General features: G+C 42.2%; 1 protein-coding gene across 2 annotated transcripts; it reads left to right on the forward strand.

Moving 5' to 3' along the window:
- Positions 1-4,242: 4,242 nt before the first annotated feature.
- On the forward strand, positions 4,243-92,577 carry LOC140494710 (guanine nucleotide-binding protein subunit alpha-14-like). 2 transcript variants are annotated; one of them, XM_072594224.1, is made up of 8 exons: positions 4,243-4,616; positions 58,009-58,193; positions 64,606-64,760; positions 69,624-69,752; positions 72,427-72,556; positions 83,140-83,293; positions 86,715-86,828; positions 87,719-87,824. In XM_072594224.1, the coding sequence occupies exons 1-7, from the start codon at positions 4,463-4,465 to the stop codon at positions 86,777-86,779; spliced, it is 972 nt and encodes a 323-aa protein (XP_072450325.1). In that variant the 5' UTR covers positions 4,243-4,462; the 3' UTR covers positions 86,780-86,828; positions 87,719-87,824. The 2 variants fall into 2 exon arrangements, with proteins under 2 accessions (XP_072450325.1, XP_072450324.1); XM_072594223.1 differs by lacking the exon at positions 86,715-86,828 and having other exon boundaries at positions 87,719-92,577.
- The last annotated feature ends 51,602 nt before the right edge of the window (positions 92,578-144,179 follow it).

Below are 144,179 nucleotides of genomic sequence, written 5' to 3' on the forward strand. Positions count from 1 at the left end.
TTTTTTTTTTTAAATTACAGAACTTTCTAGCTTTGGAAATGTTATCCTTACCTGATGATATCAAAAGTCTGCATGATTTTGAATACCTCTATCAATCCTTTCTTTAGCCATCTTTGCTCTCAGGATAACAATCCAAGAAGTTTGAACACTCTACATAAATACATTTCACAATGCATTCTGAAGTAGAACAGGATCTATGAAGTTTTAACTTGTATTCTATAAATCAGTAGCCATCCCCTGCCTTCCCATCTTTACAACAGCGGTCCATTCTCAACTAAGCTATTTATCCATCTCCAGAGCATCAGTACTTGCATGTAAAAAAAGATAGAAGTCGTGCCGTGTATCATAATAAATATCTCTAGATGTCAGGCTGACCAGATCTATCATAAAACAAAAAAAGGAACAAGTCCCCTCGAAGTTGATCTCAGATACGCCTGTTGGATTAATATATTTGCTGTTGTTACTCCACACAAATATTGTCTGGACACAGAACTTCTCAATTGTCAACAACATGATTATAAATCATACTAAAGTAACAGAATGTGCATGTGAATATTGTGTACCAACAATGTGGAGGTCAGTTCAGATTGGACTGTTACAAAGTCAAATTAAAACCAATAAAGGCATGCTATAAAATACGCATTAATTAATAATGGATATTTGGAAATAACCAACCCCATTATTCTCTTATTGAGTGATTCCCTTGACACTGTAAGGAGTGGGATTGTGCACTCTTATCATTGGATGTTTAAAACAAATAAAAATCCAGGGGGCACTTTGTCTACCAATTACAAACAAAAGGGATAGAATTATATTTTGGAAAATCCCTCTTGACTTGTTCAGTTAGTAGATGGCTGGAAGAGAAATGCTTCATATTCCGTCATGAGTATATGCAATGTTAATGAATCACTGATGAATAGACATGTCATCACAAACCTTCAATTTGTGAGAAACCCTTTATTGTCAATGATGATGATGATGCCAACACAATACACTTACATAAATGTTGGGTGGGAATAGCTTCAGATTCATCAGGGAAGTTCCAACAAAGGAATATTTTTGGGAATCTCGTCTTCTTTTCCACATTTTCCCTGCTTCCTTCCTCCTCTGCTATTCTGCTGCAGGGGGAACACTTCCTCCAGACACAAGTACTTGTCTCATAACCACCTCCTTGTTCCATCATCACCTTTATTATTCAATGAGTCCTGCCATCCATTCTCTGATCTTAAGAGCTGTTCATCTCTTACCTCTCTCTGTCCTGATAAGAGGTTGGCACCCTGAAATAATATCCCCCGTTTTGCTCTCCATGGATGCTTTCTGGTCTGGTGTGTGTTTCTAGAATGCTCTGCACTGCATTCAGTTGACCTGTAATATATCTTCACTTCAAGCATAAGCAAGAAGCAGAAACAAGTCTGTTCCCACATTGCTAGTCCTGTTACATTCAAAAGAAATCAAAACAAAGATTTTCCTTGTAACAATTATTTTTTATTTATGCAGCACTCCCCCTCAATGTAATCTACTAATAGCTACATACAGGAAACAAGGTAGTTCATATACGACAATAAAGAAGTCAACATTGTCATCACATTGAATAATAAATGCAACTGCTCAAACACTGCCTGCCCATTTTTATCAATAAAAAGTAAACAATGTTTAATACCAAGGAGATATAAAGGTCAGATGACCCATAGCTTGGTCTAAGATGGATTTTAAGGAGTGTCTTAAAGGGAGGAAGTGAGGCAAAAACGGTGGAGAGACCTACTGTCAGAATACTGGACCTTGGGGCCTAGGCTTCTGAAGACATGTCAACCAATGGCCTAGAGGCCAGAATCAGAGGAGCACAGATACCTCAAAGAATTATGGGATTGCAGGGGATTGCAGAGATAGTGAGAAAGGTGAACTCATGGAAGGATTTGAAGTCAAAGATGAGAACTGTAGAATCAAGACATTATTTGGCTGAGAGCCAACGTAGGCAAGCACAAGGCTGTTAGGGAAGACGTCTTGGTGCGAATTAAGATATGGGCAGTGGAGTTTTGGAATAAGCTCGAATTTAAGAGAATACTGACAGAATATTAGAGTAGTCAAGTCTCAATGTAACAAATGCATGAATATAGGTTTCAGTAGTAGGCGAGCTGTGAACAGGAAGAACTTGGATGCTGTTACTGAAATGGAAAGAGGCTGTCTTAGTAATGACACAAATAGGAGGCCATCAGCTCATCCTAGGATTAAATGTGGTACCAAGATAGCAAACAGACTGACTAAATCATACGTAATCTGATTTAATTATAAGTCTTAGATAAGTGTTTTCAGCGTGGCTGTGGTGTTCTGGTGCAATGGAAGGTTTTGGCTTGTGCGCAGTGGACCTAAGATGGATCCTCTGCTGTTTCACTGTGAATCTTTTTAGATCCTGGTTGTAACCAACTCATACAAGTCAGACACAGGTTTTGGTTCTCAAAAATCTTGGTTTGCATTTGGGACTTGTAGCTACTGTTTGGATATAAGAAATATTTTAGGGAGAAAGGCCAGCCTATAATAATCACATCAAAATGTCTCCAGCCCTGTCACACAACAGGTTTAGAATTTAGCCACTGTTTATCGAGGGCTATGCTGTGAGATCTTCTGTAAACAGCATTGATGGAAGGGACCAACTTATCTGATTTTGTTTTAGGTGGTACTAATTAATGTGTGTCATGGCACTTGGCAAATTTTAACAGCACATAGAGCATAGGACAGTACAGCACACAGGCCCTTCAGCCCTTGATGTTCTGCCAACCTTTTATCCTACTCTAAGATCAATCTAACCTACATACCCTTCATTTTGGCAGTTTTCTAGGATCTCTCAATTGCTCTCAAAGGGCCCACTTGATTGATATCCCCACGTTCCTCCTCCTGTCTCTCTTTCCCTCTTCTGCTCATTATTCTGCCTTCTCTCACTTTGCTCCTTTCCTGTGGGGAGCTTTAGAAGACTGAGGGAAGATCAAATTGATGTGTTCAAGCTGATAAAAGGTGTAGATAAAATAGACATGGAGTGGATGCTTCCTCTTGTGGGGCATTATAGGAAGAGAGGGCACTGTCTTAGGATAAGGGGCAGCAAATTTAATACAGAGTTGAGAGTAACTACTTCTCCCAAAGGGTTGTGAATCCGTGGGATTCACTCCCCCAAGGTGTGGTGGATGCTCGGACAGTGAGTAAATTTAAGGAGGAGTTAGACAAATTTTTAATTGGTGTTGGACTAAAGGGATATGGAGAGAAGGCAGGAACATGGGAGTGAGGAGCATATCAGCCATGATTGAATGGTGGAGCCAACTCGATGGGCCGAATAGCCTAATTCTGCTCCGATATCTAATCAACTTATAAATTTTGGACTAGGCAACACTGCTTTAATATAAGAGCATCTTCCATTTAAGATGCAGATCATATCAAATTGATTCTCAATGAATATTGAGAGACTTTAGAAATCTCTCCGCTCAAGTGCACTGGAGAGGAGATGGGTCATTGAATATTTTCAAGGCACTGGTAGACAGATGCTTGACCAATAAAATTCGCCAATAATTACTGGGAGGAGGTGCAAACGTGACTTTGAGGGCAGAATAAGATCAGCCATGATCTCAGTGAATGGTAAAGCAGCCGAGAGGGGCCGAATGGCCTACTCTTGCGACTATTTCATACGTTTGCGTTTACTCTTCCCTACCACCTCTTCCTCGCGCCCGCCCCCCCCCCCCCCCCCCCCCATCCTTCCCTCTTTCCTTCCTCTCTCTCTCTCTCACACACACACATTTATTTCTAACCATTATCGAGGAGAGGAGCACTTGATGTCCTTCTCATTGCCTTACCAAGTGTCACAGTCACTGAGTTACAGGAAAACATTGCACAACGGGCTGGAGATACTTACCAAATTCTGGCAACATTTCATTTGGATCTTTAACCAACCACCACCCCTCTCGAAACAAAAGTCCTCACAGTTTCTCAATCCCGTTTTAATACAGTTGGCAAAGTCTTTAATATTTGGGAAAAGTGGAATTTTATGGCATTCATTTCTCACAACCCTCTCTGGGTATTGATTTCCACTGTATTGCAATAGTGTTCTTTGATTTCCAAACAATGTACTGTCAGGCACCACAGGGCTGAATAAAATCACATCATTCAACACAAGCTAAATATGATTTCACCGTGGGCGTGACCCTGACTCCTGCCCCCCTCTAGAGCGTGTGAAATGTTTGAGGTTTGCTTCCAATCCGCGAGTTTTAAAGGAGTTAGATTCGGTCTGTCTCTCTCTCTCTCTCTCTCTCGATGCTTCGCTTCTTGTGAAAGGAGTGAAGTTTGAGCCAGTCTGGGAGATGTGAAGCATTGCGCTCTCTCTCTCTCTCTCTGGCTGACAGCTCTGCTGCCTGAGTTCAGGGAAGTTTCTCCAGGAGGTGTTTGCTGAGTTTCAGCTGCATGTGAACACACCAGGGACTTCGGCATGGCTTCGTGTTGGCGCTGTCTATCCTGTCGCCGCTGTTTCTGCTGTCTCTCCGAGGACGAGAAAGTGGCGTTTGACATCAACAAAAAAATCAACAAGGCGCTAAAACAACAGAAACAGAGACGGAAGCGAGAACTCAAGCTCCTGCTGCTGGGTAAGTGCAGAGAGAGACTTCGTGAAATTTACCCTCTGCCCAGACCCCAAGCGCTTCCTTTAACTTATTCATTAATAACGTTACTTCATGTTGTACACTGAGGTCTGAAACGTCCACTGAACTATCCCTTTTCGGGGCAAAGGGAGGAGTTTGCCGAGGATTTCGCTGAAAAAGTCGAAAGCAAGACAGAATCTCCACCTTGCAGTTTAGGGTTTACGAATTTGAGTTCCTCATCGCCAGAACTTTGCACATGGAGTGAGGGGGGGGAGCTCTGGCGCGAAAAGGCTGAAAGGTTTGCTGTTCCTGGGTGATCCCTGTGTACCCATGTCCAACATACAACCCCAAAGGGAACAGAAACGACAACATAAAACACAGTTATGTTTTGAAATGTAGCACATGTACGAAACATGGGAGCAAATGACTGCAGATGCTGGAATCTGTACAGAAAAACAGCAAACGCTGGAGATCACAGGCTGACTGGCCCGCTGTGATTTCCAGCATTTTTTTTGTGTGGTGTGAGAGTTAGCACGTGTTTTGCTGATTTTTCTCTCTCTGTGCTGCGTAAAGTAAACTGGAACATTGGTCTTGAATCAGCTCTGAATAAAGATGCCACACATGTTGGAGAGAGAGATAAGAATTGCATTTCTGTGAACTGCTTTAAAGGCACTGAAATGCTCCTTGATGTGTAGTTACCGCAGGAACCAACTCGCCCAGAGGAAGCTCCAACCAGCTTCCCTGATGGTGAGAGAAGCAACTTTTAGTTGTCAGCTGTGGGATGAATATTATTAAAAATCACACAACACCAGGTTATAGTCAAACAGGTTTATTTAGAAGCACTAGCTTTTGGAGCGCTGCTCCTTCATCAGGTGAGCAGTACTTAGTGGGCAGCACGGTGGCACAGTGGTAATCACTGCTGCCTCACAGTGCCAGAAACCTGGGTTCAATTCCCGCCTCAGGCGACTCTCTGTGTGGAGTTTGCACGTTCTCCCCGTGTCTGCGTGGGTTTCCTCCGGGTGCTCCAGTTTCCTCCCACAATCCAAAAATGTGCAGGTTAGGTGAATTGGCCATGCTAAATTGCCTGTAGTGTTAAGTAAAGGGGAATGGGTCTGGGTGGATTGTGCTTCGGCAGGTTGGTGTGGACTTGTTGGGCCGAAGAGCCTGTTTCCACACTGTAAGTAATCTACTCCGAAAGCTAATGCTTCCAAATAAACCAATTGGACTATAACCTGGTGTTGTGTGATTTTTAAGTTTCTATTCCCCAGTCCAACACCGGCGTCTCCAAACCAAGGGATGAATATTGGTCTTGGACACCAGGGAGACTTCCTTAGGAACAGACCTTTCATGTATCTAGGCAGGGAAAAGGAGCTTGGTTTAATATCTCATCCAAAAGAAGGCACGCCACTCCATCAGTACTGTACAAGCAGTATCAGCCTGGATTCCAGACTGATGGCCCATGAGTAGGTCTTGAATCCACAATCTCTGACTCAGAGGAAATCAGGGCTCCTTCTGAGCCACTGATGACATGTCATCACACGCATGTTGATGTGAAAAACATTTTTGTCAATCCAAAGTGCCCCAAACTGCAGTCAAATAGCACCAGATCTCGGCAGAGGTTCTGTTGTCTATAACATGTCTCTGGCCATGTGTGAAGCCACAATACAAAGTTACTTTGGATATCTGTGTATGGTTGAAGCATTGCCTGGGAATATCTTTCAATGTTTGGATCATGTGGGATATGCCCACCCTCACCTTATGTCAAAAATTAGATCACTGGCAAAATGAACCAAAACAGACATTGCTAGTCAGGTTCAGGCCTGTTTACCTTCTATAGAAGGCTACCCCACACAATTCACAAACCAATAGCTGGAACATAATTGCAACCAGAGTTTCTCTTCTCTTTACCCTGTGGAAGGACCCAGATTGGAACATCACAAACTCAGAAAGGAAGCAGCTCCTACAGCACTACCAGCTGCAGAGGCCAGAGCCTCACCCAGTGCCAGGGTAAAGTGCCACACAGCTGGATAACTAGGGATGTGCAGACGGGGACATTTTCAGTTATCACTTATTTAATAGGCTGAGCAAAGGACTCAAGTCCTCAATCCAGCAATAATAATTACTTCTTTTAATCTATTCAGATTTTGAATAAACCTTATTTCACATTCATACATTAAAGCCCTGCCATTTTGCCACAACATTTTGTTCACCTTTAAAACTTGCTGGAAAGTACCTGTAACTGCTGTAATGAACGTAAAGGTTTACTTTTAAAAAAGACAGCGTGCTTGGCTTCTTTCCACCCCTTTGCACAGCTTTTGACTCATTATAGGGTGTGGTTTTCAATGAGACCTCTTTCTGGTCAGTGAACCTTGGCAGGAATTCAGCTTCAGGGAGTCACAGAATTAAGCTAAATCCTGCTCTCACCCAATACTCACATACACATTTCCCAGCAGGGGAGTGAAGTGGGTCAGAGATAACAATGGGAAACAGACACTTGGACCCCTCCTGCTTGCCCTAGCATCAGCGGCTGAGGCAATTTGAGACAGTCTAGCTGCTGCTTTAATTAGGATTAGCTAACTGGACTCCAGACTTGGGTGAAAACCTGGCATCTTCCTGGCATTTTTAACCTAATAAGGGTTATGAACCCCTACAGGTTAATTGCCCAGACATAGGAGTGAATTAATTGAGGTGAGAATATTGTGCCTCACTTTCTGATTTGAGTGCGGATGATTGGGGTGTTCATATCAATACAGTTACAACAATATGGTTTACATGGCTTCAAGGCTCCTTCCTGTGCACCAAAATTGAACAAAGCATAGGGCCGCATTGCACCCAGGATGCACTGCTGAGCTGGAACAGACATAGTTTAACTATGGGGAGATAGGGAGGACTATAGATGCTGGAGGTCAGAGTCGAGAGTGTGGTGCTGGAAAAGCACAGCAGGTCAGCCAGCAGCCGAGGAGCAGGAGAATCGACGTTTCAGGCATAAGTCCTTCACGAGGAATGAGTGGCTCCTGAAGGGCTTATGCCCGAAACATCGAATCTCCTCCTCCTTGGATGCTGGCTGACCTGCTGTGCCTTTCCAGCACACACTCTTGACCATAACTTAACTACAGCCTTGATAGAGTGGTTTTTGACATGTGACAGAGTCTGCGTCTTTTTGTTCCATTTTAATCTTGGGATAGAAGTGTCACAGGCAAGGCCAGCATTTAAAGCCCGTCCCTGATTGCTCTTGATCTTTGATGAGCTGCCTTTTTGAACAGCTGCGGTAAATGTAATGTTGGTCCGATATGACTCTTTTTTGGAACTCGTATTTGAACTCATGTCGGACTGGAAACATTAACTCCCTCTCTCTCTTTCTTGCTTTTCTCTCCACAGGCTTGCTGAGTTTCTCCAGCACTTTCTGTTTTTATAATGTGATGTTCTTGAATGTACTTCCTCTAAACAACATCTCAGCATCAAGCTTATCATCTAATTATATTCAGCAATGAGAGGTTGCTGTTCTGGTACTGTAGATAATGATGAAACTCATGAAAATACAAGTTAGGGCTTGTTATTTCAGTATAATCACCCTTTTAATAGCACGGTAAATCTTAATTGCTGCCAAATATTCTTCCTGGCACTGAAAATTACCTTCTACAAACGTGGAGTTTCAAACCTGCAACATCAAATTATGGTTGGAGATTCAAATAATTGCAAATAATACTTGTTTTTGAAACTTCTGCTTTCTGTCTCTTTTATCTCTTTCAACTTTAATATAATTTTCTATGCATTTCTTTATTCCACGTTCCATCTCTGATTTGATATTGAATGCACTAATTTATCTGGCACCAACTGTTTCTCATGCTGTTTCTTAGCTCTTTAGTCTGATTATGTATGGAGATGTAGAAGATTTCACAGAAGTCCCACAGGCCCGTGTTTAATGTTGGGATGACAGTAAGCTGCCATCCAAATCTCCACAGAAAATGTCTAAGTACAAGTCTAACAAGGAACTAGCACTGTTTGTTCATCTGTGATAATTTCAGACAACATCTCAGTTTTGTATCAGTGGTGCGTGTTACAACATGGCCAGGAAGAAATTAATTTGATGTTGCAGAATGCAGCTGCCTCCAAAGACTGTCTATGTTCATTTATAATTGAAAAGGCAAAGGAACGAAGTCAAGAAATCTGACTATGCTTCTGTACATTTGGAATTTGTAGCAGTCTGAACTTGCTCCAGCAGCCAACTTGGCTTTGTTTAGCAGTGTGTCTTCAGAGAAGGCTGCTCCTCAGCTGGAGTTGCTTCACACTTTCCAATACAATAATGATGCTCCTTTTAAACATCTCTGGCATATGCGAACTAACATGTCCAAAACACTCGGTGCTAACAAGCAAACGTACGTAACATCTACAGCACAGTTTTGCATCAGACACCCCATTTGTTTCTCCGATCTCTATGATAAAACAATGGGTAAATTGAATTTCTTCTTGAAATGTTTTTATAATGATGGTGGACTTGTAGCTGTGTTTCATAGTAAACTGCGTCTCAGCTAAGAGATGGTAATCTTACCTCTGAGCTAGGGAGTCATGAGTTATCACAGAACAATTGCATTTACATAGTACCCTTCGGATTAACAGGGCATCTCAATGCAGTGTTGTCACTGTGATACAGGAATCACAGCAGTCAAAATGCACACAGCCAACTTTCACAGTGTAATATTGATGAAAGTAATTGAAATGACAGTGTATCTAATACATTTTCACTTGCATATTATGACTGCAACTATCCCTGCTGTGCTATGTGAACATGTATAAGACACAGTAGCATTAAGAAAGTGACCTTTACTGAACTTGCTAGCTTGACTCTGTGAGAACATGTGAAAAAAGTGGAAAGTATAGACCTACTTCCCTGTGTAAGCAAATACTTAACAGGAAAGCAGTCTGAAGTAACTGTGTGCTGCAGTCCAACAGACTGGATGCAAAGAAAAATGATTTTGAGCATGTAATTATAAGATCAGGTATGGGTCAGGGTCTTTATTGCATTCTAATAGTAACAGTGTCTACAAAACTCCAAAACTCTGGTCAAGACTGATTTTTAGGACAAAACTGAAACTCACAAGTCATCACTGGGTGAGAAGAGAAGAACAATACGTAACAGAAACAGCTCAGTGTTGTATATCATACAATTGGAATTTAAAGCTTCTTTGGGAGTTGCACAAATGGACAGTTAATGTCCAAAGGTTTGCAAGTGAAGGAAACCAGGATATAGATAATAAAATGAAGACTGTAATTACAAGGAACTAGGATGTGGGTAATAAAATAAGTTTATCATTGCTAGAAATGAATATCAAAGCAACTTGGTATCGTGGACATAATTGAAATATGTATGGCGATCATATGGGCAGCAGTTTGGAGAAATTCGAAGAGAAAAATCTTGCACAGTTTGTACACAATCTTTTCTGAGTACAGAGGAAAAGACTCTATCGCTGACATGGTGCTCAAGGTAAGGATGAGGGTTACTTCTGGATATAAGGCACTGTCCTCTTTACCTGACACTGCAGTTGAGATAATGTGACCACATTTGGAAAATGATCCAGCCAAGGATTTGCTAGGAGTCTCTTGGTACCTTTGCTATATTGATTTTACAGTAATGTTCATCCAGATTTTGATGCTATTTTGCCAGAATTCTATGTGACATAATTTATGTGTAAACTTTCATGTTAATGTATTTTTATTTCAATTTGAAAGCCCACACAAAGTGAAGATTAAGATACTGCCCCAAACTAGGAAAAGGTGAAGGGTTTGGTATAATAGAGAGAGGAGACCTTGAAACTGGGGAAACAAACATAGACTGGGTGGCTGCCTTCCAGAACACCTACATTATATTCACAAAAAAGACCCTGAGCTTCCAGTTGCCTGCCACTTTAAGAGATCACCTTGTTCTCTGGCCAACATTTCTGTCACAAGTTTTCAGTGGTGCTCCAGTGAAGCTAAGTGCAAGCTGGAAAAAACAAGAACTCTTTTTCCTCTTGGGATCTCTACAGCCTTCTGGACTCAATATTGAGTTCAGCAATCTTAGGGCTTGATGCACCTTCTCCCCAACCTCCACACACCAAGCTTTGTTATCACGTGGTTTGCTATTACACACAATCCATTATTGGCTACAAATCATCTCTATTACCAGTTATTCATTCTCCTAGGAGGACTGTTATTTGCTCCTTTATTTATGTAATGTTTACTCCTTACCCCCTCCATCCACCTCATCTTCTGCATAAAAAACAACTTTTTCCTAGCTACCATCAGTTCTGAAGAAGGGTCATTGGGCCTGAAATGTTAACTCTGATTTCTCTCCACAGTTGCTGCCAGACTTGCTGATATTTTCCAGCAATTTCAGTTTTACATAGAACATAGAAAAATACAGCGCAGTACAGGCCCTTTGGCCCTCGATGTTGCACCGATCCAAGCCCACCTAACCTACACTAGCCCACTATCCTCCATATGCCTATCCAATGCCTGTTTAAATGTCCGTAAAGAGGGAGAGTCCACCACTGCTACTGGCAGGGCATTCCATGAACTCACAACTCACTGAGTAAAGAATCTACCCCTAACATCTGTCCTATACCTACCACCCCTTAATTTAAAGCTATGCCCCCTCGTAATAGCTGACTCCATACGTGGTGTTTTAGTTTCTCATTTACAGCATCTTTTGGGTTTTTTTTGGTGCTAGATCTGGTATCGTGGAATGAGACAGGATTATTTAATTACCTCAAAATGAAATACTCCACCATCACCCACTAAATGACAGTGATCATAATATGATTGACTTTCGTATTGACTGTAAGAGAAAGAAGAGCAGATCGAAAACTAGACTTTTAAACTTAAATAAGTACAATTATCACACAGTTGGGAAAAATTCCAGGATATGTGTCCTGCAAAGTTCAGTTGCCTGAATTTCCACTGGCTTTTCAACCACAGTAGGCAGCACTCCTACCAGTGAATCAGCTATGTCATTAACAAGGAAGAATTGTATTCCTGGAGCTGACAGTTTGTCCAGTACTCCTACCACAAATTCTCTACTCTTCCCTGGACACTCTAACCTCACTTTGCATAATTGAGTGCTTCTTGTCTCACCATGAATTCCTGTTACTAGTACCTTTTCTGGCAATAGTCCTTCAGAAGTACATATCTCCTCATCTTTCAATGTCACAGATTAAGAGGACCCTGTACCACTTAATATTGTAACCTCTTTTTCTGCTACTCCTGGCCTTTGCTAATAAACTCTACCTAGCAGGAATATGGTTTAAGAAGATCTGGCCCTTCCTTCTTAACCAACCTCCGACCAGCTTGTACATTCTGGTGCAGCTTTCTAGCCTCCATGTGCTTTCCATTACCATTCCAACAAAATTCGCTGGTTTATCCTATTTTCAGACATCTGGCTTCCCAGTGCTTCTCCTAGCCCACCAATACTGTGATTTCATGTAACCTACTTTATTGCAGTAAAAACACCAGAGTTTTTTTAACTTCTCTGTCCCCTTCAAGGGTTTCATCTTTACCCTGTGGTAAGGTATCCTTATGATCTTCACCAGCTTCTACCTTTCCCTTTCCAAGTGATGATTTCTCTTTTCCCCAATCTCTATGCCTTATGGATTGAAATTGATTCTGGAAGCCAAGCTTAGCATGATTGGCCAACTCATAACCATCAGCCATTTCAGCTGCTAATCTTGCCATTTTAACTCTCTGCTCTTCCCCATGAGTTCTCCCTACTTCACAAAGTGAATTTTTGAACTCCTGTCAAAGTGCCAATTTGTGAAGTTCAAGCTCTTTCATTATCTCTTTTCTGCTGAAACAATTCGTTCTTTTTCTCTTTTCTCTACTTTGAATCGTAATTCCTTGTCTCTCGCCTCTAACTCAAGCTGCTTCATTTTCAGTTGAACTATAGCCATCTCTAAAGGTTCTGATGGCGTTTCCAGCGACTTTAAATGCTGAGCGACTGCCGTAATTATCTCTCCTTTCCTCATGGAAGGAGGCAGCTCCACCCCCAGCTTGTCTGCTAATTCCAGCAGCTTGGCCTTGATCACCTCCGGTATTCCTGATGAAGGACTTTTGCCCGAAACATCGATTTTACTGCTCCTTGGATGCTGCCTGAACTGCTGTGCTTTTCCAGCACCACTCTAATCTCGACCCTTAATCACCTTTTTATAAAACTCTCAAGGTCACTTCTTCCACCCCTAGAAAACTCTTGGTGATTGAAAGAGCCATTGCTATCCCGAGCACTGTTTAAACCAACCAAATCAATACCTGTAACAAAAGACACTAACACACTAACACTAACAAAAGACACTGACACTAACACATACCTTCGAGTCCAACAACTCTAATCCCAATTTGGAACTTAAAAAAAAATCCCAGACAAGCTCCCAATTTGTTATGGACCAGGCCAGACCGCCTCAAATCATTTCAAGAAGGTAGCCCAGATCCTAACTTTGCGAGGTGTTTTAGGTCGGTGTAACGTGGGTATTCCAGGAGAGAATCAGTTGGTCAAACCACTTAGTTTTAAACAAAACAGAACTTATTTACAAGATTACTGAATGAAACACAAAGAACAGAAAACAGAATACCGAATAACGTATCCTAACCAATAATCCAACAAACGAGCCCAACTAATGATGCTGTTCCGAATACTTGCAACAATCCCCATAAACTCGCCTTTGACACAAAAGGTAAAATCAAACACAGGGTCTTACAGGAGAGAAGTCAGAGAGCAAGAGATTACCAGCTTGGATCTGTTTCTTTGGGTCCAATAGCTATTCTTCACACCACTGCTAAAAAAAAACAAACCAGAGAAAAGTTGAGCTGGGAGAACTGGCCACACACCTTTCATTGTACAAGTGTTTTATTTTTAACTTCAAAGCCTCTTCCTGAGGCAGTATCTGTTAGCTATTATCAAATTTGCCCTAAAACACTACACCCCAGACTTTTCAGAGTCTGTGCCATTTCTGACCTCTCTAAAATAATGCCTAGGACAGCATAACCTTGTTAGAGGAGCAGCTTTGTCACAAGGCTGAGCAGCTAACATGAACTGGCAAATTAGATTAAGGGTTGGCAATAATACAATAGCACTTATTTTGAGGAGATATTTCAGAATACACAGAAAAAAATACTTCCCTGACTTTTTAAGGAGGTTAAAGGAGCAGAAAACAAAAATGCATCCTTTTACAAAGATGAGTGGTAAGTCAAAACTGGACTTGATACACACAATAGCAGAGAGTAACTAAAAGATTAATAAGAAAGGGGAAATTAGAGTACAACAGAAAACCACCTAGAAATATAAAAAGAAGATAGTTTCCATGGTATTCCAAAAAGAAAAAGCATAACCAAAGTGAGCTTTGGTCTTTTAGAGTGAGGTTGGGGAATTAATAATGGAAAATGAGGGAATGGCAAATAAATATTCACATCCTTTCCTCACTTTTGTGGGACTCTCTGTTCTTTCCAGTCTGGCATTTAGACATACCATTGTCCTGCCATTCTCACATTCCATTCACTTAATCTGAACAACCATGATCCTATCTCCCCCAGCAGTCTACACCCTGCTGGGAGAAAGTGAGGATTGCTGAGGCTGGAGTTCAGAGACAAGAGTATGGTACTGGAAAAGCACAGCAGGTCAGGCAGCATCTGAGGAGCCGGAGAATGGATGTTTCGGGCATAAGCCCTTCATCAGGAATGAGGCATGTGGGCCAGGGTGGCTGAGAGAATGGGAGGGGGTAGGGGTTGGGGGGAGGGGGGGAAGATAGCTGAGAATGCAATAGATAGATGAAGTTGGGAGGTCAGGTGATAGGTCGGAGAGGAGTGTGGAGCGGATAGATGGGAAAGACGATGGAGAGGTCAGGAGGGCAGTGCTGAGTTGGATGCTTGGGCTGGGATAAGGTGGGGGGAGGGGAAATGAGGAAACTGGTGAAATCCACATTGATCCCGTGTGGTCGGAGGGTTCCAAGGCAGAACCAGGTGTTGGGTGGTAAGGGTTTGGCAATGGAGGAGGCCCAGGAGCTCCATGTCCTTGGCAGATTGAGAGGGGGAGTTGAAGTGGTCAGCCAAGGGGTGGTGGGGTTGGTTGGTGCAGGGGTCCCAGAGATGTCCCCTTAGTCCAGGAATTCCCCACCTCTGTTCGGGACACCACCAACACTCTTCACCTTCTCCAAAACTTACGTTTTCCTGGCCCCCAATGCCTCATCTTCACTATGGATGTCCAATCCCTGTACACATCCATCCAGCATGATAAAGGCCTCCAAGCCCTCTGTTTCCTCTTCTCACGCCGTCCCAACCAGTACCCTTCCACTGACATCCTCATCCACCTGGCTGAACTGGTCCTCACCCTTAACAACTTCTCCTTCCAATCCTTCCACTTCCTCCAAACCAAAGAGGTAGCCATGGGCACCTGCGTGGGACCCAGCTATGCCTACTTCTTTGTCGGGTACGTGGAAAATCTATCTTCCACAACTACGGCGGCACCATCTCCCACCTGTTCCACTGCTACATCGATGACTGTATTACCGCAACCACGTGCTCCCACAAGGATGTTGAACAGTTTATCAACTTCACCAACACACTCCACCCCAACCTTAAATTCACCTGGACCATCTCAGACACTTCCCTCCCCTTCCTGGACTTCTGCATCTCCATCTCCAGTGACTGACTAACCACGAACATCTACTACAAGCCCACCAACACCCACAGCTACCTGGACTATACCTGCACCCACCCTACCTTTATAAAACGCCATCCGTTATTCCCAATTCCTCTGCCTCCACTGCATCTGTTTCCAGGATGACCAATTCCACCTTTGAAAACTCCTTTTTCCAAGATTGTAATTTCCGCTCTCACATGGTCAACAATGCCCTCCAGTGCATCTGCTCCACTTCCCACACCTCCACCCTTGAATCCCACCCCTCCCAACGCAACAAGAACAGAACCCCCTGGTCTTCACCTTCCACCCCATCAACCTCCCTATACATCACATGATCTCTGCCACCTACAAATGGCCCCACCACCAGAGATATATTTCCCTCCCTACCCCATCAGCATTCCTGAGAGATCATTCCATCCACGACTCCCTCGTCATGTCCACGCCCCTCCACCAGCCTACACCCCACTCCCAGCACCTTCCTCTGCCACTGCAGGAAGTGCAAAGCCTGCGCCTAGGCCTTCTCCTCACCTCCTTCCAAGGCCCCAAAGGATCCTTCCACATCCAACCTGAAATTTTCCTGCACCTCTACCAATATAACTTGCTGTATCTGTTGCACCCAATGTGTTCACCTTTACATCAGGAAGACAGGACTCCAACTTGTTGATCATTTCAGAGAACATCTCTGGGACACCCACAGCAACCAACCCCACCACTTCTGAACACTTCAACTCCCCCTTGCAATCTGCCAAAGACATGCAGCTCCTGGGCCTGCCCTGTTGCCAAACCCTTACCATCCGATGCCTGGAGGAAGAACGTGTCATCTTCTGGTGTTGCGCTAGCTTACCTGGGAAGGTACTTTTTCCTCTATAAAAGCGCGCAGCTCCAAGCCTTCGGCCTCACTCTCTCGGCGGAGCAGGTAACGGCTGTGTGATGGTGTTTAGTTTAAGACGCAGTATAGTCCAGTTTTTTTTTAAACGGTTAAGATTTAAAGTTTTTTTAAACGCCTAGCGGACCCGGAAGCTGGTGTCGCGCTAGCTTACCTGGGAAGGTTTTTATCTCTATAAAAGTGCGCAGGCGAGGAACCCGAGGCACTACAGGGGTAGAGCCTCCCACCCACCCTCCTCCTCTAACCTAATAATATGACCCGTTGTGGTAAGCAGGTAAGTGCTACATTTTGCTTGTTTGTTTCTTTAGATCCAGTTTTCTTTTTAAAGTTTACCTTTTAGAGGGATGGCAGCGAAGGCAGTGCAATGTTCCTCTTGCAAGATGTTTGAGGTGAGGGAAGCCATTAGCATCCCTGCTGATTACACTTGCGGGAAGTGCACCCATCTCCAGCTCCTCCAAGACCGTGTTAGGGAACTGGAGCTGGAGATGGATGAACTACGGATCATTCGGGAGGCAGAGGTGGTCATAGATCAGAGCTTTAGGGAAGTAGTTACTCCAAAAGTTATAGAGAGATGGGTGACAGTGAGGGGGAGTGGGAGGAAGCAGCCAGTGCAGGGACTCCCTGCGGTCATTCCCCTCAAGAACAAGTATACCGTTTTGGATACTTGTGGGGGGGATGACTTACCAGGGGTAAGCAACGAGGTTCAGGCCTCTGGCACGGAGCCTGTCCCCGTTGCTCAGAAGGGAAGGGCGGAGAAAGGTAGAGCGATAGTTATTGGGGATTCAATAGTGAGGGGCACAGATAGGTGGTTTTGTGGGGGCGACAGAGACTCACGTTTGGTATGTTGCCTCCCAGGTGCAAGGGTACGTGATGTCTCTGATCGTGTTTTCCGGGTCCTTAAGGGGGAGGGGGAGCAGCCCCAGGTCGTGGTCCACGTTGGCACCAACGACATAGGTAGGAAGAGGGGTGAGGATGTTAGGCAGGCTTTCAGGGAGCTAGGTTGGAAGCTCAGAGCTAGAACGAACAGAGTTGTTGTCTCTGGTCTGTTACCCGTGCCACGTGATAGAGAGTCGAGGAATAGGGAGAGAGAACAGTTAAATGCGTGGCTACAGGGATGGTGCAGGAGGGAGGGATTCCAGTTTCTGGACAACTGGGGTTCTTTCTGGGGAAGGTGGGACCTCTATAAACAGGATGGTCTCCACCTGAACCTGAGGGGCACCAGCATCCTTGGGGGGAGGTTTGCTAGTGTTCTTTGGGAGGATTTAAACTAACTCTGCAGGGGCATGGGAAATTGGACTGTAGCTCTAGGGTACAGGGCCTTGAGTGTAGGGAGGTTAGGAACATGGCATCGATCTCGAAGGAGGGTGCCGGTAAACAGGAAGGTGGCTTGAAGTGTGTATACTTCAATGCCAGAAGTATAAGAAATAAGGTAGGTGAACTTGCAGCGTGGGTTGGTACCTGGGACCTCGATGTTGTGGCCATTACAGAGACGTGGGTAGAACAGGGACAGGAATGGCTGTTGCTGGTTCCAGGGTTTAAATGTTTTAGTAGGGTCAGAGGTGGGGGTAAAAGAGGGGGAGGTGTGGCATTGCTTGTCAAAGATAGTATTACAGCAGTGGAAAGGACGATGGAGGAAGACTTGCCATCTGAGGTAGTTTGGGCTGAGGTTAGAAATAGGAAAGGTGAGGTCACCCTGTTAGGAGTTTTCTACAGGCCTCCTAATAGTCCGAGAGATGTAGAGGAAAGTATTGCAAGGATGATTCAGGAGAAGAGTGAAAGTAATAGGGTGGTTGTTATGGGGGACTTTAACTTCCCAGATATTGACTGGGAAAGCTATAGTTTGAGTTTGTTAGATGGGTCAGTGTCTGTCGAATGTGTGCAGGAGGGTTTCCTGACACAATATGTAGACAGGCCAACAAGAGGTGAGGCCATACTGGATTTGGTTCTGGGTAACGAACCAGGCCAGGTGTTAGAATTGGAGGTAGGTGAGCACTTCGGGGACAGTGACCACAACTCGGTGACTTTTACTCTAGTGATGGAGAGGGATAAGTGTGCACTGCAGGGCAGGAGTTATAGCTGGGGGCAGGGAAATTATGATGCGGTGAGGCATAACTTAGGATGTGTGGATTGGAAAAATAGGCTTCAAGGGAAGGACACAAATGATATGTGGAGCTTGTTCAAGGAGCAGCTGTTGGGTGTCCTTGATAAGTATGTACCAGTCAGGCAGTGAGGAAAGGGTCTTGTGAGGGAGCCGTGGTTTAATAAGGAATTGGAATCCCTTGTAAAAGGGAAGAGGGCGGCCTATGTAAAGATGAGGCGTGAAGGTTCAGTTGGGGCGATTGAGAGTTATAAGGTAGCCAGGAAGGATCTAAAGAGAGAGCTAAGAGCAGCGAGAAGAGGACATGAAAAGTCCTTGGTTGGTAGGATTAGGGAAAACCCAAAGGCTTTCTATAGGTATGTCAGGAATAAAAGGATGACTAGGGTAGGTATCGGTCCAGTCAAGGATAGTAGTGGGAAGTTGTGCGTGGAGGCAGAGGAGATTGGAGAGACACTAAATCAATACTTTTCGTCAGTATGCACTCAGGAACAGGACGTTGTTGCTGATGTGAATATTGAGTCACAAGTGATTAGAATGGTTGGCTTTGAGATATGTAGGGAAGAGGTCTGGGGAATACTGGAAAGGGTGAAAATAGATAAGTCCCCTGGGCCTGATGGCATTTATTCTAGGATCCTCTGGGAAGCTAGGGAGGAGATAGCGGAGCCATTGGCCTTGATTTTTATGTCGTCATTGTCTGCAGGAATAGTGCCAGAAGACTGGAGGATAGCAAATGTGGTCTCCTTGTTCAAGAAGGGGAGTAGGGACAGCCCGAGTAACTATAGGCCAGTGAGTCTCACTTCTGTTGTGGGCAAAGTCTTAGAGAGAATTGTAAGGGATAGGATTTATGAACATCTGGATAGGAATAATGTGATCAAGGATAGTCAGCATGGTTTTGTGAAGGGCAGATCATGCCTCACAAACCTTATTGAGTTCTTTGAGAAGGTGACTAAGGAAGTGGACGAGGGTAAAGCAGTAGATGTGGTGTATATGGATTTTAGCAAGGCGTTCGATAAGGTACCCCATGGTAGGCTACTGCAAAAATTACGGAGGTATGGCATTGAGGATGCATTAGAGGTTTGGATTAGGAATTGGCCGGCTGGAAGGAGACAGAGGGGAGTAGTTGATGGTAAAGGTTCATCTTGGAGTGCAGTTACTAGCGGTGTTCCACAAGGATCTGTTTTGGGACCATTGCTGTTTGTCATTTTTATAAATGACCTGGAGGAGGGGCTTGAAGACTGGGTGAGCAAGTTTGCGGATGGTACGAAAGTCGGTGGAGTGGTGGACAGCGAAGAAGGATGTGGCAGGTTACAGCGGGATATAGATAAGTTGCAGAGCTGGGCAGAAAGGTGGCAAATGGGGTTCAATGTAACTAAGTGTGAAGTCATTCACTTTGGTAGGAGTAACAAGAAGATGGATTACTGGGCTAATGGTAGGCTACTTGGTAGTGTGGATGAGCAGAGGGATCTTGGTGTCCATGTACACAGATCTCTGAAAGTTGCCACCCAGGTAAATAGTGCTGTGAAGAAGGCATATGGTTTACTGGGCTTTATTGGTCGAGGAATTGAGTTCCAGAGTCCTGAGGTCATGTTGCAGTTGTATAAGACTCTGGTGCGGCCTTATCTGGAGTATTGTGTACAGTTTTGGTCGCCATATTATAGGAAGGATGTGGAGGCACTGGAACGGGTGCAGAGGAGGTTTACCAGGATGTTGCCTGGCATGTTACCAGGAAGATCGTATGAGGAAAGGCTGAGGCACTTGGGGCTGTTCTCATTGGAGAAAAGAAGGTTTCGGGGAGATTTGATAGAGGTGTACAAGATGATTAGGGGTTTAGATAGGGTTGACAGTGAGAACCTTTTTCTGCGTATGGGGTCAGCTGTTACGAGGGGACACAGCTTTAAATTAAGGAGAGGTTGGTATAGGACAGATGTTAGGGGTAGATTCTTTACTCAGCAGGTTGTGAGTTCATGGAATGCCCTGCCAGTATCAGTGGTGGACTCTCCTTCTTTATGGTCATTCAAGCGGGCATTGGATAGGCATATGGAGGTTATTGGGCTAGTGTAGGTTAGGTAGGCTTCGGTCAGCGCAACATCAAGGGCTGAAGGGCCTGTACTGCGCTGTATTTTTCTATGTTCTATGTTCTGTGTTCTGCCTTTGGACCCTGCAACCACACGGGATCAATGTGGATTTACCAGTTTCCTCATTTTCCCTCCTCCACATTATCCCTGCCCCAAGCTTCCAACTCAGCACCACCCTCCTGACCTGTCCGTTGTCTTTCCCACCTATCCACTCCACCTTCCTCTCCGACCTATCACCTTCTCCCTCATCTTCATCTACCTGTGGAATTTTTAGCTACCTTTCCCCCAACCCCAATCCCCCTCCCATTTATCTCTTGGCCTCCCCGGCCCACAAGCCTCATTCCTGATGAAGGGCTTATGCCTGAAACATCTGTTCTCCTGCTGCTCGGATGCTGCCTGACCTGCTGTGCTTTTCCAGCACCACACTCTCAACTCTACACCCCATCCCCTACTTTTGCATAAATGCTGCCCCCTCCACACTGAACTGTGAACATCATTTCTCCATCAGCAGCTACACCCAATACCCCAATCTCCACCCCGCCCAAACTATAGAATAAATACTAAGTCCCTGCACACTTCACGCCAGCTCTGATGAAGAGTCTTCCAGACTCGAAACATTAGCTTGCTCTTTCTCCACGGATGCTGCCTGATCCTCTGTGATTTCCAGCGTTTTCTGTTTTCAGTAGATATTTGCATCTGTCTTCACTGTAAAGGATACAAATAACATCCCACAAATAATTGTGAATAAGTAGATAAAAGGAAGTGAGAATATTAAACTGATTACAATCAGTAGGAAACAGCTACTGAGAAAATTATTAGTGCTAAAATCTGATAATTCCTCTTGCCTTGATGGACTTCATTCTTGGGTGATTAGAAATGGTGGCTTCTGAGATAATGGATTGTTTCTTTCAGTTTTCTGAAATCTCGGCATTCTGAAAAGGTCTCAACAAATTGTGAGATAGCGATAGCACTTCCTGTATTCAACAAATATTGGAGCCTGGAAATCAGGCAACCATCAGCCAGTCAGGATAATATCTTTTGTAAATAAAATGCAGAAGTCTTTTTTGAAGGAGGTTACAACAGGGCACGTAGAAAATCTTAAAGCTATGAGGCAGAATCAGCATGGCTCTGAAAATGGGAAAATTATGTTTGACTAATTTATTCGAGCTCATTGAGGAAGTTACTAGTAAAGTAGGTAAAGTGGAACTGATGGATACACTGTACTTAAATTTCCAGAAGTCATTTGACAGAAGTCCCACACTGAAGGTTACTATTCAAATTAAGAGTACAAGGTGAAGGGGTGATGTATTAGCAAGGATAGAGGATTAGTTGGCTTATGGGGGCCAAATCTAAACCATTCGATGCCTGGAGGAAGAACACCTCATCTTCCTCCTTGGGACCCTTCAACTACATGGCATCTACATCGATTTTGCCAGTTTACAAAACTCCCCTTCCCCCCACCTCATTCCAGATCTATTGTTCCTACTCGGCACTGCCCTCTTGACCTGTGTTACCTGTCCATCGTCCTTCCCACCTATCTGCTCCATTCTCCTCACCAACCTATCACAATTACCACCCAGAATTACCACAATTATCACAGAAAGTTACCCCCCACCTGCATCCACCTATTGTCTTCACATCCTCCCCCCCCCCCCCCCCCCCCACCCACCCCCAGCCCCACCCTCACCTTCCTATTTATCTCTCAGCCCTCTCCCCGCACCACATTCCTGATGAAGGGCTGTCCTGCTCCTAGGATGCTGCCTGACTGCTGTGCTTTTCCAGCGCCACACTTGAAAACTCTGACTCTCTAGCATCTGCAGTTCTCAATTTCTCCTTATAAGGAGCAGAGGCTGGGCATATAAAGGTCATTTTCAGACTGGCAGTTTGCAACAAGTGGTGTGCCAAAGGGATTGGTTTGGGGGTCTTACTTACTTACAAATTAGATGAATGATTCGGATGAAGTGACCTAAAATATGGTTGTTACTTTTATTGATGATACAAAGAAAGATCGGGAAGTGAACTGTGAAGAAAACGTAAACATGTCCTCAAAGGGTTATGGGTGGTTTAAATGAGTGGGAAAAAATGTATAATTAACAAATGGAGTACAATGTGGGAAAATGTGAACCTGTCCACTTTGGGAGGAAGAACAGAGATTATTTAAGTAATGATAGAGCGCAGAACTCTGAAGCATTGGGGGATCTGGGTGTCTTGTCATTTGAGTCACAAATTCTTAGTATGCAGTTTCAGTAAGTGACATGGAAGGCAAATGAACATTTTCATTTACTTCAAGGGGAATGGAACATAAATGTAGGGATGTTTTGCTTCAATGGTGTAGAACATTGGCGAGCCACATCTGTGTACATTTTTGGTCTCCTTATTTTAAAAAAGGATGTAAATGCATCAGAAGCATTTTTATCATGTGAAATTCTGGTCTCCCTGTTGCAGGAACGATGTTGTGAAACTTGAAAGGGTTCAGAAAAGATTTACAAGGATGTTGTCAGGGCTGGAAGGTTTGAGCTCTGGGGAGAGGCTGAATAGAGCAGTGCTGTTTTCCCTGGAGTGTTGGTGGTTAAGGGGTGACCTTATAGAGGTTTGTAGAATCAAGAGGGCATGAATAAGGTGAATAGCAAAATTCTTTTTCCCAGGGTCATGAAGTCCAAAACTAGGGGGCAGAGGATTAAGTTGAGAGGAGAAAGATTTAAAAAGGGACCTGAGGGACAACGTTTTCATGAAGAAGATGGTGAGTGTATGGAATAAACTGCCAGAGAAGGTGGGAGAGGCTGGCACAATTACAACATTTAAAAGTCATCTGATTAGATAAATGATAGGAAGGATTTAGACAGATATGAGTCAAGTGCTGACAAATGGGACTTGATTAATTTAGGATATCTGGTCGGCATGGATGAATTGGACCTAAGGGTTTGTGCTGTACATCTCTATGACTCTATGAAATAGCTTTTACCTTACAATCTTGCTGCTGTAACTTAATTTTGCCAGACTTGTTTTCTATAGAGTGCTAGTAACCAAGAAACTCTGAATTTTGTTTGACCATTTCCTGTTGATTCTTAAAGTTTAATTTTGCTAACAAATGGACCTTGGAGTACAGCTTCATAATCCCTTGAAAGTAGTTGCAGGTAGATAGGACACTGAAGAAGGCGTTTGGTATGTTTTCCTTTATTGGTCAGAGTATTGAGTACAGGAGTTGGGAGATCATGTTGCGGTTGTACAGGACATTGGTGGAATTTGCACGTTCTCCCCGTGTCTGTGTGGGTTTCTTCAGGGTGCTCCGGTTTCCTCCCACAATCCAAAGATGTGCAGATCAGGTGAATTGGCCATGCTAAATTGCCCATAGGTTTGGTGCATTAGTCAGAGGGAAATGGGTCTGGGAGGGTTGATGTGGACTTGTTGGGCTGAAGGGCCTGTTTCCACACTGTAGGGAATCTAATCTACTCTGATTTGCTTTCCCAAAATGCAACACCTCGCATTTATCAAAATAAACTCCATTTGCCACTCCTCAGCCCATTGGCCCATCAAATCAAGATCCGTTGTAATCTGAGGTAACCTTCTTTGCTGTTCACTGCACCTCCAATTTTGGTGTCATCTGCAAGCTTACTAACTATATCTCTTATTCTCACATCCAATGCACATACGCTGTCATTTCATTTTGAGTTCTGAGAGCGGTGCTGGATTGTTTGAAGTTTGTTTACCTGCATTTAGATTAAGCTTTAAGGAGCCCTCGAGGTGAATAGTGCATTGCTACTGAAGCTAACATTAGGAGAAGGAATAAAGTTGGTCTAGTGACAAGGTGTTCTAAACATAGGACAGACAGATAGAAACAGGTTCCTTTTAAAGACAGAGAACCGTCCAGGTGTTCCGTGAGTGTGTAGATTTCTTTCAGAGAGAAAAAGTCTGTCCTTGTAGCCTTGCAACTTAGCAGTCTCCAGTGTAGGCAGGGCATGAGAAAGAAGCCTTGAGGCAATCTGTAAACAGAAGACAGTGGAAGAGGAGTTTAATGACTCAATGTTGAGAAATAAATGTGTTAGCACTTTCTTTAAAGTTGTCACAGAGATATTAATGAAAGAAGCTAACATTGATTGAATGTAGAGTAATGCCTCAAAGAAACCCAAATACAGTCGACCAAACAAGGAACTCTAAAGGTGACCCTTCACTGACACTTCAGTATTTTTATTGCTGATGCTTGCACTCATACTATTCCAACAAATTCTTACATAATGTAAATTATTTGAATTTTTAAAATCATTTGCATGTAATAAACTCAAGTGGCAGTTGCTTTGGGCTTTTCTGCTTCACTCATGTACAGAGATGCAGGTATGTGGGATTCACTGTGTGCCCCTTATAAAGTCCACTGTGATGTCCTGTGTTGCTGGAGGGAGGGGCTCAGGAGTCAGTAGAGATAATGGCCTCTCCAAACATCTGCCTGATGACCTCAGAATGTTGAGGAACTCTTCTGTGCAGTAGATGAGCTGGTCTCTGGGAGGGTGGGTTCACCTGTGAAACATAACTGGCAGTCGGTGTTGTGGTTACTGATTGGTTGTGATATTTGAGGTCTGGTTCATGTGACCATTGCAGTGGATGACTGGTGTTACTTATTCAGGTGTCAGTACAATAATTCCCTGATGGAGCAATCCCTGACTTCTCCCACAAGCGCAAAAATCCCTTCCTCAGAGGGGAGTGAGGACACAGATATCTGACTTTCTTCCTCTCCTCTCAAACCTGTATGGTATTGCTCAGGCCTGTTATGGGATGGATTAGATTAGATTAGATTACTTACAGTGTGGAAACAGGCCCTTCGGCCCAACTAGTCCACACCGCCCCGCCGAAGCGTAACCCACCCATATCCCTACATCTACATCTACCCCTTACCTAACACTACGGGCAATTTAGCATGGCCAATTCACCTGACCTGCACATCTTTGGACTGTGGGAGGAAACCGGAGCACCCGGAGGAAACCCACGCAGACACGGGGAGAACGTGCAAACTCCACACAGTCAGTCGCCTGAGGTTTCTCCTGTAATAATTTGAAGGGGGTGAATCTTTAGATGCCAGCAGGTCACATGTCTGTTAGGGCTGGTGCATGTGTGAGAGAGGTGTTGAGGGTTCTCTGAGGGAGTGAAGAGGCAGAACAGAGGGCATGTGGGGATTTAGTGATATGGGCTTATAAGGAGTGATGGGATCAAGTGAGGGAAGCTGCTGCATACCAATAGTGAGGGTGTTAGAGCATTAGCATTGGTGGGAAGCGGGTGCAGTAGCACAGAAAGCGTGAGGCAGCAGAGAGCAGAATTTTGCCATTGTAGAGTGGAGAAGATCATTGACCTTTTCTTGCAGCACTGCCCGGTGCTCCTCTCCCTAGAAGTGGCCCTGTCCCCCAGTTGGTAACTCCCGATCAGAGAATGTTGGCATGGCCTCCTTTGTTGGGCCTCTGACCCCATGCAGAAGGACCTCCACGTCCCTTTCCAAGAAGTGTGATGTCAACCGTCCCCTTTCTCCTGATGCCTAACGTGGCTGAGCAGCACAGTTTTAAGATGGCTGCCCTCCGCAGCTGTGCAGCAGGCTTTGAAGGACAACAAGGCTTCAAATGATGATGGTGGTCTTATGGAGGACCCTGCTGAGTGGCGAGGTCCTACTGGAATGGCATGTTCTAGGATGGGCAACTCATGCCACAAAGGTTCAAACGCCAAGTAATGTGGTGGGTTTGTGGAGATACAGCAAGAAAACACACTTGGCCTCATGGTAACACCATTCCACCAAACTTAACACAACAACAATAAAATCAGTCAGCAAGTCCATTATCTCACAAAATGGATTTGAATAGAAATATACTTCACTATTGGGGTTCTGAAATTCCACAGTAGACGATCCAACTCAGACTTTGATTTCCCATCACTGAAAATCCTGACTATCAAAGTGAGGGCACCAGCAGCCAAAATAAACACAATTGATAGCTCAAGTCTGACTGCCTGCCGTTTTCCTATCCTTATATGTGCTGGAATTGAAACAAGTTGTAACAGCACTGCACTATCTTATAGCACAAACTAAAATGTTTTAACAGTTCTGCTTCTCTTGGATTGCTGCCTCTGAATGTGCAAGTGCAATATTGGCACCTGTAAGGCCTGTCAAAGTTCATAAAATATATTTTTCATTCAGCCCAATTTATGGCCTAGATAAAGCTGCATTGTGTTAGTGAAATGAACTTGGCTGAGTTTGTTGTTCTCTTTCTTCATACTCAGAAGGCTAAAGGTTTATGTCCCTCTTCAGAACGTCTAGGTTCAAACTTCAATATGAAAACCTTTTGCATGGGACAGATGACAAATCAAGGAGTACTCTCCCTTCTCTTGTTGGTAATCTGATTCCATTACACTTCTTGAAGATGTCTTGGTCACAATGTCAATTAACTAATCAATGCTATTTGTGTGGTAGCACAGTGTTTTTACAATGTCCGCTATATTCTCATACATTGTCAAGTGTTTTGGAATGTGATAAGTGTTGTACAAATGCACATCGCTGTGTAGTAACGCAATAGTGAGGACAACAATCCTACATAGTTGCTCACCATCACTATAGCCTTGATGCAAATTACTAATGGACTGTTTGGACCAAAGGGTCTGTTTCCTAGCTGTACAACTCTAGGACCCAATGACTATTATAAGATGTAGTTGCTGAGGAAAGCCATTCAGTCCATTGATTCTGCTGCATCATTGAAAGTGATCATGTCTGATCTGATCATTCTCAACTCCACTTCCCTGACTTTGCATCAAAACCCTTGATTCCTTTACTGATTAAAAACCTGTCTACCTCAGCATTGAATATACCCTCAGTTCTCTGGAAATATAATGGAATGTATTTGAAAGTTCATGGAATCAGATGGCAGAGAATTGAGGCCTTGCAGTCCATCATACATGTGCTGACTCTTTGAAAGAGTTATTCAATTCATTCCACTCTCCTTTTCTATTCTCATTGCCCTGCAATTTTTTTCCTATTCAAGCATTAATATCTCTCCTAAGAGGTGCCTTCATACTTTTTTTTTGCATGAAATACCCTATATCAGTTTAACTTGGTGTTATATTACCAATTCCCTGGGCTTAAAGCTGAGATGATAGAATTACATTATGATGTTTAGTGAACAGGGGAAATAGACTGTTCTTCACAATTATTCGGGTCATTGAGGTCTAAAGCGCAGAGAAAGGTCCTCATATTGATGAGTTTGCACCAGTCAAAAACAACCACCTAAATATTCTCATTTTTCCAACAATTGTACCATAGCCTTGTATGCTTTAGAACATAGAGCAGTACAGCACAGTACAGGCCCCCCAGCCCACGATGTTGTGCTGAGCATTTATCTTAACCTAAGATCAACCTAACCTACACACCCCTTAATTTACTGCCATCCATGTGCTTGTTTAGCAGTTGCTTAAATGTCCATAATGTCTCTGACTTAACTACTATCACCGACAGTGTATTCCACACACCCACCACTCTCTGCGTAAAGAACCTACCTCTGACATCTCCCCTATACCTTTCTCCACTCACCTTAAGGATTGCAAGCACACATCTAAATACTTCTCAAATTGCATATTTGAAGGCAGAATATTTGCATGTTTTTATCCTTGGCTATTAATTTCAAAGAGGTAGGTGTTATTCCTGACTGACTGAGAGAGAAATCTTACAATTTTTGAAATTTTATTTGCAAAAGTTAAGTGCTTTGTATATTATGTTTGTGTTTGATGTCTTTATCAAGCATAGAAATACTGTGTTCTGTGGCAGGTCAGAGATTGGTGATTCTGCAGCAGTAACTTACCTCCTCATTCTCCAAAGCCTGTCCACCATGTACAAGGTGCATTAGAGTACTCTCCGCTTACCTGGATGAGTACAGCTGTAACAGCACTCAAGAAACCCAGTACTGTGTGGAATAGAGCAGAGTGCTTGATTGGTAGCTCATTCATGACCTTAAACATTCAGTACCTCCACTACCAACACTCAATAGCATCAGTATATACAATCTATAAGACCCTCTACAACAACTCACCAAGGGTCCTATGATAATGCGTTCCAAACCTGTGAACTCTACCATCTGAAGGACAAGGGCAGCAGATTCATGGGCACATCATCATCTGCAAATTCCTCTCTAAGCCCTACCATATCCTGATTGGAAATCCAATGCCGTTCCTTCACTATCATTGAGTAAATATCTTGAAACTCTCTCCCTAACAGCATTGTTGATGTGCCTACACCAGACAGACTACAGCAACCCAACAACCAAAATAGGAGTGAACAATAAATGCTGACCTAGTTCTGGCGTTTAGCAAATAGATAAAAACAATGAAAAAGGTGAAAAGGCAAAATGTTAATGAATCTCTTTCAGGATACCAAACTCTTTCATTAACAAAATAGTTGTTTTTCTTCAAGCAACAATATATCCGTTCTGAGTTGTCAGCATTATGTATTGTAACTATAGTGACATTTTATAATAATGGCTACGATTTTGCTGAAATGTCATGTCTTTGCAGTGTGCTCTTTCAATTAGACTTTAATGAATAATGGGACAAACGGTATATCTTTACAACAAGTGGAATATGAGGACTGAGTTAGGAAAAGGGGAATGCTAGACAAGACAATGCAAAGAGATCAGATTGAGAAAGGAAAAAGAGACAAAAAGGAAAAGTAAGAAAAATAACTTTGAAATCTTTAACAACAATTCAGTATATGAACAAGTGATGCGTAACAGATTAAATTGTTCCCTTTCTGAACTGCAGACCTACATTGCAGAAATATGATCTGCTTATCAAAACAAATACTTAATATATGATTAAGTACCAGCCCAAACTTAGTGGGGTGAGTTTACTTAGCAGCAAACATTGAAGCTCACAGGATGTTTATGGGAGAGTTGTCATTTACAGGAAGCTAAAGGCAGAATACTGTCAATTATACAGCAATATATATCACCCTGAAGAGAGTGTGGTGTAGGTGAGGATTCATAGGCAGAATTGATTTGGTATAGATAGTAAGTTTGATCTGCTATAGATAGTAAGTTTGCAGATGACACCAAAATTGGAGGTGTCGAAGAAGATTTTCTCAGAGTACAACAGGATCTTGATCAGATGGGCCAATGGGCTGAGGAGTGTCAGATGGAGTTTAATTTAGATGAATGCAAAGTGCTGCATTTTAGAAAAGCAAATCAGGGCAGGACTTAGACACTTAATGGTAAGGTCCTGGAGAGTGTTGCTGAACAAAGAGACCTTGGAGTGCAGGTTCATAGTTCCTTGGAAGTGGAGTCGCAGGTCGATTGGGTAGTGAAGAAGGCGTTTGGTATGCTTTCCTTCATTGGTCAGAGCATTGAGTATAGGCGTTAGGAGGTCATGTTGTGGCTGTACAGGGCATTGGTTAGGCCTCTGTTGGAATATTGCGTGCAGATCTGGTCTCCTTCCTATCTGAAAGACATTGTGAAACTTGAAAGAGTTCAGAAAAGATTTACAAGGATGTTGCCAGGGTTGAGGATTTGAGCTATAGGGAGAGGTTGAAGAGGCTAGGGCTGGATTCCCTGGAGCGTCGGAGGCTGAGGGATTACCTTACAGAGCTTTATAAAATCATGAAGGACCTGGATAGGATAAGTAGAGTCCAGAACTGGAGGGCATGGATTTAGGGTGAGAGGGACAAAATTTAAAAGGAAACATTTTCATGCAGAGGGTGGTACATGTATGGAATGAGCTGCCAGAGGAAGTGGTGGAGGCTGGTACAATTGCAACATTTAAAGGGCATTTGGATGGGTATATGAATAGGAAGGGTTGAGAGGGATATGAGCCAAATGCTGGCAAATGGGACTAGATTAGGTTAGGATCTGGTCGGCATGGATGAGTTGGACCGAAGGGTCCATTTCTGTGCTGTACATCTCTGTGATTCTATGGTTAAAATTAATGAACAGGAGATTTCCATTATGACACATGATATATAACACAGGCCAGTAAATTGTGCATTGGAGATTGAAGAGAAAATACGAAAGTAAATTATGAAAGACACAGTAACTATGGAGTAGTGATAAAGGGTCATCAATTGTCCTGATTTGGTTAGGATAATAATTGTGTCAAGAGTAAAAAGAAGAAGAAATTTCTGAATTGTGCACAAGATAACTTTCTTGATCAATGTATTTCATGTTCAGAGGAAGATGCAGCACTGTATCTAGATCTGAAGAATAAAGTGTGACAAGGGAAGCATGTTTCAGTGGGAGAGCATTTTGGGAACAGTGATCATAACATCTTCCGGTTAATAATATTTATTGAAAAGGACAAGGAACAATGAGGTGTAAAACTACTTAACTGGTGAATGACTGAATTCAGCAAGTTGAAAACAGATCTGGCCCAGATAAATTAAATTTAAAAATTGGTTGGTAAAGAAATGTAATTGACAAATGGGAGACTTTCCAAGATGTAATATCTTGGATTTGTAATAGACAAGTTCCCATTGAGTGGAAAGGAAAGGCATTCTAACCAGGATTTCCACGAAGAATAATGGCATTGACACTAAAATAAGACTGAAAAGGGGGGAGCTTATGACAATGGAAGGTTCATAACATCCTATAGTAGGATTTCTTAACAAAAGAGAACAAATAAAGACAAAGGGAGTTAACAAATTAACAACCAGTATAACATTTACAAACTGTAAAAGGATAGTCAGTCAGAAGGTGAGGATGATAAAGACCAAAAAGGATCAAAGTGTCACCTGTTAATGGAAGGAATCCAAGAAATCTCACCCTCAGATAATAGCAAAAGGTCAAAATGAATTCCTAAGAGATTTGGCACATTTGCTTTGTTCCCAGTAGAAATTAAAGAACCTGAGTTAACCTGGGTTAACCTGAGAATGTAACTTTTAAAACAAAGTTTTGTGATTTACATATGAAAGAAATGAAACTATCGTGGTCATTCTAACAGATGAAAGACTCAACAAACGATCAAGGTATTTTTCAATGTATAATTTCAGTTACATCACATTGTAAACTTTTGCTATAAATTTTGTGTTTTGCAATGGTGTCCTCCACAACCACCTAATGAAGGAGCGGCGCTCCGAAAGCTAGTGCTTCCAATTAAACCTGTTGGACTATAACCCGATGTTGTGTGATTTGTAATTAGACTGAGCAGAAGAACAGGAAGACCTAAGAGAGTATACACACAGATTTTTGATTGTGATAGGACAAATTGAGAAGATTGTTAAAAAAGCCTTTATAACGCTTGGTTTTACAAATAGAGGCAAACAGTATGAAAGCAAAGACATCATGCTATAAAACACTGGTTAGGTCTCAGCTGATGAATTGTATCTAACCTTGGTCACCACACTCCACGGAGAATGGATAAGGCTTTAAGGATGCATAAGAGGCTTACTGGAAGGGATATTAGATGTGATCTTCACATATCTTCAGATGGGTAATGAGACTAGAGAAGTTATGACTGATCTTATTGTAGCTTAAGAGGATATTTGAAAAAGTTGTTCAAACCACAACTATTTTGCTAAAATAAGTAAGGAGAAGTCGTTTCCAGTAACAGAAAAAAAATGTTAATTAGCCTTATGAGTAAAATTCATTAGGAAAGAGAACTAGAAGTAGCATAAGAAACATTTATTTTTACATGGAGAGTTATAATCTGATATGTACTGCTTGAATCAGAGGTAGATTCAGTTGTTATATTAAAAAGGGAAAGAAAAGAAATTGCAAGGATTTCAGAATACAGCAGGGAAGTGGAATTGCTTTGATGGTTCAACAGAAGAGCTGGTACAAACAGTGTGGCTCACATGGCATTCTGTGCTGCATTATTCTGATTCAATGAATTTGTACAGATTTGTAATTCACGCTATATCTGCTCATTGCAAGCTGATAGCTGATTTGGACGTTAATAATAGCAACTGCCTTTTGACTCTCCATCAGTTTGCAGCAAATTGTAGCCCAGTGGGTTTTCTTTTTGTAAAATCAGGCACCACAGCAGAAAAGAAGTTGACAGAACCTTAAAGGAAATTGGACCAATAGGAAGTGTTTTTCATTGCTTCCTTTGGGCAGCAACACTCTAAAAATTATTGCACCATTTCTGCTGCCAGAAACACATTCAACAGGCCTGAAAATGAGTTGACTGACTAACTATTCAAAATATGGGACTCCAATGCAATACCAGTGAAAGGGGTATTTGGTTTAATTCATTCATGCCAGCAATTATTGTTCATTCCTAATTGCTGCTAACTGAACAATGTACAAAGCCATATTGGAGGCAGGCAAGTGTCTACCACACTTCTGTGGGTCTGGAGTCACATATAGGCAGACCAGGTGAGGGCAGCTGATTCTTTAGTGAACCAGATGGATTTTAAATGGCAATAGTTACTGTTATTGTAACTTTTATGTTATTAATTGAATTTAATATCCCTAGCTCCCTGTGCGGGATTTAGAGTTCATGTTACCACAGATTAACAGTCCAGTCAATTAGCCACAATGCTTGCTGGCCCCTCATGTACACTGCCATTCAGATGTAGATTAGATTATCTACAGTATGGAAGCAGGCCATTTGGCCCAACAAATCCACACTGATCCTACGAAGAGTAACCCACCCAGACCCATTCCCCTACCCTATATTTACCCCTGAGTAATGCACCTAATACTATGGGCAATTTAGCATGGCCAATTCACCTGGCCTCCACATCTTTGGATTGTGGGAGGAAACCAGAGCACCCGAAGGAAACCCACGCTGACAAGGGGAGAATGTGCAAACTCCTTACAGACAGTCACCCAAGGCTGGAATCGAAGTTGGGTCCTTGGTGCTATGAGGCAGCAGTGCTAACCACTGAGACACCGTGCCGCCCATTAGAGCATACTTAACTACTGATCCTTAGAGGCGTTCAGTTCTGGTCTCCCTGCTATAGGAAGGATGTTGTGAAACTTAAAAGGGTTCAGAAAAGATTTACAAGAATATTGGTGGAGTTGGAGGATTTGAGGTTTAGAGAGAGACTGAATAGACTGGGGCTGTTTTCCCCTGCAGCGTTGGAGGCTGAGGGTGACTTTATAAAGGTTTATAAAATCATGAGGAGCATGGATAGGGTGACTAGTCAAGGTCTTTTCCCCAAGGTAGGGGCATCCCAAACTAGAGGGCATAGGTTTAAGGTGAGAGGGAAAGATTCAAAAGGGATCTGCGGGGCAACTTTTTCAGACAGAGAATGGTGCGTGTATGGAATGAGCTGCCAGAGGAAGTGGTAGACATGGATACAATTACAACATTTAAAAGGCATCTGGATGGGTACATGAATAGGAAAGGTTTGAGGGATATGGGCCAAATTCGGGCAAATGGGATTGGGTTGGTTTAGGTTCATGGACGAGTTGGTCTGAAGGATCTGTTTCTGTGCTGTATGACTCTATGGCTGCTGCACATTACTTCATAACCAATGTACCATATGGATTCAGAATGATTTTATGCTGTTGTCTCACCCCACAAAAATTTATTGGCACACTGCCACCTCTCTCATTCACCATTCCACCCTTCCAAGTTTGCTTCTCCCACTCTCCAAGGCTGTGCTTTTCAGTACACACAGTTTCCTCTTTCTCATTTCTGTATATTGCATCTGTTTCTCATTTTCTTACAGAGTTGCATCTGATCGCTGCCATTTCATTGATCTCTATCTTTCCAAAATGTTTCCTCTCTTTTGATTACTGTGCATAATATTATCACCAGCTTCTTTTAATTTCTCTCACACTAGAAAATTAGAATGTAGAAAATTTTAGGAACAGGTTCAAAGGTCACTTAGTTCAACAAATCCTGTTATTTTATCAACACAAGCTACACTTCCCTATCTTATCTATCAAATTCAGTCTCTTCAGAAAGCTGTCTCACCAATTCTTGAGTCCATTTCACAATTTCTTCAATGATCAGCCTTCACCTTCATAGAATCTCTACAGTGTGGAAGCAGGCCATTTCACCGATCAAGTCTGCACCAACTCTCCAACGACCGTCCCACACAGACCTACCCCACTACCCTATCCCTCTAACCCTGCATTTCCCATGGTTAATCCACCTAGCCTGCCCATCCCTGGATACTATGGGTAATTTAGCATGGCCAGTCCTCCTGACCTGCACATCTTTGAACTGTGGGAGGAAACCAGACCATCCGGAGGGAACCCATGTAGACACAGGGAGAATGTGCAAACTCATCACAGACAGTTGCAAAAGGGTGGATTCAAGCCTAGGTCCCTGGCACTCTGAGGCAGCAGTGCTAACCACTGAGCCACCACGCTGCCCCTTAAAGAATCATGATCTGATTTCCATAAGAAAGGCCATAAGACATAGGAGTGGAAGTAAGGCCATTCGGCCCATCGAGTCCACTCCGCCATTCAATCATGGCTGATGGGCATTTAAACTCCACTTACCCGCATTCTCCCCATAACCCTTAATTCCTTATGACATCAAGAATTTATCAATCTCTGCCTTGAAGACATTTAGCGTCCCAGCCCACTGTACTCCGCGGTAATGAATTCCACAGGCCCACCACTCTCTGGCTGAAGAAATGTCTCCGCATTTCTGTTCTGAATTTACCCCCTCTAATTCTAAGACTGTGTCCACGGGTGCTAGTCTCCTCGCCTAATGGAAACAATTTCCTAGCATCCACCCTTTCCAAGCCATGTATTATCTTGTAAGTTTCATTCTACATTTTTCTAATTTTTGAGTTTTGTCCCCATTGAACAATTGACTTTGCTTATTTTCTCATTAGATGTCCAATGACTGGCAAATCTAACATCCCTAATTGCCTTTGAACCTAATTCCATACATGCACCATTGTCTGTGTCAAAACGTTGCCCCGCAGGTCCCTTTTAAATCTTTCCCCTCTCACCTTAGACCTATGCCCTCTAGTGTTGGATTCCCCTACCCTGGGGAAAAGACTTTCACCAGTCACCCTATCCATGTCAAAACGATTTGATGGCCATTTTGGAGGGCAGTTAAGAACAATCACATTACTGCAGACAATGAGTCATAATTAGGCCAAACCAGATAAGGATGGAGGATTTCCCTCCTTAAAGAACATTAGTGAAAGAGATATGTTTTACAAAAAGCAATTTTTAACAATTAATTGTAGTTGTGAATTTTCAATTCTAAACATTAGATTCCACCAGTGACCATGGTGAATTATATAACCTAGCTGTAAAGTATCAAACCGTGTCTTTAAATGACCAGGTTAATGAGATTACCACCGCACTACCATCCCTTCCAACCTGCTTGAGCTGCTTTTCACAATCCCAGTTCTAATCTTGAAAATGTCAGTTGGATCAGCTCAAAGCCCTCTCTTTCCAAAATTACACAGAATGAATTTCCTTGTTTTTGATTCCTGACAACATTCTTTTGTAGATGGCAGCCTGTCCCCGAGCCTGAGGACGGTGATATCCTTCAGCGATCATATATGACCTAATGTGATTCCTTGTCTGCGAAGATTTATAGATGGTCCTGATTTATCTACATGATGCTTCAACTGGGTTGCTGACAGATTAGGAGAAAGTGAGGACTACTGATGCTGGAGATCAGAGTCAAAAAGTGCAGCACTGGAGAAGCACAGCCGGTCAGGCAGCATCTGATGAGCAGGAGAGTCATTTCGAGCGTCAGGAATGCTGAAGAGCTTATGCTTGAAACGTCAACTCTCCTGCTCCTCTGATGCTGCCTAACCGGCTATGCTTTTCTAGTGCCGCACTTTTTGACTGCTGACAGATTAGCAATAACAGGCAGGCCAGCCTTAGATTAATTACAGTGTGGAAACAGGCCCTTTGGCCCAACAAGTCCACACCGACGCACAACCCACCCAGACCCATTTCCCTACATTTACCCCTTCACCTAACACTATGGGCAATTTAGCCTGGCCAATTCACCTAACCTGCACATTTTTGGACTGTGGGAGGAAACCGGAGCCCCCAGAGGAAACCAACGCAGACACGGGGAGAATGTGCAAACTCCACATAGTCAGTCGCCTGAGGTGGGAATTGAACCCGGGTCTCTGGCGCTGTGAGGCAGCAGTGCTAACTGCTGTGTCACCGTGTTGCCCACTACCTGCTGTTGAACTTCCCGTCCTCTGACTAAGAAAGTTTCCACATTCATGCACTTGGCTATGTTCAAGAGCTGACCACATGGGGAATTGTTGGCGCAAGCTGGCAACACAATACCCTGTGCACCACATTTTGGATCCCAAGTACAGTGTTACCTGGGTGCTATCTTAACCGGAAATTGAACAGACTATGTAGGAATAACAAAACACGTTTGCAGTTCAACATTAAAACTTGAGTCAAAGAATTAGCTATTGTGAACATAAAGTTAATGCAAACAAGTGAACCAGTTAAGATTTTAGAAGGTTGGGTAAATTGAAATAAAACCCCCTCTAATTCATTAAACTTGTAATCAGAACCAGGAACAATGAATGCATACTGCAAAACATGCAGTGTCATTGGCAACAAAATCTTTTAGAAGTTTGAAGGCTTTGTTGCGAGTCTTAATGCTGGCCTAGATTAAAGCAGAAATCTGGCTCACTATTGTACATGAATAATTGAATATTGTTGAAAAGAGAGACATGTTTTATTTTATCTTGTGCTCATCACAATAAAAACAAGAATACTAAATTTCAAAAGCTCCCAACAATTAGAGAAGACGCTACCAATGGTTGGAAGTCAACAATGATTGGCCATCCCGTTACCATAGAGAAAGCTATACTCCCGAAGTTCTCAGATAATTCACAAAAGGCTGAACATGATCCATTTTTTAGTTCACAGTTCCCTGCATATGAATACGTGACACTTCCAGAAAGTGTAAATGGGCTACCAGGAATCATTACTAGAAGCAACATACATTCATACACAACTCAGGTCCTCTGTAAACAAAAGGGACATGGTTAAGCCTTGAGCCTTTCTTAAATTACCTGGGAATTTGGGCGTGTTATAGTTCCGTTACTATCTCCACAGCAATGCCATGGCAAATCAGTCTCTTTTTCTCTTTTAGCATAAATTGTTTGGTCATTAGAAATTTGACATTCTTGTGTTAGTGGTGATAAGCCCAAGATGAAAAATTTGGCAACATGTCTCTCTGTTTGGCAATATTCAAGTTCTGTATTACCAAGCGAGTAAATAACTGTCTCCATGTCACTTGACAGAATCTGTTAAAGACCTTTGATTCACTGTCCATGCAACAAAGTCCAAATGCACTGGTGTACTCAACTGGTCTACTTCTTAGTTTCTTTCCTTTTTATTCTCCAGCAGGACGTCTAGGTCAAAATTTCTTCTCAAAGGATTCACATCCTGGTAACGTTGTGCGTTTTTTTTTCATTCACTCACAGGATGTGGGCATCTCTGGCTAGAACAGCATTTATTTCCCATCCTTAATTACCTGGAGGGCAGTTAAGAGTCAACCACATTGCTGTGGGTCTGGAGTCATATGTAAGCCAGTCCAGTTAAGGATAGTAGGTTCCTACCCTAAAATGACCAGGTCATGTGTTAACCTGTATCTTCTGAGGCACCTTACCAAGGTTGTAAATCTGTGAAAATGAATTAAACAATGTAGGTCATTACATTATTGACTTTGTCTAGTCTCATAAGTTGACAGCATTAATATAAAGCAGTGTATTCCCCCTCTGAAACAATAAAATGCTTCTCTGGGGGGGGAGTCTAAGCATTTGTTGTGTTATGAACCTATCCTTGTTCATAGCCATTCATGAAAATTTGGAGAAAAATGTAAAAAGGAAACAGATATTGCTGGAAATGCTCAACAGGTCTGGCAGCAAATGTGGAGAGAAATCAGAGTTAACATTTCTGTTAACAGAACATTTCTGAGGAAGGGTCACCTGACCCAAAATGTTAACTCTGATTTCTCTCCACAGATGCTGCCAGACCTGCTGAGCTTATCCAGCAGTTTCTGATTCTGATTTATAGCATCTGCAGTTCTTTTGGTTTTTATTGAAAAAATGTTAAAACTGACCAGGGGAACCCAGTGGATGTGGTCTATCTGGACTTTCAAAAGTCCTTTGATAAGGTGCCACACGGGAGACTGCTGAGCAAGGTGAGGGCCCATGGTGTTCGAGGTGAGCTGCTGGGATGGATTGAGGATTGGCTATCTAACAGAAGGCAGAGAGTTGGGATAAAAGGTTCTTTTTCAGAATGGCAGCCGGTGACGAGCGGTGTCCCGCAGGGTTTGGTGCTGGGGCCACAGCTGTTCGCATTATATATTAATGATTTGGATGAGGGAACCGGGGGCATTCTAGCGAAGTTTGCCGATGATACAAAGTTAGGTAGACAGGCAGGTAGTACTGAGGAAGTGGGGAGGCTACAGAAGGATCTAGACAGGTTGGGAGAGTGGTCCAGGAAATGGCTGATGGAATTTAACGTGAGCAAGTGCGAGGTCTTGCACTTTGTCAAAAAGAATATAGGAATGGACTACTTTCTAAATGGTGAGAAACTTAATAAAGCCAAAGCACAAAGGGATCTGGGAGTGCTAGTCGAGGATTCTCTAAAGGTAAACATGCAGGTTGAGTCTGTGATTAAGAAAGCGAATGCAATGTTGTCTCTTATCTCAAGAGGGTTGGAATATAAAAGCAGAGATGTACTACTAAGACTTTATAAAGCTCTGGTTAGGCCCCATTTGGAGTACTGTGTCCAGTTTTGGTCCCCACACCTCAGGAAGGACATACTGGCACTGGAACGTGTCCAGCGGAGATTCACACGGATGATCCCTGGAATGACAGGTCTAGCATATGAGGAACGGCTGAGGATACTGGGGTTGTATTCGTTGGAGTTTAGAAGATTAAGGGGAGATCTAATAGAGACGTACAAAATAATACATGGCTTTGAAAAGGTGGATGCTAGAAAATTGTTTCTGTTAGGCGAGGAGACTAGGACCCGTGGACACAGCCTTAGAATTAGAGGGGGTCATTTCAGAACGGAAATGCGGAGACATTTCTTCAGCCAGAGAGTGGTGGGCCTGTGGAATTCATTGCCACGGAGTGCAGTGGAAGCCGGGACGCTAAATGTCTTCAAGGCCGAGATTGATAGGTTCTTGTTGTCTAGAGGAATTAAGGGCTACGGGGAGAACGCTGGCAAGTGGAGCTGAAATGCGCATCAGCCATGATTGAATGGCGGAGTGGACTCGATGGGCCGAATGGCCTTACTTCCACTCCTATGTCTTATGGTCTTATGGTCTTAAATATAAATATAAATATATATAGTATACACAGTCAAGAGTATGGTGCTGGAAAAGCACAGCAGGTTAGGCAGCTTCCGAGGAGCAGGAAAATCGACGTTTTGGACAAAAGCCCTTCATCAGGAATGAGGCTGGGAACCTCGGAGGTGAGAGATAAATGGGAGGATGTATAGCTGAGAGTGCAATAGGTGAATGGAGGTGGAGGTGAAGGTGAAAGGTCAAAGGGGAGGGCGGAGCTGATAGGTGCAAGGAAGATAGTCGGCTGGGATAGGTCTTGAGGATGGTGCTGAGCTGGAATATCGTAACTGGGGTAAGGTGAGGGGGTGGGGAAATGGGAAATTGGTGAAATTTACATTGATTAGAGTGGTGCTGGAAAAGCACAGCAGGTCAGGCAGCATCTGAGGTGCAGGAAAATCAATGTTTTGGGCAAAAGCCCTTCATCAGGAGTGCAATTCCTGCAGTGGCAGGGAAAGGTGCTGGGACCTTTCTCTCATCCAGCTCCTTCTCCTTGACCCCCACCAACCCACCCACCTCTCCCGGCACCTTCCTCTGCCACTGCAGGAATTGCAAAACCTGCACCCACACCTCGCCCTTCACCTCCATCCAAGGCCCCAAAGGAACCTTCCACACCCCTTCCACTCCGCAAAGGACATGCAGGTCCTGGGCCTCCTCCATCGTCACTCCCTCACCACCCAATGCCTGGAGGAAGAACGCCTCATCTTCCACCTCGGGACCCTCCGATCCCATGGCATCAATGTGGACTTCACCAGTTTCCTCATTTCCCCTACCCCACCTTACCCCAGTTCCAACCTTCCAGTTCAGCACTGTCCTCATGACCCGTCCCATCTGTCTATCTTCCTTCCCACCTATCCGCTCCATCCTCCCCTCTGACCTATCACCTTTACCCCCATCTCCATCCACCCTTTTCCAGCACCATACTCTTGACTCTAATCTCCAGCACCTGCAGTAATCACTTTCGCCTAGTTGATTATATACACAGTGCCAGACTTCAGTGTTACAAATTCGTCAGTGGATGAAAATTGTATTGTTTTTATCAGAGATTGGACTTGAGGTGTAATTCCAACAATTGACTGTAACTGTTTTGTTTCAAACAAGGGAAAAAGTTCTGTTGGGACTCGGCTGATTTCATTTATATGGCTCAGGAATAAATACTTTACTTTCAGATAGTCCAAACTGAACATGAGACATAAAGCTCACTAAGTTCTGGCTAAAACTAACCAAAATGACCCTGTTTTGAGTTTCATTTCTGACCCAAATTTGCGCTGATCACTAGTGATTAATTGATTTGTCAGGTTGAATTTTAGAACAGAATGGTGACCAGATGTTACTGGTTTTTGTGTGGGTAGTATGTAGCTGATGGGAATGCTGATTGTGATTCAGCTCTGTGTTGTTCTGCCAGTCACTATTTTTGTGTCTGGAATAGCCTTGAAAACAGACTTGAATAATCCAGTTAGTTACCATGGCAATGCCATTGATATGATGTCATCTGCTGTATATCAGACAAGGAGATGTAGATAGAAGTTTTAACTAACTTGGAAACTTACCAAGTGTTTCTCAATATTAAATAATTCAGGTGTTCGGTCTTTGGAGCTAGAAACATTGTCGACTATAACCTACTCAAGGTGGACAGTAACTTAGCAATACAGTTATTGGACTAGTTGACCAGGGACCCAACTTAATGATGTAGGGAGTTCAAGTTTCACCATAACACCTGACCATCATAGGGACCAGTCTCTCACCAAATTGATTCACTCCACATTACTGATAATGTGTTGCTGGAAAAGCCCAACAGGTCAGGCAGCATCCAAGGATTCTCCTGTTCTTTGGATGCTTCCTGACCTGCTGCGCTTTTCCAGCAACACATTTTCAGCTCGGATCTCCAGCATCTGCAGTCCTCACTTTCTTCTAACTATGTGTATATTCAGATTCCTGAAGAAGGGCTCATGCCCGAAACGTCGATTCCCCTGCTCTTTGGATGCTTCCTGACCTGCTGCGCTTTTCCAGCAACACATTATCAGCTCCGATCTCCAGCATCTGCAGTCCTCACCTTCTCCTCACTCCACATTACATCAAGAATCACTGAAGGCACTGGATGCAGCAAAATCTAAGTGTCCTGATGGTACATTGGCCCAATGGGTAGCACTACTTTCCCACAGAGCCAAGGACCCAGGTTCAGTTCCAACCCAGAGTACTGTCTGTATGGAGTTTGCACATTCTCTCTGTGTCAGTTTCCTCTGGGTGCTCTGGTTTCCTCCTACAGTCCAAAGATGTGCAGGTTAGGTGGATTGGCCATGCTAAATGCAGAGTCATGGTGATAGGGTGGGGTATTGAGTCTTGATGGGATGCTCTTTGGAGACCGTCGGGATTTTATGATTCTGTGACCATATACGGGCAATTGAACTGGAGATTTGGTTTCCAGTACCGGCTATGCCCCTGGCCAAGATGTTCCAGACACCACAACATGGCCATCCATTCATGGAAATTACAGAGTTTTGACATTTCCATGCCCCGAAGAACTCTAACTCGCTCCATTAGTCTGCTGTCATTAACAGCAAAGTGATAGAAAATTCTATTGACTGCACTACCAAGTGGGGCTTGCTCAGTAATAGCTAACTCACACTCAATTTGGGTTCTGTCCTGACCTTTTTAATGCCTTTGTTCAAATGTGGACAAACAATCTGAACTCCAGAGGTACGGTGAGAGTGACTGCCTGTGACATCAAGTCCACATTTGACCTAGAGTGGTATCAAACCTGGAGTAAATGGGAACCAAGGGGGAATCTCTCCACTGATTGCAGCCACCCCTGGTACCAAGGAAAATTGTTGTGGAGTTGGAGGTCATTCACCTTAGTTCCAGAATAAAACTGCAGGAGTCCCTCAAAGTATTGTTCAAGGTCCAATCAGTTCAGCTACTTCATCAATGAACTTTCTGACATCATAAGGTCAGAAGTGGAGATGGTCATCGATGATTGTACAATGTTCAGCACCATTTGTAACTCTTCATACAGTGAGACTCACCGTGTCCAAATGCAGTAAGACATGGAGAACATCCAGGCCATAGCTGATAAGTGGCAAGCAGCATTAGCACCACATGAGTCCCAGATAATGATCATCTCCAACAAGAGAGAGTCTAACCATCTCCTCTTGACATTCCATGGCATGTCTATCACGATATCCTCAGTTTCAACATCTTGGAGGTTACTATCAAAATCTGAATTAAGCCAGCCATATGAATAGCATGGGTATAAGGGAAGGTTAGAACTTGGAATTCTGTGGCAAGTTACATACCTCCTGTCTCACCAATATCTGTCCACTATCTACAAGGAGCAAGTCAGGAGTGTTTTGGAGTCCCCTCCACTCACCTGACTGGGTGAAGTGAGTATCAGCATAAGGCATTCTGCATGATTGGCACCTGATCCACCATCTTCACCATTCACTCCTTTCACTAACAATCACATTGGCAGCAGTGGGTACAATCCTTAAATAGCAGCTTCCCACCCTGTGATCTCTATAACCTAGAACATGACCATCTGCAAGTTCCTCTCTGTATTGCACACCATCCTGATGTGGACATTTCTTTCACAGTTGCTGGGTCTAAATCGTAGATCTCTCTTCCTAAAAGCACTGGTGGTGTACCTAACCCTCATGAACTCATGGGCGGCATGGTGGCACAGTGGTTAGCACTGCTGCCTCACAGCGCCAGAGACCCAGGTTCAATTCCTGCCTCAGGCAACTGTCTGTGTGGAGTTTGCACATTCTCCCCGTGTCTGCGTGGGTTTTCTCCAGGTGCTCCGGTTTCCTCCCACAGTCCAAAGATGTGCAGGTCAGGTGAATTGGCCGTGCTAAATTGCCCATAGTGTCAGGAGTGAATGCAGGGTAGGGGAATGGGTCTGGGTGGGTTATCCTTCGGAGGGTCGGTGTGGACTTGTTGGGCCGAAGGGCCTGTTTCCATACTGTGGGTAATCCAATCTAATCAAAGTCAATTCTGGTGAATATGGCATATGGCAGGATTCAGTCTGGGCTGAGGGAGGTGAACTGATTTCAACAGGCTTAGAGATATTAGGCAGCAGCTGAGATGCCAGTGGATGGTATCAAATATAGCAAGAGGTGAGCAGGGAAAGCAAGTGAAATTCAAAATGACCAAACAGTGACCTTAAAAGGGTAATTACATAAAACCAGACCTACTGGCATGAAATAACCTTTGGTTGCCAGGGCAATTTCTTTTGCTGTTTAGGTAATATTGAAGATTTATATACAATTGCAATAAATTGATGGCACTAAGGCGTGAATTCCTGTAGTTGATGCTTCTTAATATATACTAATTGTGTTGATTTCATAAAACAGCTGGAGGTTATCACTCAAGATCATTGCAGTGATTACAGCTCAGGCATTTACTCACCCTGGGACTAGTGCAGTATTCACACAGTCTAACATACCACACGAAACCAAGAAACAGAAGCTGACTAGATGCAGAAACATAATTTCCCTGGCAACTCCTTGGCAAGCATTATCGAACCGAGTAGAGTGAAACAACAATATTTTGGAGGCAGCAACCTCACAGTGAAAGCTTAAGTTTGCTACAATTGATCCTGCCCCACCACCAAATGCATTTTAAGGCCGTTTCTTGGAGTTCTTTACCCGGCTGACTTGGGATTAGTTTGGATTGTCTGTGGGATGTGCCAACATTTATTGCCCATCCTTAATTACAATAGACAATAGACAATAGACAATAGATGCCGGAGTAGGCCATTCTGCCCTTCGAGCCTGCACCGCCATTCAATATGATCATGGCTGATCATTCCTAATCAGTATCCTGTTCCAGCCTTATCTCCATACCCCTTGACTCCACTATCCTTAAGAGCTCTATCCAATTCTTTCTTAAAAGAATCCAGAGACTGGGCCTCCACTGCCCTCTGGGGCAGAGCATTCCACACAGCCACCACTCTCTGGGTGAAGTAGTTTCTCCTCATCTCTGTCCTAAATGGTCTACCCCGTATTTTTAAGTTGTGTCCTCTGGTTCGGCACTCCCCCATCAACGGAAATATGTTCCCTCCTGCCAGAGTGTCCAGTCCTTTCATAAGCCTATACGTTTCAATCAGATCCCCTCTCAGTCTTCTAAACTCAAGGGTATACAAGCCCAGTCGCTTCAGTCTTTCCGTGTAAGGCAATCCTGCCATTCCAGGAATTGACCTCGTGAACCTACGCTGCACTCCCTCAATAGCCAGAATGTCTTTCCTCAAATTTGGAGACCAGAACTGTACACAGTACTCCAGGTGTGGTCTCACCAGGGCCCTGTACAGCTGCAGAAGCACCTCTTTGCTTCTATACTCAATCCCTCTTGTTATGAAGGCCAGCATGCTATTAGCCTTCTTCACGACCTGCTGTACCTGCATGCTTGCCTTCATTGACTGGTGGACAAGAACACCCAGATCTCTCTGAACAGCCCCTTTACCTAATTTGATACCATTGAGGTAGTAATCTGCCTTCCTGTTCTTGCCACCAAAGTGGATAACCAGACATTTATCCACATTAAACTGCATCTGCCATGCATCTGCCCACTCACCTAACTTGTCCAGGTCACCCTGTAATCCCCTAACATCCTCATCACATTTCACCCTACCACCTAGCTTTGTGTCATCAGCAAATTTGCTAATGTTATTGCTGATACCATCTTCTATATCATTTACATATATTGTAAAAAGCTGCGGTCCCAGCACGGATCCCTGCGGTACCCCACTGGTCACTGCCTGCCATTTCGAAATGGAGCCGTTAATCACTACCCTTTGTTTCCTATTAGCCAACCAATTCTCTATCCAATCTAGCACTTTGCCCCCAATCCCGTGCGCCCTAATTTTACTCACTAACCTCTTGTGTGGGACTTTATCAAAAGCTTTCTGAAAGTCCAGGTACAGTACATCCACTGGATCTCCATCGTCCATCTTCCGAGTTACATCCTCAAAAAATTCAAGAAGATTAGTCAAGCATGATTTCCCCTTCATAAATCCATGCTGACTCTGTCCTATCCTGTTACTATTATCCAGATGTGCCGTAATTTCATCCTTTATAATAGACTCCAGCATCTTTCCCACCACTGAGGTCAGACTAACTGGTCTATAATTTCCTGCTTTCTCCCGCCCACCCTTCTTAAAAAGTGGCACAACATTAGCCGCCCTCCAATCCTCAGGAACCAACCCCGATTCTATTGAACTCTGGAAAATAATCACCAGCGCATCCACGATTTCCCGAGCCACCTCCTTCAGTACCCTGGAGAAGATGGTGACCCGCCCTCTTGCACTGTAGATAAGATTACTTACAGTGTGGAAACAGGCCCTTCGGCCCAACAAGTCCTCACCAACCCTCTGAAGTGCAACCCATCCACACCCGCTCCCCTACATTTACCCCTTCACCCAATACTATGGGCAATTTAGCAAGGCCAATTCACCTAACCCGCAATTTTTTTGGACTGTGGGAGGAAACCAGAGCACCCGGAGGAAACCCCCACAGACACGGGGAGAATGTGCAAACTCCACACAGACCTCTTACTGTGTACCGTCAATCCTATCACCTGTAAATCTGCAGACACGGGGAGAATGTGCAAACTCCACACAGACCTCTTACTGTGTACTGTCAATCCTATCACCTGTAAATCCCATTGCACTGAAAAGGAGAACATCCATCTGTATGCAAAGCTACAATTCTTTTTGTTGTGATTCTCACTCCATTGAAATATGAGCTAACATTTGCCCCACACAAGAGCCAGGCAATGACCATTTTCAACAAAAGAGAATCTAACCATTTTGCCTTGACATTCACTGGCGTTACCATCACTCCCACTGACAATATCCTGGGCATTACCATTGACCAGAAACTGAACTGGACATATAAATACAGCGACAAGAGCAGGTCAGAGGCTAGGAATACTTCAGTGAGTAACTCCCCAAAATTTGTCCACTATTGAGGAGGCACAAGTCAGGAGTACGATGGACTACTCCCCACTTGCCTGGATGGATGCAGCGCCAACATCACTCAAGACGCTGAACACCCTCCAGGTCAAAAGAGCCCACTTGGTTCACACCACATCCATCAAACATTCAGTCCCTCCACTGCCGATACACAGGAACAGCAGTGTATACTATCCATGAGATGTATTGTAGTAATTCACCAAGGCTTCTGAGACAACTCCTTCCAAACCCACAATCACGTTCATCCGGAAGGTCAAGGGCATTAGATACATGGGAAAACCACCACCTTCAAGTTCCCCTCCAAGCCACTCACCATCCTGACCTGGAAGTATGTCCATTCCTTCAGTGTTACTGGGTCAAAGTCTTGGAATTCCCTCCCTAACAGCATAGCATCTTAAACAAGATAAAATATTATAAGGCACAGGGTTATAAAAAGTGAAAGAGGTCGAAAAACAGAATGTTTCAAAAAAGGCTTTGTGTTTACATACAGCGAAAAATGCTTTACAGACAATAGCACATTTTGAATTGCCATCGCTTTTACAAATTTTGAGATATGTGGTAATGGGCAGTTAATCTGTTCTAAATGACACTGTGTGGAGGTACCATTGTTGGACTTGGGTGGACAAAGTCAGAAGTCGCACACCATGAGGTTATAGTCCAACAGGTTTACTTGAAATCACAAGCTTTCAGAGCGTTGCTCCTCCATCAAGTGGTGAAAAATTACCTGACGAAGGAGTAGCACTCCAAAAGCTTGAGATTTCAATAAACCTGTTGGACTATAACATGTCATAACATCGTGTGACTTCTGACTAAGCGAGTGATAAATATTGCCCAAGACCAGGCGGTATCTGCATGCTTTTGTTCAAAATAGCAGTGAGAGTAGATAGGCTTTGGTTTTAGATTTTATTCCAAAGACAGAACACTATCTCAATACTACCATGAAGTATCAGCCTAGACTTTTACACTGGAACCTCTACAGTGTGACTTTAACCCATCACCATTTAACTGCGAGGTTAGACTGAGTCAGATGACATTGGTTGCAGATAAAATTCCAAGATTTAAGGTTTAAGCAGCTGGAAGGGCAATTTATCAATGCACAGTCATCAGATTATTGTACTCACCTGAGTATAACTTAAAATGTTAAGATGTACCATTGAGAACTCTAGTGAAGGTTGATGCAAGTCACTATGCTTAGTTATAAATACGTCCCATGGATTGAATTTGAGCTGGTTGGGGTGGGGTGGGGGAATGGGCATGGGTGGATAATGTGGAGGTGGGAAATATGCTTTTGACAGCTGGATAAAGCAAAATGTTTTGTGCCAGGTTCATCACTGAGATTCAGCCTTTTTAGGATTATTTCAAATAACATTTCTTACTAAAATAAACATTGTTTACTATGGTGTGAAATTAAGTATACAATGAAATTCCCATGTTTAAGCATGGGAAGAGAGACATGGTCAATATGTTATTATTAATGTTTTTTAAATCACTAACATTTATTTTAGTTGGAACATATTCATCTAAAATATCACAGGATTGATGATAATCTGACAGTAACATTCCACAATGAGTAATGTCCCCTCAGGATTAGTTCAAAGGAAATTGTTCAAAATGTACATCTACCTTTGAAAAAATACAAATATTCTTCTTTCATATATCTGATTCCTTAATCTGATACACATAAAGCCTTGTTACATTCTGGAAGGTTTTTATTCCCTCACTTCAAACTCAATAACCTCCAACTGTAATTTCATGGTTGTCTGTTTCAGACATTTTTTAATCAACCTGTTAAGGGATGCTATTACATACCTGTTCATCCTGGATCTCCTAGTCCAGACGTGAGGACATTACCACTTCAACAAAAGAATCCCCTTGTTCGTCTGTTTTATTGATAATCTGGAATATGTTTCTGAAAAGGGTGATAGAAGCAGATACAACAGGAACTTTTCAAAAGGTCAATACTTAACAAGGAAAAACAAACAGAGAGCTATAGGGAAACAGCAAGGGATTGGGACTAATTAGATGGCTAACAGCTAGTGCAGACACCAGGGCTTGAGGTGCTTCCTTTTGTGCTGTGAGAGTCTGTGGTAATACAGTCGTTACTGTCTGTAGGTCTCTATGTTATTCTTCTTAAGGATTCTTCAAATATTCTATTGCAAGTAATCCTTCTATCAATATTCTTACTGGATTGTGATGAGGAACATTGTAACTGTCTGATTCTTTCCCAGGACCTCTCCCAGTTTTTGTTTCCCTTGGCAATTTACATTCCATCAAAACCTCATGTGTAAGATGGGTTAGCTGGTACTTGGTTGTTTGCAAAGCTCAGCACAAGCTGGAAGAATAGGACCTCACTTCTGCTTGGGAACTTTATATCCTGCTGGACTCCAGATCGAGTTCAACAAAGTTAAGCCTTGAGCACCTTCGTCACACTTTCCCCACACAGGCTTTGTCATCATTTCTGATGAAGGACACGTGCCCAAAACGTCAATGCTCCTCGGACGCTGCCAGACCTGCTGTGCTTCTCCAGCGCCACGCCTTTTGACTCTTGTCATCACAATGTCTACTATTAAACACAACCCAGTAATAGTCTCCATTAGCAGCAATTCATTCTCCCAGACTGACCATTATCCACTCCGTTGTCTGTTCAACTGTTTTACACTCTCCTTGGATTCTTTCTGCACCTATCATTTACTCCTTACCCTTACCCTATCTTCTGCACAGGACAGGGGACACAACGAGCCATGTACACACAGGACAGGGGTCACAACCACACCGTCCCGTGGCCCAACATTTTAACTCCCCCTCCCACTCTGCCGAGGACATGGAGGTCCTGGGCCTCCTTCACCGCCGCTCCCTCACCACCCGACGCCTGGAGGAAGAACGCCTCATCTTCCGCCTCGGAACACTTCAACCCCAGGGCATCAATGTGGACTTCACCAGTTTCCTCATTTCCCCTTCCCCCACCTCACCCCAGTTCCAAAGTTCCAGCTCAGCACTGTCCCCATGACTTGTCCTACCTGCCTATCTTCCTTTCCACCTATCCTCTCCACCCTCCTCCCTGACCTATCACCTTCATCCCCTCCCCCACTCACTTATTGTACTCTATGCTACTTTCTCCCCACCCCCACCCCCCTCTCATTTATCTCTCCACTCTGCAGGCTCTCTGCCTCTATTCCTGATGAAGGGCTTTTGCCCGAAACGTCGATTTTCCTGCTCCTCGGATGCTGCCTGAACTGCTGTGCTTTTCCAGCACCACTCTAATCCAGAATCTGGTTTCCAGCATCTGCAGTCATTGTTTTTAACATGCACAATGACCAATCCACATAACCTGCACATCTCTGGACAGTGGGAGGAAACCAGAGCACCCAGAAGAAACCCACCCAGACCCAGGGAGAATGTACAAAGTCCACACAGACAGGTGTTCCCCAGTTGGAGTTGAACCCAGCTCCCTGACCCTGCGAGGCGGCAGTGCTACCCACTGAACCATCACGCCATACACTGTACATAACTACATTTGAGCTCAAGAACAAAACACTACTGTTTGCGGCTGTGCTACTTATTGGTGTCAATTAGCTTTGTTAACTGGATCCAAGTTTGTAGATAAATTAGAAACATAGACATGGAGCTTCTCTTGGACAGAATCTATTGATCAGATCGACTTCTTACAGCTCTGACCCAGCTGTGGCCTCTTTATCAGCACATGATTAATTAATCAAGTAACACACATTACCCTTTTCCATTTTAATGTTAATAGCTTGATATTAACACATTTTTAGGGATACTGTGCAGGTTAGTGCATTGTCCTTTACTTTCAGCATTGAAGGTGAATTCCACCAAAGACAAATTATCTGAGTAATGTCTGACACAATGATCTCAAGTGAAACCAGTTTGGCTGCTCTCACCTTACATTCCATCAATCTGACTGAACTGCAGAAAATTATTATATTGTGTGTCACACTCAGTTGAAAATGTCACGAGTAGATATGATGCAAGTACAGAAACACCTTTTATCGAGGGAGGAAGTGCTATTCAGATCCCAGGTTGTTGGCTTACTGTGGGTGGTAACTTATCCTGAATCCTTAACTTCTGCTATAGGTTGACAGTGAAGGATATTTCGTTCTTTGCATTCATCCTGGCTATATATTTGGGTCATGCTCTTCATTTAACCAGGGGAGATATCACTGAGCAACTTCCTCAGGCCCGATATTCAGAGAACGTGGGATGTTACTCAATTTCTTTGCTTTTTGTGGCTGGCAATTGTACCTAACTAATCCTCAAAATGTTACTCAAGGCTGTGGTCATACACCAAGTGGTCGCTCATTCATCTTCTGAAACATAGTGGGGGTGAAATCAGTTTGTGCCAGCGATAGAGTCATAGAGATGTACAGCATGGAAATAGACCCTTTGGTCCAACTCGTCCATGCCAAACAGATATCCTCACCAAATCTAGTCCAATTTTCTAGCACTTGGCCCATATCCCTCCAAATCCTTCCTATTCATATACCCATCCAAATGCCTTTTAAATATTGTAATTGTACCAGCTTCCACCACTTCCTTTGGCAGCTCATTCCATACAGGCACCACTCTCTATGTGAAAACGTTGCCCCTTAGGTCCCTTTTATATCTCTCCCCTCTCACCCTAAACGCATTCCCTCCAGTTCTAGACTGCCCCACCCCAGGGAAAATACCTTGTCTATTTACCCTATCCATGTCCTTCATGATTTTATAAACCTCTATGAGATCACCCCTCAGCATCTGACACTCTAGGGAAAACAGCCCCAGCCTATTTAGCCTCACCTTATAGCTCAATCCTTGCAACATCCTTGTAAATCTTTTCTGAACCCTTTCAGGTTTCAGGAAACCAGAATTGCATGCAATATTCCAAAAGCGGCCTAACCAATGCCCTGTACAGCCACAGCATGACCTCTCAAATTTTGTATTCAATAAAGGGAAGCATACCAAACTTCACTGTCCTAGCTACCTGTGACTCTACTTTCAAAGAACTATGAACCTGCACCCCAAGCTCTCTTTGTTCAGCAGCAGTCCCCAGGACATTACCATTAAGTGTATAAGTCCAGCTCTGATTTGCTTTCCAAAATGTAACACCTCACATTTATCTAAACTAAACTCCATCTGCCACTCCTCAGCCCATTGGCCCATCTGATCAAGATCCCATTGTACCCTGAAGTAACCTTCTTCGCTGTCCACTACACCTCTAATTTTGGTGTCATCTGCAAACTTACTAACCATACCTCCTACGTTCACATCCAAAGCATTTATATAAATGACGAAAAGCAATGGACCCAGCACCGATCCTTGTGGCACTCCACTGGTCACAGGCCTCCAGTCTGAAAAGCAGCCCTCCACCACCACCCTCTGTCTTCTACCTTTGAACCAGTTCTGTATCCAAAAGGCTAGTTCTTCCTGTGTTCCATGAGATCTAACCTTGCTAACCAGTCTCCCATAAGGAATCTTGTCCCCAGCCACAGTGTGTGGTTCTGAAGTCACATGTAGGCCAGAACAGCCAAGGAGAACAGGAGGATTTCCTTCCCCAAAGGACACCAGTGCACCAGATATGTTCCTCCGACAATCCACAATGCTGCCATGGTCATCAATAGATTCCCAAATCCAGAATATTGTTTATTGAATTCAAATTCTGCTGCAGCAGGACTTAAACCCAGGCCCCAGAACATTAGCCGAGCCTCAAGATCAGTATCCATTAGGTCCCTGACTCCCCTTTTAAATGTGCCCCTAAGGAAACATCAGCTGGAGGACGATGAGAAGCAAAATAGATGAATTCTCAATATGAACTTCAGGAGAAGCTTGCAGTGAATTGAAAGGGTATAGCTCAGTCCATTCTGCCTCAAGGGAACACATGGGAGCACACTTGTTGCTGTTGGAGTCATCTTTCTGGTGGTCATGAGGTCCTTGCAGCTGACCCCAGCTGAGCAGGGCCACACTGAGTGAGACTTTCAAAAGTTGCCTTTGTCACCTCCTCTTATCCACTGGCACAGTTCTCATTGCCCCAGTGCCACCCTTTCATACCCTATACGAGAACCCACTGAGGAGACAGTGTCTGCATGATGGAAGGTGTCTTTGGTGGGGTGTAAGGTTGGTCCTTCTAAGTTTTGCAGCTGAAGCTTGACCTAATGACAATGAGCAAGTTGGTCCCATTGCTTGGATGTTCCCAGCTGCGGAGAAAACGGGAAGAGGTTACAAGAACTCGCATTGGACAGGAGAAGCCTCTGCAGTGCTGAGACCTCCCAAAGTTAAAAAAATCACACAAAATTAGGTTATAGTCCAACAGGTTTATTTGGAAGCACTAGCTTTCTGAACGCTGCTTCTTCATCAGATAGTTGTGAAGCAGGACCATAAGACACAGAATTTATTGCAAAAGATTACAGTGTCATGCAGCTGACACGATATATTGAACAAACCTAGATTTGTTCAATAAATCATTTGTTCAACAAATCTAGGTTTGCTCAATATATCATTTCAGCTGCATGAATGTAATCTTTTACAATAAATTCTGTGTCTTATGGTCCTGGTTTACAACCACCTGATGAAGGAGCAGCGCTTCGAAAGCTAGTGCTTCCAAATAAACCTGTTGGACTATATCTTGGTGTTGTGTGATTTTTAACTTTGTTCATCCTAGTCCAACAGCTGCTCCTCCAAATAATTGGAACCTTCCCATTGTAGCACAGTCTTTGGAATACTATCAGACAGGGTACACACTTAATGAACACACTGGCCCAATAACACCACCAATCTTCATCGTGCCACACCTGCATTCTGCATGATCATGACCCTGGTGATGTCCATAGCTCACTCTGTTCCATGGTTGCGATCACATGAAGGTAGGACCCACACCCCCCTAATAAATCTGGGGCTCTCACGGATGTGATGAATCCAGTCCACAAGGACAATGGAGAGCCAAGTTAAGGCATGCTGTTATCTCTGGCCAGTGCCAGCTTCTGCTATTTATTAGAAGCTGCATATGTCAGTGCTATCAGATCCTCACCAACACCATGGCTCTGAGCTGTTCTGAGGAATCAATTAGTACCCTGAGCACAAACCCCTCCCCTGTTCAGAGACAGGGTTCAGGTTGTACCCTGAGTTTCAATTTATATTTCTCGCTCCTGGAAGGAATATCCAAGCCATAGTTCATATTTTGTGAACCAGCTGGAAGGATCCAATCATCTGGAAAGATATGATAGTGTTGAATTAGCTTTATTGTCACGTGCACTCAAACTAGTACAATGAAAAGTTTACATGTCGCCGCCTACAGTGCCCTCTCAGGTATGGGGGTATAAGTAATAAATTTGTTCAAGTTCAGAGACATTTATAATTTATTTATTGAATGCCAGGAAATGGATAAAAACTGCCAAAGGGTTTCCATGAATCAGCCAACGTACCAATTGTATTACTGCAGAATCCTTTCTTGAACCTTTCGGGAGATCTGTTGACAACTGTATATGACACATGTGACCTTGTTGTGCAAGCTGCTTGCTCAGCGATTCACCCCGTCTTTTCCCTAAAGCTAAATAACCTAGCTGTCCCAAAGCTGCATTGACAATGGACTACAATCCGAGAGTGTGAAGGACAGCATGATTTCTGGAACACTAGCATCTCATCACTTTGATTTAAGCTGAAAGCAAATGTTTCTGCAATCAGTGAATGCCTTTAACTCCTTCAGGGCCATGTCTGAACTCCTGATTGCTTTGTCTGCTGGGAACACAATGTGGTTAAACACTTTCTCTCACTGGTGTGAAAACAAGACGACTGCTTGTTGTCATATTTTTACTTAATGTCACCGGTTTTCTGGCAGATGAAATTAAATCTGTAAATTCCTGCTTCTGTTTACTTAAGGATCATCTGACTGTGTTCCGATGTGCACGTCAAGTTTCATGTTGCATTTTACCACATTGCATCTTCAGCATTCAATGGAAACAAGACGTCAAACACAATTGTAATGGGCAGGCAGGGTTCTTAATGCACAGAGGACAGCAGAAATGAGAATTGTCCATTCAGTCTACCAGGCTGCATCCAACAGTTCATGGATGGGCCATCCTGAAAGTTCCACTGGCGTGTCTCCTCAGGGACATGGCCTCAAGATTAGGGGGAATAGATTTAGGACAGAGATGGGGAGGAACTGCTTTTCCCAGAGAGTAGTGAATCTATGGAATTCTCTGCCCAAGGAACCTTGATTAAATATATTCCTGCTGCTTCCCAGTTCTGGATTACTTTGCTTTTACAGGCAATGTTGAAGTGAGGAAGGTGCTTCAAGTTTACATTGTTTCTGCTCCCCAACACATTTTGTCCATGACTTGAGAAAAATCTCACGAGCAAGAAATGTGCCTTTCTCAAATTTGAACCTGCCACCTATCCCTACGAGAGCTTTCATTTATCCTTTTGATATTACTCAATCAGGCCCCCTTTATGTCATCTCCTTTAAATACTGAAGAGAACCTGAGTCTCTGAGCTCTCTCCCAGCAACTGAAACTCCTGTTATGCTAGAAATCCAGGGGCACTTCACAGGCTGATCTGACCACAACGCCATACCGTTTAAACACACAGCCTCCATGTGGAAGTGAAGTATATCATGTGAGCAAAAATTGACCATGTTTGTGTAGAACAGCCACAAATGGCACCAAACACAAAACCACTTAGACAGCCGGTGACATTGAATTGTGTAAAAGGGGAAAACAGAATATATAAAAATGGGAAGTGATTCTGCAGATAAAATTCTCCCTCTCCCTTATATACATATAGAAACAAAATTTTCATTTCATTACAGGTACCCATTTTTAAAAGTTTTCACTTATCCCATTCTTCATTATTTTTGCATTGTCTGTGTTGACCTGGTGGTAGGGAAGCTACAATTAACCACAATTGTAGATTTGTACATGAGAAAGTACTTGAATTACATTTACTTCAATATTGTTATGGGAGAGTGCCTATGGCAATGTGGTAACATCGCTGCCGCTAAGCCTAGGTTCAGTTTCCCTGCCCCAGCAGTGTCTAATAATGTCCCTGAATAGATTAATTAGGCAATCTCTAAATTATTATGGTCTGAGTCTATAGCTGTGTTAATAAATTGGTATTTGTTTTGTGCAGTGGAGCACAGTTTTGAATTGGATTACAGTCTTAATTTCAATTTATTTGCCAATATCAGAATTGAAAATGATTTGGCATCACACGCACCCCAGAAATGGACCTTGATAATATCTCCCAAGTATTTCATATGTATTTGCTGTATATTAAAGTGACTCCATGCAGATTCTTAAGATACAGTATTTCAAAGTCAATGATACATGTTGCTAATGGCAATATTTTATCATAAAGAAGGAAAAAACAGTAAAACTGGTGAACATTGGTCCACCTTGTCTTGTACACTATAAATGGAGAACTAGTGTGTTCAATTTCAAGGATTAGTTTCCAAACTGTTATGCCACCTCCAGTGTACTGAGAGTGCACTTACTTCCTTGCCTGCAGGTGTCAACGTTAGTATAACAGATGAATGTTTTAACTAATTTATTTAATTGTACGTAACCCAGGGAATATTTAAAGTAGCCTTAAGCATGGAAAGTTAACCACAAAATGTTTCTCATTTATTTTAGTTGGAGGAGCTAAGTGTGGCAGTAGCTGATGCTGCTTCTCCAACCATCTGCTGCAACCATCCTCTGTTCAAAACATCCAATGCTCTGGGTGTTTGAGGGGCTGCGATAGCAAGAGGACGACATCCTCATTGACTCGTTCTGCAGCTCCCTGTGTGCTGCAGCATGCTTTTTGCATTGTTCCCACTTTTAAGAGTCTTTACCCTCCTCAGTTTGGCACAATTGTTAAGAACCAAATAAAAGCCATCCAAAATTGTGTTCTGTATATATTATCCTGAAGTAGTAATCATTAAATAATAAAGGCATTCCTACAGTACCTTCTCAACCTCGGGATGTACCAAAGCTCTTGAAAGCCAGTGTATTACTTGTGAATTGTTTTTCATGTTATAGTGCAGATTAATACAGGAAACATTTTGTATGAAGCAAGTCCTGGAGGATTTGAGCTATAGGGAGAGGTTTTGTAGGCTAGAGCTGTTTTCCCTGGAGTGTTGGAGGCTGAGGGGTGATCTTATAGAGGTTTATAAAATCATGAGCTGCATAAATAGGATAAACTCTTTTCCCTAGGTTGGGGGAGTCCAGAACTAGAGGGCACAGGTTTGGGGTGAGAGGTAAAAGATATAAAAGAGATCTAAGGGGCAACGTTTTCACTCAGAGGATGGTACGTGTGTGGAATAAGCTGTCAGAGGAAGTGGTGGAGGCTGGTACAATTGCGACATTTAAAAGGCATTTGGATGGGTATATGAATAGGAGGAGTTTGTGGGGATATGTGCCGGGTGCTGTCAGGTGGAACTAGACTGGGTTGGGGTGTCTGGTGGGCATGGACGAGTTGGACTGAAGGGTCTGTTTCTGTGCTGTACATCTCTATGACTCTAAGTCCTCAAAACCTGTGATGTGCTAATGATGAGGTCATTTGTTTACAGTGTTGTTTGAGGGCTAATTTTTAGCCAGGACAGTAGGCAAAACATCTTGACTCTTCTTCACATAGTTCCATGGGATCTTTTAAATGCACGTGAGAGGGACAGTACTGCCTTGATTTAAGTCTTATTTAATAGATGAGCACTACCTCAATACTGTACTGGAGCATCAACCTAGATTTTGTGCTCAGACTCTTCGAATGGGACTTGAATATGCAACTGTGACTCAGAGGGAAGGGTTCTACCAGTTAAGCCTCAGATAGCTCTTTGGCTGGCAAGCCTGGCACATATTACCTATTTACACTGACCCTGAAATAAAAATGGGATGAGCCATTCTTTTAAGTTCTTCATTTTGAACTTGAGGCAAGTGAGTTAATTGCCTTGGACTATGTGTTCGAGATAATGTAACATTAGGATTATTTGTTCTGAAACCAATACACCAAATTATGTTCTCTTTCATAACTAGCCTTAATTTGTGTGGTACATTAGACTTGGGGATTGAGAACCGAGCACTATAAACATTTCAATAAAATACATTTTAATCGATGTGATGAGGCTCTTGATTCTGGGCTGGTCAGCCCAGGATTCCAGAAATAAAGGACCATATATCTCAATCCTCACCCTGACCGAAAGCCACTTACTAATTATAATCTTAGAGCTCCATAGCTTCCCTGTCTATTCACACAACATTGCACTTTCCAAGTGGACACAGCAGGCTAGAGACATGCACCAAGGTCTGGGCTTCTTGAACTTCCAATCCCTTTGCTTTCCGTTGACAAACACCTTCCTTTCTGGCCATGTCTTTCCAACGTCAGCTTGTCTCTGAAACCAGGGACTCACCATGTAGCAAATTTGTGTGCAAGATGATATAACAGAACAATGCACTGCTGCTCCCAGCCGCTTCTGGCTGGTTTCTGTGATCTGTCACAGTTGAGGATTCTAATTTGTACCTCACTGTCTCTTTTAAACCAGGCACTGGAGAAAGTGGCAAGAGCACATTCATCAAACAGATGAGAATCATCCATGGGTCTGGATACTCAGAGGAAGACAGGAAAGCATTTGCAAAGTTGGTCTTTCAGAACATTATCACTGCAGTACAGTCTCTTGTCAGAGCTATGGACACATTGAATATACAATATCAGCTGCAGGAGAACAAGGTGAGAATAAAAGGAATGATGTTAAAAATGGCTAATGTAAATCTTTTAATTTTTGATTGTTATGTATTGGGATTAGATTGCCTGTTTTATGAAATGATGTTTCTGCTGTCTACACTTAAACAGTTTCCATTACATCTTATGGATCGTAACCTAATAAATAAGAACAGGAATAGGATTCATTCTTAAAGTCAATCCAGTGGCTTCTCTGCCAGCCAAAGCTTTTGAGAGATCGCATTGGTGCCAAAATTAATGAAAAAGTATGATCAAATGGTAAAGTTGGCAGTTGTTCCTTTCTATCAACATCCCACAAACAACAGATGATGAATGAACAGTTAATCTTTTGTTTCTGGTGTTGTTTGAAAGAGGAATGTTGGCCAGACACTCAGAGAACTGGTGACTGATTCTCAAATAGCTGCATGAGATTTTTAATGTTTACCTGAGACAGGCAGACAGCAGCTCGGCACACTGAGCTGGCTAAAGGGCCAGACCTACCTCCCCCCTCCTGCCGCCTCCGCCACTCCAACATTATAGTGCCTCAATATTCAGCAGTTTGATTTACAGATGCCCCCGCCAATGGGATCCATCGAGCTGTTCCATTGCCAATGTTTATATAGTTTATCTATCTGTATAGATAGCTATATAGATATGTTTATCTATACGATGCACAGCAGCACCTACAGTGTGGAAACAGACCATTTGGCTCAACCAGTCCACACCGACCCTCCGAAGAGTAACCCACACAGACCCATTTCTCTCTGACTAATGCAACTAACACTATGGGCAATTTAGTATGGCCAATTTACCTGACTTGCACATCTTTGGACTGTAAGAGGAAGCTGGAGCACCTGGAGGAAACCCATGCATTCCCCCAAGAGAATGTGCAAACGCCACGCAACCAGTTGCCCGAGGCTGGAATCCAACCTAGGACCCTGGCTCTGTGAGGCAGCAGTGCTAACCACTGAGCCACTGTGTTCTATACAATGCACAGGAGTACCTGCCAATGTTGCTCCGACAGTCCCTCACATCCACATAACGTCTCCACCAAGATGAACAAGGGCACCTCAGAAACTCCATCATCCCCAGGTTACACTCACCCAGCATTCTTCCTGTTCCTTTATTGGTGTTGGTCACTGTCCTGGAATCCTTTGTCTGGAACCACCTTTGGAGACTCATGACCATCAGCACTGGGTGGTTCAGTGGTTCATATGGAGAAGGCCCATCAACACACTGTCAGGGCAACTAGAGTCAGCAATAAACGAGGCCTTCACAGTAAGGCCCACATCCTCAAAAACATTTTGTTTTGAAAGTTCAGCATTTTGATTCATGGCACAGGTTCCTTGATAAAATATTAGAATGTTTTCTTAAACATTTGGAATGAATGATGTACCATTAAAGATATGGCTTTTCACCGCAGAATGTATCTATAAACAAGAGGTAGTTAGAAAAAGGAGGAAGATGAGGTCAGGGAACCTCAGTGACAACAGGCAATTTTGTTTCAATATTAAATTGTATGTGCAACAAGAAACAGGATCCTGACAGAAATATTATCTGTTTGGCAGAATGAAGCATTTGCTCAGACTAAATTATTTTCTTGCCAGACAATCTCAAGTAGGTAACTTCACACTATATATCCTCTATCTGCTTTTGCCAGTAAAGTGTATTAGTTCAGGTAGCCAGCATTTATCAGCTGTGACAACAAGCAGCGTGGAAAGAGCGATAGAAAGGGAAATATTTCATTTGAGACTTATTCATAAAGTATTTCTCTTATAAGTTCCATACAGGAACAGTTAGGCTTCAGAAATCACATTTTAGGAGGGAAAGCCATTCTTGCTTCACTTCTGAATTATTCCATTCAGTAAGAACGATTACGTTGGAGACTATGGAAAGTTAAAAGACTTAACATCCTGAAAGGTTATCAGTGCTCTGGAACCAGATAGTGTTGATGTCTCCCTTCCATGCTCACTGATATGAAACATATGTTATCTCCATTCAAAGAGCAATAAATTAACTTAAAATAAGTGATCTTTACCTGTTTTCCTTTAGTATTTATTTGTTGATATCCGAACTACAGAAGGTGCAGTCCCTCCTCGTGTGAAGTTGCTGTACCTGTATTGCCCACATTTCCTATGCTATTCTTGTTCACCAACAGGGGGTTCTATCTGATCACATTTGCTATGTTTAATCCTCGTTGGCCTATATTCCAGTGTACCAGGCTATGTAATCTGTATGTTTCTACTGTATATACTTATTCCTGGGATGTGGACATCACCACCTTGGCTAGTGTCTATTACCCTTACCCAATTAACCCTCAAACTCTTGTTAGAGACATCCCAGCGGGCATTTAAGCGTCACCTACATTTCTGTGAACCCAGAGTTGCATTTTGGCTAGCAGATTTCCTTTCCTAAAGTGCATGAGTTAACCAGATGGATTTTTAAAACCATTGATCATAGTTTCATGGTCACCATGACTATAGCAATGGTCACCATGAGACAAGCTTTTTAATTCCAGATTTTCTTGAAATTCAAATTTCATTATTTCCCATGTTTAAATTCAAATCCACAACCCCTAAACAATAACCTAGGCCTCTAGATTATCAGTGCAGTGACATTGCCACTAGATCACTGCCTCCCATTATCATTGCATTCCATTCTCCATCCTCATAACCCTGTAATCAATTGTCAGTTTCATATCTTTTGTCCCCCTCAATTTGTGCCATAAAAATTCTTAACGCGGGCTGGAACGAAATCCTTATCCTCTTTCTAATGACATATTCTGTTTGCATTGTGGTACTGTAATTCATTAAGCCCCGATAAATTTGATTTGTACTTGATCATTTCAAAATTTATGTTGTGTCTTGGACCTGGGACTCTCCCTCAAAACTAATATATACTCAGCCTTAGTAAGAGTCTGGTCTTGAGCAGATACAGTGTGAGGCGAGTGAAATAACTCCACAGAGGCTGGTATCCTGTCACCAAGTCATCCTTAATTTACACATGAACAGTCCTTGACTTTTGTACTGCGTCATTCAGAGTCAGGTACCAGAGTGTCAGTATCTCTGACACTCATCCTTTTTATATGTCAGCCAGGGCTCCCTGATTGAACCTGATTAACTGCCCCAATGAGAGAACACAACTTCCATGATGCCGAGTTGACTGACATTGTTACAGTCACTATAGTGAGTGAGCATCCACAAAGGCACCTTCAAGTCTGTGTAGCTAAGGTCAGCTTTGGTGGTGATAGAATGTAATTTTGGTGACAAACTAACGGCAGGAACAAAGGTGATACCAGCTTGTGATTAAACAGGATGACCAAGCAAATCTCCTAAACTAGTAATAGAACAATGGAAGTGAAATTCTTCCTGTAGATAATTGGACTGAAAAAGGCAGTGTGTGAAGGAATTTTCTGTTCATCTGTGCTTTTGTATTAGATTCTGAAAAACAGTAATAATTCTTTTGGCCACATAACATACCATACCTAAGATACATTTGGTGGCACGGTGGCACAGTGGTTAGCCCTGCTGCCTCACGACGCCAGAGACCTGGGTTCAATTCCCGCCTCAAGCAAATGTCTGTGTGGAGTTTGCACATTCTCCCCGTGTCTGCGTGGGTTTCCTCTGCGTGCTCCAGTTTTCTCCCACAATCCAAAAATGTGAAGGTTAGGTGAATTAGCCATGCTAAATTGCCCATAGTGTTAGGTGAAGGGGTAAATGTAGGGGAATGGGTCTTGGTGAGTTACTCTTTGGAGGGTTGGTGTGGAATTGTTGGGCTGAAGGGCCTGTTTCCACACTGTAAGTAATCTAATCATACCGAAGACTGGATCAAAAAACATTTCTCTGTTAACATCTTGATAAACATTTTTGGTTAATTGTTGAAGAATTTAAATAGCTAAAAACAAAAGGACTCTGAAAAGCTTCTGGTTGTTTACGAAGCAACATTCATTGTTGAACATAAAATATTACCAAGAAATTTTGATTGAGGCAAAAAGAGCCTTTTAATTAAAATTGAGTTCTTTTTTACTTTGGACTTCCTATACCCTCTCTTTAACAAGGAAGAATTGCTTATGCCCCAAATCAGCCAACATTTGGGAAGGAGAGATAGTTTAATGGGAATTCCAACATTATTTTTTCCAAATTCTGTCGACTTTCACCTGCTCATTTACTTCAGATTCCCAGTATCCATGGATTTAATTTTAGCTAAAACAAAGTGATTACACTCGCAGATAGCTTCTGATATGCGTGCTGCTCCCCATGTTCAGAATGGTAAGCTTCCCATGGAGAGGAGACTGATGGTAATGGAAGAGGATCTGGAAATTCTATCTCATAGCCCAGCTGTAGAGCATAACCGTTACCTCATATTCCAGCTGTGTGGAGGGTGTTAGTCAGATATTTAATGTCAAGCATTTCAGAAACAATGGAATGAACCAGATTTCAATTAACAAGATCTATGCAAACTTATTGCTTGGGGTCCTCTTATGGCATAGTGATAGTATCCCTATCCCTGAACCAGGAAACATGGGTTCAAGTCCAGCCCGCTCTGGAGCTGTGTAATAACATCTCTGAGCAGGTTGGTTAGAAAATAAGGTTACATTTTTAAAAATCAAATTTACTGCTAAAAAGGGCCTTGTGGAAGTATCCTTTCAGAAGATCTGGGTTCAAGCCCGACTTGCTCCAGAAATGTGTCCTAACATGTCTGACCAGTTGACTAAAAATATTCAACCTTACTGCATTGACATTGTGTAATAATATGCATGAATAGACTTGACAAGTAAAAATGCAAACAGAACAGCAGATTCAGAACGGGAATAACTGTAGTTCTTATGGAAAAAAGAACTCATATAATATTAACCACATGCATTGAACTTCTTAAACATAATAAAGATGTGACTTGTTTGTCAAGTATTTGTCATTCCCACTCACATTTTGTTAGGTCTTGAAAGTTAATTTCACACATTCTCCTGAAAGGTTGAGTGATGTAGTCGCTGTTGCTGAAGCAGGGTTGTGGCTCGGTCAACACTGAGTTAACTAAATTCAACTAGAGCAGTGGTATGGGTACAACAACTAACCACCATATTGGCTAATAAGAGAGAAAATGTCTGTTTTTCAGCAACATTTATTGGAATTACACATGCAGATGTTCATTAGCAACAAGATTGGGTTCACTCATGATCTTCTTAGTGTTGAGAGTCTTGTTACTGTGATGGCAGTCATAGAGTCATAGAAATCATCCATGCCAACCAGATGTCCTAAAGTAATGTAGTCCCCTTTCCTAGAACTTGGCCCATATCCCTCGAAACTCTTCTTGTTCTTAGACCCATCCATGAAGCATGGATTTTGGGTAAAGGGGTGGAGAAATAAGTGGTGTCTCTGCATTCCACTGAGCAAGCCTTCAGTAAGGGATTAACTTCTAGTAAGGAAATAAAACATTTCCAGGTGAGGTACCCCATAGATCCCGACCATATGACAATTCAATCTATTGCTGCAAGTGCTATGCACTGTGCTAATACAACAGCCAATTTCAGAGCCTCTGTGTATTACACTGAAGAGCTTATAAAGTAAATACAGACGAGGAATGTGGTGAATTGGGATGAGAATGATGGGTGAATAGGGTTTATTTTTGGACAAACCGACAGTTGAACAGTGGCAGATCTTCAGGCAGCTGTTTAGAGTAGTGTAGGGTCATCTTGAAGTTTAACAAGGCTTTGAGTGGTGGGAATGGATTGGTCATTGGTTATACATCCAAACTCGATTTTACTTTCTAAGGAAGTGAATGTTGAAAAGGCCTCCCCATTGAATCTCAACCTGACAAGGTCCACGAACCAGAATTTCAGCAGCAGAAGTGAAAAGAGGATCAGAATGATTTCAAGATTAGAGGTTAAGGGCAATGTTCAGGTTCTGTGTGAGATTGGCATTTGGAGTCATCCCACTGTATGTGAGACTTTTCATTGTGAAACAGTTATTTTTGCAAACTCAAGTGTAATTCTCCATGTTGTCACATGATGTTTCCATCATGTGTATGGGAATAGGAATATAAGGAAGAAAAGCAGTGTTCCTGATGCAAGATTATATATTCATTGCTCAGTAATATTCTGTGACATTTTTCATGACAAATAACTAATCTTTGAATCAAATGTAATTATAATTAGGAGACAAAGAATAATTGACCAGAGTGGCAGACCTAATTTGATCCCAGTTTTCAAGTTACCTATTCAGTTATGTTTATATCTCTATTACAAATTCGCATCACCACAATTAAGGTGGCTTTACGTATATAAACTTGCCACACTATAATCAATCGTGTTGCTATAGCAGGTCTTTCTGTTTAACTTCAATTTATGTAGCCATTTAAAGCTTGTTGAATTTAGGGAATCCAATCTGTGTTAGTGCTACAATTTGCATTCCTATTTAATTCACAGGAAAAGTCTCAGGTAATAAAGGATTTAGAAGCCTATAAAATCACTACTCTTGAAAGGCACCATGCAGATGCAATTAAAAGCTTATGGAATGATCCAGGAGTGAGAATGTGTTATGAACGACGTCGGGAGTACCAGTTGCTTGACTCTACAAATTAGTAAGTCTTTGTTATTTTAATTTCCTTTCAGAGGTTCCCTCCTGTTCAGGAATTCGCTTAAATGTTCGCAATTGTGCCAATCATTGCAATGCATACAGAAAGTACTGGAGAAACTCAGCAAATTGGGCAGAATCTGTAGAGATGGAGAGAGGAGAGTTAACTCAATCACTGTACATTAGTTCCATTTGTCTGTGCTTACTTGGATGGTAGAGGAAAGCAGGGAAATTTGCTTTCACAATTCCATTGTATTTTTGCTTTGTCTCAGACCCCAGACACTTGGTTGGTCTCTATCCCAGCAGTCGAAGAGTGTGGTGCTGGAAAAACACACCTGGTCAGGTAGCATCCGAGGAGCAGGACAGTCAATGTTCGCGCATAAGCCCTTTGTCAGGAAGGACTTATGCCCAAAGCGAAATCCTGATGAAGAGCTTATGCCCAAAACATCGATTCTCCTGCTTCTCGGATACTGCCTGACCGCTGTGCTTTTCCAGCACCACACTCTTCGACTGATCGCCAGCATCTGCAGTCCTCGCTTTCTCCACTTTCTCTCTCTATCTCAGCAGTCTTCAGAATTACACCTGGTTGCCTTTTGAAGTGAATTATATTATGAAATTTAATGCTCTTCTGTGCTAACTTGTTCCATGCCAGTATGAAATAATTTCCCCTAATCCTTTCTAGTGGAAATGAGAGATGGGATTTTCATCTCAGGACTTCCCTGTTCATAGATACAGCCTAAATTACAGCTGATTTTAAATTGGCTTGCCGCCTGTTCCAATCTTTGTCCCACACTTCATTTAAACAATTGGCAGCTCTTCAAGAACACCTTATTAATATTCCATAATGACACAGTTAGGAGTCCTGTAGAAATTTCCTGTCAGTCAGTGCTGTTACCTCTGTGTCATGAGCCTTGGGTGTGACAGGTTGGGAAGCAGCCAATGGGAGTACTAGCTGAAAGGGATTATAAACTGCAGTCACACCAAGCTGTGGAATTGGTCATTTGTTTATTCCTTGAGGGATTTTTAAGCCTTAGAGAGTACCACAAGGTGAATTGCCTGTTGCTGTTTTGCATGATTGCATAAGGGGAGGTGATGGCCAAGTATTATTATTGTTAGATAAAAACAAATTACTACAGATGCTGGAATCTGAAACCAAAAAAGAGAAAATGCTGGAAAATCTGAGCAAGTCTGGCAGCATCTGTAAGGAGAGAAAAGAGCTGACGTTTCAAGTCTAACTGACCCTTTGCCAAAGTTACAGATGCTGCCAGACTTGCTCAGATTTTCCAGCATTTTCTCTTTTTTAGTATTATTGCTAGATTATTAATCCACAATCTCAGCTAATGTTCTGGGGACCTGGGTTCAAATCCTGCCATGACAGATGGTGGAGTTTGAATTCTATTAAAATAAATCTGGAATTTATTGATAACCGTGAAACCATTATTGGAAAAACCCATGTAATTCACTAGTGTCCTTCAGGAAGGAAACTGCCATCCTCACCTGGTCTGGTCTCCATGTGACTCCAGACCCACAGCGATGTGGTTGTCCCTCAATTGCCTTCTGAAATGACCTTTCCTCCATCATAAAATCAGAAGTGAGGATGTTTGCTGATGATTGCACAAGCTTTGGACTCCCCTACTCTGGGGGAAAGACCTTGGCTATTCACCCTATCCATGCCCCTCATGATTTTATAAACCTCAATAAGGTCACCCCTCAGCCTCCGATGCTTCAGGGAAAATAGTGCCAAGCTATTCAGCCTATCCCCATAGCTCAAACTCTCTAAACCCAGCAATATCCTTGTAAATCTTTTCTGAACCTTTCAAGTTTAGCAACATCTTTTTTATAGCAGGGAGACCAGAACTGAAAGTGGCCTAATTAATGTCCTGTACAGCCGCAGTATGACATCATAACTCCTATACTCAATGCTCTGATCGCTATCCTGTCTACCTGGACTCCATACCCAAAGCAGTGGGGTTGACTCTTAACTGCCTTCTACGATGGGCAATAAATGCTGGCCCAGCCAGTGACGCCCTCACCCCGTTAACTCGCAAACCTAGATCTTAACAGTTAAATCCAAATGGCTATTACATTAAGAGGCCTAGTTAAATATTGGACTCACCTGTGAAGTGCAGGTCTATTGACTCCTACACTTCTCAATCATTTCTTTAATTCCTATAGGTTCTAGACATTGCTGCTTTGAACAACATTTATTGCCCATTCCTGATTTCTTATGAGAAGGCAATGCAGAGCCTACATTCTGAACAGCTGTAATCCTTGGGGTGTAGGTACAGTGCTGCTAGATAGGGAGTACCGGGACTTTGACCTGACGCTAATGATGCAATGGTGATATCAGGACTGCACATGGCTTGGGGGAAAATATTCAGGTGGTGGTGTTCCCATGAATCTATTTCCCTTGTCCTGCTAGGTTGTAGAGCTGGTTGGATAGTCCTGCATATCCTTTGTGAGGTGCTGTACACCTTTATAGATGGGACACATTGCTGCCATGTTGAAGGTGGTGGATTGGACAGGGGCTGTACTCAAGTGGCTTGCTTTGTTCTGGATAGTGTCAAGCTTCTTGAGTTAGAGCTGAATCCATCTAGGCAAATGGGGAGTATTCCATCGCATTCCTGACTTGTGGCTTGTAGATGGTAAATTGACTTTGAGGAGACAGGAGGTGAGTTATCACTGCAGATTGTCCAACTCTTGTAGCCCCTGTGTTCATATGGCTCATTCATTTCAGTTTTTCATGGTCCCACAATGTGTATATTGAATGTCAGGGTGAGATAGTTAGATTCTCTCATTTGAGAAGGAGATTGCTTGGCACTTGTGTGACATGGCTGTTACTTGCCACTTATTTTGACCAAACCTGGACATTATGTAGTTTTGCTACATATGGACACGGGCTGTTTTGGTACCTGAGGAGCCTGACATGATTCTGTAAATTATACGATTAATTATCAGCAAATATCCCCCTTATTTCTGACCTAATAGTGGAGGGAAGGTCAATGATGAAGCAGTTGGCTTTGGACACTACCCTGAGGAACTCCTGCAGAGATGTCCTGGAGCTGAGATGCTTGACCTTCAACAACCACAACCATCTTCCTTTGTGCTAGGTACAACTTCAACCAACGGTGAATATTCCCCTAATACCCTTTAATTTCAGATTTGTTCTGGCTCTTTATTGTCATGAAACCAGAAATTGTAAGCAAAGCACAGAAGATCTGGCAACATCCGTGGAGAAAATGCAGAGTAAACATTGTCTTCAGAACTGTTTGTTTCAGATTTCCAGCAAATGCAGTTCTTTCTTTTTTAACTCCTCAATTCCAGACTCCCTCAAATGTTGCCTTGATGTTGAAGGTAGATGTTTTCATCTCACTTCTGGAATACAGATCCTTTATCCATATTTGGGCGAAGGCTGTAATCAGATCATGAGCTGAGTGGTCCTGTCCGAACCCAAACTGAGTAACAGTGAGCAGGTTATTGCTGAATGGGTGCTGCTTGATAGCACTGTCAATGACCCTTTCCATCACTCTGATGGTTGAAAGTGGACTGTTGCATCAATAATTGGTGGGATTAGATTTGTCCTGCTTTTTTTGTGTGTCCAGGACATTTTCCACTTTGTGTAGGTGCCAGCATTGTAGCTTGGCTAAGGGCATGGCAAATTCTGGAGCTCTAGTCCTTGGTGCTATTCATTGAAATGTTGTAAGGACTCATAGCCTTTGTAGTATCCAGTATCCTCAGTCATCACATGGAGTGAATCAAATTGAGAGATTATCAGCATTTATGATGCTAGGACTTCTGGGGGAGGCCGAAATGGTCAAATAGTCAGCACTCTTGGTTGAAGATGGTTGCCTGATCTTTTAAACAGAGGTAAAAACTGAAATTGCTGGGAAAACTCAGTTGATTTGGCAGAATCTGTGGAGAAAGAACAGAGTTAACCTTTTGGGTCCAGTGACCCTTATTCAGAATGGAAAAAAGAAAGGTCAGCAGAAGGGCCACTGGACTCTGCTTTCTCTCCACAGACGTTGCCAAAGATGTGCAGGTTAGGTGGATTGGCCATGCTAAATTGCTCAAAGTGTCCAAAGGTGTGCAGGCTAGGTGGATTAGCCGTGGGAAATGCAGGGTTACAGGGCTGAGATTCTCCAGCAATTTCTGTCTTTATTTCTGATTACCAGCATCTGCAGTTCTTTGGGGTTTTTATTTCTACACCCAGGTAAAGTGTTACCCCTGTCATTGAGAATGGGTCATTTGTGGAGTCTCTTCCTCTAATTGGGAGCTTAAATCACCCACCAGCATGCATCATTGGATATGGCAGAACTGCAGAATTTACATCTGATGCATCAGTTGCTGGATCACTAAGCCTCTCTATTATATCGTGATCTTTGGTAGTATTAAACCAGAAGCTGGCTTGTTGGTGACTAGATGGTTTCAGGTTCCAGGTTTTTTTGAAATTTTAAGTCCCAGTTTCATCCCCAAGACTTCGCCACCTATAATCCCGCCCCCAACCAAAACAATATGAGGATTTGGTTCTCAGATTTGAAATGTTTTAACTTCTTAGTGAAAGTTCATATTTACTCCTGTTAAACAATCTCTCTTTTAAAATTATTGATGAACAGTTTCTGTATAGAATCACCAACTCAGGCCATTTCTCAGATGCTTACATCAAGAAGAAATGGGAAATTGCCTGGTACTGTGCACTTTGGAGATCAAATGACCCAAATTGGGAGATCTTAATGATATATCTTTCCTGTAGTTCCCTCCCTTGAACAGACAGTCTATATTAACGTACTTCAGTGCTGTAATTTGAGGACACAAGTCTACTCATTCTTCCTTTCCATTCTAACTCACAGGGGTCTGTTCATTTCTTTTGCAGTTACCTGACAGACATTGATCGTATTGCAGCCAGTGCTTACATCCCAACAGACCAAGATGTCTTGAGGGTTCGAGTACCAACAACAGGCATCAATGAGTATTCATTTAACATGCATCAGGTCTCGTTAAGGTAGGCTGAAATCACTTTGTGGGAAAGAGAAGAAAATTACAAGTTATTGAAGCTACAAGATCCTTGCTCAATAATATTAGCAAAAGACGTTAGCAAAATAACCTCTTTAATCGCTCTCATTTGTTTGCTAATTGTCATGAATAGAGTAAAATAGAATGGAGGTCATCAATATTTCTAAAATGAGAGAAACATATTGTTCAGTGATGCGATTATGTTTTATATCTAATTTTCCATGTGTCTGCTGCTAACTCACACAATAACTAAAGTATGCTTTGCTAGGGAGTTTGAAATTCAGCCCAGCAATGTAATTTTTAATGTGTTTTATTTCCACCTCTCTCCATTTCATTCCTTTTTTCCTCTCATTCTTTTTCTATCCTTTCTTCTAATGAGCCCCAGTTATTGGAGCCTAATCTAGCCTCAGAACAGCACAGTGGCTCAGCGGTTAATACTGCTGCCTCACAGTACCAATGAACCAGGTTCAATTCCACCTTGAGGCAACTGTCTGTGTGGAGTTTGCATGCTCTCCCTGTGTCTGTATGAGTGTGCTCTGGTTTCCTCCCACAATCCAAAGATGTGCAGGTTAGGTGGATTGGCCTTGGAAAATGACTTGAACTGAATTTATTGTCACGTGTACCGAGGCATAGTGAAAAACTTTGTCTTGCGAGCAATACAGGCAGATCACAGAGTTAAATAGCATAGACAGGAAATAATAGGTAAATAGTGGCAAAAACAAAAACACAGGTACAGGTTAAGCGTCTGAGTCCATTCAGTATTCTAACAACAGTAGGATAGAAACTGTTTTGAAACTGGCTGGTGTATGTGCTCAGGCCTCTGTACGTTCTCCCTGATGGTAAAGGTTGTAGAGGTTGTCAAGGTGGGTGGACTTTTGAAAATGTTGGTGCCCTTTCCTTGACAGCGGGCCTGGTAGATGGATTCCATCGAAGGGAGGTTAGCCTTTGTGATTGTCTGGGCTGAGTTCACCACTCTCTGTAACCATCTCCGATCTTGAATGGTACAGTTGCCATACCAGGTAGTGGTAAGTCCAGACAGAATGCTCTTGATGGCACATCTATAAAAGTTGGCAAGGATATTCACCGTCGTGCCAAATTTCCTCAGCTGCCTGAGGAAGAAGAGATGTTGTTGAGCTTTTGTAACCAGTGGCTCCAACGCAGGGTAATAGGGATAAGATAGGAAGATGGGTCTGGGTGGGATACTGTTCACAGGGTTGGTGTGGCCAAGAAGCCTGATTCCACACTATAGGGATCCTATGATTCAATTCCTTTCTCATTTTTGCTGTCATTTTGACTTTAGTTGTTCATGGTAGCAAAACCAAAACTGGACTGAAAAGATTCATCTCATCTGCTTTCTTTCTTTTCACTGTTACCGTCTCTTCCACAGACCTACCTCATTCACAATCCTCATTCGATCCAGGATAGTGGACAGAAATCATGGCTCCCACTGTGCTCCTGGACCAGAGCTCTGAGATACCCCTTTCTACCCCTGCACCCAACTTGAGTACAAAGGCCCTCTCTTCTGCCCAGTTATTGGGCCCTAATCTAGCTTCCTGTCCTGGTACTGGTTGCATCCCTCACGTTTCTTTCACTGCCTCTCCTACTCAACCTTTCTCTCTGTCATCCCTCTCTCATTTTCTGGTCCTCTCCTTCTCTCCCCCTCATTTCCTACTTTTCTCATCTCCTCTGCTGTTTATTCATTAATTTAGCTTGGGGAGCAGAAGGCATGACTGAACCAGATTCAAAGAATTCAAATAGGACATGGTACTTGGAGAAATTGACAAATCCTGGTAATTATTTTTAGTAAGATCACAAGAAATAAGAACAAGAGTAGGCCATTCGGCCTATTGACCCAGCTCTGCCATTTGAAAAGATCATGGTGGATCTGATTGTGATCTTGACTCCACATTTCTGAATATCCCACATCAACTGCCTTTTCAATCAAAAACCTATCAAACTCATGCTTGAGTGCTTTCAGTTGTCCAGTCTCCACTGATCTATATAGACACTAAGTAGTACAATTAGAAAATAGTTTCAAATGTACAGGGAAATTGATGGCCTCTGCTCTCCTTAAAAGTGCAATGTTTTCTAGCCCTGGTTACACTCTGTTCGGGAACGCATTGCAAAAATTGAAACAAGGCATAACTTTTTACACAAGGTTCATTACTGGAGCAGAAGAAGTTAGTAGAATCAAGAATCTCATGAAAGCCAATGGTTTGTTGTCTGTTCATTTAGCTGGTTCACAATTTTCTGATGTGTGCGATACAAATCCACCAGGAATTTCCCATTGTAGATTCAGGTTTCAATGCTGTTCTTTGGCTATGGGTAACCCATAATTAAATTTCCATAAAATTAACTGAACTAGATTTATTTAATTGATATTGGATGACGTGCTAATAAATCTCACTGGAACCACTGAGTGTGATCTAAGGAATCTAGAAATTTATCTTATTTTTTTAAGGAATAAAACAAAAACTATTAACATTTGATGCTGAACCAAGTATCCTATGATTCATATTTAAAACTTTTATTTTTGTGACTATTTTTAAAAGCAATAATAACTTGCATGTGTTTGGATCTTTTCTCTGGAACACCACAATCTATTGTTATGCCTGATAGAAATTTTGAAGACAACTGATTCAAAGTCCTTCTCTAACTCTTAGAATTGTGGATGTTGGAGGACAGAAGTCTGAAAGGAGGAAATGGATTCACTGCTTTGAGAATGTCATATCGGTTATATTCCTGGCCTCTCTCAGTGAATATGACCAAGTCCTGGAAGAGAGTGAGAATGAGGTAAGATTCCTTCAATCCTTGGGGACTACATGGTGTGAAGTTACCTAGCCATAGACCTCTGCTTTCTTTATGGACTGTTGGGAATTAACTCCTATGTGGTCATTTTGTAAGTCTGTCTTGTCAGCAGGTATCCTGGCAGCTGACATTGTGAATCTGAAATTCGAGTGCATGCAAAATATGATTTTTCAGACTACTTGGTTTTAATGGAAATTCATGGCCAACATGTTCTTGGATTCCTGCAGTGCTCTGGTAATGGGGAGACCCTTCATCAGCAATCAGGTTATTGCAAATAGCTCTTACATATGGTGCAACTTGAACTTGGTTTAAATACAGTCTTTGAGGGCATATTGATATGAATATAACTTAAGCAAATGGGAGTATGGAATGTAGTTCCTTGTCATTCCCCTTTAATATTTGAAATAGTTTTCAGTGACTTTTTTTATAATGAGGTTCCTTGACATTTTTATTGTCCTTTCAATTTTATAATTGACGAGACAATGTAATTACTGGAGATCCACCCTTGTCAGTTTCACATGCATTTCATTGCAGTGACAGGTTTCCTGGCAGGGATGAGCTCAAGGCTAAATCAAATAGCCCTCCATCTAATTCCTTAACCACCTCACCAATCCAAACAACTACCCATCCATGCAACCACTGAGCTAACTACCTACCCATCCCAGATCACCGCTGTGATTAGAGTTCTTACAGCACCCTTCAGTTCATTGTGTCTGTGCAGGTCCTCAAACATCCATCTGTTTTCATCCAATCTTTCAGCATTATAAGCTATGGAATTTCAAGTGGTTATCTACATAATTCTTAATTGTCTTGAGGGTTCTTGCCTTGATGCCCCTTTAGACAATGAGTTCCAGATACTTATAACCAGGGTGAAAACATTTTCCCTCAAATCCCCTCTGAACCTACTTACTATTTAAGTTAAAACTGTGACACCTGCTAATTGACCTCTGTATTGAGGAGAAAAGTTTCTCTCTATATACCTTGCTTATGCTCTTCAGAACTTTTTACACTTTGTAATGTATTATCATTATTTACAAACTTGGTTCCTGAAGTAGAGACAAATGGATTTTTGATTTGCATGTCTTATTTTATAAAGATACAATCAAAGCCATTTGAGACAGACTTAAAGACAACCTGAATGGCTTTCTGTGTGGGAAATTGTGTCTCACTAAATTGATTGAGTTTTTTGAAGAGGTGACAATGAAGACAGATGAATGTAGATTGGTAGATGTTGTCTATATGGACTTCAGCAAAGCGTTTGACAAGGTAGACTGATTAGGTCACATGGGATCCAGGAGGACCTTGCCAATTTCCTACCAAATTGGCTTCAAGGTAGGAGTCAGAGGGTGATGGAGGTAGAGGGCTGCTTTTCAGACTGGAGGCCTCTGACCAGTGAATAAAGGAGGTATGGTTAGTAAGTTTGCAGAAGGCACCAAAATAGGTAGGGAAATGGATAGTGAAGAACTTTACCTCTGAGTACAATGGGACCTTGATCAGATGGGTCAATTAATCAGATGAGATTAATTTAGATAAGTGTGTGGTGTTGCATTTTAGGCAGGACTTATACAGTAAATGGTCAGGCACTGGTTACCAAACAAAGATGTAGAGTTTCAGGTGCACCGTTCCTTACAGGGAAAGTTGCAAATAGACAGGGTAGTCAAGAAGGTGTTATGAGCTATATTAAATCTTACAAATACTCTATCAATGCCCACATTAAGAATGACAATTCAGTTTCTTGTGAATTATCACTTTAAGTCTCCATACTTGCATCACACCTCTCATCAGCAAAGATCATTAATGAAGTCATCTATAAATTTTCCTAGATATTGTCTTTTTCTGTGGAATCTTGTTCTTTCAAGAATTTTATTAGTTCTAAGGTTGAACTGATTGTCAAAGGATTTCAGTATCTCTTTGAACGCACCTATCCTTTCTTTTACAAGCAATTGTTATGGACTAGGCCAGACCACTCAAAACATTCTTAAGCAGGCAGCTCAGACCATAACTTTGCAGTTTGTTTTGGTAAGTGTACAGTGAAAGTTACCCAGAATAAGATTAGCTATCAGGTTTTAAAACAGGCAAAAACTTTATTCACAAAATTACACAAAGAAAAGAAAGAACAGAATAAAGAATCCCTACAGCACCCGGTCTATCCAAACTAGACTTAATTATGCTGTTGCGAATATACACAATAGTCCCAATAAGCAAAGCCCTAAAACACAGTAAAAATAAAATAGAGGCTTACAAGTCAAAGTTAGAAGGGCAGGAGGTAAGAGAGTCTGTCAGCCTGTTTCCACACAGCCCATAGGAGAACTCCCTAACTAGTTCTGGACTGAAATGACCAGCTAGAGAGCTGACCACGCCCCCTTGATTTATACAGGTTACCTCTAACAACATAAAAGCTTTGCCCTAAAGACTCATTTGTTCACGTAAAAACAAAATGGCCTTTCACCTCTGTATCAAACCCAGCCGTTTCAGAACCCGGCCTGTTTATGACCCCCCTGGAAAACCAAGGACACAGTAGCCTTGAGAAAAGGAACAGCTTTTAGTAAAAAAGGACCAGCTTTGTGAAACCTCCCCCCTTTTAAAAATGAATGACCTATCAATATCAAAAGATGGCTTCATTTTTCAAAACCATTCAAAAACAAACTGGTTATTGGTCTAAAACACACCTATACACAATACGATCAACATTCAAACATGCACAAGGCTTTGTGTTATCCGGTGTGGCTAATACTGGGGCAGTGGTTAACACAGTTTTTAGGCTGTCAAATGCCTTTTGACAGTCTGCTGTCCACTGAAATGTCTTGCCCTTTTTTAACAATTTGGTGACTTAAGCAGCCACACTGCTCAAGTCCGGCACACACTTTCGGTAAAATCCACTCAATCCCAGAATCTGTAATACTGCCCTTTTCATCGACAGTGTGGGAAATTCCCCAATTTCTTTCTTTTTCGCATCCCGTGGGACCACTTGTCCATGTCCAGTAACATGGCCCAGGAAGGTAACTTGAGCTTTGGCAAATTAACTTTTATCTAGGTTTACCACCAAGCCTGCCTTCCAAAGTTGATCGAAAAAATCCGATAAATGCTGTAAATGTTCCTTCCATGAGTGACTATGAATCACCAGGTCATCAATGGAAACAACAGTTGGGTAAATCGGCAATGACCTTGTTAGTCAGTCTCTGAAATGTGGCTGGAGCATTTTTCATATCAAATGACATGACTTTAAACTGATACAGGATTAGTGGTGCTGGAAGAGCACAGCAGTTCAGGCAGCATCCAACGAGCAGCGAAATCGACGTTTCGGGCAAAAGCCCTTCATCAGGAATGAAGGGCTTTTGTCCGAAACGTCGATTTCGCTGCTCGTTGGATGCTGCCTGAACTGCTGTGCTCTTCCAGCACCACCAATCCTGTATTTGGTTTTCAGCATCTGCAGTCATTGTTTTTACCTTTTAAATTGATACAGTCCATTTGGTGTTACGAAAGCTGGAATTGCCTTTGCTTTCTCTGACAGAGGTACTTGCCAGTAACCTCTGAGCAATTCCAACTTAGAAATGTAAGTTGCTTGTCCCACTTTTTTGACACAGTCCTCCAACCGCAGAATTGGATATGCATCAGTCTTTGTAATGGAGTTGACTTTGTGATAGTCCATACATAACCATTGGGTACCATCTGGCTTTGGCACCATGACTGTAGGTAAGCTCCATTCAATGTAACTCACTTCGATTATGCCATCTTGGAGCATGCGCTCTATCTCCTTCTGAACCTGTGCCAACGTTAGAGGATCATGCCTACAAGGATGTTGCTTAATCGGAACAGCATCTCCTATCTCTACATCATGCACAACTAGGTCAGTACTTCCCCATGTGATAGTAATAACTCTTTTAGGACATTTTGATTTTCTTGTGGAAGGTAACTTAATGAATTATCCCAATTTTTGACAACTTCCTCATTGTCCAATTTGATTTGAGGAATGTCCAATTCAGAATCCTCCGAACTTGGTTCTTCCTTCTGTGCTGTAATCATTAAAACCTTCTCTTCTTGCTTTCCTTCCCTAACAAAATACCTTCTGAGAATATTCACGTAAGGACTGTCTGGAGTCCTTATCAGCTAGATCACCTCACTCAACTTCTTCTCAATTTGATAAGGTCCACTGAACCTGGCTTCAAAGGTTCACCTATTACCAGAAGTAAGACCAATACCTTATCCCCAATTGCAAAATTGCAAATTTGTGATTTCTTATCGGCTCCCTGTTCATTGTGTTCTATGATACTTTTAAATGCTGTCTAGCCAACTCCCAGGTCTATTTAATTGTTCTCTAAAATTTGACACATAATCGAAATGGGTAGTCTCTGAATTCTGACTTATTAATTTCTCTTTAATCAATTTTAATGGTCTTCTTACTTCATGCCCAAAAACTTAATTCAAATGGACTGAATTTGGTTGATTGATTTGGTACATCTCTGATCGCAGCAAATACAAATGGAACTCCCTTATCCCAATCATCTGGATAATCCTGACCATAAGCCCATAAGATGGTCTTTAATGTTTGATGCCATCTCGTTAACGGTCCCTGCAATTCTGGATGGTAAGCAGTAATTGCTTTGTTCCCAAGCTATCCATAACCTCCTTGATAGTTTGGATGTGAAGTTTCATCCTTGATCTGACTGGATCTCTATTGGTAGTCCGTATCTAGTAAAAAAAATTTGATTAATTTTTCTACAACCGTTTTAGTTGTGATGTTGCGTAATGTGATTGCTTCTGGAAATCTAGTCGACACATCCATTATTGTTAATAAATACTTATTCCCACTTTTTGTTTGAGGTAGGGGACCTACACCAATCCAGACTCTTGTGAAAGGTTCCTCAAATGCTGGAATAGGTATTAAAGGTGCAGGTTTTATTACTGCCTGTGGTTTTATGGTTAGCTGACATTTATGACACGTCTGGCAAAATTCAATGGCATCTTTGTGTAGTCTAGGCCAGTAAAAATGTCTTTGTAATTTAGCCTGTGTTTTTCTCACCTCTAAATGACCTCCAAGTAGTAGCTCATGCACCACTTGCAGCATGTCCTTTCTGTACCCTACTGGCAAAACAGTTTGGTGAACTTCTGCCCATTTCTCATCTGCTTGAATGTGTGATGGTCTCCATTTTCTCACTAAGACATAATTTGGTAAGCAATAACACACAGCGATGCATTCACTCTCCTCTGTATATGCCTTTTGATATAATTGTTTTAAATCCTCATCTTTTTGCTGCAACTCAATAAGCTTAGCCAGAGCTAAAGATACTTGCATGTTTACCTATTTGCTCCTGTTCTGTCCCACTTATCTGATCAAAAATGTTCCTGATAAAGCTATGTCAGCTTCCTTATCTGTGCCATTTGGTCTCTCCTGCTTCAGCTTGTGACTCTGTGCTCTTGTGACCACACAATCTGGGAAGATCCCTGGATAAACATCCTGCATTTGTTCCGTTGTTTGAGTCTCCACAGTTTTCAACTAGAGTAGGCAGCATGCCTACCAGTGAATCAGCTATGTCATTTGCAAGGACAAATTGTATTCCTGGAGCTGAGTTTGTCCATTACTCCTACCACAAATTCTCCACTCTTCTCTGGACACTCTAGCCTCACTTTACATAATTGAGCACTTTTTGTCTCATCATGAATTCCTGTTAACAGCACCTTTTCTGGCAATAGTCCCTCAGGCGTACGTATCTCCTCATCCATCAGCATCAGAGGCTGAGAGGATCCTGTGTCTTTTAATATTGTAACCTCTTTACCTGCTACTCCTGGCCTATGTGAATAAGCTCTACCATCATGTGTATATTTTTTAAGCAGATCTGGTACTTCCTCCTTAACCAACCTCTGATCATCTTGTACACTCTGCAGCAGTTGTCTAACTTACCTTGTGCTTTATGTTACCAGTCCAACAAAACTCCCAGGCTTGTCTGATTTTCCTACATCTGGCTTTCTCCTAGTCCACCAACGGTGATTTTGTGTGGCCCACTTTATTACAATGAAAACACTGGAGCTTTTTAACTTCTTTGTCCCCCGTCAAGGGTTTCTTTTTACCCTATCATAAGTTCTTCTTATGATCTTCACCGAGATCTACCTTTCCCTTTCCACATGAGGATTTCTCTTTGTGCCAACTTGTATCCTTCATGGACTGAAATTGATTCTGGAAGCCAAACCATGGTTTATGGACCAGCTCAGAATCATCAGACACTTCAGCTGCTACTCTCACTGTTTTAACTCTCTCCTCTTTCACAGGAGTTTGTATTACTTCCTCGCTAAGGTTACCTTCAGCTTTTATTTTCAGCCTTTTAAGCTGACTATCCTTTATGAGTGCTGGAAGAGCACAGCAGTTCAGGCAGCATCCGAGGAGCAGTAAAATTGACGTTTCGGGCAAAAGCCCTTCATCAGGAATAAAGGCAGAGAGCCTGAAGGGTGGAGAGATAAGTGAGAGGGGGGTGGGGGTGGGGAGAAAGTAGCATAGAGTACAATAGGTGAGTGGGGGAGGGGATGAAGGTGATAAGTCAGGGAGGAGGGTGGAGTGAAGAGGTGGAAAAGAAGATAGTCAGGTAGGACAAGTCATGGGGACAGTGCTGAGCTGGAAGTTTGGAACTAGGGTGAGGTGGGGGAAGGGGAAATGAGAAAACTGTTAAAGTCCACATTGATGCCCTGGGGTTGAAGTGTTCCGAGGTGGAAGATGAGGCGTTCTTCCTCCAGGCGTCTGGTGGTGAGGGAGCGGCGGTGAAGGAGGCCCAGGACCTCCATGTCCTCGGCAGAGTGGGAGGGTGAGTTGAAATGTTGGGCCACAGGGCGGTGTGGTTGATTGGTGCGGGTGTCCCGGAGATGTTCCCTAAAGCGCTCTGCTAGGAGGCACCCAGTCTCCCCAATGTAGAGGAGACTGCATCGGGAGCAACGGATACAATAAATGATATTAGTGGATGTGCAAGTAAAACTTTGATGGATATGGAAAGCTCCTTTAGGGCGTTGGGTGGAGTTGAGGGAGGAGGCGTGGGCGCAGGTTTTACAGTTCCTGCGGTGGCAGGGGAAGGTGCCAGGATGGGAGGGTGGGTTGTTGGGGGGGCGTGGACCTGACCAGGTAGTCACGGAGGGAAAGGTCTTTGCGGAAGGCAGAAAGGGGTGGGGAGGGAAATATATCCCTGGTGGTGGGGTCTTTTTGGAGGTGGCGGAAATGTCGGTGGATAATTTGGTTTATGCGAAGGTTGGTAAGGTGGAAGAAGAGCAGCAGGGGCGTTCTGTCCTTGTTACGGTTGGAGGGGTGGGGTCTGAGAGTGGAGGTGCGGGATGTGGACGAGATGTGTTGGAGGGCACCTTTAACCACGTGGGAATGGAAATTGCGGTCTCTAAAGAAGGAGGCCATCTGGTGTGTTCTGTGGTGGAACTGGTCCTCCTGGGAGCAGATACCGCAGAGGCGGAGGAATTGGGAATACGGAATGGCATTTTTGCAAGAGGTAGGGTGGGAAGAGGTGTAATCCAGGTAGCTGTGGGAGTCAGTGGGTTTGTAAAAAATGTCAGTGTCAAGTCGGTCGTCATTAATGGAGATGGAGAGGTCCAGGAAGGGGAGGGATGTGTCAGATATGGTCCAGGTAAATTTAAGGTCAGGGCAGAATGTGTTGGTGAAGTTGATGAATTGCTCAACCTCCTCGCGGGAGCACGAGGTGGCACCAATGCAGTCATCAATGTAGCGGAGGAAGAGGTGGGGCGTGGTGCCAGTGTAATTATGGAAGATTGACTGTTCTACATAGCCAACGAGACAGGCATAGCTGGGGCCCATACGTGTGCCCATGGCTACCCCTTTGCTTTGGAGGAAGTGGGAGGATTCAAAGGAGAAATTGTTAAGGGTGAGGACCAGTTCGGCCAAACGAATGAGAGTGTCAGTGGAAGGGTACTGTTGGGGACGTCTGGAGAGGAAAAAACGGAGGGCTTGGAGGCCCTGGTCATGGCGAATGGAGGTGTAGAGGGATTGGATATCCATGGTGAAGATAAGGCGTTGGGGGCCAGGGAACTGGAAGTCTTGGAGGAGGTGGAGGGCATGGGTGGTGTCTCGAACGTATGTGGGGAGTTCCTGGACTAGGGGGGATAGGACAGTGTTGAGGTAGATAGAGATGAGTTCAGTCGGGTAGGAGCATGCTGAGACAATGGGTCGGCCAGGGTGATCGGGCTTGTGGATCTTGGGAAGGAGGTAGAACCTGGCAGTGCGGGGTTCCCGGACTATGAAATTGGAAGCTGTGGGTGAGAGATCTCCTGAGGTGATAAGGTTCTGTATGGTCAGGGAGATGATGGTTTGGTGATGTGGGGGGGGGGGGGGGGGGGGGGGGTGAGGTCATGGTCGAGTGGGCAGTAGGAAGAGGTGTCCTCGAGTTGGCGTTTGGGTTCAGCGGTGTAGAGGTCAGTGCGCCAGACTACCACTGCGCCCCCCTTTATCTGCTGGCTTGATGGTGAGGTTGGGATTGGAGCAGAGGGATTGGAGGGCTGCGCGTTGTGAGGGTGAGAGGTTGGAGTGGGGGAGGGCGGTAGACAGGTTGAGGCGGTTAATGTCCCGGCGGCAGTTGGAAATGAAGACGTCGAGGGCAGGTAATTGGCCAGCGCGGGGTGTCCAGGTGGATGCAGTGTGTTGGAGATGGGCGAAGAGGTCCTCGGAAGGTGGGCGGGAGTCCTGATTGTGAAACTAAGCTCGGAGGTGGCGGAAGAAGTGTTCAACGTCACGGCGTGTATTAAGTTCATTGATGTGTGGACGGAGGGGGATGAAGGTGAGTCCTTTGCTGAGGACTGATCGTTCGTCCTCAGGGGAAGGTCTGGAGGGATGGTGAAAACTCGGCAGGGCCGGGAGCTGGGATCTGGTGTGGGTGTAGAACTGGGAGTGGGGGCAGAGCCAGTAACTGCAGCTTGGTTTTATTCACCTTTTGCAAAACTTCCAAAGACACCGCATCCACTTTCAGAAAACTCTTGACAACTGAAAGAGCCATTAGTATCCCAAGCTTTGTCTACCCACCCAAACAAACACCCAGAATAAAGACACTAGCATCTACCACTCGCTGTTTAAAATCCCAAAAAGAGCCCCCAGTCTGTTATGGACTAGGCCAGGCCACTCAAAACATTCTAAAGCAGGTAGCCCAGACCATAAATTTGTAATTTATTTCTGTAAGTGTGCAGTGAAAACTACCTGAAGTAAGTTAAATAGGTTGACTGCCAGGTTTTAAAACAGACAAAACTATTCACAAAATTACCCAATGAAACAGAAAGAACAGAACAAAGAACCCCTACAGAATTCAATCTATCGAAACTAGACTTAATTAAGCTGTTGTGAATATACACAACAGTCCCAATAAGCAAACCCCTAAAACACAGTAAAAATGAAACAGAGGCTTACAAGTCAAAGTTAGAAGGGCAGGAGGTAAGACAGTCTGTCAGCCTGTTTCCACACAGCCCACAGGAGAACTCCCTAACTAGTTCTGGACTGAAATGACCAGCTAGAGAGCTGACCACGCCCCCTTGACTTATACAGGTTACTTCTAAAAACATAAAAGCTTTGGCATAAAGACTTGTCTGTTTACACCTCTGTATCAAACGGTTTCAGAGCCTGGCCTGTTTATGACCCCTCTTGGGAAAAAAACCAAGGACTTAATATCCTTGAGAAAAGGAACAGCTGTTCGACACTCTAATATTTGCTCTAATCACAATTGTGCACAGAATTGTATTTACTTGTTCAGCTTCTGACTTAGTATTCAGTTTAGAAGCCATTCTATATCTCCTGTTTTGTCTGGGCTGTCCAATTTTGTGTTCTGTTTGGCCCATCTTGAAATTAAATCTTCCAGGCAGCACCATTTCTGATGCTACACTCTTCTAATGCGATAAGATATTTTAATGTCTTTAAAGATTTCTGTATTGCAGTAATTGAGGTTTACTTGAACATGGCTGTTCTGGAGGATTTTTCTGCTCTTTGCACCTTTTAATGGAGGATTCTGCGCTTTTGTCACGGTACGGGAAGATTCCTGACTTTCACGGTTATAATATATGTTTATCTGCCTTTTGTGGCTTTTCTGGAGGTTTTCCTGCCTTTCCCAGCTGTACTGGAGTCTTCCGAAATGGAGCAAATGGCCTGAATGTAAAAATGGCTGTGAAACTTTCAATAAAATCACAGCAATACTTCTTTGCATAATCTAAACACCTGAGGACATCTTTTGAGGTTTTAAATTTCATAGGTGTTGATTTCAGTGAATGAATTCTCAGATGTTTGATTCTGTCCTGCACTGTGATTATATGGGTAGTGCCATTTTTGTTCCACTGCCAATCTGTGTCTGTGTACTTGTGTGCTGCCACTATGGGAAGTCTAAAGGCAGAGTAATCAATGTTGAAGAAATTCCTCATGTCCACAAACCCACTTAGAGATAGAAGGCATCGTGTTCTGCACATACTATGGCAAAACAGCCAATCTGAGCTGAAACTTATTTTTAAAATTCTCATTCTTCTAGCCTGAAAGCCTGTGTCATTTAAAGTTTCCCCTTTAAATATTCTCTATTTGATCTGAGTTTTCTTTGTTGCAGAATCGAATGAAGGAGAGTCTTGCTCTTTTCCATTTTATTTTGAAGTCTGACTGCTTTGTGAATTCATCAATGATTCTTTTCTTGAATAAAAAGGATATTTTGGAAGAGAAGATTCTTAGATCACATTTAGGAGACTATTTTCATGAATTTGATGGTAAGTAAATAAATAACTTGGCTTTTTCTTCCTTTCTTTGTGTGAGTCCTCACTGTGTAATTGCTTTGCTTTTATTAAAATAAGTCGATACTTATGCTCATTGAGGTGAAAGTGAAAGATGTCCTACTGAATGCAGAGAGCATGGCACATATGAAGAGACATGGGAGTGGGCAAAGGCATAAGTTGGTAGGAAGGAGATATAGGTAATGGACTAGAAGGTCTAATAGCTTTTAATCTACTGGAACAATGTCCCAAAGAGTTGAGATGAGTCTTTTAGGCATCTTCTGGGGCTGGCAGGATATGATTCAATCATCTCCCTACCAACTCCAGAGTAAAAATTGTGAGCAACAGTGCCTTTTATATTGAAGTGGGTTTGTGGTCTTGAGGAATTTGCTCAGCATTGAAAATTCTGCCTTTAAACTTCCCAAGCAGCTTTACAGTGTTTGGGATGGCTATTTCAGAAATGTCCTGATCATTGTCTCCCCATTATACCTCCTTTATACAATACTCCTAACTGAGAACTGAAATACAATTAAGGCACTTTTGTGGTAACTTCTAGTCATCAATCACTGGAGACTGAGTACAGGTTTATGATTTGGTTTATTCAAGCAGCGCAGGGTGAGTACGTGGGCGGCACGGTGGCAGTGGGCGGCACGGTGGCACAGTGGTTAGCACTGCTGCCTCACAGCGCCAGAGACCCGGGTTCAATTCCCGTTCTCCCCGTGTCTGCGTGGGTTTCCTCCGGGTGCTCCGGTTTCCTCCCACAGTCCAAAAATGTGCAGGTCAGGTGAATTGGCCATCCTAAATTGTCCGTAGTGTAGGTAAGGGGTAGACGTAGGGGTATGGGTGGGTTGCACTTCGGCGGGGCGGTGTGGACTTGTTGGGCCGAAGGGCCTGTTTCCACACTGTAAGTAATCTAATCGAATCTAATCTAATCTAAGTATCAACACAGTTAGATCAGCACAAGACTCTGAAGGATACAGAAAGAATGAGAAACTTTCGCCACAGGCATCTCCTTACTCCAATTCCAGTCTTGCTTCATACACACGTAAGAAACAAGTTGTCTATTCTAGGTCCATTGCTGTTTTCCCCAGTCCTTAGCAGTCTCACACCCTCATCTCTATTTGGAGATGCCAGTGTTGGACTGGGGTGTGCAAAGTTAAAAATCATACAATACCAGGTTATAGTCCAATAGGTTTATTTGGAAGCACTAGCTTTTAGAGTGCTGCTCCTTCATCGGATGGTTGTGGAGTATAAGATCGTTAGACACAGAATTTATAGCAAACGCTTACAGTGTGATGTAACTGAAATTATGTATTGAAAAAGATCTGGATTGTTTGGTAAGTCTCTCATCTTGTAGAATGAACATATTGAGCTCATACCTTAAATGCATTATCTGGGCCAACATGACACCAATTGTTAAAATTCACTTGAGAATGTAACTTTTAAATGTTCTGCGATTTACATATGAAAGAACTGAATCAACATGTTTATTCTAAAAGACGAGAGATTTAACAAATCATCCAGCTCTCCAAATCTCCCCTTTCAGGAAGGCAAGGAATGTTTTTGTTAACAATATCTCCTATTTGTACAAGGTTCCTAAAAGTTCCTGCTGTCACTAACCTCTAGGATATATAAAGTTCTTCTGGTACAAGGCTCATTAATTGATGTCTGCTCTTTACCTTCACTATCGCAATCTCCATTTAATCTTTATAGTCTAAATTCACTCTTAACAGCACTGAGAGCAGAATTAAATTGTAGGAACTCCATAGTATCCTTTTCTTTTCAGAAGGAATGACTTAATCTGATGCCAAGGTGTGTATATGAAATATATAATATTAAACACATACTTTATACATTGCAGAGGTGAGGACTACCTGGAATAAGGCTAATGTATTAACAATATTAAAAATTAGATTAGATTACTTTACAGTGTGGAAACAGGCCCTTCAACCCAACAAGTCCACACCAACCCTCCGAAGAGAAACCCCTACCAGACCCATTCCTCTACATTCACCCCTGACTAATGCACCCAACTCTACAGGCAATTTAGCATGGCCAATTCACCTAACCTGCACATCTTTGTGACTGTGGGAGGAAACCGGTGCACCCGGAGGAAACCCACACAGATACGGGGAGAATTTGCAAACTCCACACAGTTGCCCAAGGCTGGAATCGAACCTGGGTCCCTGGTGCTGTGAGGCAGCAGTGCTAACCACTGAGCCACCGTGCCGCCCCTATGATTTCTTAATTTTTATTGCTGCACAATTGGCAGCTGTGGTACCCTGAGCCTTAAGCAGTGGAGTTCACTTCCTAAAACTCCATGCTTTTCTCTCATTCTCCCCTCAGGTTTCTGGTTACCTCTCCTATTGCCTCTATATGTGATTCGGTGTAACATGTTTCATTATATTCCTGTGAAGTGCCTTGGAAAAGTTTACAATATTAGAGGTACTGTATATTGTTCTTGAATCAGCAACAACATTCATGGGAGGACAGCATTGCTATTTCTTTGCAGAATAGGTTGTTTCTGCAACCGTGTAACCATTCAAAAGTTGTCACTTAGGATCCTCTAAAGATGGAGACACACGTCCTGACAAAGGGTTTCGGCCCAAAACATTGACTTTCCAGCCCTTTGGATATAGACTGACTTGATGTGCTTTTCCAGTTTCACATCTATTGACTGTGGGGACATGAGTGTAGTGGTATTGCTGAAGTAGTAATCCAGAGAGCCAGGTATTGTTCTGGGGACCTGGCTTCGATTCCCATCGTGGCAGAATTTGAATTCAATTAAACTCTGGAATCAGAAGTTGAACGCTAATCAAAAAGTCATTGTTATGAAAACCCAACTGCCTCCCTAGTGTCCTTGGGGGAGGGAAATCTGCTGTCCATACCTGGTCATGCAATGATTTGGTCTCAAATACTTCCTCTGGTAGAGAATTCACAGATTCACTTCTCTGAGTGAAAAAACTTTGCTTCATCTCAATCCTATCCCATATGCTCAGATTGTGATCCCTGATTCTGGATACCAGTACGTCATTTCTTTGCCAGCTTGAACAACCAGACTTCACTTATGCATACCTGAGGGGAATTTATACAAATTTGATTTGATTTATTTATTGTCACATGTATTTTGTTACAGTGAAAATATAGCAAAAAATGTTGTGTATATAATTAGGCTTGAATCTCTAGAATGTAGAAAGTTAAGGGATCAACATCTTCAAGATGATAATAAGGGGGAAAAAAAACAGGGTGGATAAAGATAAGCTATTTCCACTGGTTGGGGATTCAACAACTAGGGAGCATAGTCTCAGAATTAGGGCCAGACCAATCAGGAGAAACGTTTGGAAGTACTTCCACACAGTGATAGGTGTTTGGAACTCTCTTCCACAAACAGTAGTTTTTTTTTATAATTCATTCACAGGATGGGGACATTCCTGGCCAGACCAGTATTTATTGCACATCCCTAATTGCATAGAGGGCAGTTAAGAGTCAACCACATCGCTGTGGGTCTTGAATCACATGTAGGCCAGACCAGGTAAGGGTGGCAGATTTCCATACTTAATGGGCACTTGTGAACCAGATGTGTTTTCCCCCATTAAATTTGTGGTTATCATTAGAAGCTAATCATGTGGGGTATAGATAGAGTGAACAGCCAAGGTTTTTTTCCCAAGGTAGTGGAGTCCAAAACTAGAGGGCATAGCTTTAAGGTGCAAAAGGAAAGATTTAAAAGGGACCTAAGAGACAACATTTTGATGTAGAGGGTAGTGCGTGTGTGGAATGAGTTGCCAGAGGAAGTGATGGAGGCTGGTACAATTACAACATTTAAAAGGCACCTGGATGGGTATATGAATAGGAACGGTTTAGAGGGATATGGGCCAAATACTAGCAAATGGGATGAGATTTATTTAGGATATCTAGTTAGCATGGATGAGTTTGACCAAAAGGTTTGTTTCCATGCTGTACAGCTCTATAATTCTATGATTTAATAGATGAATTTGTTTCTATGGACAGGGAATTCAGTAATTGGAAGGCTCAGGCTTAAGGATGCTAACCAGAGGGGAGATGAGAAGAAGTAATTTTGTGCCACGAGTTGTTTTGGTTGCAGAGTAACTTTCAAAAGGGAGTTCAATAAATAATTGAGGGAGGAAATCAGAAGGGCAATTTGGGAAAGAGCAGGGAAGTGGCACTAGTTAGATCTTGGAAAAATCCAGCATGGACAGGATGGGCCAAGTGGCCTCCTCCACTGGAAATGAATTCCCTTCAAAGTGAAATAACTGGGTCCTGATATTTAAATAATTCAGAGTTGATGTTTCAAGTCCAGTGACCCTCCTTCAGGAAGTAGCATTAAACAACTCTTACCTTCTTCCATGCTTGAGTTGACCTGAACTCTGGTTTGACATAAATGTGTCCTTTCTTTGTCTTCAGGTGCCAGAAGAAATGCTTCCGCCGCCATGAACTTTATTTTAAAAATGTACCTGAGGCAAAACGAAGAGAAGCGAAAAATCTACTGGCACTTCACCTGTGCCACAGACACGGAGAATATCCGTAAGGTCTTTATGGACGTCAGGGACACAGTCTTATTGCGGAGCTTGGAAGAACTGGACTTATTGTAGTCAGACATGAGGAGATTCCAGTGACCATTCCCCTTAAAGAGGCAAAAATGGGAATTTTTACCCCCACTCCCATGCAGCACAGCTGAGAACATTAGCAAAATTCCTCAAACAAATACAGGCTTATGCTCCCAGCAATGGTATGAGGCTCTTTACCCTGTTGGAGCACCAGTTTGAAGAGTACCTAATACCAAAACAAAACACTTCTGGAAATATTTTCTTGAATATATTAATGTGCACCCCAGAGAGCAACAAAAGCCTGACAGAAGGTCAACCAAGGTGCAATGGCGAACTGATAAAGAAATTATGATGTTGTATTCTGCATTTGCTAAGGCAATTGTTTGACCATCACAATGTTCTGAAATATGTTTTTAAAGGCTGGGTTGTTCCACTGCTTTTCACATTCAGAAATGAGAGTTTGAACAGTGACTGACTGATTGCAGAATCAGCAGTAAAGGGCTATATTCCCAGTATGTGAGAAGGCCAGGGGGAAAGAATGTCACTCACAGTTTGTAGGCAGACAATATGCAATTTTTGTATGGTGTCTCCATGTCAATGTAGCTTCATAGAGCCTCAGAGCTATACAGCATGGAAGAAGATCCTTCAGCCCAACTGACAAGGTATCTTAAATTAATAGAGTCCAATTTGTCAGCTTTTGGCTCATATCCCTTCCTATTCATGTACCATCTAGATACCTTTTAAATGTTGTAATTGTACCAGCCTCCACCACTTCCTCTGGCAGCTCATTCCATACACACACCACCCTCTCCGTGAAAAAGTTGCCCCTGAGGTCCCTTTCAAATCTTTCCCCTCTCACCTTAAACCTATACCCTTTAGTTTTGGACTTCCCTACCCTGGGAAAAAACCCTTGGCTATTCAGCCTATCCATGCCCCTCATGATTTTATGAACTTCTATAAGGGATATGAATAGGGTAAATAGTCAAGGTCTTTAGAAAGTTGTCAGTACCCAATATTGCATTGCTACTACACCGTGCAGCTCCAGTTTGGTGAATAGCTGTGCCTAAGCTCTACTTTCTGCTCTGGTGCACAGTTTTATGGATCTACAGGGTTGTTTTGGTATTATGATGGCAACCTTCCACACTCCCACCATTGACTACCTAATGTGGCCATTCTCACAGTGCCCCACTTTGATGCATCTAACAGAAATTGTACAACACAGTCTTTTACCTGGGAGATACCTCAATGTTGGTCAAACAGCCTTTTCTCCCCATCTCCAATACCTTTAGAACTAAGTTTTGAAAGAAAATGAAACAAAACTTTTTTTCCATTGACCCCCAGTCTTCCTCTCATATTGCTTTGCAGCAGTGACCTGGAGATTAATCTTTAATTTTCGGAGACTCCAGGGGAAATCTGGAAATTTGGCAACTTTGGCGGATAAATTGTCAAATGTCGACAACTTCCTTTGGGAAGAGCTAAAGTGGTGGCCAACTCAGTTGTAGTTCATACAAACTGAAGATTCTAAAGTGCTGTACAGTCCGTGTTTGGCAGCATGTCAACTCTGGATTCTGGACCAGTTAATGAAAATGAGGACAGCTCTTGAGACAGTTCAGCTGGCCTCCTTTTCTCTACTTCAATTGCCGCCGTTGTCAGTAGACATTCCAGAAGCATGTGGAATCACATGGACCTGGGCTACAGGTGTCACACAAAATGCTGTGCAAGGCAGAAAGAGACATTTTGGCCAGCATTTGTGCTCCCGATGCTTCTTTCCCTCCCCCGACTTTACCCTCATTTGTTTATTCACCTTCCTTTTCTGGTAAGGTGTAAAGTCACACTATTGTGTGTGAACAGCAACAGATTACATTGAACACACTCTAAACAGAGGATGGTGAAAGAGGCATGGAATCCTCTCAACCCAGACTCCGGTTTCATGTCATCTGATATCAATGCATTGTAACCCCTTGTACACAGTAGGTAACTGTGCCGTGGGTAAGTTTATCACTTTTTTTATCTCACACCCTGTAAACACATCTATAGAGGAGACCGTTGGGCTTGTGGTAATCTCATTGGACCTAGGGATACGTGTTTGAATCCTACCGTGGTAGATGGTGACATTTGAATGAACTTAACAAAAATCTGGTGTGTAAACAAGCCTGGCCCTATGGTGATTATATAATCAGTGTTGATTATTATAAAAATCCATCTGGTTCATTAAAAACCATTACGAAATCTGTTGTCCTTACTTGGTCTGGCCTATATGTGACCCCAGACCTACAGCAATGTGGTCAGCTACTAACTGCCCTCTGGGTATTTAGAGAGAGATAATAAATATTAGCCTGGTCAGTGACATCCCATGAACATTTTTTTAAATTGCCTCAGATGCTCTTTTGTGGTAACAAGTTCCGCATTGTAACTGTTTTCTGATGAAAATGTTTCTCTTGAATTATCTGCTGGGATTATTAGCAGGTGGCAGATATTTACAGTCACTAGCTTTTGCCTCCATAGCATCAGCCTTCATACCACTTTGCAGGTACCGACTTGATTGGGCCTCTTCTGCCCTGGACAAAGTTAAAAATCACGCAACACCAAATCACACCAACCCGGTGATGTGTGGTTTGTAACTTTGTACACCCCAGTCCAACACCGGTTCCTCCAAACCATCTCTTCTGTACTGTTTGATTTGATGATGCCTGTAGCTTGATCCCTGTGGGATTGGTTAGCTCTTTTGGCTGGAAAGTGGGTTTGCAATGTTGAGTAATGCCAAAAGTGTGAGTTCAATTCCCATGCAGCTGGCATTACCATGAAGGATTCTCCCTTGCCTGAGGTGTAGTGCCCCTCAGATTAAACCATCACCAGTTACCTCTCTCTGATGAGAGCGTGGTCCTGTGGTCTGGTCAGATTATATGGTGACTTTAGTTTGCATTTTCACATCAGAAATCAGAGTAAGTTTTTTTTTGCAGCAAAAACATTTAAGAGTTACATCTAAATAAGTATCATTGTGTTCTTACAGTTCCATTGACAGCAGTGGTGCAATAGCACAAGGTAACACAAAGCTTGTTTGTTTCAACACAAAGCGATATAACATTAAGTGAAGGTATTTAACTATCTATCTTACTGCATCTTAAATAAACTTTCCTAAGCTTCCAGGACAGAAATGCTGTAAAGAGAACTGTTTTCAAACTAGCTCACCAAAGCAAACAACGCTAAAGAACTGGTAACTCTGGATTTTAGTATTTAACGAGGAATAATGTGTGCTTTAAGAGATGCTTTCTTCCAGATATCTGATTCAATTGTCTTTGAAGTTTGAGACCTTCTTGATAGTCCTGTTTTGTACATCGTCAAATTAAACAGGAATTAATTTTGATAGATTAGAGTGAGCAATTGATGTGACAGGCCAAAATCTGCACAATCTTGGTTTAAGATGATAATTAATACAACATGAAGTCTGTGAGCAAAAGGCCTCAGGTCTTTGCCAAGTTGTTCCTGGAGCATTGTATGACAAAAGAAAGGAGCAGCATAGTTTCAGCTTCTCAAAACTGCCTAAAGGAGGCTTTAGGCTTTAATATTTTTATTACTTAGGGATTGTTATGTCTAATTTTCACCATTTCATCATTAATTGTTCACCTCTGCCATCTGTCCATGTAAGTGTCAACTCCGTCACCAGCTATTGTTCAATGGGCACTAACTACCATTGAGCTGCCTAGTCCAGATTGTTCATTTCTTACTTGACTGCAGTAACTTCACATGCCAGTCAGATCCTGTTATTATTCAATTAGTTGAATACAGCTGCACTTCCGGTGGGGAAATTAGCAGACAGCATGCGGGAAACGGTGCCAGTTTTCTTCTTCTTAGTACAGAGTCATTGAACATTAAATGGTTATTACATTGTGCATGCCAGCTGCAAAGGCGTAGGAGATCAACTGAGAATTACACCAGCTGCCAGCAGTTTGTGACCATACTATTTGAATATGGTGTGCTGAGAATCTTTTCCAAACGGATGGTAAAAAAGGATTGATTAATTTAACTATTGAAGGCACCATATAAATGCACCTTGTTGCTATTTGCAAATGGTAGAATAAGATAAAGGAATAGAATGTGAAATGCACTCGACTAAAATGACAATGTAAGGTATTGAGGCTGTTGTTTCTTTCTCCACCTTCTTCTCCATATTGATATATTAATGGACCTGATTGTGTTCAACATTGTAAAACTTCTAAATTAGATTGTGAAAGTTTCAGCCCAGCAGATAAAGTCTTTTTAGTGACACTGACTCAGTGTGGGAAGGCTGAAATTTTGAAATAGCCAGGTGGTGCTCCCTTAATTAGATCGGTACCATTGACAGTAGAATTTTAAGCTGCCTGTCTTCCTGTGGAATGCATAACAAATAATTACTGCAAGGAAAGGATTATCATTCAATTAATTATAATTCAGTTTAATCATGTCATAAATATGTAAGCAATAACCTGTGTATTATATAAATATGGTTAAATATACAGAACATTTTATAATATGTGGTTTTGTATACATTTCCCTCTGTATTCATGATTAAATGTATTTCTGTACAAAGTGACCAAACAACTGTATCTCTGAAAAGTTCTATTACCTGTGAACCATACATTTTCAGACTAGCCACTGAAATGGGGACCAGAATTGCTTGATGTAAAGAGAATGAACAATGTTATGATTATATTTTAGAGAATTGACATTTTTATAAATAAATAGTTCACAAATAATTAAATCCTTTTAGCTCATTCTTTCCCAGGACATCAGCACTGAAGCAACCCTTACTTCCCTTAGCCGTATCTCTACCAATTTGCAGGCTTTCAAAACCCAAGTTTGGCCTGACCCGAACTCTGCTTCGTGATTTACTTACTTCCCATGCTTTTTATCTGTGGTGGTAGTGGATGGGGTCTTGTGCCCTCGCTGGTGGTGAGCATACAGGATGGAAGGGCATTAAATTTCGTGGGTTGTTGCAGGATTTGAACCCTGCCATCTTCTAGTGCAAGAGGTGTAGTGGACAGTGAAGAAGGCAAGTGAGGGCATGGCTTATACACTTAATGGTAAGGTCCTGGGGAGTGTTGCTAAATAAAGGGACCTTGGAGTGCAGGTTCCTTGAAAGTGGAGTTTCAGGTAGACAGTGAGCAAGGCTTTTGGTATGCTTGCCTTTATTGGTCAGTGCATTGAGTTGAGAGGTCATGTTGCATCTGTATAGGAAATTGATTAGGCCACTTTTGGAATATTGCATGCAATTCTGGGTTCCCTGCTACCGGAAGGATGTCGTGAAACTGAAAAAAGTTCAGAAAAGTTTTACAAGGATGTTGTCAGTATTGGAGGGCTTGAGCTATAGGGAGAGACTGAATAGACTGGAGCTGTTTTCCCTGGAGTGTTGCAGGCTGAGGCGTGACCTTTTATAGAAGTTTATAAAGTCATTAGGGACATGGATAGGGTGAATAGCCAAGGTATTTTCCCAAGGGGGGGGTGTCCACTACTGGAGGGCATAAGTTTAAGGTGAGAGGGGAAAGATTTAAAAGTGACCTAAAGGGCAATTTTTTCAGAGGGTGGTGTGTGTGTGAAACAAGCTGCCAGAGGAAGTGGTGGCAGCTGGTACAATTACAACATGTAAAAGGAATCTGGATGGGTATATGAATAGGAAGGGGTTAGAGGGATATGGGCCAAGGGCTGGCAAATCAGACTAGATTAGGTTAGGATATCTGATCAGCGTAGAAGAGTTGGACCGAAGAGTATATTTCTGTGCTGTATGTTTCTATGACTCTATAATCGAGTTAGAAACAGAAAGGTCCATTGTCAACCTCCACCTATGTAGGTGGCATAGTGCAGTGGTTAGCATTGCTGCCTTGCAGCATGAGGGACCCAGGTTTGATTCCAGCCTCAGGTGACTGGCTGTGTGGAGTTAGCAAGTTCTCCCCATTTCTGCTTGGTTTCCTCTGGGTGCTCTTGTTTTCCTCTCACAGTCTAAAGTTGTGCAGATTAGGTGAATTGGCCATGCTTAATTGCCCATAGTATCCAGGGGTGTGTAGGCTAGGTGAATTAACCATGGGAAATAGAAGGTTAAGGGTGGGCAGCAAGTGGTCTGTGTGGGATGCTCTTTGGATGGTTGGTGTCAACCCGATGGCCTGAATAGCCTGCTTCCACACTGTAGGGATTCTATTTTTCTCTTTCACCAACTCACCCTTTATTTAAATGTGCATTGTTGATTCAAATCTGGCTTCCTCAGAGTCACCTCTCAGAGTTTACAGAACCTCTGTCATTCCTGTTTTTTTTATATATAGGATGTCTGACACTCCTGTTCTTCATCTTTCTCTTTTTTTTCTCCCATACTACCACCTAACTGCAGTTGTGCTTATTTTTACTGTAGGGATTCTATGATGCTATGAAATAAAGACTTTAAATGGCTAATTAATGAGCACTTGAGAGCCACATCGCATCACTGCTGGGATTAAGCCATCTGCAACAGGACAGCTCAGTAAGTCCACTTGTCACCTCCAGGGATTGGCTTGGTAATGGTGGGGGACAGGGGTTTGATTCCCTTGATCAAAGATAATCGGTGGTCGATCAATGGACTGGACATCAAGAAGGGCTTCTGGACATCTGACCCTCTGATCTATTCTCCCTGTTAACCCGACTCCACAAATGCCTGCTCTGCCTGTACGCAGATTCAGAGTTCTGCTTTCTTTATGAGACAGTGGCACTGGAATTAATTGGCTGTCCAATGCTTGTTGTTCTAAATCATTTAGGTAGCTGTCTGTGCTATGATGACATTCTTAGATATACTTTTTCTGGCATTTTACACCTCACCAATTTGTGTTGCATGATTGCGATGAGAAACTTAATCACCTTCTACAGTTATGTATTCCACTCTACATTATTAAAAATCACACAGCACCACCATGTTATAGTTCAACAGGTTTATTTGGAAGCACTTTCAAAGTGCTGCCTCTTCGTCAGGTGGTTGTGGAGCAGGACCATAAGACACAGAATTGTGTTGTGATTTTTAACTTTGTCCACCTTAGTCCAACGCCAGCTCCTCCTATGAAATCATGTAAGCATATATTTCATTACTTTAGTAAATATCTGTGTTTCGTACTAGTTTGCATTGTTTTCAGAGATGATCTTTCAATCATTACTAACATAACCATTAGACAGCTACACAATCTCTGTGAAATGATATTTTCATATTCTGCTCTTTCCATTCAATCCCATGTCATGGTAAATCCTGCAGCAAGTTCAAATAAGAGCTATACTTTGGCAGGACCGAACTGCAATCCTGGAGACTTTAATGCACTGTATTGTTTTGTTCCTTAGGCTCAGCATCTCTGACGGAGTGGCTTGTTAATCTTAGCTAGAATTTCTTACCCCATTCGCAGCACTGCTGTCCACTACTTTAGTGTAATGGATTGTTATTTTCAAGGTTGAATTCTGTTTGAAGCCAGGGATGGTTGACATTAAAACGTAAACTTCCTACAACAAAATCTCACAAAAACCAAAGCCATCCTTTCCAAACAACCCTCGACTTCATCAGCCTCTGAGACTACCACCTCAGATGGAGAGCCTTAGTACAGTGCGAGCTCAGTTCCATCGGCTACCCTCCATGTTCTTTCATCTCTGTATGGCTGCTTTTCTCTGATTCTCTCTTCACTGTCTGCTGATGTATCTCACATCGACATCATTATGATTTTGAAGATTGGCCTCTGCAATGCTCTCTTTGCTGGCCTTTCTTAACCCTAAATGACAGCTAATTGAAACCATTACAGGCCATGTCCTGATCCGCTTCCAGGATGCACATCCATTGGCCCCATCCTCACCAAGCTCCACTGGCATCCACTGTCCCATAAGTGATTCCTCACCTTGAAATCCCACCCTTGGTCTCACTGTAACTACCTCCACAATGTTCTCCAGCTCTACATCCTTCTCCACAAAAAAATGTTTGTTGAAGATAATCTATTCCTCATTACCTCTGCCTCAATCTCATTAACTGTTTCATTATGAGCAATATTGCAGTGCCAGTTTGGATGTTTCTCCCCAGAAATATCACCTTTCCACAGCACAGTCTGCTTTAAAACATTTCTATTTAAGCATTCTTTAACTCCTATTCCTCCTTCTCTCAGTTGACTATTGCCCACATTTTGCTATTAATATGCTGGCATGATTTCAGAGGCATCATTCTGCATGTGAGAAGTGTTCCAGAAATGTTAGCTTGATCTGGACCAATTAAACATGACTTTTCTCAGGGAATCATCTCCTCAACAGAAGAAACCTTTGAGGCAGAGAGACACATCTGCAGATAAACAGGAGGAGCTCTCTTGTGTCAGGTAGACCTCCCAACCACAACTGAGTTATAGCATTTTTGTTCTTCTCTTTGGCCTGTATTCTTTGTGACCTGCTGACTATTGAATTTATGACTCAAAACAAAATCACCAGCTATTTAAAAATTAATTTCTAGTCAGATATAATGTCTCTTCAAAAGCAGCTTTAAAGTGGCTAACTGCTGAGCTTTATCCTCAATTGGGCCTTGGCTTGTTGAAAAAATAAGCTTTTTCAATGTAACAATAAATCACAAATTCAGGTTTTTCTTTGCTCTAGATTAGTTATTTTCAACTCTTTGCATTACTTTATGGTTGGTTGAGCTAAGCTTCCAGTTCCCTGCTCCCTAGGAATTTTGGGATCACTAGGTCATTCCTCCTTGACCTTGACACCTGTTATCTCTCTAAAACACACATTGTACAATATGACAAACATCCAGAAACAAACAGAAATATATAATTTGTTGAACCGTGCTACAATCCCTTTTAGAGACCAATAACTTTTCAATGAGACAGGAGTGCCCGCGCACCAACGTACTGGACAAGACTTCACTTGTTAAAAATTTTTCTGAAACAAGCCAACTAAAATCAATATAATCCAAACATTAATTAAAAGACAAAGGATTTTTCAAATAAGCAATAAATTTCACCTAACTAGTCAATGCACCAAAGGTATACCTCACATAGTTACAAACACTCCCATTATTTTCTGCCTAAATGTGGGACCAGGTGTAACCTTACAAACTTTCCACTTCTATGGAGATATATGATCTCTAATTTCTCGCTCAATCATTTCAGCCCTTCAGTTATATTCATACTTCATCAGAAGTCCTCAGATATTTACCACCTACAAGGTGCAGGTCTATGAACCCTCTCTCATTTGGGTCATTACAATCCTAATGGCACAGAATCTCCAGAGACTCTCTTCCTGACCCCTTTAAAGAGGGTTGTGGTTTCTGGCAACACCTAAAGTGCAGCAGGGACTCTTGTCCAACCCACAATCTGTTGTTCTTCCTGTCTTTAGCTCTTTGCTGTTTCCAACAATATAACACACATTCTCAAGAGACCTGCATCAACACCAGGATCTGTTCAAAGACTGCCAAACAGAAAATTGTCCTGTTTAGAAAGAGCCTTCCTTGTTTTTTGCTTATGTGAATTCTGTGTTGTGAACAGACAAACAGAAAATGCAACCCAATCCAACCACAATGCAATTCGCTTCAATTTTACCCTTTGCTTATCAGCTGTTTATCCCCATAGTAACATCAGGTCATATGAATATTTCTCAGAGTCTTATGATGTCATAATCAGAAACCAATTAATGCTCTTTCAGAATGTTCCCCAGCCCTTTGATCTTAAAGAGACATTGCACAAAAGGAAGTAGAAGCTTTACCAAGCACTTGAGTCATCATTGTGAAGATTAAGATACTTTAATTTTCACTGTCATGCGAATTCAACTGAATTTTAGTTCTATGTTCATGTTTGCCAAGTAAGGAATAACCAACTTGTAATGAAACTTTCACATTCTCAGGAGTTGCCAAACTACTTCGCATCTAATAAATAATTTGGTTGCAACTGTTCAAGGAAGTGGTTCACTCGCACCTTGAGTTGGCAACAGCAGTAAATGGTGGTTGTGTCAGAAATGATCACATCCCACAAAGAAAAATAATGTTGTTCCGGTGAAAAACATGAAACCTAATTTATGCAGGAACGTTGCTATAGTAACATGGATATTATTGGCTAGTTAATAGTCATCATTTTGGGTGAGGGATGGATGTTGAGCAGTGCACCGCAGAGAGCCACCTGGTGTCTGGGTAGATGGGGCATTTTGTTTGAGACAAAATAGAGATCTGCAGATGCTGGAGATCTGAAACAAACAGAGACAGAAATTGCTGGAGAAACTCAGCAGGTCTGGCAGCATCCGTGGAGAGAAATCAGAGTTAACATTTTCTTCTTCAGAACTGAAAGTAGCCAGGATGAGGTGGTATTTTTGCTAATGAGGGGGATTTAGGGGCAAAGGAGTGTATGGATAGGTGGAGACAGGGCCCAGAGAGAGAGAGAGAGAAAAGGTTGGACAGACGAAGTGATTGATGATAGTAAGCCAGGGAAGAAGAGAAGCTAGATAGTTACTAATGGAGACTATAAGTCTTTAAAAATGGGCTGGCTGTGCTGAAAGCAGCCCATGTCAAGACAGACCTTGGGATGTGGAGTTGGGTAATAGTCATGGAAGGAGGTGTTCATCCTCTAAAATTATTGAACTCAATGCCAAGTCCTGAAGGTTATAATGTCCCCAAGTTCCAGCTTGCATTGAACCAAATGACGGCACTTCACTGTGTCAACTAGGGCCATGGTGATAGACTGCCAGTCTCGAGGGCACACTCAATGCATTAACTTAGAGTTTAATTCAGTTAAGGAAGATGGTTTGCAAGGATGTCCATGTCAACGCTTTTACAACTGAAATTGCTTGCGCATGGTGGTGATGTGATTGTGTAAAAACATTTTCCATCTGTTGATATTATCCTGAATCCTGATAACTGTGTGGCTAACTGCCCGGGAAATGTTCTGGTTATATCAGCTCAGTTGATAAGCCATTTCCGAATGACAAGCCAAGTCATTGAGACCAGTAAGATCCCATTTTGCGATTCAGTGCGCACTGGTTTTGCAAGAGTGGGGGGGCGGGGATGTGAGTGAAGAGTGTTAGAGAATTGTAGGCTGAGGATGTCTTTGATTTGTTCTCAAGTACATGATTAGTTAGCTGATTTCAATTTGGACTGTCGTATTCTTATAGAATGAGGGAAACTTTGGGACTGAAGGTGATGATTTGACGATCTGTGCTTGCGTCAAGCTCCACTGTAATGTCCATTACTGCGATTAATTTATGTTTAGATCGTTCAGAATGTTCCCATCAAAGATTAACAAAACCCAATGCAAGGAAAGTGTAATTGTTACAAAGTGATTACTCCAGATAGGTGGCCATCTAGTGTTCGGTTAGCAATACAAAAATACAAAACCATAATATTGCAATTTAATTCTAAGTGCCGTGCTTGAAGAAAAATGCCAAAATCTTACAGGGGGTGTGGAGAAGCTGTACCCAAATGCTGCAAGAGCTAAAAGACTTTGCTTTGTAGAAAGCGGGTTGTGGGGGAAATAAAAGTCACTGGCCTACTATGTTCCAGCGTTTTAACATAGATGGTAAATAATATCAAGTCAACCGTAACATGGATAGGGAATTTAAGAAAAGGAAACAAAATATAATTAATGTCAGAAAAGGAGGACAACAGATTGAGGTTAGATTATTTCAGGGGATGGATGTTGGTGCATATCCTGTGCTTCTTCATCATCGCCTTGCAATTCCTTTCCCTTGAAAAGAGTATCCATTTCTCCTTGTGCAGATTCAGTATTCAAATTTCTTATCAATGATCATAAAATCTCAATGTTGGAGAAATATTCTCCCCTGTATTGTTCTGTGTTCAATAGGGGCATTTAAATGGTCATTGGATAGGCATACGGACGAGAATGGAATACTGTAGCTTAGATGGACTTCAGATTGATTTCACAGGGCGGTGCAACATCGAGGGCCGAAGGGCCTGTACTGAGCTGTAATGTTCTATGTTCTATGTTCTAGATATTATGCTATATCTTGGGAGTAGGTAAGATTTGAACCAGGCCTCCTGGTTCCAGAGTATGGGCACTACCACTGCTCGAGAAGAGTCCTGACCAGTGACCCCAGGTATTTTCTAATCAACCCGTACAAGTCACACCAGTGAAGAACCTGGGCTTCTTGGTTGAAAGGTAGGGACACTACCACTGTACCACAAGAACCCAGACCAGTCATTCGTCTACAACGGGATTGTACCCAACTGCATCATTGGCCTTTGCAGCGTGTGGATCACAGGACAGTCACCTCATTTAAACAGTGACGGCCCTTGCCATTAGAGGGACACCTTGAGAATTTGCTTGTTTTTCTTACATAAACTACAGGATTAGCATTTATTCATTTGTACACATACATGGACGTCAATAATAAAACCAAAGTGCCCCTGAATGTTACAGAGTTTCAATTTTTGTTTTTACATTGAGCATCATCTGTTTTCCATTAATTAGGAATTGCAGACAAGGAACCTGAACAAATTGGCGTTTGTAGCTGGGCCTGGGGTTTAGGGGCAGGGGTCATCAGGGGTTATATTGTCAGGGATTTCCCAGAAGTCTTTGCCACTGGTGTTTCCTTTGCTAAGCGGAGCACTGTAAACTATTTTATAAAATTAGCAGTAGACTGTGACCATTAGAGGGAGGGTGCACTTTTACAAAGTAGGTAATAACAGTTTGAACATTGCAATTTGTTCAATTTGCAATCTAGGACCAAGGCCAGACCATTCAGCCTCTCAAGGTGTTCATTTCAATCGTAGCTGACCTGTATCTAAACTGCATCTACTTGGCTTTGCTCTTGCCAAACAAAAGTTTACTAATTTCGGTATTGAACTGTTTCATTGACTGTCAGTATCAAACGTTTTTCGGAGGAGAATGTTCCAGACTGTCACCACACTAGGTGTGATTAAATGCTTTCTAATATCACCCTCCCTGATTCTTAAAACTGAAGCTTACTCCAGTTACAGCTGAATCTCCACCAGAACAGCACAACACAGAGCGGGAATTAATCCTTGCGATATTAAAGGCATTGCTGGCCCATTTGTGTTTAATTGGTGGATTTCTCAGCAAAAGTAGCTGAGAAAAGAAAGTTTGACTTTGAAAGCAAGCATACATATGATGGAAATACAAACATCAATTCTCAGATATTTTTGTTTTCGACAAAGCTGTGAAAACAGTAAGGTTAGGAAGACTTTGACAAATTGGAAAAGATTTGTCTAGACTTTAATCAAGCTCTTAGTGGAAGTAATTAAAAAGAGCTAAGTGACAGAGGCCAAACTGCGCAAAAGTACTCTCAGTATCAATGTGACAGAAGTGGCAACTTCTCTGCCTTGATTAACCCAACTGCTAATTAGCCCAATTATAGCGATGCTGCAGAATAACGTAGCTTTCAATATCAAAGTACACATTTTAGTAATTAATACTTGGCATGTGTACTTGCTATGCTGAGAGAATCTTAGTTTTGCAAACAAGACTATTAGTATTCCTAAAATGGCAAGCTGTAATTTATTTTTCCAAGGCACTTCACTGAAGTGTTTACGAAAAAATTGGCAAAGAACCATCTAAGCAGGTAGCAGGGCAGATGGCCAAAGCTCTGCCAAAAAAAATAAGGTTTTTAAAAATTCATTCATGAGATATGGGTTTTGCAGGCTAGACCAGCATTTATTGCCGATTCCTAATTGCCTGGAGAACAGTTCATTGCTGTGTGTTTGGAGTCACATGTCGGCCAGACCAAGTAAGGATGGCACTTACCTTCCCAAGGACATTAGTGAACCTGATGGGTTTTTCCAACAATCAATTCATGGTCATCCTTAGACTCTTATATCCAGATTTTTATTGAATTCAGATTCCACTATCTGCCATGGTAGGATTTGAGCCAAGGTCCCCAGAACATTACCTTGGTCGCTGGATTAACAGTCCAGCAATAATACCACTAGGTCATCGCCTCCCTGTATGTCTTAAGATGGGAGAGAGAAAGGAAGGAATTTCATTGCTTGGGGCCTAGACCAGGGTTTCCCAAAATAGGGGTCAAGGTGCCAGGAGGGGTTGTCTGTTGAAATGTTAGGCTTATGAGTACCCAGGAAGCAATGGCTGCCACAGAGCTCTGATCAAGCTACAACTGCAGTGCTTTAGCCTGTCACAGTTCTGCTGTCATAGGACTCCAAACACCTCAGATTTTACCGATCTCTACCCACACCCTCCATCTCCCCCAATGCCCATTCTCACAGGCCTATCCCCACTCATGCACGTACCCCTCTCCTGGTCTCATAGAGGTCATGAAAATTTTTAAAACTTGAAACACAGACACGGTGGGAAGAAATCTGGGAAGCACTGACATAGACAGCCTCGTCTCCTAGTGATTAAAATCAGGAATGCACTGGGGCCCAGGAATACCGATATCTCAATAATTGAGAATCAGAAGGTAGGGCAGCACAGTGGTAAGCACTGCTGCCTCACAGCGCCAGAGATCCAGGTTCAATTCCCACCTTGGGCAACTGTCTGTGTGGAGTTTGCACATTCTCCCCATGTCTGCGCGGGTTTCCACCGGGTGCTCCGGTTTCCTCCCACAATCCAAAGATGTGCAGGTCAGGTGGATTGGCCATGCTAAATTGCCCGTAGTGTTAGGTGAAGGGGTAAATGTAGGGGAATGGGTCTGGGTGGGTTGCTGTTCGGAGGGTCGGTGTGGACTTGTTGGGCCGAAGGGCCTGTTTCCACACTGTAAGTAATCTAATCTATAAGATGTTGTATCATAGCACCTCGAATCAACCCATGTTAGAATATAAGGCTTATGTTTAAAGCTGAATATTTAAACAATGAAAGTGAAATGCAAAGGTTTATGGAGGGATTTCTAGAGCTTTAGGGCCCTAAGAGCTGAAGGCATGGCCACCAGTGGTGCCACAATTAAAATGGAGGATGTTCAAGACCAAAATTGGAGAAGAGTCCAGTGGAACGTTGGTGTCCAGGAGGCCGTGGCTTGGAAAGCAAAGACGAAAATTTTAAAGTAGGTGTTGCTTAATTGTGAACAAATGAAAATCTTTGTGCAGAGCAGTGGTCGATGCACAAAACCGCAGTGTGACTTGGGTTATGGACAGAGTCTTGAATAATTGTATAGGTGTTGCAAGGTCATGTTGCAACTGTGCAGGACATTGGTTTGGCCATTTTTGGAATACTGCCTCCAATTCTGATTTCCCAACATTAGGAAAGATGTTGTGGAACTTGTAAGTGTTCAGAAAATATTTACAAGGATGTTGCTGGTGTTGGAGAGTTTAAGCTACAGGGAGAGGCTGAATAGGCTGGGGCAGTTTTCCCTGTAGTTTCAGAGACTGAGGGGGACCTCATAGAGATTTATAAAATCGTGAGAGGCATGAATAGGGTGAATGGTCAAGGTTTTTTCCCCAAGGTAGCGGAGTCCAAAACCAGAGGGCATAGTTTAATGGGAAAGATTTAAAAGGGACCTAAGGGGCAGCGTTCCCATGCAGAGAGTGGTGCATGTGTGGAATGAGCTGCCAGAGGAAGTGGTGCAGGCTAATACAACATTTAAAAGGCAATTGGATAGGTACATGAATTAGAAGGGTTTAGAGGGAAATGTTCCAAATGCTGGCAAATGGGATTAGATTAATTTAGAATATCTGGTTGGCAAAGATGAGTTGGACTGAATGGTCTCTATGACCTCTGTGACATCTCCGGGTCTCCTGAGGTTTGCAATAGCCATTTTATTACCCCACTCCCTCCAGCACCTGTTGCTGGTAATAATTTTATTGCCAGGATGGCATTTCACAACCCTAACCCTAACAGTAACCCTATCACAAGTTTTTTTATTCATTCACAGGATGTGGGCATTACTGGCTAGGACAGCATTCACTGCCCATCACTAATTGTCCAGGAGGCAGTTGAGAGTCAAGCGCATTGCTGTAGGTCTGGAGTCACATGTAGGCCAGGCCAGGTGAGGTTCTTCCCTGAAAAACGTTGGTGAGCCAGCTGGGTTTTTATTGACAATTGACAATGTTTTCACAGTCATCAGTAAGTTCTTAATTCCAGAATTTCTGTCGAGTGATAATACCCCGAGGCCATTACCTCAGTTACCTCAGACCATGTTGATTGCTCCCTTTGGGAGACAAGGGGAGTGAATGGAGATCAAATAATTGTGGTACTTCACTGTTGGGTTACCAGCCCTATCAGATTGCCCAGGAGGGATCTCTTGGGTGTTGCCATTGTTAGTGTCCTGGACAATATTGGGCTTTAAATTTCTCAGCTGAAAATGTGTTGCTGGAAAAGCGCAGCAGGTCAGATAGCATCCAAGGAGCAGGAGAATCGACGTTTCGGGCATGAGCCCAGAAAGAAGGGCTCATGCCCAAAACGTCGATTCTTCTGCTCCTTGGATGCTGCCTGACCTGCTGCACTTTTCCAGCAACACATTTTCAGCTCTGATCTCCAGCATCTGCAGTCCTCACTTTCTCCTTTAAATTTCTCAACCCAGCATTGCCAACTCTTGCTCTCTAGCATCACCAGTTGCTGCTGCAGAGAACTGGCAATGATGTGCTCTGGATAGGTAAATGAATTAGATGTGCTCTGAGAATGGTTGTTGTGAACTTGCTGTTTGGTGTCCAAGGGCTTGGGAATTGGACTCAGTGATGGGCACAAAGTCAAGAGGGAGAGAGAGGCAGGGGGTTGAGGGAGGAAGGTCGTGAGTGACTGGGAAATGGGACTGGAATTGAGAGAGGGAAAGAGAGAAACTGGAGAATGGATGTCAAGGAGCAATGGAAACAGGGAGAAAGGGGAATGAAAGTCTCAGGTAGATAAGTATACAGGAATGTGCTCAGGGAAGGAGGGAAACAGAAATGCAACTTTTGTAATTGCGACATTTATGATCTGGGGACAGAATGTTGGGTGAATGTGTGACTGGTGGGAAGAGAGAGATTAATTGTTAGAAAGATGTTTTATTTTGAGTCTTTTATGGGATGTCATCAAACATCAATCTTTCTAATAAGTTTTCAAGAAAAGCTCAAATAAAAATTGGATTCCATGATACAGAACAATATCATCTAAAAAGTTTTGCACCATACTTGCCACGAGAAAGCCTAGCACTTGTTATTCATTCTCAATTCTTCCCAGTTCCCAGTGATGGTGAGCACCATCTTCAATCACTATAATCCAGTTGGAGTAGTTCACCCACAGTGCTGTTAGGGAGCGAGTTCCAGGATTTTGACCCAGCGACAGAGAAGGAATGGCAAAATAGTTCCAAGTCAGGAAGGTGTGTGACTTGGAAGGGATCTTGCAGGTGGGGATGTTCTCATCTTTGTCTGTCTGTGATAGAAATCAAGGGTTTGGAAGATTTGTTGAAGGAGCCTGAGTGGGTTGCTGCAGCGCATCCTGTACATTGTAGGTCTACTTGCCTGTGGGTATCAGGTGAGGAGGGACCGAACATTTGAGTGGATGGGTGTCAATCACGTGGATGGCCTGGATGCATTCTGGATGGTGTTGAGTTTCTTGAATGTGGTTGGATCTGCACATGGCCAGGCAAGTGGAGTTGATTCCATTCTCCTCCTGACTTGTGCCTTGTAGGTGGTGAAAAGGCACAGGAGAGTTAGGATAAAGGATCTGGGCTGCAGAATTCCCAGCCTCTGACCTGCTCTTAAGACACAGTAGCTATTTATTGCTAGTCCCAGTTCGGTCTCTGGACAATGGTAACCACCAGGATGTTCATGCTATAGGGTTCAGCAGTATTCATGGGGGAGATTCTAGAATTCTCTCATGTTGGAAATTGGGCTCAATTGGGTTGGAGAGAGAGGAACATGTGCATGGGGAATGCATAGGGGTCAGTAGCAGGAACAGCAACATGGTGAATGGGAGAGCTGCTAAGAGAGGCATAGCCAATGAAGGGATGAGTGATAATTGGAAACATATCTGCGGACAAATAATGAAACATTGTTTCCTTTGCTGAATAAAGGAGATACAAAAGCATTTGCAGAAGTCACATGATCAGGCATCAGGGAATCAAATGTCACATGGTCAGAAGTGAGTTAGAATGTCATGTGATCAAACTCCCAGGACTGACTTGATTTGGCAACACTACTTACGTGTAGTTCCAAACACTGACTTTCATTTTTATCTGTGACAAACTAAAGAGTAACCAAAAGATGGCAGTATGAGCCCATCCAGCATTTGGTAAGTTTAAACAGGTTTATGGAAGTACAAATCTCTGGATTTTCCAACAATGTATAACTTTTAGTTGTTCTTTGGGTGTGTTGAGGTGCCAGAAGACAATTTTCTCTTTGGGATATTGTGGGTCAATGCGGAGTAAAGCGATGATCGTATCTCAGTTGGCACGAATGCCAGGAAACTCAGCTCAGTATTCCTGCAGCCTTTATGGCCTCTTTAATTTATTGGATACTCACCACAATTCAAATAATGCTAATCAGACAATTCGGGTAACTCGTGAATGAGACTGGTAACTGGTGGCAGCATGATGGCAGGATTTGCATTGAGAGACCACAGGCAGGAATTGGATTGAGTTCAATCTGTTGCATTACAACAGACAGGCCTGTACCTTTAAGACCATTACATGACATCACGATATGCTGTTCTGTTATTAAGGCACCGGAAACCCCTCAGTCACACTCTCCATGAGATGGAGACTATGGAGTCAGTCAGATGCATGTCTATAATATAAATTAGCATCAGTGAGCACAGAATGCATAACTCTGTGTGATACTGGAGTGTGCAATTAGTTAGTGTTGTTAATAAACATCAAGACATCTGCCTCAACAAGAACCCTGAGACTCTGTTGCATATATAAGGTGGAAAGACATATAGAAAACTATAAAGTGCATCACAGAGGCAGTAAGTGTGTACTAAAGCTAGTCATCTCTGCTCATCAGTAGCAATAAGTGAATGCACAAAGGTGACAGCAATGTGAGAAACCTTTATCCTGTTTGAAGATGTTTTATATTTAATATGGCTTGGAGGACTTAAAAAGATTGCAGAAAAGGGAAGTTATTTCAAGTTTTGTGGACATACTTGGTGTGTTTCTTTTGAAGAGATCATTGAATGTTCACTGTGGACATTGGAGTTTTTTTTTAAACAAGGCTTCCTGTACATTTCCTATATTTAACTGGTGACAACTGATTGCTTTGTGATAGATCTTGCTGGAGCTGTCTTTACCCACGCCAGTTTAATGGTAGCGGCAACTTCAAAGTGCTGCAGTGTTAGATCCCAAAGATGGTATCCAACCAAGCATCAACCCTTCCGGTAAGTGTTCAAGAAAAACTCCAATAGAAATTAGATACCATTGTACAGAATCACATCACCTGAAAGGTTTTGAGAACATCATCACCTGCAAGTCACTCATCGTCCTGACTTGGAAAGATGTTGCCAATTCCTTCATTATCCCTGGGTCAGAAAAACTTGGAATTCCTTCCCTAAGGGCACTGTGGGTCTACCCACAGCACACGGACTGCAGCAGTTCAAGAAGGCAGCTCACCACCACCTTCTCCAGGGCAACGAGGGATGGCCCATAAATGCTGGCCCAGCCAATGACACAAGTGCATGAAGAAAACATACTAATCGGTACAGCTCCATGACATTTGTTTTAAAAACAAGTGGCACTTACCTGTATATTTAAATCCAAGGCACCCAAATAATGCACTAAAAAATGTCTATACCAGATTTGTGCTCTTGGAAAGCTTAATTGCAAATTCTCAGTCACTAAGAATTTTTCCAAGCTCAAGAATGGATATTGGTCCATACATCTTTCCCCTGAGTCACAGAAACTGACAACGTTTAGAACCTTTCAGTCGATGCTGTTTCCTCAGTTGTGTTGCCATTTGGATTATCCATCAGTCACGACATTTTCCGACAATGTATGGATGGTATCACTGAGAATCTACAGGTTGTCTCTGTATCATAGATGAAATCATATTCCTTGGATGAACTAAACAACAGCATGACACAAACCCCTTCAGCAGAGAAATAAAGTCTTGTTTTCAATAACAAAAATGTCAAATCAACATGAACTATATCAGTTTCTTTAGTTCTAGATACTCATCAATCAGTATTCGACCTGACCTGAACAAGATAGATGATGTGAAGAAGATGCCTACACTGCAATACAAAGATGACTTATGAGGCAGAAATTGCTGCAGGAACTCAGCAGATCCGACAGCATCTCTGCAGGGAAAGCAGAGTCAATGTTTTGGCTCCAATGACCCTTATTCAGAACCTGTTGTGCTGCCAGACCTGCTAAGATTCTCCAGCAATTTCTGTTTCTGTTTCGGGTCTCTAACATCTCAGTTCTGAATGTTTTATGATTTATCAGGGCTTCTTGGGTGTTTCGATTATTTTCCTTCTTGCATCTTAGAAACTTTACAACCAAAGTATCTTGCTTATAAAAGGAAGATTGCCAGAATATTATTTTACTCTCTCAAAAATGCTCTATCATCCAGTTAGTGTTATCGTCCTGCCAAGCTTACTATGTTGGAAATAGACGGACCCCAGAAAAGCCTTGGAGTATATCTAGTACAGAATGACAAGCCTATTGTTTTTGGTTCGAAGGTCCTTTCATTAGTTCGGGCTAACTGTTCCCACATTTAAATATGGTTTCTTGCACTAATCTTTGTGATACAATAGATTCATTTGTAATGATTTGGCAAGCATTTCATTGTTCATACTGACTATAAACCATGAGAAATGATCTGACAAAAGCATCTCCCAATTTTCCCTCTATGATTACTCCATGTACTTGTTGAAATCAAAGGTAATGATACAGAAATACAATGCAAACCAGGAGCCCAAAAGACCATCTCTGATGTTCAAAGCCAACTTCCAACTTTGCTCATAACAATGATATTCTGTTGGATCCACAGGTGGGCATTATTGAATATGAACTGGAAAACTATCTTAATATTGATTTAGTTTGTTTTGGTCACAGCTAATCAGAGCAGATTCAGCACATTATGCCAGATGATGACCAATTGCAACAGTTCAAAAAAATCATCATTAATGAGTGGCCTGAACACATCCAAAAGGTCTCCAAGCTCGTGTAACTCATTCTGAATCATTCAGAGGTAAAGTAGGACTCTCCAAAAATGTAATCTCCAAAGCCAAACAAATTATAATTCTGCAAGGCCCACATCAAAGCCAAATAGACTCTATACATGCAAGTCACATGGGTGCCATGAAAACCAAGGTGAGTCCACCTATTGACCTGGCATTAGTAGGGAATATTATGAGCAAATCATCATATGAAACAGGCCAATTGCATTCACCCCAACAGTTAATGGAACCTCTGCTTCCACATGAGATTCATTCTGAGCTGTGATGTAAGATTACAGCTGATGTTTCCCAGTTTCTAGTGACTGACTATTCCATCAACTTCCCTTTTATGTGTCAAATCAAAGATACCATTAGTGCAACAGTTGTTGACGTATTGATTGTAATATTCAGTATGTATGGTGTCAACAAAACATATCTGAAAATACTCTGCAATATTCTGGTGCATCCCTCAAAGATGTGCAGGAAATGGGATCTTCAATAGTCCTCAACCTTCTCTGAGTTTGAAGGGACTTTGCAGAACTTGTTGCTTCTACTGTAAATTCTATGGTCATTAAATATGATGTAGCCTGTCAAAGTATTTGGATTGGTACTTTAATGATTATTTAGGCAATAGTTCATCCTCACTGACAGCTCTCATGTTTAGAAGACAGACCCACACAGTTCTGCCCTCCCACACTCTCAACACCAAATCACATGTGCATGAAGTGTTATTGAAAAGAAGGGAGAAAATGGGAAGTGATCAGAAAGCATATGGATAGCTATTGCAGCTGGAACCTGTGCAGAGCATATACGTTCGTACATTATGAAAAGATGCTATGTCCTTGTGTCCAGTCTAGGTCATTTGACATTGCAGTGATGCAACCAAACTTCATGTCATCAATCCCTGAAGATGACAAGTCAGATACTAGACAACAACTGCACATCTGCGGCAAGTGGTCTAGATCCAAAAATGTGACAGCACAGCATGGAGAAAGCTACACCGTCAAGTGATGATAAATCTTGGTACCTAAATTAGCTTGGATTATTCGTTCAAACTTCTGTTGTGGGGCTTGAACCCATGAATTACTGACTCAGAGGTGACAGAGCTACTAGCTGAAGTCATAGGTGTTAACTGTAATGTTTATTTTGGAACAAAGACCTGCAATGATAAAAAAGAAATATTGTAGTTCTGTTTAGAATATTTTATGTTTAATAAAATTTGATCACTATCAACATTAGGAATATCTTGTAAAATCTTAAACTAATTAAATCACAAAATCAGTGAGCCAAGTTTCGTGCAGTAACAAGAAATATGAAGTGGACAAAGAATTAAGAACTGTGTGGAAGACAGCACAAGTTAAATTACTATAAAAATCTGCAAGATTGAAAGAAGGGCAAGTAAAATTGAATAATGTTTCTGATGGAATTGAAAGCTAATTAATGTCAAGTGTGATTGGAAAAGTAATTAATGATTCATTCGACATCAGACAGAGAACTCCAATCAAGTGGCTTTTATTCACCATCTCTAAAGAGTATTGAAGAAAGTTTGAAACGATGACAGGAGCATTAATTATTAGCTTCAGTGGAAATGGGACTGAGGGTTAGAAGATGCCTGGACAAAAAAAGAAAATGCTAAACCATGAAATTATAGACCAATTGATTTTTAGTTTGTTTGAGTGTAAACCTCTTTGGGTGGATTTTATAAGTTTGCCTTCTGGGTTTGAAGCTTGGTAAATGCAGGCACAGATGTTGATAAGGAGAAGAAGATCTGGGTGGTTCAGCTAATATATTTGTAAAGATGCAGATAGAAAAGTCTATAAAAAGCAATAGGATTAAATGAGAAAATGATAAATTTGTGCAAAATATTAATTTTCAGTTGGAGTGTTGCATGTAGTTCTGGGTGTGGCATTAAGAACACAAAGTCATGAGAAACGGGAGTCGTTGTAGGCCATTCAGCCTCTTAAGCCTGTTCTGCCCAATCATTCCTCCCTCTTAATCTTTTAGACAATAGACAATAGACAATAGATGCAGGAGTAGGCCATTCAGCCCTTCGAGCCTGCACCGCCATTCAATATGATCATGGCTGATCATCCCCAATCAGTATCCTGTTCCAGCCTTATCTCCATAACCCTTGACTCCACTATCTTTAAGAGCTCTATCCAATTCTTTCTTAAATGAATCCAGAGACTGGGCCTCCACTGCCCTCTGGGGCAGAGCATTCCACACAGCCACCACTCTCTGGGTGAAGTAGTTTCTCCTCATCTCTATCCTAAATGGTCTACCCCATATTTTTAAGTTGTGTCCTCTGGTTCGGCACTCCCCCATCAGCGGAAATATGTTTCCTCCTGCCAGAGTATCCAATCCTTTCATAATCCTATACGTTTCAATCAGATCCCCTCTCAGTCTTCTAAACTCAAGGGTATACAAGCCCAGTCGCTTCAGTCTTTCCGTGTAAGGCAATCCTGCCATTCCAGGAATTGACCTCGTGAACCTACGCTGCACTCTCTTGCGTCCTTGTAAGAACAAAAATCTGTATAAGTTAGAAAAGGATGCTGAGTGAAGCATTAAAAATCTCCAGCCTGGAATTAGAAATTACAGGCAGGAAGAAAGGCTAATCACGTTATAGTTTTTTCACCAGAACATTAAAGATTAAGTGGGGATTTAACAAGGCATTATTTGCTATTGACAGAGGCACCATTTAACATAACTTCCTTGCTTTATAATGTATTCACTTATGGTTAAAGTTTTATTAACTAGGTTCTCAATCTGACCTCTCACCCTAGTGACTTAGCACATCTCTATCCAAATCCCTCTGCCCCTGCACCCTTTAGAATTTTACCCTTGTTACCACCAGGTGACAAGGAGTGAACCAGCTCCCCCCATTTCTGTCTCCTCAATGGTTCCTTTTAGCACAAGGCTATACTTCGCTACAACTAAAATGTAATAAACCAGCTTCTACTGGAGAAAGTGAGGACTGCAGATGCTGGTGACCAGAGTTGAAAAATGTAGTGCTGGAAAAACACAGCAGGCCAGACAGCATCCGAGCAGCAGAAGAATCAACGTTTCAGGCATAAGCCCTTCTTCAGGAATGAGGCTGGTGTGCCAAGTGGGCTGAGATAAAAGGTAGAGGGGAGGGAATTTGGGGGAGGGGTGCTGGGAATACGATAAGTGGAAGGAGGTGAAGGTGAGAGTGATAGGCCGGGGAGGGGTTGGGGCGGAGAGGTCGGGAAGAAGATTGTGGTGCTGAATCCGGGGGTTGGGACTGAGATAAGGTGGGGGAAGGGGAAATGAGGAAGCTGGAGAAATCTACATTCACCCCGTATGGTTGGAGGGTTCCTAGGCGGAAGATGAGGTGCTCTTCCTCCAGGCATCGTGTGGTCAGGGTCTGGCAAAGGAGTAGGCCAAGGACCTGCATGTCCTTGGCGGAGTGGGAGGGGGAGTTAAAGTGTTCAGCCACGGGGCGGTTGGGTTGGTTGGTGCGGGTGTCCCAGAGGTGTTCCCTGAAACATTCCGCAAGTAGGCGGTCTGTCTCCCCAATGTAGAGGAGATGTGGCGCCTCATCTTCCTCTTAGGAACCCTCCAACCACACGGGATGAATGTAGATTTCTCCAGCTTCCTCATTTCCCCTCCCCCCACCTTATCTCAGTCCCAATCCCCGGATTCAGCACTGCCCTCTTGACCTGCAATCTTCTTCCCGACCTCTCCGCCCCCACCCCCTCTCCGGCCTATCACCCTCACCCTCACCTCCTTCCACCTAACGTATTCCCAGCACCCCTCCCAAAATTCCCTCCCCCCTACCTTTTATCTCAGCCCACTTGGCACACCAGCCTCATTCCTGAAGAAGGGCTTATGCCCGAAACGTCGATTCTCCTGCTCCTCGGATGCTGCCTGGCCTGCTGTGTTTTTCCAGCACCACATTTTTCAACATATTCTACTGGAAGCAATAAGGAGCCAATTACAACGTGAGTGAGCCAATGTGAATGAGAGAAAGATTAATTTTATTACCTGCTAACTTTGAGGAAAATTATAAAGATGCAACATTGAGGACATGCCTTAATGCAGTCACTTGAGCCCTCACAAACACACATAAACATACACACACAGGCATGTATAACGTTAAAAGGGCTTAGTATTGGTATGAAGAAAGATAACATAATAAGGTTTAGGCAGCCAACAGAAGCAGATGTTGCACTTATTTCAAAGTTGTCAGCTTCCTGATTATTCTTCCTTGTTATTTCTGTGGAAATCAGATCAATTTCTTTCGAGAGAAAGAGAAGTAAAGGCAACAACTTATCTTTTAGTTACCTCCAGAAGGTCACAGAATTTCCCTTGAAATATTGATTCTAGGGTGTATTTCCAAGAAGTTCTTATTTACCGAGTCAGTCTGTGGCAACCCTGGTGTCAATGTCTAGTACTTTGTTTTTGTGAATGTCATCTTGAGACGGTAATAGGTATAGGTGCTGATCTGAATTATAGCAAGTCTCTCAATCCATGCTTCATCCCTCAAAGAGGACAATTATTTTGTTCCTTCAACTCCAACTTGAAGTACCTTTTCAGCTTTAAATACTTTGCCTTGTCTGAACTGTTCTTGCAGCTGTTCTAACCAGTTGAAACTTTTTTAAAAAATCTTCAAAACTATAGCTGTGTTGCCCTGACACACCCTTTACTCTCAGCACTATACTTAGAAAAATACTTTGCTTCAGTATTCACTACTGAGAGGGACCTTGACATTTCTGAGGACAACACAAAACAAATTGATGTGAAGAAGGAGGATATGCTGAATGTTTTGAAAAACGTAAGGATAGATTAATCCCATGGGCCAAGTGAGATACACCCAAGGTTGTTACAGGAAGCAAGGGGAGACATTGCTGCACCTTTGGCAATGACCTTTGCATCCTCATGTCCACAGGAGTAGTGCCAGATGTTTGGAGCGTGACAAATGTTATTCCCTTGTTCAAGAAAGGGAATAGAGAAAATCCTAAGAATTAAAGACCAGTCAGTCTTATGTCTGTGGCGGGCAAAATATTGGAGAAGATTCTGAGAGACTGGATTTATGATTACTTATAAAACCATAGTTTGATTAAAGATAGTCAGCATGGCTTTGTGAGGGGCAGGTCATGCCTCACAAACCTTATTGAATTCTTTGAGGATATGAGAAAACACATAGAGCAGTGGATGTGGTGTGCATGGATTTTAGCAAGACATTTGATAAGGTCCCCCTAGTAGGCTCATTCAGAAAGTAAGGAAGCTTGGGATACAGGGAAATCTGGATGTCTGGGTACAGAATTGGCTGGCCCATAGAAGACAGAGGGTGATGATAGATGGACGTGGATGAGGAAGTGGAAGGGTGGATTACTACATTTGCCAATGACATGAAGGTTTGTGGAGTGGTGGATAGTGTGGAGGGCTGTTGTAGGTTGCAACAGGACATTAGCAGGATGCACAATTGGGCTGATAAGTGGCAGATGGAGATCAACCTGGACAAGCGTGAAGTGATTCATTTTGGAAGGTCAAATTTGAATGCAGAATACAGGGTTAAAAGCAGGATTCTTGGCAGTGTGGCAGAACAGAGGGATCTTGGTGTCCATGTTCATAGATCCATCAAAGTTGTCACCCAAGTTGATCGGGTTGTTAAGAAAGCATATGGTGTGTTGGCTTTCATTTGCAGGGGGATTGAGTTTAAGAGCTGCAGAGTTTTGCTGCAGCTCTACAGAGCCCTAGCTAGACTCCACTTTTGAGTATTGTGTTCAGTTCTGGTCGCATCATTATAGGATGGATGTGAAAGCTGTAGAGAGAGTGCAGAGGAGATTTACCAGGATGCTGCCTGGACAGGAGGGCATGTCTTATGAAGAAAGGTTGAGGGAGCTAGTGTTTTTCACACTGGAGCGAAGAAGGATGAGAGGTGACTTGATAAAGGTGTACAAGATGATGACAGACATCGATAAAGTAGATAGCTAGAGACTTTTTCCCAGGGTGGAAATGGCTGTCATGAGGGGGGTCATAATTTTAAGGTGATTGGAGGAAGGTTTAGAGGAGATGTCAGAGGTAGGTTCTTTACACAGAGAGTGGTGGATGCTTGGAATGCATTGCCAGCAGTGGTAGTAGAGTCAGATACATTAGGGACATTTAAGCAATGCTTGGAAAGGTACATGGAAGATAGTACAATGGAGGGTAAAAAGTATGTAGATTAGTCTGATCTAAGAGTAGGAAAAATGGTCGGCACAACATCAAGGGCCGAAGGGCTTATACTTTGCTGTACTGTTCTATGTTCTACATAAAAATGAATCACAGCATTTCATACATTGAATTTCAACTGCCACTTGTCCACCCTTTCAAACAACCTGTTGAAATTCTACACTATCCTCCTCATGGTAATTCGAAGCTCTGTGTCTCTCCCAAATTTTAGAATTGTGCAATGTACACCACTAACCAAGACCATTATATGAGTGATAGCAAAGGGCTTAACACCAATCCTTGGGGAACCCTCATACAAACTGTAGTGATTGTAACAAGGTCAGCCAGGGTGACCTCATAGAATATGAGTTTCCTGATTGGGGCTTTTAACCTGGTCCAATCAGGGAGCCCTGATGATAGTTATAAACAGGAGTATTTGAGATTCTGTTCACTCTGACAGCTGGCTCTCAGGGAGCTGGATCATTGTCAAATACCATGCACATGTAAATAAGGGGTGACTTGGTAATGGGATACCAGCCTCTATGCAGTTATTTCACAACCCTTCCTCCAATCTGAGAAAGAACTTTACAACGTTTTGTTTCTTGTCACCTAGCTAGTTTTGTATCCGCATTACTATGGTCCCATTTTCTCCACAATCCGTAATTTTGCTGACAAGTCTGTAGTGGAACTTATCAAATTCCTTTTGAAAGTCCGCATCCACCAACCCTGTCTGATCGGGTTTTATCCTGCACCCCAATCATAATGTAGTCCCTTATAAGATTCTTCTTTGCAGTTACCAACTTTGCAACTATCACCAAGAAAATACAAATAATTTATAAAAGAATCAATAGCTTCCCTTAGTTTTATTAGTTAAACTTAGTCTCCATTAGTGTTTTGTCGTGAACTGAAGTAGGAGTCGAAGGCTTGAATTATATTGTTGAATGTTCCATTCTATCCCGCTCTGCCTTGTTTGGTGAAGATGACACAGACACTGCCACTGAGCATGTACAATGATATACTGACCTATCCTTGCACTGAGGCCTAAAGCAATGCACAATCTGAAAATTATTGGCACCATTATACCATTACACAATCTGCTTCTCTAGAGGATCTGGTTAAGCACAGCTTTTTCCATTTTCAGAGTATTTGCCAAATCAATAAAGTAACCAAAATGCATCTTCACCTGCCTGCAGTTTGCATGGCCTTTTGACCCCCACAGCCCATGACATGGGTGTCCTTTCTTTGGCACTTATCCCTTTCGGTAAAGCTTTTTGAAGTACAGGATTTAATTCCACATCATGGCTAATTGATTTTTTTTGCATTGTTTCCTGTGCTCTTTGCTGCGGGCTTCTCTCATACCTTTTGTGTAGGTTCCCCTCTGCACAGCTGGGGGCCCAAGTGTGCCTTGAAATCATCCCTGTTCCTACGGCTTCCTATCAATGCTGAGTTTCTGTTGCAGTTTCTACAGGGGTTGGGTTGCTAGGCTGGTCCTGTGCTCTACTATATCATTTACTATCACTGGGCTTCAGTTCAGGCACTCCTTGTCATTTGCCTCCAGTTCCACAGGCATGGTCACTGCTGATACTGTGAAGTGATCAGGTCTTTACACTTGTGAGTGAACATTAACAGACTTTATTAATCATAACTATATAAAAGGAATAGCAATTTTCTGTATCCACAGACTCCGATTCCAGTTGCACATGATCTACTTTTATGATGATACTTTACCTTTTGCTCATGTTCCGCAGCTCATAGAGTCATAAAAATGTATAGCACAGAAAGAGACCCTTTGGTCCAATTCATCCAGGCCGACCAGCTATCCTAAGTTAATCTAGTCCCATTTACTGGCATTTGGCCTAAATCCTTCTAAACCCTTCCTATTCATGTACCCATCCAAATGCCTTTTAAATGTTGTAATTGTACCAGCCTCCATCACTTCCTCTGGCAGCTCATTCCATTCACGCAACACCTCCTGTGTGAAAATAATGCCCTTAGGTCTCTTTGACATCTTTCTCCTCTCACCTTAAACCTATTCCTTCTAGTTTTGGACTCCCCTACCCTAGCAAAAAGATCTTGGCTATTTATCCTATCCATGCCCCTCATGATTTTATAAAAGTCTATAAGGTCACCCCTCAATCGCTGATACTCTGGAGAAAATAGCCTCAGCCTATTCAACCTCTCCCTACAGCTCAAACTCTCCAATCCTGGTAACATCCTTGTAAATCTTTTCTGTGCCCTTTTAAGTTTAACAACATCTGTCCAATAGCAGGGAGACCAGAATTGAACCACAATATTTCATAAGTATTAAAAAAAAATAGAGGAACAGGATTAATCTTCACTTGGAGAACCAAGGATTAATTTTGAATAGCCAACGTGGCCCTATTGGGGGAGATCATGTCTGACAGGCTTGATTAAGATTTTTTGAGATGGTGGCTAGACATATGGATGAGAGTATTATAGTTGATATGGTCTACATGATCTTCAGTCAGACTTTTGATGAAGTCTCACATCACAGACTGGTCAAGAAGGTGAGAGCCCATGGGATCCAGCACTGTTTGACAAATTGGATTCAAAACTTTAAAATAATTAACCCTTTAATCCACAGTCCTTCTTGTTATGTGCCATCTTTTCTTGCAAGAGAGAGGGAAAATTAACAATGAATATGTTGCAATGGTATTGGGATAATATATGTGTCAAAGCTGAGTATTTGAAAGTATATAAAGCCTATATACTGTGTGGAAAAATCAGTTAAATTGTTAAAAACCTGATCCTGTAGTCTAGTAGTAGACAGATACCATCTCCCCCAAAGCCCCGCTTAATATATGACAAGGTATTTGCTACTCAGTAAAATGAGTACAAGGCAATATAAAATATGCATAGTGCAGATACAGCCTATCCTACTCCTCCTCATAAAGATAAAATATGGCAGATGCTGCTGATCTGAAATAAAACCAGCAAGTGCTGGAGGTAGCTGAAGAAGAATCATTTCAAACTTGAAATGTTAATTTTGTTTTTCTCTCCACAGGACTTGCCAGACCTGCTGAATGTCTCCAGCATTTTCTGTGTTTCTTTCAAATTTCCAGTATCCACAGAATATTATGTTATTGCGATGTTTCCTTCTGTAAGTGTGGTTTGGATGAGCCACACTTTGGGGTTGATACAAACTGTAGGAGGTTTTGTCAACTTTGCCTTCTAACTGTGCACAGGACTAGACTTTACATGAGGCTTCTACTTGGACCCACATCCCAGTAATTCTGGTAGTCAAGTGATCTTACATCTGTAGGTGTATATAATATTTTGTTTATACATTAACTTTACAACACAAATGCAATTATGAATGCAGTTGTTGGTTTCCCGAGCTACATTTTCCTCTTTGTAATCAATGTAATGAAGCCTTCAGAAGACAGGTCAATAGATTGTTGTACATGTTCAGTGGCAGTGTCCAAGCCATCTTCATCAAATAAGGTAGAACAGAAGAAAGTGGAACATACAATAACATAATCAAGCTTTAGATTCCTACTTCAGTTTAAGGTGAACCACCATTATAACATGGGCAAAGTTTAATTAATGTAACCAAGAGCTAAGAGCAACTAATGACTCTGATATCGAAAGGGAGGGAGCAGAGTTGGGGATATTGAGCAGTTGTACTGGGACCTCCACCAGTAGGTGGCAACAGTAAGGAAGGGCAGCTGGAGAAGTTGAATGGCCCCCTTTTTTGAAAATGAAAGGGGGAAGGAGGGATGATGGGAAAAAGGAGCAGAGATATAAAGGATTCTTCAACTCACTGTAAACCATAGGCTTTATTCCATTAAATATTTTAGTTTCTGCTCATGCTTGTAACGAACTGATGCCAGTGGAATGAAAATCCCTGTTTCAAGACCTTTGCACTGTCTGTGTGTTCAAATCTTGTGTTACATCGATTGGATTAACATGAAGATTGGGCAGGACAAAAATAAATTCAGTTTTTTTAAATGGGTTTCAATCCAGTGATTAAAAACATCCTAACAAGTTAGATAAGACTACCCAGGATCCTTACAATGAAAGTATCTAAGTAACTGATAGGGAAGCTATTAGAAAAAGTTCTGAAAGACAGAATCAATCTCCACTCAGGGAGGCATATTAATCAGGACAGTGAGCGTGGCTTTGACAGAGAGAGATCATGCCCAAAACATTTGGTTGAATTTTTCAAGGAGGTAACTAGGTTTGTAGCTGAGAGTTGGCTAGTGCAATTAATGTAGTCTACACTGACTTCATTAAGGTTTTTCAACAAGGTTTTGCCTGGTTAAAAAGTTGGAGCACAGGGGTTCCAGGGCAACTTGGCAAATTTAATCCAAAATTGACTCAGTGTCAGAAAGCAGAATGTGATGGTCAAAGTATGTTTTTGTGATAGGAGATCTGGATCATGAGCTATACCACAACATTCAGTGCTGGGTCCCTTGATGTTTGTTGTGTACGTTAATGATCTAGGTATGGTTGTAGGAGATATGATCAGTAATTTTATGGATGACAAGAAAATCGCTGATGTGATGAACAGTGAGGAGGAAAGCCCTAAAGGATGGTAAAGACAGACTAATCAGATGGATTGAAAAGTGGAAAATGGGATTTATTCTTGAAAAATATGAGAAGGACTAACAAGACAAAGGAGTGTATGTTGAATGGTAGGTCCCTAGGAAGTACAGGTAATCAGAGTGACCTCAATGTCCATTGACCCTTGAAGGTAACAGGACAGGTGGGCAAATGGATAATAAAACCTATTGGATATTACCTTTATTAATCAACACATTGAATACAAGAGAAAGGAGCTTACAATATAGCTGTATATAATCTTTTTTTGGTCATATCTGGAGTACTGTTTGCATACTATAGGAAGGATGTGATTGCACTAGAGAGGGTGCAGAGGTGATTCTCTAGGACGTCACCTGGAGCAATTCAGTGATGAAGAGGGACCAGGTTACATATTGTACACGTTTGTGAATTGGTGATAATGAAATGTGGGGAGGAAAGATGGATAAAAGTTGAATTAAATACCATAACAGGATGTTGTTGGGAGTAGAGAAGGAGAGGAACTGATGGGGGAAAGAGAGAATTGAGAAAAAGTATCACACAAATGACAGAAAGGTACTTAAAAGGATGCCTTTTCAATAATTGCTGATGCTGTCAGCAGAAGTTGCTGGTTTCCTTACAGCTGAGAAATCAGAGGGATAACCTGACTGAAGTGTACAACATCATGAAGAACATAGACGGGGTAGGTAGGGAGAAATGTTTTCTTTTAGTAATTGGATCAATAACCAGAGGGTACAATTGAAAGTAAGGAGCAAGAAGTTACAAGGGATTTGAGGAATGATCTGAACTCACTGATCAAGGGATGGTGGAGACAGGAATTTTTAAGACATTGAAGAAATGTTTTGATGAGCACTTGAATTGCCATTAAATGTAAAACTACAGGCCAAGTGCTGGAAAATGGAGTTAGAATAGATTGATGCTCAACAAATGGAGCAGTCAGGATGGGCTGAAGGGCCTTTTTCCGTGCTCTAAAATCTCTAGGACACAAAATTTAATCTCTTTTTAAAACAACGAATGAAGTTCACTTTCAAGAAATATTGATGAATTTAATGAAAGTTTAATGATCTGTGCAGTATTGTGGTTCAATTTGTATTAAATTGGATTTGTGAGTGGGATGTGTCAATGATAATATCATCTTATATTTTACAGAATTACATTAATAATAATAGATGGTGTGAGAATGATTTCCTGGGAAAGGGAAAGATCACTCTCTTGATTCTAACGAGATAGTGCTCGTTTGTGGGGAAGCAATCTCAGATTTCGGTAAAGATGTTGTTTCTTCACTAAAGCAGACTTTGTATTTACTTATTGTACATGTTTTTGCTTTCCATTGGTGAGAATGAAGTGTGGAGAAGAAAGATGGGTAAAAGATGAATTAAGTACCATAACAAGATGTTGCTGGGGGGGGGTGGGGAGGGGGTTGTCAGCTGGGGGACAGGAGGGGAGCTGACGGACGAAAGAGAAATATAAGACTAAGTATCACACATATAACAGAAAGGTACTTAGCAGGGTATCTTGTCACTAATGGCTGATGCTGTCAGTAGAAGTCTTATAAAATATTCAAGTCGCATTATTGCTGATTGCTCAGCTGCTTGAAAATCTCTGGGAGATTTAATAAATTCAAACTCCATCATGTACTTCATCTAATTTTAAAATAATATAGGTACGGGTAATAAAATACATGTTGTCTCGACTGATTCCTGATTTGTATGCACGCATTTCAGCAGGGGAATAAAACAGAATGTTCCTAGAAGTATGCACTGAAATATTGTGGGGCATCGTTAAGACACAGTAGCAAAGGCCTAATAGGATTTATTCTGACTAGAAGTGAGGTTGAGGGGCAATTGGACTCACTGAATTAAGTTGAGTTGGGTCCCAGGCATTTCCACTCTCATTGTGATACAGTGGGGACGTTTCAGCTATGGAAATGCACATCATGTGATTTAAGGATGACTCAAGGCCTTGGGTCCTCATGTGACTGAATGGATCGATTCTCAACTCGTAAATCTTTGCACATGTGGGCCAAGGTGGACAGTGTTGGGATTCAGAAAGCAGGATTTGTTTCCTTTCCTTTCCTTCTCTGCCACCACTCTGCCTTGTCATTAAGGCTCCTGCACTTAAAGCACAAAGCAACTGAGTGGACGGATTGTTGCCATTTTGGACTATTGGTGGCAAACTCCTCCAGTATAAGTAGTTTTGTCAATGGTGCTTGGATGTGGGTGTCATTGGCTCCACCAGCATTTAGTGAGAGAAATTGAGAGTTAACCACATTGCTGTGGGGTCACATGTAGGCCAGACCAGCAAAGGATGGCACTTTCCTTCCCTAAAGGGCATTAGTGAACCAGATGGGATTTTACAAAACTCGATCCAACTTGACACATAATTCCAGTGATAATTCCATGACGACATCAACCACCTGGCACTTCAGCCTCTCCAGTCTTCACAAACAGTCAATCCATGGACCGAGCTAATTACATACAATCACATACATGGGATTAAGTAGAATACACAGCACTAAACCAATTGTTTCAAGCATTGCATGCCAGTGTGTATACTCCACTCATGCTGTCCCAAGTTTTCTCATCTGAATCCGCATTGTGATTATCTCTCTCTCATAAGCTTGTCCTGTTTTCCCTCAAGTACAAGAATGAATAAGTTCTGACTGCTTTTTGTGCTGTTATTAGTAAATATATAATCTCAGTAATGAGTGATAATATTCACAAACAAAATTAATATACTCATATGGCTTTCCTCAGCTATTAGTCACTTTAACTGAATTATTACCACCTCCGACACAGTGGCTAAAGAAACACCGTGCAAGCATGCTAGTAACTTCTGGTTTGAGCAGTCACTGATGCTATCATAGATTGAGTCCAATGTAGTTCTATCCTTATTGACTGAGCCAACCATGACTGGTAGGTTTTAGGTTTCCATTGTGAATTCTTGAGGCTGGTCCCCTTAGCTACACTGTCTCTACTCTGAATCTGATCCATTTCTGTTATTACTTTGTCAAAGAGTGACCAATAAACTGTTGACTGATATTTAGAATAGCGATCTAGTACTTCTCTCTGGCACAGTTCTTCCATTCCTCTCTTCTTGGAGACTTGACAACTTGGCTCTGTGTTATATTAGAGTTAACTTAATTAACATATTCATTGGCATTATTCTACGAGTTCTACATTGTAATCAGTGGAAGCACAGCATTGTGTTTTTGTTAAGCTGGCTCTTTGAGTGATGTTTGCAACAACATTATGTTGCTTTTATAGACTGCCTTTGATATGGTGAAGAAAGAACATAAGAAATAGGTACAGGAGTAGGCCATTTGGCCCCTCAAGCCTGGCCTGTCATTCTGTAGAGCTGCTCCAGACTATAACTTCTCTTTCATGCCAGCTCAGCACAGCTGTCAATTCATAAACTTCAAAAACCGATCTGCCTCCTCTTTTAACACTTTCATTTAAGAACTTTCAATGATTGAGCCTCCACAGATCTCTGAGCAACAAATATCAGACGTCCAGCATAATTTAGACATAAGGTCAGTACGAGCAGCAGCTCTTGATGAATCCTTTGAAAATTGTAAGAGGATAGCATCAGGATGAGTAAGGACTCAGGATTTAAATCCACAGTTCTACTATTTATTAAGAGCATTTTCTGTTTGAACACACAAATAAAATTAAGTTGACGTAGCGTTTATATATGTCTCTCTATCCACTATTATAATGCATGTACTAATAAGGCTTCACATAAATGGCTGTATAAGCATAATTAATTAGGATATTAGTTCATTTGGTAACATGATATTGTAAACCCAGTGGACTAATGGCAGAGGTAACATGCAAGACATCCTGCCCTTCCTCATTACTCAGTGCTGTCTTATTGGAAAGTGTGGCCATCAGAGTAGGAGAGGATATTAGATTGGTTTGACAACTTCTTTTGAGCAATGAACATTATACCCATATTATAGGCTTACACAAAGGTAATTCACTTGGGATAAGGTATTGTATGGCCCCTATGAGTCCTACTACATCTCCAGTACATTCCCTAAGGAGAAGAGAACTGAAAATTGGATAGTGGGTTTAATTAATTGAAACACGAACATGACTTAAGGGCTATTGCTACCTGTTACACTGCCTGGCTGTACACTTGGCAGTCTTTATTTAAGTCATAGGTGTAAACCAATAACACTATTAATGGTGAGATCGTTTGGCATTGACAAACTTAAACTAAACAATAAACAGAAAAAGGCATCAAATATATTTGTGTAGCCAGTAGATTCAGTCTGGTGCAGTTTTAATCTGGCAGCCAAAGAGAGGCCAGTTTCAGCTGCGTAGTTGGAACAGTTTGTTCTTGATTGTTCTGTGAAAATAGCCAAATTGAAGTGTGTCCAACAGGGTGAGAACAAGGTCTTGAATATCATGGATCCTCTCTTCTAGAATTCAAAGAAGAATTCAACAACAATAACATGCAGTTAGGTAGAACCTTTAATAACAAATATATATACAAATAATTTTCATCCAAAATACGCTTGAGTGTGTGTGTGTATAATACATATGTATAAATATGCACACACACACATAGATATGTACATATATCTATATATATATATAGAGAGATAATATATATATATATATATATTTTATACACTCAAACGTATTTTGGTTGAAAAATCATTCATGTTCATTTACCTCGTGTAGAAGTCAACCCTCAAGATTTTTGCCAAAAAGAATCTTTGTTCTTACTACCTGCTGAAATCAAACTGGCTCTCATGTAAACCTGCAGGGTAGAATCCCAGAATGGCACACTGTCAAAAGCAGCTGTTCAGCTCCTTGTGTCTGCGAGCATAAACTTGTAACCTTTTAGTGGGGGTGGGGTTTGCAAATATAATCTCTGACCTGACAATGCTGTGATAGCAAGACAATGGGAGAGTGTGGATTTCAAACTTTCTCAAAATGTTACTCGTATAAAAGCCAACTGCTTACTTTTTGACCAAGAAGTTGGTCTTAGAAATTCTGCAAGAAATAATGAAATGGCCCTAGGAGCACTATCAACCAAAGCTTAACACCAAAACCATGTAGATCATTAGCACAGGTGACCCAATAGCTGGAAGTATCATGGCTCATCTTTAAGGAAAAAGAGACAAAGAGATTTAGGCAAGAAAGTTTGGAGATTAGGGGATGGTTAGCTGAACTCATGACCATCAGAGATGGAGCCATTAGAATCAGGGACGTACAATTGGCCAGAATTTGAGGTTTTCTGAGGGTGTGGATGGTTACTGAGATCAAGAGAAGCCAAAGGCATAAAACAATTTGGAAACAAGGGTGAAAATATTAAAATTGAGGCATTGAATGAACATGGGATGTGGACTGAATTGAGATACAGGCAGCTTTAGTTGAGCTCAAGAAGGTGTGACATGGGAGTCCAGCCAACAGTTGAGATCCTGTAGAAGTTCACTGTGGTCGAGGCGGGTATGAGTTTTCTGGGCCAGTTTAGAAGGAGATGACCAGTGTGTGGATTGCAGGCAAGACCTTGCAACCTTCCCATTTGGTCACTGTAAAGCCCAGTGGATTTTCTGGACCAGTCAAACTTATACATCCGGTTGTTTTATTCTGAGGAAACACCCTTGTGTGGAATCACAGAGCAGAAAATGATGAGGCCAGCTATCTATAGGCACTCAATATTACAGGATTAAAACTTACAACAAATCACCTAACATGGATTGCTATCTATTTCTGCATTCGACTCTCATTGCCGATCACATAGTTAAAGTAAAAACATATTAACCAAAACTCCAATGAACAATCTAACACATTATGTCATTTCATACTGCATTTTTTTGTGCTTGTTCATGGTATGTCGGCAATGTTTCTTGAACTGCCTGCAATGTCTTTGGGGTGTAGGGATACCTAGAGAGTGTTAAGAAGGAGGTTCCAGCGTTTTGATCAGGATTTGGGCTTAATTATACCTGGAAATCTTCCTTCTATCCAGGACAGTACTGGTGATTCCTGGTGACTTCCTGTCTCTGGCCACCCCAGATCTGCCTGAGGTTGGGTAGAATTAGATGGAAAATTGCAGTTTGTTTTCAGCTGGACATCCTTACCGGAACATTTTTGAGCTCAATCTACATTGTATGTAGAATGACACCGCCTATTCTCAAGTTGGCATCAATACTTCCCGTGGGCTGTATCAGTTGCCATTAAGTCTAGCTGCCATTGGCTCCCTTTCTGGTCCCAATGGGGGCCCCACAACAACATGACAACAATTGCAAGAGTATCATCAAAAGCTGAATAATTGAAGTATCAGAATTGAACATTTTGTTGCCCTCAATATTTGTTCCTCAAAATAAATAGTTATAACAGATTATCTAGTTGCTGTCACATTGCAGTGTGTGGAGGTCTGGTGTAAATACATTCTTCCTTAGCTGTGATGATTTGAAGTTATGAAAGGCTCTATATTAATGAAATTCTACTGCGCACATCCAAGTCCCCCCAAGAATCACATTAAAAACAAATCATAATTTCAGCCGGCAGTAATCAGTATAATTCCACACTTCTGGAGCTGAACAGCAAAATAAAACTGCCTTAAAGAGCAAGTTACAATCTAAACTTGAAATAGAAGAATTCATTTGGAGCAAATGATTTGAGACCAATTCCAACAGATAGTTTGTCACTGTTACAATCTCAGTGTTGTTATTACTAGACAAGTCAGATTTCAGACTAGTAGAAGCATCCATAATCATTAAAAATTATTGGTTCCCATTCTTGGTTTTAGATAGGGATTCTACACAATCTATTCAGACTGTGCTAAACAAAAGCTAGGATTGGAATTCAAGGTGTAGGTTTTAAGTTTGGCCTTTCCACGCAACCTGATGTGTAAACCTGAAGAAGGGTCATTGGACTTGAAACATTAACTCTGTTTTCTCTCAGCAGCTGCTGCCAGACCTGTGGAGTTTCTCCAGAAATTCCTGTTTTTGTTTGTTTCAGATGTCCAACCTCCACAGGATGTTGTTTTATTTTTGGGACAGAGGATTTCCTGAAGAAAAGATCACTGCGCAATAATAGAGTCTGCGGCCTGGGACTACAGATAGGGGGTGTGATTATCCACACCCTGGAGATGGTGAGGAAGGTGAGATGGGGAAGTAATTGTGTGAGTTGGCCCCCGTGAGATAGATGCCTGCTTCTCTCCACCTCAACAGCTAAGGGCGAGGAGAGTTGGTCCCTTGAGAACCTTAGAGTTTGGGAGTCTTACAATCATACGGCATGGAAACAGACCCTTCGGTCAAACACGTCCACACTGGCTAGATATTCCAATGTGAACAAATCCCATTTGGCAGCACTTGGCCCACACACCTCATTGCAAACCAGGGCAGGACTTATACAATTAAGGGTAGGGCCCTGGAGAGTGTTGCCAAACAAAGAGACCTAGGGGTGCTGGTGCGTAGTTCCTTAAAAGTCACAGGTAGGCAGGGTGGTGAAGAAGGCCGTGTTTAGATCAGAGTGGTGCTGGAAAAGCACAGCAGGTCAGGCAGCATCTGAGGAGCAGGAGAGTCAACATTTCGGGCAAAAGCCCTTCATCAGGATTAGCTATTCCTGACGAAGGGCTTTTGCCCGAAATGTCGATTTTCCTGCTCCTCAGATGCTGCCTGACCTGCTGTGCTTTTCCAGCACCACTCTGATCTAAACTCTGGTTTCCAGCATCTGCAGTCCTCACTTTTGCCTGGGGAAGAAGGCGTTTGGCACGCTTGCCTTCATTGGTCAGGCCATTGAGTATAGGAGTTGGGATGTCATGTTGCGACTGTACAGGATGTTGGTGAGGCCACTTTTAGAATACTGCTATAGGAAGGATGTTGTTGTACTTGAGAGGGTGCAGAAAAGATTTACAAGGATGTTGCAGGGACTGGAAGATTTGAATTATAGAAAGAGAGGCCATTTAAGTAGTCACTTAACAATCACTTAAGGGACTTGATTTACTACAACCCTCATTACCTATTATCCTAGCAAACAGAACAAGAATCTGGTTTCCCAAGTAGGGCAACACACCTTCCTGAAGGTAGATTAGAGCTTGATTAGTGAGCTTTTTCAAATCAGTTGTCCCGAAAGATGAATGTTCAACTCGACATATCTGGCTGAAGATTTTGGCAAAGATTCAGCCTTATAATTTGTACTGATGTGCTGTGCTCCCCAAATGGGGATGTTATTGGAGCCATCTCTCCAGCGAGTAGTTTAGTTGTTCATCACCATTTGTGACTAGATGTGATATGTGATGATGCTGCTCCTTTAACAAGGTTATTCTGTCCTTGGTTTTTATCAAGAGGGTTCGTAAAGACAGAGGTTCCAATCTACTTGAAAAGGCTTTTACGTCTTTTTAAAAACACTTGTGGGACAGCACAGTGGCTCAGTGGTTAGCACTAGGGTCCCAGGTTTAATTCCAGCCTTGGGTGACTGTCTGTGTGGAGTTTGCACATTCTCCCTATGTCTGCGTGGGTTTCTTCCGGGTGCTCTGATTTCCTCCCACAGTCCAAAGATGTGCAAATCAGGTGAATTGGCCATTCTAAATTGCCCATAGCGCTAAGTGCATTAGTCAGAGGGAAATGGGTCTGAGTGGATTACTCTTCGGAGGGTCAGTGTGGACTTGTTGGGCCGAAAGGCCTGTTTCCACATTGTAGAAAATCTAATCAATGAAAGGGGAGTGGCTAGTTCTCCCTGTTCTGGTTTAATACTACAGTTTTGGGTTAGTCTTTAGCTGGGGACCCAAAGAATCAGGTCCATGCTGATCCTCTCTCTGACTTCTCTCCTGTAAGAACCTGTGTTTAATTTTACATTCGTTTTGCCATGGAGGTGTTTATGGAGATGTTGCAAATAGGTGAAACAGCATCATTAAGTTGCGATAGAGCTGATTGGGTTTTCAGATAGATTGCTATTTTATATTCTGTTTTCTTTTGTTCGTGTTACATTCAGTAGTCTGTAAATAAATTCTGTTTTGTTTAAAACTGAGTGGTTGGGCAAGCTGCATCCTGGAGAAGTCACCTTACATCTTAAACCAACTAGAAAAGTTAGGGTCTGGGCTTCTTTCTTGAATTGTTTTAATCAGGTCCACAACTGATAAGACTGTGAAGCTTGGATTTGATCCATTGGGTGTGGAATCACTTAGCTCTGTCTATCACTTGCTGCATTTTAAAATAATGTTTTTGGTATGAAATATACTGTATCTAAAAATTCTCAGCACAGTTTTATTGACAGAGAGGGCTTTGTTCTATTTATAATGTATTTATAATGCAGACCAATTAGAGGTGCTTTGTTCTTGCCCTGTCCCACTGCTCAGTAAGTGGTTGTGCTGCAAAGAAATACTAAGTGTTTTTCCAAATTGGCATCCATGTAAAAGCAAACCCTAGAATGGAATTGATTCATTTTTCTGAGGTCTGCAATAAAATAGATAGCAATTATGCCATCTTCAGTAATGATTTCATGAATTTAACTTGAGCATCAGCTGTCTGCAGCATTGATTTCCTAAGTGTTTGTTGTGTACCTTATTTTACTGTCAGCATCCCTACAAAAAGATGGGAGTAACATTGTTTTTATTCAGCCAGGCGAAGTGGGCATCACTGGCAAGGCAAGAATTTTTGCCCATCTCTAATGGAGATGACGCTTGTTAGCCAGCTACTTTTTCATAGTGTCCCTACAATGTGGAAGCAGACCATTCAGCTCATACTGGCCCTCCAAAGAGCATTCCACCAAGACTCACCCCCATACCCTATCCACCCCACCTCTTTAGACTGGGAGGAAGCCAGAGCACCCGGAGGAAACTTATGTAAGGGAGAACGTGCAAACCCTACACAGACAATCACCAGAGGCTAGAATTGAACCCAGGTCCCTGCTGCTGAGGGGAGGTCATGTTGCGGCTGTACAGGCTGTATTGGTTAGGCCACTGTTGGAATATTGCATGCAATTCTGGTCTCCTTCCTATCAGAAAGATGTTGTGAAACTTGAAAGGGTTCAGAAAAGATTTACAAGGATGTTGCCAGGGTTGGAGGATTTGAGCTACAGGGAGAGGCCGAACAGGCTGGGGCTGTTTTCCCTGGAGTGCCAGAGGCGGAGAGGTGACCTTATAGAGGCTTACAAAATTATGAGGGGCATGGATAGGGTAAATAGGCAAAGTCTTTTCCCTGGGGTCGGGGAGTCCAGAACTAGAGGGCATAGGTTTAGGGTGAGAGGGAAAAGATATAAAACAGATATAAGGGGCAACATTTTCACGCAGAGGGTGGTACGTGTATGGAATGTGCTGCCAGAGGATGTGGTGGAGGCATTTGGATGGGTACAATTAAGAGGCATTTGGATGGGTATATGAATAGGAAGGGTTTGGAGGGATATGGGCCGGGTGCTGGTAGGTGGAACTAGATTGTGTTGGGATATCTGGTTGGCATAGATGGGTTGGACTGAAGGGTCTGTTTCCATGCTGTACATCTCTATGACTCTATGACTCTACAGGTGTGGTACAGGTTCATCCACAGTGCGCTTAGGAAGGAAGTTCCATTGTGTTAACCCAGGGACAGTGAACCAAGGGCCACACAGATAGGTCGAACTGGAAGGGGAGATTGCAGGGATTGATATTTGCGGGTGTCAAAGGAAGGTGTGCTTGGATTCAATAAATCTCCTGTCAACCATCATTGGAAAGACTCATTGGTGAAGAATGGGTACTTGGGATTATCTGGTACCAGTAATGCAATAGGAGAAAGTGAGTACTGCCGATGTTGGAGATCAAGGTCAAGAGTGTAGTGCTGGAAAAGCACAGCAAGTCAGGCAGCATCTGAGGAGCAGGTGAATCGACATTTCATGCAAAATGATGTCTGTAAAATATTTGCCCGAAATGTCGATTCTCCTGCTCCTCGGATGCTGCCTGACCCGCTATGCTTTTCCAGCACCACACTCTCGACCAGTAACGCAATACTCTATTAAAAGGTCAATGACTATCAGAGACAGAAGGGAGAAACTGAAGACGAGAAACAGAAAGATATCTCCACAATTATTTTTTAAAAGTTTTTAAATGAGATACAATAACATGCAAATAAAAGTACATGTGTCCCGTCTAATGGTTCAAAATGAGGGACTAATGGCACTCTATTTATTTCTGCTTTTTCCACAATAGCATGGGAATGAAGTAAACAAGCTGCACAACGGGCAACACTTAATTGCACCCAGATGGTAAGCATTGTTAACTTCACTCCTGTGCGAAGCTCCATCAATCTGAATTAATTCATTCTGTTGCCCAACTGAATGTCACTGATCCTTTCCCTTTCATTTCTTGCAAATGCCATCTATTGAGAGAGATTTATAACATCACTGAGCTATTTTTATCCAGAAGAAGTCAGTGCAAAATTTTATTCAGAACCTGAGGCAGTCTAAATGCTTGCAAAACAAATGTTTTGAGGGAGGAGGCAGACTGTACAGATTCAGGAAGGGGTCTGTTTTCTCTGCTGAACCCACTCTTGTAAGCAACTGAAAAAGGATACTGCTGTAGTTTCCCCCAAATGGTGTCTGGAGCTTGCTAAAAGCTGAGGTGTTTTATCTTTCAGGTTTTTGAGTTTTAATTCTAAACCGTATTCGAGGAAATATTAATTGTTAGTTCAGTTTTGAAATTATACTCGGTGATTATAGTTAATGAGAATTTGAATTAATTCACAGCAAATTCACCTGCCTGCCGTTTCAGTGATGATGTTCAAATGTATTGCATCAAGTGGTAACCAATAGTTATGATGCTGGGCAGGTAGTTCAAAGCCTGTGTGTTCACAGCCCCAGCATTGAGAAGTTGTGAATTTAAATTCTGTCGTGCTTTTGTATTTGCATTTGGTACATCGCCACTAGGAGGACATGAAGATAAAACTGCTGCAAGCCAGGCCATTACTGAGTTGTTACCCCACTCTAAGTTGACACTTAATGTCCGGGGGATGGAAGATAAATTCTTTTCCCACCTCATGGACAAATTGCTTCAATACTTTTACGCTAATATCACATGGAAGCAAATTTCAAGTTTCTAGTTATGCATATTGCAGTAGCAGTTGCTAAATAAGGATATCTGATTATAATTATTCATCAGACTGGAAAGTCCACAGTTTCAGACAGTAGTATTCTGTTGTAAAGTGCAGCCTAGCAGGTGGAACATACAGAAAGGATTGAGCCTTGCTGTGGACCATAACTAGCAATTACACAATTAAGTCATTATGATTTCCTGTAAAGCCTTTATAGTAAAAATCTCATTCAGGCTTTGTAAGCCAGGGCTCCTGTATAGAACCCCTAACTGGAATGATTCTCTCTGATGCTAAAATTATTGAAAACCATTCAAAAATACAGCTTAGGTACAATTACATGTAATATGAACACTAATGAAAGGTTTTCACTAAGCAATATTGTCCTCTGCTCTGTAGGTATTCAAAGAACCTGTCAAAGAACCAGGAAAGGTCCTAACATTCATTCCTGGTTTCTGCCGAATTAGTTTATCACAGTCAGAGCTGTGATGGATGAATACAACTAGGGTTAGGACTTCCTGGAGAAGTAAGAACAAAACATTGTGTGCTTCCGGAAAGACAAGTTAGGTGTTGTTTGGGATTATTCCCAGTGATTCTAAGGCTGCAGTACTGACCATTAACATCTCCCCCAACGTATTATATATGACTTCCTAGATAAGGAATCAAATCTTACTGAAACTCTCAGAACTGTACAACAACAACTGTAGGGCTGCCTCACAGTGCCAGGGACCCAGGTTCATTTCCACACAGTCAGTCACCTTGGGTCTGTCTGTGTGGAGTTTGCACATTCTCTACATGTCTGCATGGGTTTCCTCCGAGTGCTCCGGTTTTCTCCCACAGTCCAAAGGTGTGTCAGTTAGGTGGATTGGAATGTTTAATTGCCCCATGGTATCCAGGGATGTGTGGGCTAGATAGATTAGCCATGGCAAATGCAGGGTTACAGGGGGTTGGGGGGTGGGGGGGAGAGGCTGTGGGTGTGATGGTCTTTGGAAGGTTGGTTCAGACTCAATGGGCCGAATGTCCTGCTTCCACACTGTATGGATTCTATGATTCTAACATGAACAGTTTTCGACAGGAGGAATTGGAGGATGGTTTTCTTATGATGTGTTAATTCCGTGGTTGTGGGCATTATTGTAGGTTGGGCAGTAAAAGACTCTGGGGCTGAAGTAACTGTCCAACAGCGAGGTAAATTATCTCATAATCAACAGGCAGCCCATTCTGAAAGAAAGTTTGTAGGACTGTCTTTCAGGCCATTTTGTAAACTTGGCAAAGAATAATTTCACTATTGTATCCTTAGAATGTACAGCACAGAAAGAGGCCATTCAGCTCAAACAGCCCAAACCTATGTTTACACTTCACACAGGCCTCCTCTCAACCCTCTACATCTCGCCCCGAATTGTCTGAAGGGCCACCTTTCAATTTCACTCATTGTGGGGAGGGGGGAGCAGTTAAGATGAATTTCACAAAAATAAAACAATTGCAAATCAAAAATTAACAATTTGAGCGTTTAATAAAAAATGACCAATAGAAAGTGCCCAGCAGCAAAGTTGACTCATAAAACCTTTCTGATTTGGCCTTTAAGGTTACGAAGTAGAGCTAGAGAAAGAGAAAGAGAGATATACAGGGTAGGTTCCAACTTCTGATTAAGAGTCATCTCTGTCGTGATACACTCTAAGATGGCCTCTAACAAGTGTTTATGCCCCATTATTTATCTTGTTGGGTTGCAAAGTTTTTTTGAAATAATAAAAAGTTCATTAATGGTGCACATTACTACAAAGACAGGCTTCAAAAATGTTTTTTTAAAAAAAACTCACCATGGTTATGGAAATACTTATGTGTTGATTGTTAACTTCAGACAAACAGATAATACAATTCATTAGCTTAAAAATCAGAAACACAAACTCACTGTTACATAATATTAAAATATATGTGCAAAAATCCATAGTTTACATCACACTAATAAATCCAAAAGATAATTCAAGAAAAAAAGATTACCAAAGAATGATGGTAATGTGGAATGTGTACACAAGGAATATTACATTCTTTTCTTAGACATAAACATACCAATTACACGCAAAAAAAGGAATAAACAATATGAGTTATTTATTTGAGGACAAGACTATTTACAGATAGATTAGCCAGGAGGATAGGTAAGCTATATCTGACTTTGACTCATCAGACTGCCTGACAAATCATGGGACTGATGCAATGTACCCTGTGAGGTAAATAATTATTGTTAACAATGTAAAGTACATTTCATCGTGGGTATGTGCATTGTCTCTCATAACAAAGAAATCCAAGGATACGTTTAAGGGGAAGATGGATAAACATGTGAGGGAGAAAGGAATAAATGGATCTAATGGTGGGATTAGATCAGGATTGTTCAGTAGGATGTAAAGTGGTAGGATAAAACCCTGAAGAGGTCTTTTGAAACAAAGTTCATTTAAGTAGGTATGTAATAACGTCAGAAAGAAGTTATTTGCAGTTCCAATCCAAGGGCTGAAGTCACAAGTGACTTAAACTTAATAAGGTTTTTGATAAAGGGACTCTGGCATGAGTACTGTGTAAGTGGCAGTTTGGTACTGTACCATCGGTGTGTTTTAGATATTATACAAAAGTATTTTATTATTTTTCAATTTAAAAAGGAGTACTTTAGCATTAATGGGATTGTAGTTGTTAAAAATATTTGCATTTGTATTATAAGCAGTTGGTTTGGTTTATTATATATTATCTTCATTTCTTTTGTTAATAAACTTGAGTATAATTGTTAAAGCAAAATCTGCAGTATTGTGTGAGAGACCACTTCAGTAAGGCCAAACCAATTCAAAATATGATCTACCAAGTCAGGTTTCCGTTTTGGATCTGACATGTCTGATAATATCATTAGCTGGGATCATAACGCTCATAATGATTTTAGATTTATGCTCACTAATCCCCCTACCTGTCAAGCATTTTCTATGTCTATCACAGACATCAAGCACTTTACCTTTTTCCTCAAATGTTTTCAGATTGGGTCAATGTCATTCCCTGCATTGCTGCTAAGCTGCATAGGTCTTAAACAACGCATGTGAGGCTGCCCAAAACATTAAAGATACTGTGCACAGAATAAGCTGACTGCACTGAACAAAACTTTACAGGAAATACTGATCAGTGTGCAGCACTTTGCAACTCTGTCCATTACTCAGCTTTGTCCTGTTTGCACTGGTCAGTGTTGTAGCAAACTCCAGAAACCTAAATATCCCAGTTCAAGTGAAGGGTCCCGCCCCAAACTTCAGCTGGCTTTTCAATTTCCAGCACTGACCAACCGACTGAGGGTTTGTGAAGTTTTGTTTTGTTTTTGTTCCCAATATTTTAAATATAACCCTTCCTTTCCCATCAACTGGACTCATGCATGTAATATCTGTGCTCTTGCTGTAAGTTCTGTTATTGAAAGCTATTCTCTTCATCATAACAATGCTACTGTATTCAGCGGCTACACTTTAAGGAGGTAAAAGGGAATATGGAAGTACTTATTTGTTTCTCTGACAGAAAGTAGGTCCAACTCACAGCACTGGGTTCTCTACCATGGGCACAACAAGAAGGATGTTCTGGGGGTGTGGGTTCAAATCCTGCCATGGCAGATGATGGAATTTGATTTCAACAAAAGAAAACAAAAATCTGGAATTAACTGTCTAATGATGACCATGAATCCATTCTTGATTGTCAGGAAAAAAACCAACTGGTCCACTAATAGCGTTTAGAGATGGAAATCTGTCATCCTTACCTGGTCTGGCCTACATATGATTCAAAACCCATAGCAATGCGGTTGACTCTTAACTGCCCTCAGGGAAGTTAGGGATGAGCAATAAATTCTGGCTTAGTCAGCAACACTATTATCACGTGAATGAGTTTTGAAAAAGACCATAACCATGCCAGCTAGAATGTATATTGAACCTCAATCCTTCTGAACCTGGGACCTCATCTGTGGTTGTGGGTATGTTCGTTGAACTGGCAAGTTGATTTGCAGATGTTCCATCCCCTGCCTAGGGGACATCTTCAGACCTGGGGCCTCTGACTCAGAGAAAGGGCGGCTACCCATTGCACTTTAAGATCTGCAAGATAGTATTTTCCTTCCCTGAATGACATTAGTGAACCAGGTGGGTTTTTCCAAACGTCAACAATGGATTCATGGTCATCATTAGACTGTTAATTCCAGATTTATTTTATTGAATTCAAATTCCATTATCTGAACCAGGATAGGTAAAGAAACGTACGGTATGGATCAACCATGAACTAAGTGAATCGTGGACCAGTGTAGAATGCCTTGATATCTTCTTCCTTTTCCTCGGTTACTTCAGGGTGGTTCACTTGGTAACGTGAAGGTTGGGGATTTATATCCCACCCTAAGACCTGAGTGTAAAAATCAAAAGCTGAAACTCCACTGTTGTGCTGAGGGAGTGCTGCACTGCCAAAGCTGCCATCTTTCAGATGTTTAAGTGAGGTTCTTTCTGACCCCTCAGGTGGACACAAAATACTGAAGAACCTCAGTGAAGATATCCCCAGTCACTTCACCACTGTTTAATCGAAAACAGAGCATCTATTGTTATCAGGTTGCTGTTTGTGGGAGCTTTCTGTGCATATAATGGTCACTGTATGTTCTCCATTACAACAATGATTAAACTTCAAAAGGCACTTAATTGGCTGTAAAGTGGTTTAGGCTTGCCCTGCAGTCCTGAATTGATTATGGCTCCTGAGTTAGGAAGATGAACTGATTCCTTTCTTAATCCCGTGTTCCCATTGTTTGCAAGAAGATTTCACACTGTATACAGCTCAGTATAAGTAACTGGGTCAGCCAGCTCCCTTAAGCCACAGAGATGACCTAGTATATTGCAAACAAAAATTACTCAAACCAAGTTCTAAAGATTATTAAAAAACATTTAAACTATGCAAATGTGTACAATTACTCTTATTACATATTTAAACACATACACAACCGCACTATTCTTGAGGGAATAAGACATTAAAACTGCAGAGTTAAACGCCAGATCTTAAAAGCCTTGGGCAAGTGGTAATTAAATTTTTTAAAAATTATTTACAGATTGTCCAAATGTTGGTCTCTAGTTGAGTTCACTGTTAGCTCTTGGAGCCGGGAGAGAGAACAGAGAGAGCAAGAGAGTGAGAAAATACTGGTGCATGTTATGTCTCTGACTGTTCAAATCCAATACCTTTCTTTCACCCGACAATGAGCCACTCTGAAAGTTTTGCAGGCTTGCCATCTCATTATAAGCAGCTCGTTCCTGGCAAAATACTGCAACCAGGGTTTTTTGTTTTGCAAAATGTTCTTTTCAAAAAGTTCAATCATGAACTATAACTCAAATTAATATTTTTGATTAAACTTCTTTAATAACAGAAGGCATTTTAAAAATGAAAACCTTTTCATCTTCAGTAGCATTTTGTGTTGACTCATAGGATAATCAAATTGAAAAATGTGAACAGAATCTTTTTGCTGGATATTAATTTCATCAATGGACCAATTCTTCTGAAATAATAGTTTCCAGATAACTTTAACCCATTATAATTAAGCAATAGCTAATAGATACTTAATTGGTACAGTTTAGTGAACAAAATCCTCTAATGTCTAGTAAACTGAGCTGATTTGTAAATTTTTTTTGCTTAAAAGTAGTAATAACTTAAATGCAACACCTTCCTTTCCAATGGTAATAGACATCCTATTTTTAGCCTGCATTAAAAGCTTTCCAGTTCTCCATTTCTTTTCTTATCCAAGGCAATAGAGCTTTTACCCGGCAGGTTTGACAGTTGTTTCCACTTTTACAGATATGAATAGACAGAGTTCTCTCAAACTGTGCAGAACAATCTTTCTGTCTGTAAGTCTAAGACAGAAAATGTCCCCTGCTCCTCAGTCCTCCCTAGGGGCTGCACTTAACTGACTTACCTATCTTTACCCTTGCTGTGACCAAACAAGTAAAGGTTCCATTTATTTCATTGTCGCTGAGTCACTAATGGTACAGATGTAATTAGAGCAAAAGGCGTGAAACACAGGCCCTCTCCACTTAATGTCATGCATATTTTGCGCAGCCACCTCCTCAATCTATTTAACTTAAAATAAACTGGTATGGTCCCTTAACTTTTCAAAGTTTGGTCTCAGGGTATTAGAGACACTGGCAAGTTTGCATCTATTGCCCAACCCCTTCAAGTGGCGATGGTCATTCACTGACAAGTTAGTCACTTGACCGCTTGTGATACTTCCTGGTATTTAGGACAGGCTTTACTGGGTTACTTTGCAGGGCACTGAGATCCGATTCACAAAACCACTTTTTTGGACTTCTTTCCTGAACGTGGTAAATTGTAGTGGGATGAACAGTCCAGAGAATAATCAGGTCCTGACCTAACCTAGGCCTTTCAGTTTGGGTCTTGTAAAAATCAAAGCCTCAGCCCATCCCTTGCAAGACTTGGGAGGTAGAATTAAAGCCAAGCCAAGGATCCTTTGTGCTCAGAGTTCATGATTGTCAGGATCACATTGGATTCAATGGTTCATGTGCATGTCGATACATAGATTAATGTGAGTCATCCAGGTTTCCAGAAAGCCATGGAGTGACCTGAACCCTTAGATTTGTGGCTGCCTTTTGGTTAGAGTGCTAAAGAGATTTCTCTGGAGTTGGGGGGATGGGTTGGGTGGGGAGGACAGCACAGAGCAGGTTGCATCTCCCAGAGGCTGGAGCTTCCAAATGGAGCTGTTTGGATGCGACTGTGGTGAGAATAGCACCCATGATCCCCAAGTAAATAAGGTGCCCCTTTCCTGATCCCACTCGGTTCCAATTAATTATCTACAGTTTCCTTCTTACAAGATTTTCTCTGAAGGTTATTTATTCTCTGAGCTCAGCAGCTCTTGCCTAGTGTGATTGCATTGCCTGGGCTTTGTTTACCAAACGTTGTTGTCACAACAATCACGGAATCACTGGAGTTCCGAAATAAAATTCAAAGTAGCGTTATATTGAAAAGAAAATATAGTGAGGTGACTTAAAGGAACCAGAAAAATCCACCTGTTTAGGTGATTAAAAAGAATAATTTTGTTATGTTAAGGGAGGTGCTCATGTATTGGTACTGTCACAGAACTCATAGGTCACGCTCAGGATAGTACTTTGAAAATATGGGTTCAAATCCAACTATGATACCAAATTTAATCCTTAAAATCTGAAACATAAAGCTAGCCAAATAATGGTGATCTTGGAACTAACTTTGACTATCACAAATACATATGCTTCATTAATATCCTTAGGGAAGGAATTCTGCCATTCATACTGGTCTGGTCGGCTCATTCATAAAGTCAGGAAGTATGGGATACAGGGAGATTTGGCTATCTGGATTCCAGAATTGGCTGGCTGACAGAAGGCTTGTAGATGGAAAGTATTCTGCCTGGAGGTCAGTATTGAGTGGGGTCCCGCTGGGCTCTGTTCTTGGGCCTCTGCTCTTTGTAGTTTTTATAAATGACTTGGATGAGGAGGTTGAGGAGTGGGTTAGTAAATTTGCAGATGGCACAAAGGTTGAAGGTGTCGTCAATAGTATTGAGGGCTACTGCAGGCTGCAATGTGACATAGACAGGATGCAGAGCTGGGCTGAGAAATGGCAGATGGAGTTCAACCTGGATAGATGCGAAATGATGCATTTTGGAAAGTCGAACTCAGATGCTGAATATAGGATTAAAGATAGGATTCTTGGCAGTGTGGAGGAACAGAGGGATCTGGGTGTGCAAGTACATAGATCCCTCAAAGTTGCCACCCAAGTAGATACGGTTGTTAAGAAAGCATATGGTGTTTTGGCTTTCATTAGTGGGTGATCAAGTTTAAGAGCCGCGAGGTTTTGCTACAGCTCTACAAGTCCCTGATGAGACCACATTTGGAATATTGTGTCCAGTTCTGGTCGCCCTACTATAGGAAAGATACAGAGGCTTTGGAGAGGGTGCAAAGAAGGTTTACCAGGATGCTGCCTGGACTGGAGGGCTTGCTTTATGAATAGAGATTGAATAAGCTCGGACTTTTCTCTCTGGAGAGAAGGAGGTGTGCAAGATAATGAGTGGAATAGATAGAGTCAATAGCCAGAGACTTTTCCCCAGGACAGGATTGACTGGTACAAGGAGTCATAGTTTGAAGATATTAGGAGGAAGGTATAAAGGAGACATCAGAGGTAGGTTCTTTATGCAGAGAGTTGTGAATGCATGGAATGCATTGCCAGCTGAGGTGGAAGCAGAGTCATTGGGGACATTTAAGCGACTGCTGGACATGCACATGGATAGTCAGTGCATAGGTTAAGTTATTATACGTTACATTAGGATTAAACCCCGGCACAACATTGTGGGCCAAAGGGCCTGTTCTGTGCTGTACTTTTCTATATCCTCTGTTCTATGATACCCCAGACCCATAGCGATGTGGTTGATTCTTTTTGTTATTTGACTTATTTTTCAAATCAATCTGTTCAAGATGTTATTACATATCTCTGGCACAGGTGGGACTTGAACTCAGGCCTCCTGGACCAGGGGTAGAACATAGAATACTACAGCACAATACAGGTCCTTCAGCCCTGGATGCTGCACCATACTGTAGAACCAATCTAAAACCCATCAAAACTACATTTTTCCATTATCATCCATATGTTTATCCAATGGACATTTAAATGCCCTTAATATTTGTGAGTCCATTATTTTTTAAGGGCATTCCATGCCCTTACTATTCTGAGTAAAGAACTTACCGCTGACATCTGTCCTATATCTGTCACCCCTCAATTTAAAGCTATCTTCCCTATGATAGTCATCACCATCTGAGGAAAAAGGCTCTCACTGCCCACCCTATCTAATCCTCTGATCAATTTCTATGCCTGCATTAAGTCACCTCTTAATCTTCTTCTTTCTAACGAAAGCAGCCTCAAGTCCCTCAGCCTTTCCTCATAAGGTCAGGCAACATCCTGGTAAATCTCCTCTGAACTCTTTCCAAAACTTCCACATTCTTCCTATAATGCAGCATCCAAAACTGTACTCCAAGTGCGGCCACACCAGAGCTTTGTACAGCTCCAGCATGACCGCAAGTTCCGAAACTCAGACCCTCTGCTAATGAAAGCTAACATGCAGTATGCCTTCTTAACAACCCTATCAACCTGGGTGGCCACTTTCGGAGATCTATGCATTGGGGGGGGGGGGGCGGTAGGATTGGGATTGGGTGGTGCGGGGGGGAGGTGGCGTTGGTCGTAAGTGGGAGAGCTATTCCATTTTGTTTATCTAATAAAGTTTATGCAAATATCAGGTGAGGATCGGTTGATGCCTGCTATCCCCCATGCTGGTCTACTCTCATAAGAGATGACACCATTACCTAGTACCAGAGAGTTTCTGGGTGCGATGGAACTAAACTCCAGCAATAGGCAGCAGCTTAAGAGGAATGATGAGGGAGAAACATGAGAAGGTGAAAACAAAGACAGTTTGGTGAACTACTGAACATCTCTAAAAGAATGACTGAATAGCTTGGTGGTGTGTTGTGTATTATTAATGCAGATTCAAAGTACTCAAGTTCAGTACTTCTTGAATATAGGGAAAAGGGGTAATTTTGGGACGCCAGTTTGCACAGAAGTATCTACAGATAATGTGTTAAATGACCAGATAATCTGTTTTACTTATATTGGTTGAGGGCGATATATACAGGCAAGGAACGAGAGAGAATTGCCCTGGAGTTTGTTAATTCCCCTCAGTTTGCCTGGATGAGTGCAGCTTCAGCAACACTCACAAAGCAGCATGATTGATTGGCAGCTCAACTGACACCTTCAATATTTATTCACTCCTCCACCAATGCATTGTGGCAACAGTGTGTACCATCTACAAGATGTCCTGTAACAACTCACCCAGGAATCTGAGACAGCATTGTCCAAATCCGTGATCTATACTGCCTAGAGGCAACAAATACATGGGAACAACATTACTTGCAAGCTCCTCTGATTGAACACAGGAGCTCTCAACTATTTATTGGTTAATTTTCTCAGGGCAATGACTTGATCAATCAGATTCTATCTGCCTGGTTTAAAATTTAACCAAATTTAACTAGGCAGTTAACTATCAATTATCAGAGTCAAGATTAGAGTGGTGCTGGAAAAGCACAGCAGGTCAGGCAGCATCCGAGGAGTAGGAAAATCAACGTTTTGGGCAAATGTCGCCGAAACATCGATTTTCCTGCTCTTCGGATGCTGCCTGACCTGTGCGCTTTCCCAGCACCACTCTGATCTTGACTCTAATCTCCAGCATCTGCAGTCTTCACTTTCGCCTATCAATTATCAGACACTAACACTGCAGCACAACAGGACCCTTACACATGGCTGATTCTTAAGTGAAATAACCAAACAAGCCACTCAGTTCAAGGACAAGTGGGCATAGGAACTGACATTGTCCTTGCCAGTGCTGCCTATCTCCCAGAAATGAATGAAGAATTGCCTCTTTCCGAGAAAATAAATTGAATTCCTTCCCTCAGAAACAGAAGCAGGCTTTTCAGTCCCTGAGCCTGCTCAACCATTTGAGAGGAACATGGCTAATCTATCACACTCCTCACTTCTCTCCCTTTCTTCATAGCCCTTCATTCCCCTTTTTAGATTAGATTCCCTACAGTATGGCAACAGGCCCTTTGGCCCAACAAGTCCACACCAACTCTCCAAAGAGTAACCCACCCAGACCCAGTCCCCTACCCTGTACTGATCCCTGACTAATGCACCTAACATTATGGCGATTTAGCAGGGCCAATTCACCTAAGCTGCACATCTTTGGACTGTGGGAGAAAACCCATGCAGACATGAGGAGAATGTGCAAACTCCACACAGACAGTTGCTGAGGTGGGAATTGAACCTGAATTCCTGACGCTGTGAGGCAGCAGTGCTCGCCACTGAGCCACCGTGCCACAAAAATCTATCTGTCTCAGCCTTAAATATACACAAAGACTCTGCCCGAACAGCTCACTGTGGCAAGCAGTTCCAAAGACCTCACAAATCCCTGAGAGAAGAAATTCCTCCTCATCTCACTCTTAAATTGTTGCCCCTTTATTCTAAGACTATGCCCTCTGGTCCTAAACTCTACCGTGTGGGGAGACATCCTCTCAGCATTTACCCTGTCAAGCCCCTTAAGAAGCTCATATATTTCAATGAGATCGCCTCTCATTGTTCTCAACTCCAATGAGAAACATCCCAATCTGTTCAGCCTTTGCTCAGAAAACAATCGCTCCAAATTAGGAATCATTCTAGTGAACCTTCTCTGAACTGCTTCTAATGAAAGAGTGTCTTTCCTTAAATAAGGGGACCAGCACTCCAGATGTGGTCTTACTAGCACCTCGTACAATTGCAGTAAGATTTCAGATTTCCTTTCAGTAATTTCCAAATCACTATCTGCTGCGGATTGTCACCTGAAATTGCAATAAATATAACAATGGTGCACCTGGTGCTCCCGATGTGGTCTTCTCTACATCATGGAGACCGAACGTAAACTTAGGGAACGGTTCACCGAGCATCTCAGCCAGTCCTGCAGGGGCCGAACTGATCTCCCAGTCACCGGCCATTTTAATTCCTCTTCCCATTCCCTCTCCAACATGACCATCCTTGGCCTCCTCCATTGCCACAATGAACCAAACCACAAATTGGAGGAACAACACCTCATCATCTGCCTGGGCAGCCTGCAGTCCAGAGGACTCAACAATGAATTCTCCAATTTCAAATAAACTCCCTCCCTATCCCCCGACTCCCTTCCGATGCCCCTCCCCCTCCCTTCTACTCCTCCCTGCCACCAACTGGATTCATTCTTCCCATTGGCCAATCGGATCATACCTCTACCTCTCTTAACCTATCCCCACTTCACCACCCTGCCCCTGCCACCCCCTTTATCTGCAGCTCCCCCCACACCCATCCCCAGTTCTGAAGAAGGGTTATACCCAAAACATCGACTTGTCCACCTCCTGATGTTGCCTGGCTTGCTGTGTTCTTCCAGCCTCCTGCCTGTCTACAACAAATATAACAATAGCAACCTAAATTTATATAGAACCTTTAACATATTAAATCATCCCAAGGCATTTCAGAGGGTTGTTATATAGACAGTGAGTTGCTTGCACAAGATGTTAGGCCAGAAGATGAAAAAATTGGTCAAAGAGTTAAAATGTTGGAATATCTTAAAGGAGGTAAAGAGGCAGAGAGGTATAGGGAGGGTATTCCAGAGCTTATAGCCAAAGCAGCTGAATTTAGTGGAAGAATTAATATTGGAAATGCACAAGAGGCCAGGATTAGATCACAGATATTTCAGAGGGTTGAGGGGGTAGGAATGATCACAAAAAGAGCAGCCCATGGAAAGTTTAGAAAATAGGGGTGAGAATTTTGAAATCCTATGAAGTGTGATGATGCTATCACTTTAAGAAGTTATTTTATCTTTTTTTTGAAGAGAATTTGTAAGTCAGAGGTGAAGAACTAGCTACTGAAGGTGACTTGAGTAAACAGTTAGGGTTTTTTTAACTCTGGATCTCAGCTCTCACAGATCTAGATTTCTGCGTTTCTATTTCCTCAGTAACATCAGAAGC

The sequence above is a fragment of the Chiloscyllium punctatum genome, chromosome 24 (assembly GCF_047496795.1).
Source record: "Chiloscyllium punctatum isolate Juve2018m chromosome 24, sChiPun1.3, whole genome shotgun sequence".
NCBI classification, from domain to species: Eukaryota; Metazoa; Chordata; class Chondrichthyes; order Orectolobiformes; family Hemiscylliidae; genus Chiloscyllium; species Chiloscyllium punctatum.

Coding starts and splice junctions, on each gene's coding strand:
- LOC140494710 (XM_072594223.1), top strand. CDS start 4,463: ATGGCTTCGTGTTGGCGCTGTCTATCCTGTCGCCGCTGTTTCTGCTGT. Junction 4,617..58,008: donor ACTCAAGCTCCTGCTGCTGG/GTAAGTGCAGAG, acceptor CTTTTAAACCAG/GCACTGGAGAAAGTGGCAAG. Junction 58,194..64,605: donor ATCAGCTGCAGGAGAACAAG/GTGAGAATAAAA, acceptor TTTAATTCACAG/GAAAAGTCTCAGGTAATAAA.